Raw genomic sequence first — 110,758 nt, forward strand, 5'->3', positions numbered from 1 at the left:
CATCTATCTCCAGGGAGGAGCCTTGGGAGGGAAGACTAAGTGGGAGGGAGAGAGGAAAAGTTCTATAATATGGATGGATATTCACCGTCATGACTTCCTCAGATATTGAGCCAAAATGAGGTTCAGAGAGGTTGTCAGAGGATGTCGAGTGAAGAGAAATGGAAAATTGGAACCAATATGTGAAGAGCTGCTTTATTCATCACAATCAGAGGGTGTCTGATTAAATACCACTCACTTGCATTCAGTGGAAAGCAGTTCTGGCCCAGCCTGTTCCCCTGTCCCAGGTGGACACTTTCTCTAGGATGAACAAGAAAAGATGGTCTCTACTCTACTAGCTAGTAATGTGTTTCTTTCAACCGGAGGTACCTAGGTCCCTCACTCTATCTCATTATTGTAACAATGGTCTAGCTCACCCCTTAGAAGCCAACCAAAGCATTCTCCTCTGTGCTGTGCCCACCGGCCCCTTCCATAGCAGTGATGCCACAGTGGGTCTCTGTCCCAAGTGATCACATGTGTTTTAATCACTTGCTTTTGAAGGACCCTGAAGTTCAGGCACTGTTCTGTGACTCTGCCCCTCCCATTTCCACCGGATGTAGATTCTCCATCATTTGAGGTCCGTCTGTTTTCCAAAGTGCATGTCTTTGAGATGGAAGCCCCAGACAGGGCTTCCTCTCCCTCTGCAAGTAGGGTTTTGACAAACTCATCTCATTGCATAGCCACGAAAGACCCCCAAGAGGTTCTAGAAACTTCTGATCATGAAGGCCACCTGAGCAGACCCTCTCTGGGTGTAAATCAAGTTGTTTTCAGTGGGTTTGTCTTTGCACAAGTCTCTGACGGGAGGCTTGGTTTCCTGAGCCCCAGACTGAAGGCAGGATCTAGAGATTGTATTACTGGATCATCTCAGTTGCTTTCAGCCCATGAGAGTGGCTCTTGCTTCTTCCTGGACCGTTGCGAGAAACTGAATGTGACTGCTTGGAAGTGTCTCTGGTTGGTTCTCCAGTCCCCATGTTGCTAGCTGACTGGCTCACACCTCTGAGAGCTCAAGGCTGGCAGAGCTGAACACTGAGGACCCCTTTCCCTCTGGTAGGTGGGACCAAGAATGAACTGGGAGGAGGTTGCCGCCTCCAGAAGAGGCACAGGTGCCTCAGGGAGAAGCTCAGATAAGGAGAAAGCAGAGTGGAACCCCTTCACCCCCTCTGTTATCTGTTACCGTGATGAGGCTCCCGACCTGGGGAGTGAAGCCTCGGTCAGCTTGGTCATCGGCCACTCACAGACACATTGTCAGGGGAAAGGGCCTCTTGGATGCATGAGTCAGTGCCAGGAGTGCGAGGCGAGGCTTGTCCGGAGGCCCAGGAGCCTGGAGCTGCATTGCGTCCAGGTCCTTCAGATGCACATCTCAGGCCATTTAGGTGACTGGCTCCTGGCTCTTCACCCACAGGCCTGGGACCTCCCCCTGCCTCTCAGGGCAGAGCAAGGGCTGCTCGGTACTGAGGCTAGCAGTCCTGGGTGTGGAGCCTGGGATTCACAGCCCAGAGAGGATAAAGAAGCAAATTTCACAGTCAAGTCATTTCAACACTTTCTTTTGGACATTTACTATAGCACAGTTGTATGCAAAATACTGTGGAGGATATGATATGACAAATCCCACCTGCCCTCCCCGCCAAGGATATGAAGTTCTAGCAAAAGTGACCAGCCAACAGGCCAGCTCTAACCAAGGCTAAATCAGATGGAGACCCTCCTGGACTTTTATATATGCCTTTAGAATATATATACCTTTAAAAATAAATAACTTTGAACAAGTTTGGTCATTAATATATTGGGGCCTAAAATAGGGACTAAATTTGTCCTTTCATGAACTGGCTGAGAAACCCTTCATGACAACCCTCCCCCCAGGCCATCGAAGTCAGTTTCAGGAATGTCCTCCAAGCCATGTTGGTACAGTTTCCGAATGGCCCATTGCATTTTGCTTCTATTATTTTATAAAAATGAACAGGAAACAGAATGAAAGTGTTGTATGCTTGTGATAAGAAGCTTCAACTGTATACATTCAATAGAGGGAAGGCCAAGTTGAAAAATCACTGGAAATACTGAAGGCTTTCATTCATTCATTCACACATGCATGCATTCACCCAGCAAATGTCAACTGACCACCTACTATGTACAGACAACTCTTCCAGGTAGACTGAGGTGCCTGCCCTCAGGGAGCTGACAGTCTAGTGAGGGAACAGGAATAAACAAGGTGCATAATATGTAGAGTATAGACAATGAAGAGGGTCATGGATGAAGAGCAAAGCAGGAAAGGGGTGAAGAAGTCACATTGGGAGAATGGTATAATTTGAGAAGGGTGCCAGGGAAGGCGTCACCGGGAAAAGGTGACTTTGGGGTAACACCCAAAGGAATAGAGAACATGAGGTACTCAGATTCCCAGGAGGAAGCCAGCTCACGGCAGAGAGAGCCGCAGGCGCAAACGCCCTGAGGGCGGCGCTGATGGTGAGGCTGTGGCCTTCTTCTGATGTTGTGTCTGAGTCTGTGTTGGTCAATGGGGAGCACTTCCAACAGCTGCTGGGGTAGAACATCTGGAAAATGGGCTTTTCCTGAAAAGTGTTGGATGAACATAACTCACATGAACTTCAGCCCAAATGACCAGTCTGTGACTATTGGGCACCAAATGTGATTTGTTTAGTAATGAAACATTACTGAACATGGGTCCTCTTCCTTTGGTGTTCTTGCTCACTTACTCCCTGTGCCTTGAGTGGTGCCAGGCGCATAGCTATGACTCAATTAGAGTTTGTTAAGTGGCTATTCCAGAAGACACATGAGGGCCATCAGTGTGGCATTTGTCAGCGGGCATCCTGGGCCTTAGATGAGTGCCCCATGGGGCCTGTACTGTCTAAGAGCCAAGCATGGGAGCCCATGGGCCAGTCACCTGAGAGGTTCTGAGAAGCCCTGAGCACAGGGGCACGGGGGAGGCGACACTGGCACCTTGCAGGTTCAACCAGCGCAATCGTCAGTAAGAGGGTTTTGCCAGGTCACCTTAAAAATAATCACTCAATCCCGAATGTCCTGAACACGCTCAGTACCATGGAGCCTCTGTTTCCAAATTTCCAGGCAAACTGTTTTTTCTTCTCATCAGCACACTGGAGGGAGGACTGGATTCCCCTTGCTGCCAAAAGTGCCCTTGCTTTCAAATTCAAACCCCAAAGCAGCAGTGCGGCTGTTCTTTAAGCTGATCCGTTCAGAGTAACCGCAAATGCCAGCCCGGGTGATGGTTTCTAATTGAATGTGACTTTCTTTGTTAACGCCTGTCCTTGCCCCCAGCAGCAAACTGACAACCAGGACTTGCCTTTGTGAGCTGAAATGATGTAGCTGATAACCAACAGCCTGTATTAGTTTTTCCTGATAATCTCACAGTACTTTTAATGAGATTGGTGGCAAACATGCCGTTTCTGGGGCAAATTAATTTGTCCTTGCAAAACAGAGTGTCAGCGATTTTTATTTCCTTTGTGTCTGACATACAACTGGTGGTGTTTTCAATGGCAATTGATACAACCTAGTGTTTCGGCTGCACTGTGAGAAGGACAAGATTTTGCCAAGGGCAATAAAATCAGCATAACCACAATTAAATGTCAGATGACTGACATTTGGAAAACGGTATGCTGATATGTCTCCCTTCCTTCTCTGTTCTGTGACTTAGCAAAGGGCCAAAGAGATAAACAAGGCAGCTCAGGTAGTCGGGTCACAGAGGAGCAAAGTGGGCATGAAATGTAACCCTCTGTCCTTTCTGTGCCCTCATACTCAGTAGATGGGTACTTGCATTCTCTGTATATGTGCTGTTTGGTGACTTGCACTGATGCCATTTTGCATTGCTGAAGCCATGAAGGTGAAAACTGGCATAAGTGTTGGAAATACTGCACCCAACTCTTCCAGTCTCTCATTTCCAACGTACTGTTGCCCCCATCCCCAAACAAAAATCAACTCGAATTTTCTATCATAGTTGGAAGAGTTTTGGCCACAGTATCAGTCATGGCAGTTTCCATCTTCTTTGCTGTACATCTTTTATCCTACCTCCTTTAATCAAAGTTTAGGATAAAGTTTTGATTTGGGCAGATCATGGAATAACAATTGGAATTAGCCATCCCTTTCTGAAGTTAGACAGAAAAGAACTTGCATGTTGAATCCGCCAATGCAGTTTTAAAATTTAATGCTCCTAGAATGTTAACTGGGGCATTTTTTTTTGCTGTTAAGGGACCGATCACAGAAGAAAAAGGGATGCTAATATCTTCTTTGATGAGCATTGGGGTCCTGAAGGATATGAAAGACCTGCAGGGCAGAGTGGGGTCTCTCCACTGACACAAGGTAAAGAGTAGGCGGGTGTGGCAGATTTCATTCTACCCTCTATTTAATTTCATCAACAAACCAGTCAAGAACATGAGAGGCTGTTCCCAGAGATCCTTTGTCCTGTTAGGGGTTGGCCTCATTGGCATGGCTGGCTGTGGGTTAGATCACACGTGCTAAAAATCAGCAAAGAAAGGCGATATTAGCAACCTGAAACACTATGTAAAACGGGGCCATGGATCAACTCTCTTTCCTTTCTAACTTTTGATTGACAGCTTGGAGCAGCCAGTGGTGACAGCTGTGCCCAGAAGGTGAACATTTTCCCTTGAGCTGAGGTCTCAGTTCTATTATTCTTAACTTGGAGTTAAAAGAAGCAAATCATACAGGTAAATAATTAGGAGTGGCTTAGAATCCATCATAGCAAACAAAAGCCAGGTATTTTTAAACGTTTGCAACATTGGCATGGACAACAGAGCTAAATAGAGATCTGTAGCCCCAGGATGGGCATGACTCTTTCCTGAGTCACACAGTCCGCTTGTCCCCTGCTGACATTCCTGTGTCTTTGATAGAGTCCTTAGTCATCTATCTCTGCAGAGAGTTTTCCAGCTCAAAAATCATCATGTTCAAAAAAAAAAAAAAAATCATCATGTTCAAGACCCCATATGTGGGAGAGCATTTTCAGTCATGAATCTTACCCAAGACTTTTGGTTCAAGTGATTTGGGGGAAAACATGGGTCCTTCCAGAGTCCACAGGTCATGTGGATGTATAATTCAGTTGGTCTTTCAACTGGGCAGGATTAAGGACAAATTTAAAAATGTTCAGATCAGCCAGACAGCTCTGTCTGTTTCAAGCAGGCTGGAATTCGGGTTCAGCCAGAAGCAGCACTTGGTCCAGGTACTTGAATCTCACCCTGCCCAAATCTTTATAATATGGGAACTCAGATTCCCTTGGCTGGACCCTTCCCTCAGGCAGCAATACTTTTTTCTTTAATGTGAACCTGCCAAGATCACTGATGATCGCTTTTACAGCTTGGAATAAGAAGTTGTTTGTGATCCTATCAATAGGACAGCATATGGTTTTGCTTTTTACCTAAGACCATTGATTTCATTTGTCTTCATATTCAAGAGAAGGATAAATAAACTGCTTCCCTTGCACAGTGGCTTGGCCACCTGAAAAACCAGTATCTGAAGTCAATTCCCAGCGGGAGAACTGTGCTTCGCCACATCTCTCTAAATCAGTCTCAGATGTTCTGGTTCTGACTCAGGATGCCACCCCGTAAATGCCAGGGTCTTCCATACTAGACGAAGACCACGTTGCTTTCTGGGTGCTCATTTAGTCACATCTGTGACCGAAATACTCATCATGCTCAGAGGTAAAGAGAAATGCTTGATATTATGCACGAATGGTATCACTTAACCTATCCTCCAAATTATCTTCATTTGGTGGTTAGGCTGGGTTCTTTTTGGAATTTCCCCAATTTCACCCAAGCAGATCACATGTTTTCATAGGCGCACCAATATAAATGTATTTAACATAATAAATATTGATAAATATATAAATAAGTACAAGTAAATATAATGTATATAGCACTGCTAACAAGTATAAATATTAAATATAAATAAATGTATTGTGAATGTATATTTATAATACAAATATCAATAAAATGTTGTTCAATGAATGAATGGGTCCTTCCCTAAAACAGTCTAAGTGTCTTGAATAGTCACCATGATTCATTCATCTCGTACAAGCAGTCTCTCTCTGCGCGTAATTAATATGACAAATTGAATTTTTTTTTTTTTTTTTTGGCCGCATGGCTTGTGGGATCTTAGTTCCCCCACCAGGGATTGAACCCGTGCCTGTGGCAGTGAAAGCACGGAGTCCTAACCACTGGACCGCCAGGGAATTCCCAACAAATTGATTTTTATTTGTCGTCATAAAATGGAAAATGGTTTTCTGCTATTCTGACTCTCCTAAAGTTAAAATAGAACAATGTTGTAATTTTAGGGTTTATAATTTTTTCCACCCAGAAAATCAATACTTTCTATCTTCCCGATTTCTTATTTAAAAAGAAAAAAGAAAAAATTATGACAAACACAACCCAATGACTATTCATACTATATTTAAACATCAAATCAATATTTAAAATAATGTTGCTAAAAATTAGTTCCAGATGGCTGACAGGTTTAAATGTGAAAAGCAAAACAAGTCAACTTTGAGAAGAAATCATAGGAGACTATCTTCATGATCTTGACAAAGTCAAAGGTTTCTCAATGCGGACACCAAAAGCACTATAAAAGAAAAAAATGGATAAGATAATGTCATTGATGTCATGCTGGGTACTGAAACTAATTTCCTCCACCTGGATGACAAAGAAGGCTATGAGAATCAGAAAGAGCCTGGGGGTGGGGCATTTTCCTTCTCTTGGAAGAACGGGCTTTGGAGAAGAGTGTTGATTGGCAAACAGGTAAACACTCTTTGGGGGGCAGTAAGGTTCGTGGGTGGCAACATCAGCCACTACCATGTGGGGCTGGGGAGCTTGCAATGTGCTGGCCCTTTATGCACGATATCTCTTTCCATCTTAATGGTGACCGAGTGAAGTAGATAAGACGCTAAGCAAGGTCAAATGACTAGCCCAAGATCAGACAGCTCTTAAATGGTAACTGGGAAATCTGAGCCCATGTGGGTCCAAGAGGGCACCATGCCATATGCTCCCTGGGTGCAGGCCATGGGACTGTGCCCTTGACCACAGCCCAGTGATTGATTCCCAAGCTTAGCATGAGTTTCTGTCTGCTCCGTCCCTGCTTTCTTCTGATGAGACCTCCTGTTTGGCCATGTGTTCCGTTTTGTTTCATTCTGAGTATGATGAACTGTTTGATAAAAAAAAAAAAAAAAAAAAAAAATCACAACATAAATTCTAAACGAAGCATGTATTCAAAGAAATGGTGCTGTTAACTTTCCTTACTTCTATATTATATTTTCATTGGAAGTCTTTTCAGCTTGAGGATCATATGACACAATTAGATGATAGGGAACAATGACACCAGCTCCTCCGTGTAAGTTCCAAGGTAATTCAAGGTGACAGTTAGCTATTGAATGATTAGAGAAAGGCCTGTTGGGACCTGACCCAGACTCTATGTCCTTGAATCTCCTTCCCTCCATGGTGTCTGGTACACTTCACGTTGCTGGCAGTCAACGGCTGTAAGATTTATGAAGAACGAGGTAATCACACTCGTTTTGGGGTCTTGGGCTATCAACACTTGAGTGCCATGTAGCATGTTAATATCAATTAAAAACTCCAACACCCGTCCGCTGAGGTTAATGGTATTAAAAGACTTGGCCCATATGCCTGGATATCAGAACGTATTTTAGCCTTTTGCTTTTAGAAGTTCCTCCTATGATTTAGACTCAAAAAGAAACTTCAAGAATTAACATTCAAACTTCCAGATTGAATGTATTACCCATGTGCTGTAGGGTGTGAATAAAAATTTGTAGCATAGGTTTTGAATAGATGCCTTCATGTGTGTGAGCAAGAGTGTGTCTGTGTCTGTGTCTGTGTGTATAACCCTTGACAATTTCAGGACGGGGCAAAGCTCTGTTGGTGCCACAGTTTCTCTGCACACCTCAAGTCCCAGATCAGAAGCCGTGTCGCTAATATCCGTAGCTCCTGATTAGTCTCTGAATTGCTCTAGACCCTTGCTACTCAAAGCGCAGTCGTTGGGCTGGCAGCAATCGCATCACCTGGGAGCTTGTAAGAAGTGCCGAATCGTGGGCTTCTCCAAGACCTTCAGAACCAGAATCCTCAGGGCATCTGAATGCCCATGGCAGTTTGAGAAGCTAAGAAACGCTACTCTCGACCAAGCATGCAGAGGACACTTTCTCCCACTCTGTTCAGAGCATATTTCTATGGGCCTTCAGATCCCTGTTTTGGTGATTTTGTAATTAAACATGGTTAGGGGCTGAGCATTTTAAAACTCGTTCGGCTTTCCATGCTTGTTTGGTGTTATATCTAGAATTTGGGGGCCCTTGGTCAGATCAATTCCTTACTTCTTTGTTCACCAAGCTCTTCTCTGGAGAGAAGGAGGATTACAAATAGAAGGGGATTCTGCTGTAATAGGAGCTGGTGGGATCTGGCCAGATGTGGGGCTGAGTCTCCAGGCTGAACAAGGGATCTCTCTGAGACAAAATGTCCCTGTCGGTCTGCCATCAGGACCAACAGGGTATTTTAGTAGAATGTTTGGAACTGAGCTACAAACCTGCCTTCAATTCTGGTAATTGCCTACACTTGCAACTACTTTTTTGTTTCATAAAGAATAAACAAACAACACTTCTCCCCAGCAAAATCTAGATTTAAAAATATTTTAAAATCCTATTTTGCCACTTTGATTTTTTACATAAATGACTCATGGATTTAAAGGCCATTAGTTCTAAGGATCCGTTCTCCTTCTTGGATTTACCCACTTATCCCCAGCTTGAGTGCCTTGAGTTTTCATAAAATTTGCTTTGTCGCGTTAGTGTGACTTCAGTGTAGCTGTCATTCTTGGACTCTCTTTCCTCCCCTCTTCCCTCTCACCAGCCTCCATCTTTGGCTACACACACCAGCTTCATTCGCATTTACTCCCAGCCTTGACTCCTAGGTTCCCAGCCCCGTGCACCCAGGTGCCTTGTGCCCAAATGTTCTTCACTGGGCCCTCAGTCTCTTGTGCTGGAAGGAAAAGCCTGAGTATCTTCCCTGTTTACCACGAAGAAGTGACTCCACTGCAGCTCAAATCCAGGTTTTGCTGTTTCTATGACATCTCATGGACTTGTCAACCGTCCTATAAGTCTCGGTAAGAAACAGCCTCACGGAGATTCAGCCAGGCTTCAGTTCACACCGTGCCCCGGGTGAACAGGTTGTGCAGGAAATCTGGCCCAGCCTCATCAGCTTGGAGACAGGGGACAAGGGAAAGGCCTTTGGGGACTCCAGAGTTAGCCAGGGCCCTCCCCGGCTTCCGTGCAAATCAACCCACGCATTCATGACATGGGCAGTGTGTTCTCAAGCTGTAAGGAAATCAGCATTTTGTAAGCAGAATAGTATTTTAGTTGCACTGGAAGTGGAGGATGGGATTATCCTGCAGCAAATCATTTGTACAATGAGGAACCCTCCTGTGGCGCAAATGCAGTTCACTTAATAAAAGCCTTCTAAAAGCAATGCACAAACCCCACGTGCCCATAAATACATTTATAGACGTGCAGATACGTCAGATAGAGTCACACCAGCAGCTATAAACAAACCCCCGCATACTGGTGACTTAAGTCTCCGAACGATCCAGCCATGTGGTTCCTAGTCGTCAGGCCCCCTCCTTCCCCTAGTGACTCAGAGACCCTGGCTCCTCCCATCTCACAGCCCCCATTGTTCCGAGCCTCAGAGGCAGGCGTCTGCAATCAGCCAGCAGATGGGAGAGCTGGAGAAACCCCACCTGCCTCTCAAAAGCCTTGGCCTGGATGGGACGCACTTCTCATCACCCCCCATCGGGAAGAACTGGACGCACGGCCCCAGCAGGCTGCAGTGGGGCTGGGTCACGAGTTCTGGGCACAGGTCACAGTGTGCAGAGGGACTCCCACATTTTGGTTGACAAACACCTTTTCCACCACATCTTACTTGCTTATTCAAGGTTTTAACAAGCAAATCTCCTCTAAGATGTCTGACACTTCTTATGTGGAAGTTTGAGTGACTGGTGTATCTTTATTTATGGAGAGTAAATCGAAGCCCTAGGGAAATTTATTTGTATTTTGGCAGCTGTGGGAGGAGAAACAAAGATTCCAGGGACTTCTTGTGCTTTGCAAAGCCTGCTGTTTTCATCACTATGTTATTGATTTTAATTTTAAAAAAAAGAAAGCAAGCAAATGAGAAAGGAATTAAGTGCACAGAAGCAGCTCTGTAGCCTGTTGTCTGAGACAAGGCTCAGGGCTGTGCGGGCCTCGCCTGTGCGCCCACCATCTGATTTATCTCGAGTCTGTTTCTCGAGAATCAGGGTTGCAGAGGAGTTGCTGAGCCTTTGAAGAACTGGCCCAGGGCTCAAGCCAGCTTGGCACTGTTTACTTCCCTGGATTTCACAACTTTACTGGAACCTGCAAAGAGTTTTGTTTAGCTTTTTTTCCCCGCTAAGACACAGACGTACCAAGTTCTTGTGAAACTAAAAGTCATCCGGTAACCAAATCCCAGCCCCAATCTCCTTTGTTCTGAGTGCAAACATCTCATTAAGGGCTGGGAAGGATGCAGCCTTTGCCTGGAGACACAGGGCCCTAGAGGGAAGGACCCCGTAGTGAAGTCCCACAGACTTTGGTCTTGACCCAGTTCTGCCACCTGATGGCATCTGACCTTGGGCAAGAATCCTCATTTCTTAGGCCTCAGTTGCCTTATCTATAAAATGGGGCCACATCGCCCACTTTGCCGAGTTCCCAGGTTGGATGGAGGTATGGGGTGGGGAGCGGCTCACGTGTCCAGTAAGCGGTGGGTGGGAAATGGTTTACATGGAGTCCACTCCTGCCCCCCGTCTCCTTACCACACCCCCTGATGAAAGAGTCCTCCTCAGCCCCCTCCTCCCTGCAACCCAAACCCCACGTCTGGTTCTCTAACCCCAGCTTGCTTGCCCCACCCACCCCTTTGTTCTCCTATCAGGGAACATCTTCTCTCCAGGGTCTCGGGCTGCAAATACACATGCCACACACCAGCTCCTCCTTCCCAGGCATCTCCTCCTTCCTCCCCCATTCCTGTTTCATTCCACCATCACTTCTCAGGCGCCTGGGGGCACCTCCGTGTGAGTTTCACTCTTCACCTCTGGTGATCTTTTTTCTGCCCGTCGCACCAGCCACTGCTCCATCCCTGGCATCCTCTGTCGCTCCAGTCTGCCTTCCACATCAAGGCCAGATGCGCTTTTTTTGTTTTTTTTAATTTTTATTTCATATTGGAGTAGAGTTGATTAACAATGTTGTGTTCGTTCGGGTGTACAGCAAAGTGATTCAGTTATACGTATATACATATCTATTCTTTTTCAAATTCTTTTCCCATTTGGGTTACTACAGAGTATTGAGCAGAGTTCCCTGGGCTATCCTGCTATATTTAAAATAGATAACCAGCAGATGAGCTTTCTTACAGCTCTTCTCCCCTGGGCAGCCTGCTGAGGCCACCTGCTTCCCACAAGGTAAGAGACTTGTTAATGACCGCCAGGCCCCAAACATCCTGGGTCTGAAATAAATCTTAATCTGATGGTCAAGGTCCTGCAGTCTAATCCCATCTTGTTCTTCTATCTCCCTCTCCTCTCCTCCCCAGCTGAAGAATTCCAGTTCAATCTGATTGAACTAAACAGCCAGTCGAAGCCACTGACATTCATGGAAAGAATGAATGCCTTCCCCATCCTGCTTTCTGGACCCATCTCCTTCACTCTTGGTCTTCCTGTGCCTCGACTGCATTCTTCATTTCCCCTCTCATTTTTTATTTTATTTTTATCCTCACCCCCACCCCTGCCCCAACACTTAACTTACAGAATCACTCACCCACTGGTGTTGACAGTCCTGGAGAGGCAAGTATGCCCGGAGAAGACAGATGCAATTGAGTGAGGTTTAAAAATGAATGCTAGAATTATTAAACATCCCCAGACCTCATTTCCTTAGGCTTTAGAGTTCAAATTTATAAATTTGAATAAATTTCATTACTTTATTTACTAATCCAGTTTCACAACCAATAATTACATCCCCTAAATATTTTAAACTGCATTTAACATCTAATATATTTTATTGTCCTCTTAAGAATTCCCAACGTCCATAACAAGCAAAACTTTCCAAGCATTTAAAACAATTTCTGTAACTCTGATGAATTCAACTTACCATGTATGTTCAATCCATGTACAACCTAAGACAAATCATTTTCTACCTTTGAACTTATATCATGATTCGAAAATCAAATACCCAATTATATCTTTTACAATCAGTAGGCTAATCTGTTGGATTTGTTAAAATTTCCAAAATACTACAAACCTTTAAAGATGAAGCACACACTGATTGCTTATTAAAATTAACGCGGTTCATTTATGGGTTTGATTTACTCCTCATTTCTCTGCTTAATTGTGACCTTGTGTGTTAAGAGACACATGTGCACCGATTTCCCGGAAGGAGCAAGTTGGAGTTTCCATCTCATGGACCCACCAAAGGGATTTGGTCTGAGACTCAGGATTTGAGTTTTCCCAGCAATGTTTGTATTCAGTCTGGCACAGATACCACCACTTACCCAGAGAAGTTCCTCTGATCTCAGCCCTTATATCAAAGGTGCACATTGCCCGGTTCTTGGTCCCTTTGACTCTGTGCATTTCTGGTTTTCTTCTTCATCCCCACTCATCTGGCTTTACCAACTCTCCACTCACCTCTCTTCAGAAATTCACCTCCTCCTATCAACCGCCAGAGCCTCTAATTTCACACATGGTTTCCACGGAAGGGAGTCTGTGATCTGTTCCCATTTTTCTTGTTGGGTAAGCCCCCAAACTCTTAGAGGTGTTAAAATGACATGGAGAGGATTCTCCATCTCTCGCAGGCTCTGTCTCTGGGATTACACACTGAAACCCTGCAAGGACCGGGGTCTTGGCAGGATAGGGGTCTGTCTCTTCTCTGGGCCTGTTTAGGACCTATTGCGCATGCCCGTCAGACCTCACATACCTTTGAAACTGCAGTGGGTTTTCTGTGATTCACATGCCGTCCTCCCCCGCCCCATGGTAACTACCATGTTACAGGCAGGTAATAAATTACTGTCATCTTGCTGAATGCATTTACCCTGGAGGGAGGGCCAGATGGGAGAGTGGTTCGCTCAGGGCCACACAGACCACTGATGGCAGGAGTGGGATGGATGTCGGCTGCTGTCAGCCGCACCACGTTGGCTGTGCTTTGCACCTCTAGTTCAGTTGCTCACATAAAACTAATGGGTTTGCTCTTATCCCCATATCCTCAAGGCGGCTTTTAATGATAGAAGCACTAATTCATATTCTCCAAATGAGAGACGCTCTGAGATCGTAAAATGTCATCATAATGTTGGTCCTTGGGGTTAAAACTTTGGTCAGTCTCTGCAGCTGTGGAAAATGTTCAGCTCGTGAAGTTGTAAAAATTACATGAAATACTGTCGTTTGGTGGGCTGGGTACCTTCGGCTGCAGAAAGGTGGGGTGGGGGTCAGATATTGTGTTTGTTAGGCTTTTTTTGCTAGCAAGAAAGAGAAAACTGGAGGTCACCTAAGAAAGAGAGAGTTTATGGGAAGATTCAGGAGTATCTCATAGAATCAGAAAGAATTTTGAAGAGTGAGGCCTGGGAAGGGGTGGGGAGCAAGTCAGTCTGTTTCAGCCCTGGTCCCCGGCGGGCAGAGGAAATAGTAGAAGCACAGCAGATGGGGACGCAGCCCTGTGGATGGTGGCGGGGGGGTGGGTATGTCATTTCCTAGATTTGTAGACACCCTCCAAGGTACCCGTTCTATCAATGCAAACTAACCTGGACTTAGAGAAAGCGCTGCTGGAGTGGAGTTTTGGTTACCATGGAGAGGATTGCTAAGTCACAGAGATGTTAGGAGGAGGACCTGGGAGAGACAGAAAGAGGTGTGCACGTGGAAATATGGCTCCTTGGTCCTTGAGCAAAGAGACCCAGCCCCTGCCGGGGAGGACGGCTTCCCCTCACACCCTGAGTCCACGGCACAGGGTATATACTGAAACACTATATAGATATAGCTATAGATGTAGATACAGATATAGATATAGATATATAAAACTTTTTCAAGTTCTTTTCCATTATAGGTTATTATAAGATATTGAATATAGTTCCCTGTGCTGTACAGTAAATCCTTGTGGTTTATCTGTATCTTTTTAAAATCTTTTTTTGATTAAAATTTTTTAAATGGTGGTAAAAATATATATAACATAAAATTTACCATCTTAGTCATTTTTAAGTGTATAGCTCAGTGGTATTAAATACATCATAATATTGCACTACCAGCACCACCATCTGTCTCTAGAACTCTTTTCGTCACCCCAAACTGAAACTCTGTACCCATTAAACAATAACTTCTCCTTCCCTCCTCTCTCAGCCCCTAGAAACCATGGTTCTACATCTTATCTCTATGATTTCTGACTACTCTAGGTGCTGCATATAGATGGAATCATACAGGATTTGTCCTTTTGTGACTGGCTTATTTCACTTTAATGCATAATGTCCTCAAGGTTCATCCACGCTGCAACATGTGTCAGAATTTTGCTTCCTTTTCGAGGCTGAATAATATTCCATTGTATATATAGACCACATTTTGTTTATCCATTCATCTGTCATGGACACAGGTCACTTCCATCTTTTGCCTACTGTGAGTTAGCTGCAACAAACATGGGAGTACAAATATCACTTTGAATACCCTGCTTTCAATTCTTTTGGGTATACCCAGAAGTGGAAGGTCTGGATCATATGGTAATTCTATTTTTAATTTGTTCTCCGTAGTGGCTGCGCTATTCTACATTCCTACTAACAACGTTCCAATTCCTCCACATTCTCGCCAACACTTGCTATTTTCTGGCTTTTGTGTGTGCGTGTTTTTTTTAGCCACATGTTTGTTTGTTTTTTTTTTTTTTCTGGCTGGTTCTCTCACAGGCTTTCCCTCGCCTCCCTCTAGCTATGGGGATGGGCCGTTTTCCCAGGCGCACCATCTCGGCCTGGGGAAGCCGTGAGAACGGATCAGTGCCTTTTGAAGGAGGCGTTTGGCTTTTGCAATGGAAGAACCTTGGTGTGTGGGGAGCATGGGAAGATTTCCTTCTGCGGCTGGGGAATGACGTTGTCATGTAAACAGGCTAACAGACCTGAGGAAAGGGCTATGGCTTTAGAACGATGAGGATGGAAATGTACCACGAGAAGAGCTGCCAGGAACTAAGCAGCTGAGGGACTGAAGAGTTCCTTTTGTCTCGTGGGCCAGTAAGGGAGTTGGTAGAATGATGACGGAGTTTGCCTTATCCAAGCAAGCCTGGGTCTCCCAGAAAATTTTTGTCTTCCACCAGAAGGTCAATGTAAGAAATTATTTCTCAATGTTAACTATTTCCTTGAGTCATTTGGTCAACTTCCTTTCTCTTCTGAGGCCAGTAGTAGAACCCAGTTATGTTTCCAGGATGTTGCTGCTTAGGATCAAATTCTTTCGAAGACATTCAGGGGATGTTTTCGTGCCAGGCATGGGAGCCCTGTGCTACAGACCAATAAGGCCCTGTCCTGGGGTGGGGTGGGAGCGCAGGCGTGGAGAGAATGAGAGGGGCATTGACGGGGTGGAGGGACTCAAATTGCCACCAAAATAAATGCCAGAGAAAGCCCCCAGGCTCCTTGCTGTGTAGAATTTCCTCTCAGCTAGCTCTCTGCAAGACCCAGTGACAAACATTCATGTACTTAACACATTTTAGCGAATCATATAAAAAGCCTAGACAGATTTTTCTCTGAATTGAAAACCGGATTTAGAGAGCAGATTAAGAAATACTGTCCTTGCCGTGTGAATAGCTTTTGAGGGAATGGTGTCCCCACTGCATAGAAATGCTGTGGCTCCTGCCCACAGGCACTTAGTGTGTCTTTCTTGGTGATGGGGGATCAGAGCCAGCCACGGAGCCAGGGCCCAGCTGCCACGCCCACCCTGCCAAGCATCCTCCGTGCCTCTCCTCTCCCCTCCCCAGGGCCCCCAGCAACCAGCATACTTTCTATCTCTATTTCCCAAAATCCTTTTCCCCTAACCCCTCTGATATAAAAATAGAATCTGGCAAACCATCACATGTTAGCACAAAGCTTTTACATAGACTTGCTTTTATTTATTTACTATCGGCGTATAATTGATTTACAATGTGTTAGTTTCTGCTGTACAGCAAAGTGATTCAGTTATACATATACATACATCCACTCTATTTTAGATTCTTTCCCCATTAGGCCATTACAGAATTTTTGTTTTTGTTTTTTTTATAAATGTATTTATTTATTTTATGTTTTGGCTGTGTTGGGTCTTCATTGCTGTGCGCGGGCTTTCTCTAGTTGTGGCGAGTGGGAGCTACTCTTCGTTGCGGTGTGCGGGCTTCTCATTGCAGTGGCTTCTCTTGGTTACGGAGCACGGGCTCTAAAGCAAAGGCTCAGTAATTGTGGCACACGGGCTTAGTTGCTCCGCGGCGTGTGGCATCTTCCCAGACCAGGGCTCGATCACATGTCCCCTGCATTGGCAGGCGGATTCTTAACCACTGTGCCACCAGGAAAATCCCATTACAGTGTATTGAGTAGAGTTCCCTGTGCTTTACGGTAGGTTCTTATTAGTTACCTATTTTATATATAGTAGTGTGTATATGTCAGTCCAAATACATAGACTTGCTTTAGACTAAAGCCCACTCTGGGTTTTACGGTTTACCTCAGGTTGCCATTTAAATGTCTTGGATGATGAAATAAAAAACCAGATGAACGAACCTAAGAGCCTTGTCTGCCCTGGACGGCAAGGAACGAGCCCTCATTGCCTCTCACACAGCGGCCATTGCTGTTTCCACAACCCTTGAAGCCGATTCTGAAGTCCGCTCTTACCTTCTGCATCTGTTTTTACATTATTAGGGAAATTGGTGAGTTTTTGCATTTGCTGTCAGTTCGTTCATGGGACTTGTCACTCCCGGCCTTCACACGTCATATTAACGTGTTGTTTAGTTGAGCACAGTAATAAATAAAACTTTGGTTTATTCTTAGACCCAAAGATAAACGTTGGGAGCTATTAAATGCTTTTCTAACTTAATAAGGCCTCCCAGGAGGAATTTGCCTTCAGTGAATCACAGAGTGAAGTCTAGAAGTGCCAACCCAAGTAAAATTACTGACGCTCTAATCATGGTTGGCTGATTTATGCACGTTGTTATTTTCCCCTCATCTTTCCCAGTGTGCTTTGTTCAACATTTATTGAGGCTCCAGGTTCTGTAGAATAGCTCAGCAAGACACAGTCTCTGTCATTCATTCATTCATTCATTCATCCATCCATCCATCCATCTGTTGAGCAGAACTCTATGCCAGGAGTTCTATTCAGGTGTCAGTAATTCAGTGAGAATGGTTTGGACTGGGGGTCCCCAGTCCCCGGGCTTCGGACCGCTACTGGTCCATGGCCCGTTAGGAGCCAGGCTGCACAGCAGGAGGTGAGTGGTGGGTGAGCGAGCAAAGCTTCATCTGCTGCTCCCGTTACCGCCTGAACTACACCCCCACCCTGACTCATGGAAAAATTGTCTTCCACGAAACCAGTCCCTGGAGCCAAAAAGGTTGGGGACTGCTGGTTTGGACTAAGACATACAATGGAATACTTAGAGAACAGACACTCAATTGGATATTCACCCAAGAAAACTGTTGTTTGGAGAATGTATTAGTTATCTAAAACAGGCTTTAAGCAATAAACATTTATTTTTTTCGCAGTTTCTGAGGGTTAAGAATCTGGACATGGCTTAGCTGGATGTCTTTGGTTTATGACCTCTCATGAAGTTGCAGTCAAGACGCTGTTGGTCAGGGCTGTGATCTCACCTGAAGGCTCAGCTGGGGCTGGTGGTGTCTGCTTCCTGTGGCTGCTGCCAGGCCCTGACCCCTCACCACCTGGTCTCTCTAGAGAGCAGCCTCATGACATGGAAGCTAGTGTGAGAGCACACAAGACAGAAGCTACTGTCTTTTTATAACTTAATGTCTGTAGTGACATTCCATCACTTCTGCCATATTCTTTGTTAGAAACAGGTCAGTAAGTCCAGCTCAGATTCAAGGAAGGGAAAAACACAAGAGTATGAATACTGGAGGTGACTTTTGGCCTTCACACATCATGTTCATGTGTCATTTAGTTAAGCACAGAAATAAATAAAACTTTTGTTTACTTTTATATCCAAAGATAAATACTGGGCATTATTAAATAGTGTTCTAACTTCACAAGGCCTCCCAGGAGGAGTAGATGGGCCATGATCAGATGGGGACTGCCTACCACAAAGGGTGTGTGGGTCAGGGGTTCAGCTGCTAGTAACAGACCTGATCCAAGTGGCTCAAACACAGCATTTATTTTTCTAAAATAGTGAGAAATCTGGAGGCAGGTAGTTGCTGGCCTTTGCTCAGAGGCTAAGAGCTTTGTGATTCTTCTAGCCTTTTGCTTACAGCTCCAAGATTGTTGCTGGAACTCCTGCCATCATGTCTGCATTCCAGGTAGCAGTGGAATACATTGGCAGTGGAGGAAGGAGGTAAAAAGAGTGCCAGCCCACCATCTATCCTCTTCATTCCAGGGTGTTCCATTCAAAAGCTCAATTCACATTTCCATGGCCATCGCTAGCTGCTAGAGAGACTGTAAAATGTAACCATATCCACGATTATCTCAAAGTGCGCATTGCCTCCAGCCCCTTCCCAACTCTCCTGGCTACACATAGACCTGGCTACCCTTCTTCTATACCACCATGCCTGCCCCTTGAGCCAATGTAGTGCCCCTGAAGTCACAACTTTACTAATGATTGCTCTTGTGTTTTGTGAGTTTGTGTGACTGAGCAGGGGAACCTCAATACCCCCTCCATCCCACTCACTCTCAAGCCCACAAGGAAGGCAGCATTAGAGCTTTATCACTATCAATGGGGGCACAGAAATCACAAGTGCAACCTCCTAAGTACAGCTCAGGAAGTTAATTCAAATATCTGAAAACAACTTGGGTAAGTTCACAGTGCAAAACAGACTTAGGAACTGGGTTATTCATTCATCCATCAGAAGCTCTCTTCTGAGTGTCTGGAGTGTACTTGGAACCGCCTGGGGCCACTGTGGAGAATAAGAGAGGCAAGCATGGAGTAACTCGGAGAGTCCCAGACCCACCCTGCTCTGCCAGGGGCTTAAATGAGTCCTGGAGTGCGATCTGCCTGGCTTTTGTCTTCTCTAAAATAATGAATAGTTAGGAGTCCAGGTCCTGGAGGAAGACCATCTAGGTGTGGGTCCTTGCCTTAGCACTCCTGGGTCCCCTTGGGTGAGCTGCTGAATATCTCTGGGCCTCAGTTTCCTCATTTATAAAGTGCCCACCTTAGAAAGCCATTGGAGAATTATATGAAAAGAAGCATGTTGCTTAGCAGAGTGTCAGGGGCACAGTAAGAGCTGTGCTCATATCAACCAGAGAGATAATTGTGATGATGATTATGGGGAGAATAATGATTGTTTCCATTTTAGAATGTGGTTATCCTTTCCTTACTTATGAGGATACGTCTATCTGTATATATTGTCTATTTTTCCTAATGCAGAGAGAACACGTTTACACTGCAGATGGACCCCCTTGCCTCCTTGTCTCCCAGGGTAGGGAAGATTCCAGAACAACTCTTTTTTTTTTTAATTTAATTTTTGTTGAAGTATAGTTGAATTACAATGTTGTGTTAATTACTGCTGTACAGCAAAGTGACTCAGTTACACATATATATACATTCTTTTTAATATTTTTTTCCATTATGTTTTATCACAGGATATTGAATATAGTTCCCTGTGCTCTACAGTAGGACCTTGTTGTTTATCTATTCTATATATACCAGTTTGCACCTGCTAACCCCAAACTCCCATTCCTACCCTCTCCCACCCCTCTCCCCCTTTGCAACCACCAGTCAGAACAACCCTTGATTGGTCCAGATGCCCATACAATTCTACAGACAAGTGATACCCGACTTACGAGCTTACGTGTGGTCCCAGGTATTCTTTTAATGTCATAACTGTCATTGCGTTTTCCCAGAAATAAAATGATATAAATTGCACCCAGGCCAGCTCACCAAAGATATAGTTCACTCTTAACACGGCTTACCTTTAGCATTAATAGGACTAACCTGAGTTCTGGGTCCTGGGAATTCGGGGAAAATAACAGAATAAGAAACAGAGAAGAAGAGATTTAAAGGAGACAGGTATGCCGAAGCAAGCTTTTGAAATATGATCTGTTGACTGAAAAAAAAAAAAAAACACAACCTAAAAATTGAGAATTATGTTTTATTTGGCAGATAAAACTGAGGACTTAAGCCCAGGACACAGCATCTCAGATAACTCTGAGGGACTGCTCTGAAGAGGCAAGGGAAGGAGCCAGGATATATAGGAGTTTTTGCACAAAGACTGGGTAGTGGGAACATCAAAAGATTACTGTTAATTAAAGAAAATCAGACATCTCTAGTTAAGGAATTCAGTGCTTTTCTATGTATGGGAAGATGCAAGAGTCTGGGCTCAGTGAAATAATTCCTTGATATGCACCTCAGCTATCTGTGGCCAGAATCCTGTGCTTTCATCCTGAGTCTCCTCAGGGTGCACCACTGGGGGTGGCTGCAGCAGCTGACTGCTAGATGGGGGGGTATCCTTTTTCTACCCTGAGTTCCCTCAGGGCTTACCTTCAGAGCTGCTGTAATGTGATGGCTGGATGGCTGCAACGTCCTTTGTTTACTGAAAAGGCAGGCAACATTGTTCATACACAGTCACTTGCATCTCCATTCTTCAGTATAATGTCCACCTTCCCATGTCCTTCCGCTCTTCTTTTGCTGAAGCCAAGGTCACCTCACCCTGGGGAGGCGGTCAGTTTAGGGACAGACAGCCAAGAAGGCATACCCTACCCTGGTATGTGCTCCTTCACAAGAAAATGCTTGTGAACTCAAGCACTGAGTTCTAATTGTCAACATTTAAGGGAGTTTGTAAAGAGTCATTCTTCGACAAACTATGTCAAATGCTACAGTATGTGCCAGGAATATGCTAAGTGCTGGGAGTACAGAAATGAACATATACGCAGAGCCTGCCCCCACGGTGCTGCATGTTTGCAGCAAAGATGTTTTGCTTCAGAGAAGTCAAATCAGACACCAGGGAGCCTCACCAGGGTCCCTTCTGTGGTCAATGCCGGGGGCTGCTCATTGCATCATGCCTGCTGTCTCCCCTCGTCCAGGTCCACAGGCTGTCTGTAACCTCAAGTGTGCTCGCCACGTGCTTGCCACGTGTTACAGGTGGGGACCTGGTTGTCGGGCAGTCTTCACCATGCCAGGACTGTGAATTAGGACAATTCTTTTCTTTTCTGGAAACTAAAATGAGCCGTCTCACTATCCCACCACACAGTCGATGGCATAGTTTCCTTTTTCTTTCGGTGTCTGGATTTTATCCCCCTGGGGGTGCTGTGCCATGAGCCTGCCTCCTTGGTTCAAAGCCAGTGTATGTTTCTGCAGGAAAGAACTTCTGTATTAATGGGGTTGCTTAGCAGGCAACAAACTACTGGTCTCTGGGAGTGGGCAGCTGAACAAGTCTGGGCCTGTCCTTCCCATCTGTCTTAGTTCTGAGTCTGTCTTCCTGTGACTGTCTTAGTTCTGGATCCTGTTCAGCAGACCAGGAGCAGCCCGCAATTTTGGAGGGAACTTGCCTGTGTGTGATGAAGACTGGGTGTGATGATCCCTTTGAGGACCATCGAAGTTTTACCATGAAAATAACCCTCCACTGTGGGCACCAGGGAGTTTTAATAATGGAGAATAATGCTTATGTTGTTGTGTTAAGTGAAATAAAGCAGGGCACAAAGTTATGTATACAGTGTGACTACAACTATGTAAACCAGGGGAGAGAGAAAGAGAGAGAGAGAGAGAGAGAGAGAATGTGCATGAGCAAAAGGAAATACAGCAAAATATTAGTAGCGCTTTGGCTTTGGGAGGTGAGATTAATGGTCTCTACTCCTCTGTATTTTCTAGATTATCCCCAGGCAACATTTATAATTCATTTATAATTCCTACAGTCATAAAACAATAAACTTTATATTAAAATATACATGGTTTCAAGACTTGATACTTTCCCTCCAGCTTTAAGAACATCTGATAAAAGAAGCTCTGGTTCTCCAAGCAGCAGCTGCTATCTTGATTACTGTATTGTTAAAAAAAAAAAAAAAAAAAAAAATGGAGTCATTTGCCCCCCATGACAGCACACCGAGACTAATTACAGTTTCAACCCCTCCCAGAAATGTGACCTTCAAAATAGTCAATCTGAAATTTATCGATCAACACTAGTGAGGAAATCTGTAGGATAAAAACCCTTGCTTTCTCCTTCCAGTCCCAAAAGTAGAAGTCCTGGCCCTGAATAACTCTTTCTTTTCTTTTGCTAATAACCTTCTTGCCCCACCCTCTTTTCTATAAAAACCTTCCATTCTGTACAACTCTAGAAGGTTGCTAGAAGTGATGTTGCCCAATTTGTGAATTGCCAAAGAAAGCCAATTAGATCTTCACACTTACTTGGTTGAATTTTGTTTTTTTGACAGTATTCTCTCACCATTAATGAGATAAATGCTAAATAGAAACTAGTGTCAGTTGGGTAATCAGTAGATAAAATTGCCTATGAAATGAAAACAAAACAAAAGCAATATGAAAACAAAATTAAAATCTTGTATTCTATGTCAGAAGTGAATTTCCTCTTCAGGACACGTTAAGAAATGTTCTGAGTAAAATTAAGGTAATTTTCAATAGTTTTTCAAGCCTGCGTTGAACAGAAAGATGTAGTAATCAACGTTGCTTTCCTTTACTGCTTTGTAGATCTGTCTAGAAACTCCAGGGTCCAGGGAGGTCAGAGATGACCATCTTGCCTGCACTTGGCAAGTTCTTTTTTGCAATTTCTAGTATGGAATTGTGGGATCATTTTGCTAGAAACTGTTAGTGCCCTGATCAACTTTTTAAAAAATATAGTTTATATACTGTTTGTTGCAGACAATGAGATCTTCCTTCCTTCCTTTCTTTCTTCCTTTTTAAAAATTGTGATGAGAATATTTATCATGAGATCTATTCTCTTAAAATTGAAAAAAAAAAAGCACTACCATATGATCCAGTAATCTCACTTTTGGGTATTTATCTAGAATAATTGAAATCAGGATCTCAAACAGATATTTGCACTCCCTTATTCATTGCAGCATTATCCACAATAGCCAAGGTGTGGAAACACTCTAAATGTCCATCGACAGATGAAAGGATAAAGAAACTGTGGTATATACATGCCATGGAATATTATTCAACTTAAAAAAAGAAGAAAATCCTGCCATTTGTGACAACATGGATGAACCTGCAGAACTCTATGCTAAATGAAATAAGCCAGTCACAGAACAAATACTGCACGATTCAACTTATATGAGGTACCTAACATAGTCAAACTCATAGAAGAAGAGAGTAGAATGGTGCTTGCAGGGGTTGGGAACAGGGGGAAAATTGGTATAAAGTTTCAGTTGTGCACAATGAATGCATTCTAGAGATCTGCTGTACAACAGTGTGCCTGGCCAATTTGGAAAGTTCTAAGAGAATGAGAAGATTCATCAAATCCCAAGTGATGGTGGAGTTGAGACTGCATTGAAGACTCCTATGTTTAGGTACCCAAATGATTGATCAGTTGATTAGGATAGAGGCCACTATATCAGTTATGATTAGAATTAGTTGTACATTACAGAAACCTCCAACAACAGAGGCTCAAACACAAGAAGTTTTATTCTCTCATGGAAAAGAAACCCAGAGGCAGGCAGTCTAGAGTTACATGGTAGCTGCCCAACTTGGCTAACTCAGGCCCCTTCCAGCTCATCATCCTGCCCTCCTCAGGTGGTGGCCATACCAGCCGCAAGGGGGACTAACAAATGCAGAATTGTTCTCGGAAGAATTATCCTGTGCCCAGCTGAAAATCAAGAGCTCCATTATTGGGGGCAAAAGGAGAGCAGATATAGGGTTAGGCAGCCAGCAGTCGCTGCCATGACCACAACTTAAGCTATATTTGGTAGAATGTTCCTGGATCTCCAGGTGAGGCATGGCAATCTCTTAGCAGTGTCCCAGCAGCCTATGGACACATAATAAAGCTGTAAGATAAAAGAGCTGCTCCACACAGCCCAGTTTCCCTCAGTGCAATAGGAGCAGGATAACGACATCAGCACTGCCGTTCCAAGAGGGGATGATGGTAGGTACCCAGGGGCTCCTAGTCCAGAAATTCTGAAGTCTTCCAGGCAGATAGAGTGAGACCCCTCCCCTGAGGTGCAGGGTCCCACCATCTGTGGGTTCATCTTTGGGGGGCCTCCCCATCCATTGTTCTCTGGGGCCCCTGGCTGTATATCATGTGGGTTGGGAACCTGCCCTGAGCTGGGGCAGCACAGTGTTTCCAGCCCACCTCCTGATGCTGACAGCTTGGAATTCCATAGTTGAATAGTAAATGCTTTTTAAAAGTTGAGGTGAAGTTCACGTGATATAAAAGTAACCACTCAAAAATGCATAATTCAGTGGCATTTAGTACAACCACAGCACTGTGCCACCATCACTTCTAGTTCCAAAACACGGTCATAACCCCAAAAGGAAATGCTCTCTCCATCCAGCACTTTCTTCCCATTCTCCCCCTCCCGCCAGCCCCTGGCAACCGCTAATCTGCTTTCTGTTTCTGTGCACCTGCCTATTCTGGATATAAATGGAATGCTACAGCGTGTGATCTTTTATGTCTGACTTCTTTCACTTAGCTCCTGTCTTCAAGGTTCATCCATGTTGTAACATCAGTAATCCATTCCTTTTCATGGCTGAATGATATTCCATTATATCAAATGCTTTTTTTAAGCTCATGGTTTCTTTGATAATTCAGGTTAAAAAAAAAAAGAATACACAGTCAGCTTCTGATCTATTTGCTTCTAGTCAGTTCCACATGGCTACAAGCATACCCAGAGTTCTTGCCAAGACATTGGTCTCAGACCTGCTTTATTTCCTTCCTTTCTTGCCTCTAACTTCTCTCTCTTTTGATCAAATGGTAGCTCCCCTGAGTCTTTCTGAAACATGGTGTGGGGAAGGCCATGCCTTTCTCTTCCTCTCTTTCTGAGTCACTTAGGCCTCGGTCACTCAATGACCATCCCAGGCTCAGCTCTTACTATTTGGCATCTAGAAGCAGTTGACTTTTTTTGACTTTACAAGGCCCTGAATTTCTAAACTCTCTCTGTTCCTTTCCTGATGATAACAATTCCATTGACTCTCAGACACCATTGATTGTAGAACAGACCATGATCTTATGCACCACCAAAGGAAAAAAAACCCCCTCTGCTAATTAATCACAACCTGTCATATAGTACAAATGCTGTTACAACGTTAAAAAAAATGTAAGTGCATCTCAGAGTCCCTGGCATGCAGTAATAATAATAACATGAATGGCCAACATCTACTGAGGTCTTACACGGTGCCAGGCATTGTGGATTATCCCTGGAGAGAGTTTTCATTATTATTATTATCTCTTTCACACATGGAACAATGGAAGCAGAGGAGTCAAACCCAGCAGCCTGACTCTACAGCCCTTGCTCACATCCTGTTGGGATATATTTTTCATTTGCCAAACCTGAGTACGTTTTCTGTTCTTTCCATCACCCAGTGACCAACATTGATGGTCACCTGTAGGAGTGTGCATGTGGGTTGGAGGGGATTTTCCCTCTAGGACCTTTCAGTTTAGAGGGAGAGGTAAAGGATTACAGTAAAACAGGAAAGCGGGAAGGGGAGAGGGGTATCCATTGGGAGCCTCACTCAGGATCATGCTCTATCCCCTCCCTGGCTCACGTTCGTCTCTGTGTTGCCAGTGCCCACCGTGTGTGGGACTGCGCCCCTCCAGCCTGTGGTCCACAGGGAATGTGGATCCCCTCTCTCGCACTGTCATAGACCGGATCCCATGGAAGGGCATTGATGGCTCAGCCTGGCTATGCCATAGGGTTACTGCTAGTTGATAACTGATATCTCATCTTCCCTTCTTGCTTAACTCAAAACCAGATTATACTTCAGATGGCAATGTCTCCAGTGAAAAGAAGACATTTCCAAGACTAGCTTGCAGCTAGGAGAGGCCATGAGATTTAATTCTACTTATGGAACTGTTATTTAGAACTTTCAGTAAGACTCCATAGTGGTGGGGCTGGGGGAGGCATTATACACTTTTTTGTCTTCCCTCACTTCCTCCTAATGTCAAGATGGAGAATATAGATTTGCTGGCTGGAGTTCCAGCAGCCATCTTGGACCATGAGGTCACTCTGCCATTGAAAGCTATGCTCCAGGATGGTATATCAGAAAGATAGGAGCCCAAGGTCCTAGTGATATCTTGGGCCTGCCACGTCAGCCCCCGATACCTGTGCCAGACTGCTTTTACATGAGTGGGAAATAAAATCCTAATTTAAACACTTGTTTCTTTTCTCTAGTAATGTGCAACCAGATCGAATCCTGGCTGATGTACTCCCCCACTGTGTGATAGGTGGTTTAGGTCGGGTGGGAGGTACACTAGGATGATAGAACCTCCAGGGCCAAATAAAGCGGATAGGGGAGGGTCCACCAGGCAATAGTGCTCTTAGACAAAATGACAGCATACCCACTACAAAGACCTGTCACTTGCTGGGTGCTTACTAAGGGCTCAGCTCTCTGCTAGGTGCTACACCTGCATCATTATTTAATCCACACCAAAATGCTGTGACAAGACTCTCTTGTGACCATGGTTACTCTCAAGGTACAAATGAGGGAACAAAGACTCAGGAAGGTCACTTTACAAGGCCACTTATTTGGGAGCCAGGTTCTAATCTGGATCTTTTTGACTCAGGGACAAACCCTTAGGCCCTGGACCCCAAAAAGCTGTGCAGATATGAAAGCAGGAGAGTGGCCCAATCAGATCTGTGGTTTTGTCTCATCACAAAAGTGAAAGAAACAGATCAGAGAAGGGAGTGGTACCTGGCAGGCCAGAGGCAGGAAGACACACGGCAGAGCCTGCCACGACTTGGACTAAATGGAGACGGACAATGCCTGTGAGGTTGCGCTGAGTGATCCCCGGGACCAGAGTGCTTTCACCGGTAACTCCTTCTCAAGCCCTTGGTGGGGCTGGTCCCTATTAGATATGAGATTTAACTCGTAAGTTTCCACTAAGAGCCACTATAGATGAATGCACTATCTCAGGTTCATGTCTGATGACACGTTATAACCCATTACTGGCCATCAGGAAGTGTGCTGATTTTTTTTCAATACAGTTTTTTTAATTATGAGTTTTTCAAGGGGCAAACTCAGATTGCTTGGGGGTGTACGTGTCCATGTGAAATGAAATGAAAATTAAGAAGCTAATGCTGCTATTGAAAAAAATCACTCGGCTCTAAATCAAGATGGTACATCTGAGGAATAGTCTCCATCTGATCTCTTGGCAGTATGTCTCAGACCAAAGAACTATTTAGACACGGTTTTGTTTGGTTTTGTTTCACCAGTTATCAAGCCTAAGAAACTTCCCAGTTATGCCAAATCCTGCAAAATGATGAAGACTATCATTTGCCGCTATTTACAATGGAAAAAAACCATTCATAAGTTCTTCCTGTTTGCCAAGAATGGAGGATTTTCACTGCCTTGGCTCTTAATAATACTTTTGCTTTATGTTTTTCTTGTTAACATTTCAAGAGTGTAGTCTGTCTTCAGCAAATCAGAGACAGCTGATACAAACAGTAACTAATAACATGTTTGCCCGGACGAACGGTATCATGCTACGTTCACTAGCGTCCACTGAACCCCCTGATATAATACCTTCCCCATTTGAGCACTGTTTGCCTTGGTTTTCTTCCAGCCTCACTAGCCGAGGGCTCTGGGCTCCATTCCTGTTTTTACACATTATCTCTCTCTGTCATCCAGACCAGATCTTTAATTCCCTCTCTAGGACACACTCTCCAATCTGCCTCCAACGTTGAGTTTTCCCCAGAAATCCAGACCTGCTAACATCTCCACATGGATGTCTGATAGGCATGCGCAGATTAAGACGGTCAAAGCAAGAACCCTCTATTTCTCCCCGCCCCAAACTGCCTTCTCTCTCAACCTTCCCATCTCAGTCAAGGGCACCACTCAGTTGCTCAAACCAAAAATCTAAGGGTTGTGTTTGATGAATGTCTCTCCTTCACTGCCCCCAAATCCAGCCCATTCATCAGCTTTACCTCCAAACAGTTAACTCTGGTAGGTCCTCATCCTCTATCTCTGCCGCAATCATCAGACTCCCAACACTTCCTGTTTCCACTTGGCCCTACACAGGGCTTTACACTCAGCAGTAAGAGTTAGCCTTGGAAAATCCAAATCAGACCATGTCATTCTTCTGTTTAAAACCCTCCAGTGTCTCCTCGTTGACCTTGCATAAAATCTGAGCTCCTTCCTTGCCCCTTTCCAAGCCCATTCTTTCCTCCCTGTTGCTTACCAAGCATCAGCCTTGCTGGCCCTCTCTGAGGTCCCGAGACACACCTCACTCCTTTTTGCCTTGGGGGCCTAGGCTCTAGCTGGTTGCGTGTCCCTGAATGCTGCTGGTTGGCTCCTGGCCATCATTCAGAGCTTAGCTTAAATGGACCTCTCCAGAATGGCCCTTCTAGATGGTCTACTCATCTCAAGTAGTATTCTTCCACCTTATGTTAAGTTTTTGCGCAGTTCATATTGCTAGCCTGGATTTTTCTTGTGCCCTTATTTTCTGTCTCATCCCACCAGAATGTTAGCTTCATGAGAATAGAGACCTTTGTGTCTTTTTTCCTGCTGTGTCTCCAGGACCTGCATCAGTGCTTGGCCTCTGGCAAGCATTAACTGAATATTTGTTGGATGGTTGAGTTTCCAAAAGTCTTGTATTTTGCGCCATATAGTCTGACATCTTCTCTATTACAGTCTGCTTTGTTACGTAATTTTTGTAACCGTGCAGCTCATTCATAAGTACTGAGTTTTCAAAGGTGATGCATATATAGTATGTGATTAACTCATTACAAATTCTAGACTTTTGAGTGTATCCTGTGGCTCAAATACTGTATTGATGGGAAAACTTTCAAGTAGTCAACCAGTTTACCAAGTCAATGGCATCTATGACTAATAGACATTACTTAGAGATAGTCCTTATTATTCCATGCACTTTACATATATTAACTTTTAATTCCCATATAACCCTGTGAGTCTGGAACTATTATTGTCTCCCTTTTGCAAATGGGCTGGGTGTATTAGTTTTCCAATTCTGTGTAACAAATTACCATAAACTGAGTGGCTTAAAAGAACCCCTATTTACTATGAGTTCACAGTTCTGTGGGTCAGAAGTCTGGGTAGAGCTCACTGTGTTCTCTGAGCAGAGTCTTACCCAATGAAATCAGGGTGTTAGCTGGGCTGGGCTCTTGTGTGGAGGCTTTGGAGGAAAATCCACTTCCAAGCTCACTTGGTTTGGTGACAGAATCCAGTTCCTTGTGGCTGTAGATCTGAGGTTCCTGTTTCCTTGCTGGCTCTCAGCTCTTAAAGGCCGCTCTCATTCCTGAGCGCATGACCCCCTTGTGCTTTGAGTCTCTGACTTCCTCTTCTGCTTTCAGCCACGGGAAACTCACCTAACGGGGTCAGGCCCAGCCATATGTGCCCTTATCTTAAGGTCAATTGACTTGGCCTTCATTACATCTGCAAAATCCCTTCCCCTAAAATAGATTAGTGTTTGATTGCATACCCAAGATACAAGACTGAGACTATCATTATCGTACAAATAATTAAGCCCAAATTATAATCCATGCTCACCAATGATCTTAATTAGAAAAACTTCTCGATAGCCACATCAAGTGTTTCGTTTTTCTTCTTCATTTTTACCGCTTGACAGTGACGGGGGTCGCTGAACAGCAAGCATGTTGTCAGTTTAAGTCTAATACGGTGCTTTTGGGGGGGGTAAAAGATGAGGTGCCGGGACTGACCCTGAGCAGTTGTAAAATACGGCTCCTGGCTCTGCTCTCCGCAGAGGTGCTGGCAGAGGCTCATCTGGTTCCAAGTGAATGAATCAGAGAGAATGGAATGTGATTTAGTTGAGTTGGTGTTTCCAAGAGATGAGCGTCTGTGCCATTCTGAGGAGGACAGCTGCTTTTTACAACTTTGCCTTCTTGGAAAGGCCCTGTGTGCCCGTGCTCCCTGTGGTATAGACCAGGGTCAGACCTGCAGCTCCCCGTGGCCAGAGCTCCTAGCTGGCACTTAGCAACAGCCCTCCGCTCTGCTCTTGGGCCACTGTTTCCTGGAGAGCTGGAGTTTGCAAGGTTGCTGGCCCTCGCCGTCAACCAAGCCATCTTCAGTTCTGAGGTTCCTTCATATTTTAATTCACGTGAGGAAAAGATGCAGACTTGAGATGCTGGATTCTTTTTGCACCTAAAGAATCAGGTTACTGCCTACTGTGTCAGATATCACCTCACACCAGGCTGTGAGTCCAAGTAAACAGTAAAGTTCAGAACTGGAGTGGACCTTTGAGATCATCTGGTCCAGGGATTCCAACCCTGACATGCCTGGACACCTAAGGCATCCAGAATTAGAACCCACGGTCTTTGTGTACACAATTTTGTGTTGTGTCTACTTCTATGGCTCTTTAGCAGAGCCATCTGTTGCTTTTGTCAGACCCTCAAAGGCATCTTTGTGCACCCAAAATTAAGAACAGCTGATCTAAGGACCTACTGCATAGTACAGGGATCTATATTCACTATCTTTTTAATAATCTATAGTTGTTAAATTTGGGACTTTCTGAAGATGATAAGAGGACTTTTGGAGAATGACTAAACCCACACTCTGGAGTGAAGAGAATTTTTACCCCATACATGGGAGACACCAAGCTATAAAGACTATCCGGAAGACCTAAACCAATGGAGAGACATGCTGTGACCCCAGATCGGAAGACTCAACGTAGTAAAGATGTGAATTCTCCCCAATTGATGATGTGCATTTCCTTTCAAAATCCCATCAGGATTTTTTTATAGATACAGAAGAGCTGACTCTAAAATTTGTATAGAAAGAAACAGCAATAGCTAAAACAATTTTGAGAAAGAAAAATAAAGTTGGAGGAATCACATTACCTGGATTTAAGACATCATTCAGACTGTGTGATATTCAGACTGTGTGATATTGGGGAAGGGATGAATACATAGATCAATGAAACAGAGCAGGAAGTCCAATACAGGTACACACAAATATGGCCAACTGATCTCCAAAAAAAAATGATCAAAGGAAGAATCATCCTTTCAACTAATGGTGTTGGAACAATTGGACGTCCACAGGCAAAAAACAAAATCAAACAAACAAAATAGAACCTTAAACTAAACCTCACACTTTGTAAAAAATTAACTTAAAATTGATCATAGACCTAACTATAAAATACAGTACTCTAAAACATTTAGAATAAAACAGGAGAAAAATTTTCATTACCTAGACCTAAGGTTAGGCAAAGATTTCTCACAAAAGCACAATCCATAAAGAAAGAAATCAATCTATTGGACTTCATCAAAATAAAGAGTTCTGCCCTGTAAAAGATACTGTGAAGGAGAATGAAAAACACAAGCCACAGTCTGGAGAAAATATTTGCAAATCACATATCCGATTTAAAAAGTTGCATCCAGAATGTATAAAGGCAGCTCTAAAGTCAACAGTAAGAACACAAATAATCCAATTAAAAAGCACGTGGAAGATTTGAACAGACAGTTCACCCAAAAAGATACACAGATGACAAGATGCACATGAAAAGATGTTCAACCTCATTAGTCATTAGGGAAATATAAAATAAAGCTATGAGGAGAGACTACGCTCACCCACCAGAACAGCTAAAATAAAAAATACTGACAATAGGGCTTCCCTGGTGGCGCAGTCGTTGAGAATCTGCCTGCCAATGCAGGGGACGCAGGTTCGAGCCCTGGGCTGGGAAGATCCCACATGCCGCGGAGCGGCTAAGCCCGTGTGCCGCAACTACTGAGCCTGCGCGTCTGGAGCCTGTGCTCCACAACAAGAGAGGCCGTGATAGTGAGAGGCCCGCGCACCGCGATGAAGAGTGGCCCCCGCTCGCCGCAACTAGAGAAAGCCCTCGCACAGAAACGAAGACCCAACACAGCCATAAATAAATAAATAAATAAATAAAAAAAAAAAAAAAAAAAAAAATACTGACAATAGCAGTGCTGGTAAGGATAAGGAGCAACTGGTCCCTCATACACACATTGGTGGAGATGCAGAATAGATGGTACAGCCACTCTGGAAGACAATTTGGCAGTTTCTTAGAAAGATATAGCTGTATCTCTATCCGTCTTATAAAGATAAAGATATCTATATCTGTATCTATATATCTGTTACCATATGAACCAGCAATCCCACTGCTGGGAATTTACAACAGAGAAATAAAAACTCGTGTCCGTGCAAAAACCTGTACACAAATGTTCACAGCAGCTTTCTTGGTCAACACCAGTTCAGTCCTTCAACAGGTGAATGGATAAACAACCAATGGTATATCCACGCAATGGAATAGCCTTAGAAAGAAGAAGGAGTAAATATTGATACACGTAACTTGGGTGGATCTCAAGGCCAGGTGTGTGCATGTGAGTGTGCTGGGGCTATTTTGGAGTAGACTAGTACTTTTGCGTCCTCAGTCGTGTCCCAGCGGAGCCCAGGAAGCTCTGCGCCCAGCCCTTCAGCACCGCTGGCTTCCCCAGCTCTTTGCAGATCGCGGCTCACCCCCTTGGGGTCTGTCTGTGGTGTCCAGCCCCACAGCAGGTCGTGCTCTATCTCACCGATATTTTCCCAGCAGCCTTCCCTTTGGGGAACGGGGCTTGATCCTCCATTCAACCTGGGACACCGCTGGCAATTCTCTCTAGGAACTGTCTTCCCTTTCTCATGCTTCTTCTCTACATCCCAAATCCTACCTCTTCTGTCCCTCTAACGTATCCCATTACCATAGTGAAAAGTGCCACCTCCACATCAAAGGGGACATTAGTCTCAGCTGTAACGTTTTAGGGTTTTTCATAGAAAGACTAGAATCATGTACTACTTGTCACTGCTTTTTAAAAATTGATGTCATTTTTCTTTTATTACAAATGATGAAACACACAAGAGGATGTAAATCAGGTCTGCATTGGCCCTCCTCACTGGTCAGTATCCTGTGCTGCCCCTGGGGTCCCCCTCACGGCGGCCAAGCCTTCCCCATGTGCAGTAGGTCTGGTCCCTCCTCCTACTTGACCAAATTCTTTTTCCCTCTGGTTCTCTCCTGTAGCATCAATTTTTTCCTTTCTGGTAAATCATTTCTTTCAGTGAGTATACAGACGAGCTATTATTTCTCTCATCTTAACGGAAAAGGAAATTTCTCTTGACCCCATTTCCCCTCCAGTTTTAGCTCCATTTCTCGAAAGCGGTGTCTCTTCTCGGTGTCTTCTGTCTCTCTCACCCTTTCTCCAACTCCACCCAGACCTTCACCCCATCCTCCCCAATGAGACCTCCTCTTGCCGAATTCACTGATGCTCTCCGTCCCCACCTCACGTGACCTCTCAGCAGTGATTTACAGGTGATCATTCTCTCCTCTTAAAGCCCCTTCTTCACTTGTCTTCCTCCCACCTTGTCCTCTCCTCCCGACGCTGCCTCCTTTCCTTTCCTGCTGACTCCTCGTCACTCCTCGTCACCCCCTGACCCCTGAAAGATGCAGGGTCCCGGGCTCAGTTCTTGCTTCCTTTTTCTACCCTCATTCTTCTGGGAACTCCTCCAGCCTCCTGGCTTTACAGACTATATTCCATCTAATTGAAGACGCCCTTAATTTTAAAAGCACCACGGAGTTCAGTTCCACCAAGGATGGAAAAAACACTGCCAATTATACTCTAACCTCCCATCATTCCAATGTCCATCATGTCCCTTTGTTCTAAGAGTCCCTGAGCTGCTCTGGGGTGAGTGGCACAGCTTCTCTGTCCCAAGTCATTGGGGTTGGGGTCAGGGTTCACACTCTTTTCTCTGTTCCTTTCCCCCAGCTCTCTTCATTGCCCAGCCTGTGGGATCATGGAGAGGTCTTGGAGAGGTATCACCTGGTACTGTGACCAGCTCTGCCACTTACAGGGGAACTTACCCCTTGGGGTTGTTCAGTGTACAACATGAACAGCTGTGTATTGTTGCCTGGCTTCACCCACTCCTACAAGTCTTTTCTTCTCTCTTCATAATACCCTGGCCTCGACTTTTGAAACTGAAAAGCAAGAATGAGACTCTTTAGTTCTGTGCATTCTTCTCTGTCATCCCTGAGGCAATGGCCATACCCTTGAGCCCCTCACCATGGCTAAAAGTAGTGATGCCCTAATTGACGTGGGCCCGGGAGCCCATCCCAGAATCAGTCACAGTGGGATTCCCTTGCTTTGCTTCATCCAATCAAATTTCTCCCCTGGGTATGGGGGGTGGAGTCAATTGCAACCAAACGTCAAGGCTGCTGCCAACAGGGAGGGATGGAATGAACGTGGGGGCATCCATGGGGTCTGCTTCACGGGGTCAAAGGCCAGGGAGGGTGTTTTGCAGATGGAGGAGACTGGGGCCTGTGTTTAGGCCCGTGGACAGGAAAAGGCTAAGGAGGATGGCGGGAGAGGGCCTATGTGTGATTCGGAGCAGAATCCTGGAGAAGAAGTGAGGTGGAGAGAGGGGGAGGGGCTCGATTTGAAATGAGGGATGAATCTTCTCCCTCAAAGGAGGGCGGTGATGAGACCTGTTAGTCAAGTGAAAGGAGGGCCGCTGAGGATATTCCCTGCCACCCTCGTGTCTCATGTGAGGCGAGCACAGCCTTGGCATGTGTAGCTTCATGGGACTCTTTGGGAAGCGTCAGTGGATAATTCTAATGGACTCTTTCCATCAGTGAGAATTGTTACCATCTTAAGGGGTAGGGCACTTCAAGGCTAGGGTTTTTATTCACTTCTCTAATGAACAGAAAGTACGTCTACCTTACACCTATCTGCAGAATTTGGGAGAACACGTCATGCGGTAAGGGGATGTGTGTGCAAAGGTTTTTTAAAAAGTCCTTCCTGGGAATCCCTGTGGCCTGGTGGTTAGGAATGTGGCCTCTGACACCAAATGGCCTGGGTTCACATCTGGGCTCTGCGACCCTGGGCAGGCTCCTGGCCTTCTCTGTGCCTCGGAGTCTTTGCTAGGAGTGGGGATGATGTCGCTACCTTCCTCACAGGGCTATTTTGAGGATCAGAGGTCATAATACCTGTGTGTGTTTAGGAGACTGACTGGCACATATTAAATACTCTTAAACGTGAGCCATCAGTATTTGTAAGAATCCTGTGACAATGCTTTTATGCACTGTCTTCAGACCGTTCGCTGTCTTTAGGAGTGAAGCTTGTTTATTTTCCTAATTCACAGAAACCTAAACTCTTCCAGTGCTATTTTCACTGGGGAAAAAGCATGCCGATGTTTAAAACGTGTTTCCATGTAGCCACATTTAAAATGTCATCACTGGTTCCTTTCTGGTGAACTATGCAGAAATGAATCCTCTCTAGAACATTCCGTATTAACAATCATGGGAGGTGGTGCTGATTTTGCCTTAATGAATGATTTATTTATGAATGTATCGATGGCAGCCCCTTCTCACACCGGTGCCCTTTCCCACTTCCTGGCCCAGATGACAAGAGCTTTGGAAGGAGGGGCAATCAGGAATTGACATAGTATTCCTGGGATTATCCGATGCAACGCTACATGCAGCACACAGTTCCACTGCCCTTCCACGGTGGTGGCTCAAAGCTCCTGCTATAAGAGGAGGCCTTGCCCTGGAAGACTCCAGAAGCTTCACTGAAACAGCGTGGCTGAGGAAGAAACCACTGGTAAAGCAATGACGCCTCCGGTAGGGCACTTCCGGCAGGAGGGAGTGGCCACCCCTTGGAGCCTACCTTTCCCAACTATTGCAAATTTCTTTAATTCATTCCTGGTGGTTTTTTTTCAATTAGTAATTTTTCAGTTCCCCCAGGGATTAATGAGTTGACCTAATACAAGTCTTCATAAGTAGAGGCTGGCTTTCTACATTTAGCACAAAAATAACAATTCATAATCCCTGCTTCAGCAGCCCTCACAGCCTCCTGGCATCAATGCCTGCTTCTCGTGGGGCTGCTAGAGCCTCATGTCCTAAGATGTGTCCCTTTAGGACAGGCTGCTCATGAGCCCACCTCACCCACCCCCATTCCCACTCTCCCCCAAAAGAAAACACACTGCAACGAACTGCACAGCATAGCTGTTCTGAAATTCCAGAAAACCAACAGGCTTTCCACTCTCCTGGAAAAAAATCAAAAACCAAAACACTGCCAGAAACACAAATATTTGGCCAGTTGACTAATATACTGCAACTTTCACAGGGACCTCAAAGCACTTGGTGTTGTCTGATAGAAAATGCCCCGATTGTCCTGTTGAAAGAACTGAGATCTAGAGTAATGAACAAGTATTATTTCCCTAAAATGAATCCAGCTGTAAATGGAGAATGGGTTTCCTGACCCCTCCCGGGTGCACACAGATGCCGCTTGGCTGGGTCTTCTGTCCTCTTCCAGAACATCATTTCCTCATTTGCCCTCTAGGTTTTAGGGGTATCAGAGTGTGGCCTGCACAGTGAGAGGTACTAAGTTAGAAAGGGTGAAGGGCACCGGTGTTCACCCGTGGTCTTTCATGGGTCACCCTCCAGAGGCCAGGGTGGGCCTGATGCAACCATCGCCACGCTTCTTGGCTGCTGACAGGTTGCTCAGCGTCACACGGATTCTGCTCTTCCGTTGCCTCTCATAATTTAAAAATGTGGGAAGCTGTGGAAGGCTGCCCCACCCCCGGGATCATTCCAAAGAAAACTGGGAGGCAGAGGCTAGTCTCGGTTCTTGCGTGGAAACATTCATCAACGGTTTTTAAGATTTCCAGGGTTCTACTTTCATTTCATTCCTTGGGACTTGAATATTCAAATCTGGCATAGTCTTGAAGCCTGAAAGACGGATTGAAGAGATTTTGTATATCACTTGATCCTAAAAACAGGGCACACGACCTCTTAATAAATAGCTTTGAAGAGATCATGATTTTAGAGCCCGTGATTTATTACTCTATCAGAGGAAGAGGTGCAGGAGAAAAGGTGCGCTGAAATAAGCATGACTAGGGCACACTAACCTCCTGGAAGAAGAAGATGCTACCTCATTCCTCTCTCCCCCTGAAATGCCCTGAAAAGAGCAGTTTAGTGCAGGAGTTTTGCAATCCGTTACAAAATTTCAGTGTCTCTTGGAGGTTCAAATGCATAGGAAGTTCATGCATTTTCTTTTTCAGCTGTTCCCAGATCTCCTAAATAAAGCATTTCCCTCGTGTAGGCTCCCAGGGCTACATGTAGGGCAGTGGCTGGGTCTGCTTGCTGGGGTCAGGAAGGCTGTTCTTCCAGGAAGGGCTGCAAAGACCCTGGGAACGGGACCAGCCCAGCTCGCAAGTATGAAGAGAATGTCGGGAGAGGAAGTGGTAGCTGTGAGTCAGCATGAGTCATCTCGTTCCAATGAGAATGAAGAGTGAGGTGTGCGCCTTTTTTTTTTTTTTGAGTCTCAATCGTGTGGACATCATTGGGAATGGAGGGAAATAACTGACTGTATGGTCGTTGCTTTTCAAGTTTCAAACTGACATTCCAGGCGGGCTGTGCCTGAGCCAGCATCTGCTTTCAGATCTTCACAGCCTGGTCCTGGGAAGGTGGAGCCCTCAGCTTCTCCCTGGTGAGTAGGTTTCTGTCACTTTCATGTTCATTTCTGCAGTTTGCCTCAGAGTCTCAGCTCTAGGAAAGCTGAGGGGTCTTGCAGTGGATACTGTGTTTTCGTTGAGACATTGAAGATCTTTGACTTTAGAAAGGTGGCTCCCCCGCCCTCATCCCTGTAGCTACTGTCTGTGAGCCTGATTGTTTGGAGTTTCTTAGCGGTTCATTGTGAGAGTGCTCATCCTGTATTACCGAGGAGACCAGTGTTGCTTGGCTGGTTTAAAAGAAGCTGTTTGAGACTCCTCTGTGGAGTCGAAGGGAAGTTCAGAGGTGGAGGTGGGTGACTGAGCTAACTAACCCAGGGGTGCTGAGGCCGGGCTGGCTTCCGCTTCTCAGAGGTGGAGGAAAGACAGCTTCTGAGCAATTTCTGGCCGCGTGGTCTGAGCTGCCCACTTTTAGTGCAAGAAATACAATAAAGAGGCAGAATTTTGGCTTTTCTCTCTAAGAGCATGAGAAAGATTCCAGGAGCTTATTCGGTGTCTTTTGCCTTTCCTTAACACTGAAAGGCACAAACGATAGTAAAATCAGAAAGAAAATTATGCCGCGGACTGGGGGGCAGGGGGTGAGGAAGGGGGAATTGAGTGGTTTTGAGACCTGACTTCACCTCGGTGTGTGTTTCTCAAGCTGTTAACATTCTGATAAAGCTTAGCTTTACTGTCAAGTAAAATACAGGAAACTTTTTTTTTTTTTTCAAATGTCGTCTGGTTACTGTAAATGAAACGGTTAAAATGTCATAAATACCTTATGATAAACATTTTTCAAATTTGCTTAAAAATCTGCACATCAGTAAGCAGGGTATGACAGAGCTTTTTCAGTACAGTCATTTGAGTGTGTGGGCTTCCTGGGTTAATAATGAGTCAGCACCTGATTTCTAAAATTGGAGCAGCTGAGAGAACATTCGATTTGCCCCCCAGCACAGTGTGGTGGCTGGCGGGCCCCCTCTAGGAGGATTCGGCTGTTTGGTCTTCCGTTAAAACCAACTTTGATGCCTCCCCTGTTTTGGTGACGCCTTCAGCTTCGGTCCCAGCTCTGCCATGTGTGGCTGGAAGGCCCCTTTGCTGAGGGGTCCCTGTGCCGGACCATCTCCTTTGGCTGATGCTGATGGTTTTTAGGTTATGCCATGACCGGATTGGTTGAGTATATGGTTGGTTCAATTAAAAATCCAGAGTTTATGAAAGGCTGGGGTGGCCCAGGGGCTGAAGCTGTCCTGGCTGAGGGACCCGGTGGGAGAGGCGGTCACCGTGTGAGCTTCAAAGCCCAAGTTCTGCAGGTGACACGTGGCGTGGGAAGACTGTCAGCTTAAAATCTGAGAACGGGATTCTGAGGAAGAAAACCTCCCTCCAATTTTATTCTTCTTATCTATAAAATGAGAAAGCTATTAAGAAAATTTTTAAAAAATTAATGATTGGGTTGCAGGCTAGCAGCTCAAGGGCCCAAGGCAGGCCTGTTTGAATCCATTTCCACCACCCCCCCCCCCTTCTAAGTTCTGCTGACCTGCCTGGGATTGGTTTCTTGTGTTCCGATGACTGTTGGTGGGGATCCCATATTCTTTGGGTCACAGGCCCTGATGAACCCTCATGTCTCAAGGCTCTGATAGCCTTGGGCTTCCAGACCGTGTGTGACACCACCCGTTTCAGGGGCCGCCTGGGAGGACTCAGAGAACCAGCGTCTGCCAAGTGCGTAGAAGAGGGTCTGGACTCAGAAGGGACCCCCTCAATGTTAGCTCTGCTAGCTTCTCTTCTTACCTGTACCCTAAAGGCTGGGTACCTGGGCTCCCCGAGTTAGTGCCTTGACTTTTTCAAGCAAGATCCTGCGATTCCAGTGGGATCAGCGTTGTTCCAAGGCTGAGTCACAGGCATACAAGTGTCAGCTTGGGGCCTCAGCCAGGCAGAGACCAGGGGTTTCCAAGGTGGGAGACCTGCCCAGTGTCTCTTTCTTGGTGAGTAATCTTCATAAGCGCTAAGAGAAATGCCGTCTTCATGGAGAGAAGAGTCCGTAAAAGGAGAAATGCCTTGGGAGGTGCCTCTGTGTTCCACGTATGCCTGCACTTTCTCCTGTCCTCGTTTCAGAGACCACACCAGCTATCAAACTTGTGTTTATCACTGTCTGTAAAATCCTCCCGGATAAACACTGTTGGGAAGTGGCTTTGAAGTGGCTGATTTTATCCTAGACATTGATTGTGTCATGTAAAAGTCAGGCAGTTGTATGGATGCTAGAGGTCCACTGGTCTCTTAACCCATGAGACATAAGCCTGTGATGAACTGCTGTTATCATTTCTGTAATCAGGAGAAAGAGTCATTTAAAAAGGTCAGAAATAAGGCCATGGCTAGGTCTGAAAAGAGAGCATTTATTAACGTGATTTGCTGCTTTGTCATGTTTTTCTAACTACCCAAAGATGCTGATTCTAAGTGTGGACGCAGGCCGGGAGTAAAGAGGGAAACATTCGAGGATAGAAACTGAGCAGACGTTTTAAAAGGACATCTACATCCAAAGCAAACAAACAAACAAACAAATGCTGAGAGTTTGATGACATTTGGAAGTTGCCCGGTGCCCTACGGTCGTGGCATCCTCAGCCTGGGGACTGGCTATGGCTTGCTGGCCTGGTCCCCCACTCTCCACTCCTAGTCAACACCCCGACCTGGGCTCTCATTACCTCCTGCCACGAGGTTTCCATGGTACCCGATAGGTGTGTGTGTGTGTGTGTGTGTGTGTGTGTGTCCCCCGCTGTTTGGCAGTTTGGGCAAGTTCCTTAGTTTCTTGGTGTCCTACCTTCATCATCGTGAAATGGGAATATAATAGCACCACCCTCGAGGGTCCTTGTAAAGATCAGTGATAATTGGCACACAAGTTACAAGGAGATTCAACAGCCATTAAGTACACATTCAGTGATTTAGAAATATACCCACACACCTTTCCATCTCTCCCTGGGCCCTGAACCCTGTGAATCCAGAAGGAATTGGCTCTCACGCCCCCGAAGTAAGATCCTGTCTGTGTCATGACTTACATGGCATGTTCTGTATTTGCAGGACATTTATGGATTAGGTGAATGGGAAGTGCTTCTTGGTTCTCTCCAGGAATACCTGGGGTTCTAGGTGTCACGACCATCATCATGACCATCATCATCATCATCCTTACCCTTCACATCATCACAGTGAGAGCAGCTCCCATTTCATTCAGCTCCAACCATATGGTAGTAACTTTCTGTATATTACCTTTAACCCCCTCCTCCCAACATACACACATACCCACCCTGGAAGGTAGAAAGGATGGCCAGTTACTCAACTCACTGGAGGTCCAGGATTCCCAGGCGGGTGTATCAGGCAGAGCAGTTGCTTCAAGGAGTGCGTTGGTGATGGGAGAGCCCCTTACCCCCATCAGGAGAGGAGAGTCAGGAAAAGCAGGGGACCGGGAGGGTTCTGTGCGTCATCCAGCAGACTGAGGTCACAAGCCAGAAAATATAGGACCACTGAATTCAGACCTGCCCCCCGGGTGGAAGCAGCTGGATTCTGTACTCATGCTTCCTGTCTTAAAGCCAGCTACAGTCAACTTCTGGTTATTTGAAAATCATCATAGTATATGGAGCTGACTCATATTGAAAATATTAAGTAAGATACACTTAAAACTAAAACCCGGGGGAACATAACAGGACCTTTCCTTGTTGATTCTGGAGGTATTCAAGATCATGCAGTGCCTCAAAAGCCAAATCTTTACACTCATTCTGCAGGGGTCCAAGAGAAGTGTGTCCTTTTGCTCTGTCTGCCCTCTCCGGAGTGGCCCCGTCAAAGTAAGGCACCAAGTGCATTGTCCATCTCCTTTCTGAGCTTAGGCTTTGCATCCCGGGCACTGGCTCCAGCGTGTACGTCAGTCTTAAATGGCACCACTTTGTGGGGAGTTTTTCCCTGCAGCTGCCACTTGTGCCGTAATCCAGAGGACCCTCTGCCCAGCGCCATGGGTGGGGCAGTGCTGCGGGGCAGGGTTTGGGCTCCTACCAGACTCAGGAGGCTTCTGGTTAGACCACAGAGCTCAGGCAGGGAGAAGCCAACGACAGATCAGAAGGAAGTCCAGGCCACAGGAAGGAGGGGTGGGTGGGATGCTTGGCTGTTCTCAGAGGATTACTTTGATAAAAAAAAAAAAACAAAAAAACTGGTTTTATTGCATCTTGTATAATTGGAAAAGCTAACAGTGATGGCCAGTCTTATCCATTACAGTTTTCTTGCTTATCTTTTGCTTTCAGGATTGATTATCCTGCAAGTAAAGACTTCTGCTACAGGGGCTTTTAGCCCTTCTAGCCACCCTGTCTTTCAAAAATGTATCATACTTAAAACATTGGAATTTTTAATGATGGCAGCAATGTATCATTTTAACTATTCTCACTGGACAAATCATTTATAGAGTGTGAGAGGGATGCATGGGTTTCTATCAGTTCAGCTAGATATAAAGGGGTATAAAGGGAAATTACAAAATAACAGTGCCTCCAGCAAGTGTTAGATTTACTTTCTCTCAAGTAGAAAAAGACAAAGCAAGCTGTCTGTCCAGGGTGAAGGTCAAAGGGCAGTCAGTTCATTCATCTCTCTTCTCTGCCATCCTTAGCATTGACTTCCTTCCTCAAAATTGTCTTATGGTTTTATGAAGGCTGCTAGAGCTCCAGCCATCACCTCTGCATTCCACTCAGGAGGAAGGAAAGAGGTGGGGGCAAAAGGCTAAGAATCTTAGATGTCAGGCTCCTTTAAAGAACCTTCCTAGAATCCCCAACTAACCCTTTCTGCCTAAGTGTTTCACTGGCCCCCTATCTGTAGAGGATCCTAGGAAATGTTGTTTTTTAACTGGGCACATTGCTGCCCCTGACAACAGGGGTTGTTGACAACACAGGAAGCAGAGGAGAAAGGATATGAGAGGGGCAAAAAGCAGCAGACATGAAATAACCACGTTTCTCTCACTGGAAGTATCAGGAGGGGGGTACAAAGAGACTGGGGCTTCAAGGGCTTTGAACAACTGGAGGAGACATTCAAAGGGACAGAAATCACTTGTTTGATTTTTTTGTTATATCTAAGTAGGATTTCTTTTCATTCATGCATTTAGCAAATATTTCTCATTTATCCAATAAAATAATGATAATTCGAGCACTGCTTTGTTTATGGAGTGTTTGCTTGGTACCAGGCACGGTTCTGGATGCTTTGTACATACGACCTCACTTAGTCCTTACATAATTGTGTGCAGATTCTATCCATTATCGTCCCCATCACCCAGATGAGGAAATTGGGGCACAGGACGGTTTAAGGAGATGAGTAAGGTCACACTGTTAGTAAGTAGAGGAGCTTGGCTTTGAACCCAACCGTCCGGTTCTTGGACCCAGAGATGTGAACCGGCAGACAAGGTCTCTGCTATTTATATCTTTCTGGTGAAACAGACATAAATAAGTTCAATAAGGTCAGGCCGCCATGGGTGCCCCAGGAGACCGGCCCAGGGAAGTGGGGAGCCCTCACCTCTGACAGCACCTCCTGCCTGGGGAAGACGCATTATAGAATCCGGTCCAAGCTGAGCATTCTTCCCCCCCACCTCCCCACTAGGGGACACACCAGGAATCTCAGCTATGTCTGGCCTCATGACTCGCCCCTTTCCTCACAGCCAGCTCTTCCAGAGAACTCTGGCCTCCTGAGTCAGGACCACGCCCTTCCAGTCCTGAGGGTGCAGCAAGGAAACTGCCCAGACCTGGCTTCAAAGGCTGGGCAGGGTTCCAGCGAAGAGCAGAATGGCTGAAGTAGAAGAGGTTGGGCTTCAAGGGGCTGCAGTTTATTCACATCACTCAATCTGATCAAAGGCCAGAGAAGGGGGAACCGTCACATTCTCCACTCCACACAACTGCCTGTTATCTAGCGACACAATCAGGGCCAGGAGGATGCATGAGGACAGGATGGATTTGGGGGAGGGGGAGTGTTTGCTGTTACCCCACCTTGGACCTAAGGCCCCTCCTGTGCTTTGCTTGCTCTGCACCATCCCAGGGCCTTCCTCCTCCAGCTCCTGTACAGATGGGGTGGCCAGTGGAAGACATAGTCTGCAGTGGGGTAGCTGGGGATTTTAGGAAAGCTCCTTAAAGGACCTTGACATCTAAGAGACTTAACCTTTTCCCCTCAGATCCCTCCTTCCTCCTGTGTGGAATGCAGAGGTGATGGCTGGAAATCCAGCAGCCTCCTTGAAACCATAAGACAATTTGGAGGAAGGAAGCCAGTGCTAAGGCTGGCAGAGCCAGCAGATGGAGCAGGTTTGGGAGGCCAGGAGCTTTACCTGGAGATGTGACTCTTTTTGGAGTGGGTTTACCTGCGTGATGCAGAGAGAGGTGGGAGAAATCACTGGTGGAGAGATTCAATCTGTGGGTCAACTAGGAGGGTCCATAGGGTTGTCAGGGTCCGTTCTGTGTGCAGCTGCATTTCATATCTCTGGTATAACAGGCAAAGGCTCAGGGCTGCAGAGTCACTTCCATGGCCCTCAGGTGCTTTTGCGTTCGTGGGCCCTTCCTGATGAAAAAAAGTATCATGACTGTCTTGGTACAAAGATGCATGTCATCCAGACTGGATTTATTCTTATATATTCAATTTCATTATACTCAGGTTTTTCTTCTGATGTGAAAATAAACTAAAACATTTTATTTTGAGAGTATCATGGGCCCAAGGCCTTGTCCCCTGTGTGCCCAGTGTAGAGGAAGGCCCTGGGAGGGCCTCATCGTGGAGAATGGAGGCTGGTCCCGGTGCGGGGGGATGGCTTCTGGACTGTGGGTGATCTTTGGGACTGTGAGTGATCCCCCGGACTATGGGTGGCCCTCTAGACTGTGGGTGGTCCCTTGGACTATGGGTGGCCCTGGCAGTGCCTCTGAGGATGGCAGGCGGGTCTGGCCTGTGGTGTATAGCTGGTGAGCCTCAAGTCAGCTTTGGAAATGACGGTGTGGGTTTTCAGATAAGGATTCTCAGAGCAGAGTCATCTACCCTGTGTCCACTTTTACTTCCCCATTCCTCATTCTCCCTGTAATTGCTCCGCTTATTCAATGGGTTTGTTCAGGGGGTAAGGGTTTCAGTCTCCAATGCTAAGGCTTCAAAACTGGAACACGCCTTTATTCTCCAAATCTCTAAATTACATTAAATCTGTTCCAAGCTTACCCTGCCCCTACTTTACCCCCTCAACCTTCCTGTTGGGGAATTCAGATTCTCTCATGATTGGGGATCCCTGTTGGTCCTGGTATCATTAACCAATCCTGGGGTTACCCGCTTCCAGAAAACCGGGGCTGGAGGTGGGGGGAGTCCAATGAGGCGGCCGCCAGCACTGCTGCTTCAACGCTGAAGACTTGAAGCAGTCAAGGTGAGGCCCCAGAGCTACGCAGGGTCCTGCTCCAGCCGAATGGGGGCCCGCATGACCCGGGGCTCTGTCGCCTGACCACAGAGCCCTGCCTGGAGGCGCGCCACCGCTCCTGGGGTCTTGGCGTGCGCTCCCAGCCTCCGTAGCTGCCCTCGGCTGTGTCCGGTGGGAGCTCCTTCTGCATGCCTGTGCTGCCCGCTGCCTGCTGCTGGACCTCTTCTAACCTGGGCCTCCGTCTTGGCCTGGGGGGGCAGAAAGAGCCGTGATAACAGAGGGGAAGAAACAGAAGACGCTCGGGGAACCCATGGGAGTCACATGGTGTCCTCTGTGGCTTCCCAAACCTCCAGAGCAAGCCGTCCAATGAGTGACTGCAGCCACATGTGGCTAGTGTGATTGGGTACTGAATTTAAATGTTTACTTCATTTCAGTTAATTTAAATGTAAGGGTACATAGCCACATGTGGCTAGTGGTTACCCTATTGGATGGCACAGATCTAGAGCTTGTTTTCCTAATCCGGGCAGCTTTGAGAGTCGGGCTGTCACTCTGAGGAAGGATGTGGCACTGGGGTGAAAGTTCAGAATTGGGTACCACATGCGCTGAGGTCCCCCGGAGGGTGGGTGTCCCTCCCAGGTGGAGGACCCTTCAGCCAGGAGCTGTGGGCCAGGCAGATGGGGGTCCAGGGCCTCTGCCACCAGTGGCAGTGAGCCTCGATGTCCCCATCTCAGGGGGATAAAACCCCAAGTGACCCTCAGGGCCTCGAGGGCCCCAGCTGAGGGGCCTGTCCAGGAGGAAACCGGGGCTGGGTGCCTGACACCTGGAGCATTTCTGCCAGTGGGGTTGATGGCTTTTTCGAGGTGCGGGGGCCTCAAGTGAGGAGCACACAGCCTGACCGTCTGTGCTTGTGGTATTTGATGGTGAACTTTCCTGTTTGGGGATAAGTATCCTTAGTTTTGTTTGCGTGAAGCCACCTCAGGGACTAAGCTCAGGCGTGGTTCCTGTTACTGGCCTCCTACACACCCCCCAAGTGTGTCTTTTGACTCTTTTGACTTTTTAAGAGAGAAGCATTAAACTGTGTTCAGCCATCATTGACAAGAAACACGCAAGCGGGGGGAGATGATCTGCCCCGGGGGGGAAGATGGCAAACCTCGGCCCCCGGCCTTGCAGCTCTCAGCACAACACAGGTTCTCTCAGGCGCAGATGATGACCTTGCACACGTATGGGATCGTGGGCTGAGACGCACTGCCATCCCTCCCCTGAGGCGCCCCCCCAAATTCCAAGATTTCTCTCCTGGCGGCTCCCCCAGGCCCAGTGCCGTTTGCTCTCGGTTCGTGGACCATCTGTCGGTGGGGAGGCTGTGGGGCACTATGATGAAGCAGCTGCTGGAGCTGAACCTCCGCTTAGACTGCTGCTTGCTGCCTGGCGAGTCATCTGTGCCTCCTGACCTCAGTTTCCTAATCTGTGAAATGGGAACAGGCGCAATGAGCACAGAGGATTGTTTCGAGGATGAAAGGAGTTCCTTCATGAAAAATTCTTAGAAAAGTGCCACACATAGTAAGTGTTTTATAGTATTAGCTTGGAATTGATGCCTTTTTGCCATTTACCTGTTTTAATTTTCCCTTTTTTTTTTTAAAATCAAGGCATAGATGATTCATATGCCATTTACTCCTGACCTTTCTTTGGGCCCCAGATCTCCACCCCAGCAGTGGTCCATCCACTCCAACCTCGGCATCGGAGGAATTCTGGCTTTTTTTCCAGGCTCAGGGACAGCATGAGCTGTGGAGCCCTAGACCACTGGGGGAAAGAGATTCAATAGTCCATCCTTTCCTTTTTTTTTATTTTTATTTTATACTGGAGTACAGTTGATTAACAATGTTGTGTTAGTTTCAGGTATACAGTAAAGTGATTCAGTTATACATATACATGTATCTATTCTTTTTCAAATTCTTTTCCCATTTAGGTCATTACAGAATATTGAGCAGAGTTCCCTGTGCTCTACAGTAGGTCCTTGTTTGTTATCTGTGGGGTTGGCCAAAAGGTTCGTTCGAGTTTTCCGGAAGACGTTACAGAAAGACCTGAATGAACTTTTTGGCCAACCCAATATTTTAAATACAGTAGTGTGTACATGTCAACATCCTTTTATGCACTCATTATTCAACAAATGTTTCTTAGGACCTATGGAGGCAGGGGATGAGCAAATGTGATTGTGAGGAGGGCTGCCAGAGGAGGGGGCCCAGCAGTGCTGGGCGAGGGTGTCTCCCACATAAGGGGTGGCCTCTGGTGGTCCCTCTGATGACAAGACATTTGAGCGGAGATCTGAGAGGAGTAGGGGTGTGTGTGTGTGTGTGTGTGTGTGTGTGTGTGTGTGTGTGTGTGTTGCTTGCTTCTCCTGTGCAGATCTGGCAGCTAGAGTGGAGCCCTGGCTCCCCCTCACCAGCTCTGTGGCCAGGAGCCAGTCACGGAGCCTCTCTGGTCCTCGTACAGCATGGGCCAGGGGACCCACGATGGCAGGTGCTCAACGGCCCAACTCGGAGTCAACATCATCACGAAGACATGCTTCACTGGCCACTGGGAGTTCCCTGGGTTCGAAGGGCACTCCCACCACCCTCACAGCCCCTCTGTGTGAGCCCTATGAGGCAGGGGTCCCCAACCCCCAGGCCTCGGACCAGTATTGGTCCACAGCGTGTTAGGAACCGGGCCGCACAGCAGGAGGTGAGCGGCGGGCGAGCAAGAGAAACTTCATCTGCCGCTCCCCATCGCTCCCCATTGCTCTCATTACTGCCTGAACCATCCCGCCCCCCGCCCCGACTCCATCCCTGGAAAAATTGTCTTCCACGAAACCGGTCCCTGGTGCCAAAAATGTTGGGGACCGCTGCATAAGACGGGGACGCCTTATGGCATAAGGGGTCATCTGATCTATACTTAAACCCCTTCTCTCCTTCCAGACACAGCTTAATCCAACGCCTCTTTTCTGGTATTTGCACATTTTGGACCTAGCTCTGCCCCTGAAGCCACTCCATCATAGCCACGATCATAATTGCAGTCATAATTCAACACGTTCATTGAGCAATTATTCTGTCTCCCAAACTGTTGAATTATAACATGAGCCCCAGCTTCTTCCACGCCAGAGCCCTTCCAAATGCATGGACATCACCACTTGTATTCAAGCTCTTCCTTCTTCCTTTGGTTCCTGAAAGATGCAGCAACTGTGACCCCGTGCTGCCCTCCTTGGCACGGACTGCAGCTCTCTGATGTCCCTCTTCACATGAGCACCATACCCTCCCTCGTAAGGGATACTAGGTTGAGGTTTGGGGCCAACACGCCCATCCGTTGGACCCGCAAGCAGCTGCCATCCCTGCCTCTGTGTGGGGACATGTTTAAAGCCACATCTCTCTCATGTTGCATTTGAGGTGCTGACTTATTTTTGATTTTTTTAAACAGAAGTAAAATTTTACATTCTCCTTAGTTTGATCTTCTAGATTTGGCCCATATATTCTCTAATTAAAATGTAAAGCTTCACATCATCTGCCAGTTGGAGGGGTATCCCTTTTATATCTTTACCGGAAGATCTTTTGAATCAGTGTAGACCAGGAGCAGAGATCTGTGGCACTCCACTAGCGATTGTCTTCAAGGTTGCCAGCATTTAACATTCTGGGGCACCTCATCGAATACAAACAGCTTACCTTGCTGCACAGGTGTCAATCATGTGGGTGAAAGGATGAGGAACATACAATCAGATGTGTGATGTGATCCCATAGACTGGTGGGGCAGGCAGTAATAATTTAGACACTCAGCCAGACTTCTGATGGGTAGCCATCCTCCTTCTCTCCCGTTCTGTTCTTTCTCTCCCTCATCTTCAAGCACGGGGAGCTTTTGGCAAGGCTGGCTAACTCTTGGGCAGTTGTTTATTAGATACGAGCAGTAAGTTACCTTAAACTTTCAGAACATTTGAATGCTCAGTTGTCAAATGATTGCTGTTTTAGTTGTTTTACATAGTCACATCCTCAGAGTTTGTGGGTTGGATGCATTTGATTCACTTCAGATTTGTCTTTCAAGCTGGAGCCACTGAGCCCAGCCTGACAGACGGGTGGCTGTCTGTGAATGGTCCCTTTGAAGTCCCCAGAAGTGCCAGCTCAGGGTTAAGATCTGCAGAGGCAGAGGTGAGACGCAGAATGAGCGCAGACTGCCACCCAGCAGCACAAGAGGTGACTGCAAACCACGAGCTTCCCCGGGAGAAAGTGAGTCTCCCAGGCTCTGTCTGCTGGTCCAAAGCGGGCATTACCTGCTCTGTGTTCACCAGCTGAGTCCATCACCGGGGGACACTTGGATGGAACAGGAATGGTCACTCGAGAAGGGATTCTATTTTCCAAGAGCACATCCAGATGAAAGCCTTTTAGGATCATTCAAGTACATTATTTCCGAGAAGATAACTCTTTTGTAATCCCTTCTGGGGCAGCTCGCATCCCTGGCCGTGGGGAGTCTCGCAGGTGCTCAGAGGTTGGTGAGTGATGGGGCGCACCCTCCGGCCACAGGCACCCAGAGGGCAGCACCTGGAAAGGGGTGCACAGGGGGCGCTGTTTAGCTGGTGTGTCTCAGCATCTCTTGAGATGACCATACGGATTGTCTCTTTTAATCTGCAAATGTGGTGAATAGGCAATAAGGTTCCCAGCTTTAATTTGTTTGAAGAAGGTTCAGAAATAAAACTGTATAAAAAGCTGCCCAGTGGAAAGCATGTTGCTCCCACGGTCTCCCATCTGGTTCCCACTGACCGCCCCCACTCATCACCCTATTTCTTAGTGTCTTACGTATCCATCTAGACTTTATGCAAATATAAGCACGTAGTTGAATGAGTCTTTTTCTTTTCTTTCCTATTTTCCATAAAAACTATCACAGTCGTTTTTGACTGTGAAACCACTTTTGTGTGTGGAGAGGATCGGCTTATGGGCTCTGAGCTCAGCAGCCCTGCGTTTGGGGCTGGCAAATCTCAGGGTTCTAGCGGGGCTGGCTGAACGTCCCCTTCTTCTCTGTACTGGGGGTGAGGCCCTGAGCTTGCCCAGGTGTCCAGGGGACAGGCAGGCAGGCCCTCGCACTCTGGGAAGGCACGTGTGGGCTCCGGTCCCCAGCGAAGGCCCAGGGAGCCAGAGGGGTGAGTTGCCAGGATCAGGCAGTTCTAAGACACGTTCCCAGGGGTTGTGTCTCCATTCCCCAAGGTGACAACCTGGAAACCGGCTGAGGACCAGGAAGGAGAGCAGTGGCTCTGATGCCCTGTGCTTCATGAGGGTCCCAGACCCCTAGAGTCACCTTGACACCAAATTGTATTTACAAAACAAGCAGATCCGGAAACGGGGATTGCGGGTTCAAAAGAATTAATCTCAGAATTCTCCTGAGCAAACCTCCCCGCCTAGTGAAAGTCAGTGCTCCTGTGGTGGGAGACGGTGCCCCAAGCAGTCACGGCTGGCTTTCTACGAGCACCTGCTCTGGGCCAGTGTCTCACACGCTGTCACTCACCGAATCCCCCTAAATGATGGTCCCCATTCCTCAGAGGGGAAGCGGCGCCTGAGTTACTGTGCTGACTCAGGCACTGCTTCCCCTCTGAGGTGCTGCTTTTTTTTTTTTTAACAGATTCAATATAAAGTGGAATGAAAGGGGCTTATTATTATTTTTTTAAATTTATTATTTATTATTTTATTTTTGGCTGCGTTGGGTCTTTGTTGCTGAGCTCGGGTTTTCTCTAGTTGTGCAAGCGGGGGCTACTCTTCATTGCAGTGCGTGGGCTTCTCATTGTCACACGGCTGACAAGTGGGGTAGCCGGAGTCCCAGGCCGGCCCGTCACCCAAGGCCACGACCATGCCAGCTTCTCAGTGGACAGCTGTCCTCATGGCAGCCCCCGGGCCTGTGGGACAAGCTGGATTTTACCCTCAGAGCACCCGGGGACTGAGGAGACAGAAGGCAGCTCAGAGGCCCAGGGTGGGTGACAGCTTTGCTGAGAGAGGATGGCCCGGCCCTTCTGTCCATCCCTGTTTCTTTCAGACGCCAGGCTGGCCTGGTAGCCTCCTCAGAGGACCATTTAAATCAGCAGCAGGATTTTGAGCTGGATGGACTTCCACGCTTTCTAATACCTTTAATTTGACTCCTTCTCAGCACAGAATTGACTCTGACGGAAGAGAAAGCAAATGACAGGTGTTTATTAAGAAGGGGACTTATTTTCGGGGGAACGAGTTTGGGGGAAGAGTTGGGCAGAGTCAATGACAACGAAAGTGAGTAGGAGTCCGACTTTGTGAGTCACCATCGAGGGCCTCTGGGTGTGTCATGGGCTGGCTTGTATCTCCCCCAGGTTCACATGTTGACGTCCCACCCCTACAGTAACTCAGAAGGAGACCTTATTTGGAAATAGTATCACATGTAGTGAGGTAAGATGAGGTCATCCTGGAGTACGGTGGGCCCCTAGTCCATGATGGCTGGTGTCCTTACAGGAAGGGGACTTTTGGGACACCCACATGGAGAGGACGCTGTGTGAGAGTGGCCAGGAGCTACCATGAGCGAGGAGGGAGGCTCGGGACAGATTCTTCCCTGGAGCCTTCAGAGGGAGCGTGGCCCTGCGACACCTCGATCGCCGACTTCTAGCCCTCAGATGTGTGAGATAATACGTTTCCGTGGTTTGAGCCCCCCAGTCATTTTGTGGTGGCAGCTCTATGAAATGAATACGATACGGTGCACATCCTTAAAGGTCCTGAAGGAGGCGCCTCTGAGCAGGTCTCCATCCGCGTCCAGCCCAGCGTGGATTAACCCTCAAGAAGCATCTGCCCACAAGTGGATGAGTGGATGATGGACGCAGGCAATCAGGTTTTATTTAAGCAAATAAGATGTTCGCACTTTGTTTTCACTTTTCCTGAACTGCCGAAAGGCAAAGGCTCAGAAATGGGATTTGGTCTCTACGTTTGCTTAAAGAAAAAGTTAAAAAGGAAAGAAAAGGAAAAGCGTGCTTCATCTTTGTAAGTGATGGGATTGATGCTCTGTCCAGTAGGTAGACTACGGCGTGTGGCCCCATAGGGGGCTGTTTGGGGCTGTCACCCCCCAAGGGCCCACGACTGAGCCATGAGCTCCATGTGAGCAGAGAACCTCACACGAGAACCTCCCCGACAATCGGAACTTTCACCCGCAATGTCGTTTTCCGGCTCCTTTCCCTTCTGCCCACGTTCACATGCATCACTCCAAATTCACAGAACGAGGGCAGGGGCTCCCTAGTGCCTGGGAAGTCACATTTTCTGAGGGGATTTTTTGCCGCATTTCCTAGTTATTGAGCACGGGTGTCTGTGAGTCTAACATAAACATGGGTTTGACAAGCAGTTCAGAAAAACAGGAACCATCAATTCATGAGAACTTAAAGAAAAAAATAGTTTAAAGAACCGAGAAGTTGCCACATTATAGTGAAAGAATGTCAGGTTTGGGAAATGACAAAAGTGAGCAGTTTTCACCTCGAAAACCTGGTGGAATCAGTTACACAAGATGTAACCACACACAAACATGGGCATTTCTTATCATATAAGAGCATTTACAGTCAAGAAGCTTCTTTCAGAGTATTTCATGGAAAGTTATTTTAGCAGCAAGGCGAGCCTTCAGCGATGAGTATTCGTCAAGTGAAACCCTGACTTCAAAGCCAGGAGACAGAGGAGCCCAGACTCAGAACAGAAGGCCACCGGCAGCGTGGGTGCCCACGTACACAGCTCCCGTCTCGGGCATCATGTGCTGGCCGGGACGCCCTTGTGGCTGGGCAGGGGATGCACCTACCGCGGGGGTCCCCTGCTTGCCACCATTTGCTACAAGTGCCAGCTTTTACATTTTTAAATAATTCTTTTATTGTAAAATTGAGGGCATGATTTGAAGCAAAGCAAAGACTGCTTATAAAAAATACTACGGGGCTTCCCTCGTGGCTCAGTGGTTGAGAATCTGCCTGCCAATGCAGGGGACACAGGTTCGAGCCCTGGTCTGGGAAGATCGCACATGCCGCGGAGCAACTAGGCCCGTGAGCCACAACTAGTGAGCCTGCGCGTCTGGGGCCTGTGCTCCGCAACAGGAGAGGCCGCGACGGTGAGAGGCCCGCGCGCCACGATGAAGAGTGGCCCCCGCTTGCCGCAACTAGAGAAAGCCCTCGCACAGAAACGAAGACCCAACACAGCCATAAATAAATAAAAATTTAAAAAAAAAAATTCTTCAACAAACAAAAGCCCAGGACCAGATGGCTTCACAGGCGAATTCTATAAAAATAAATAAATAAATAAATAAATAAAATAAATAAATAAATAAATAAAATACTACGTCTGTGGGATGTAAATGGCTTATTACCTTAAGGTACTCTCTGAAGAAAATACAAATGCACCAGGTGAAGGTGGCCTGAAGGTAGGGGTGCTGTGTGACTGTCCCAGGACAGAAAAGGGGTTCTGCTGGGACCCCGTGGCAGCACCCAGACCGCTGTCCTGACACCAGGCGCAGGCTTTAGAAATTAAGACTGGGAAAGACGTGATGCTCAACCATATTGCTATTGCTAGAACTTTCTGCTGCTCCCATTCACACGCATTTGCTTCCAGTCTTTTCCCTCTGTACTTATTTAGTAATTGCATATGTAATCTATAACATAATTAATCTTCTTTAACATTTAGACTAGTACACGTTAAGAAACACCCTTTGCCTCATTTTTGTGGTCAGCTTACCTTGCAGTCGTGCACAACTGGTCTCTCTTCAGGGGACTCTCTATTCAGGGATGTCTTTAAATTTTGCCCTCCCTGCTGAAGAGTTTTATGGCATAAATCCGATAAAATTGTAGCTATATATCAAAAAATGTAAAGGATTAAACCCAACCTCCAGAAATATTGATTTTTAAAAACAAATGTATAAACTAGCAGATTGTTCTGGGGAGAGGTGGTTTAAAGGAGAGGTCTGTGGCTTACTAATTATTCTTTTAAAAATTGCCTACTCATATTCTTTGCCCCCTGTTTCCCCTTCTTCCCTCCCTCCCTCCTTCCCTCCACTTTCTTTCTTCCTTTCTTTCTTTCTTTCTTTTCTCTTTCTTTCTTTCTTTCTCCCTTCCTTCCTTCCTTCCTTTTCTTAATTTCTGCCCTTTCTTTCCTCCCTCCCTTCCTTTCTTCCTTTCTATTTTTGTTGTCATTCTGTAAGAGCTCTTCAAATATTCTGTATTTTAAATCTTTGATATATATCCTACAAGTATTTTTTCCCCAGTCTGTTGCTTGACATTTTACTTTGTTTCTTGTGTCTTATTTCTTTTACAGAAATATTTAATTTTTATGTAGTCCAACCTGTTATTATTTTCCTGACCTCCAGGTTTTAGCTTGCCTAGAAGGTCTGCTCCCACCTCTAGATTACAAAAATATTCTCACATATTTTTTTCCTTCAGGTGATTTGTAATTTTGTTTTTGAGATTTAAAATGCCAAGTGTATGGAGATTTATTTTTGTTTATGATTTGAAGTGTTGGGGGGTTGTCAAACTTGTCTCTAAATGGCCAGCAATTTTTCCCAGCACCATTTACTAAGCAGTTCACTTTTTCCTGCTGAAAATATATTTTAAGTTTATATATTTTAGGTTAGGGGAGTTGGAAGGGGGTGACATAGGCTATTTTGGTTGGAATGTGGGATTGAGGTCTTTGACACAACCCCTCTGCTTTTCAAACATCCTGACTTCAGGGCTGAGGGATGCTCGGCGCTTTTAGAGAATGTGAAACAGAAACAGGAAGGGGTCGGGGCAGATAAATGGGGACATATGAACAGTGAACACAGTTGGAGGACAGAACAGCTACAGCAGAGGGGAGAAGATGTCAGGAGAGGGCTGAGGGGAAGCTTGGAGTAAACGGGTCCAGCGGGTGGCCAGCTCATGGAACACAGACGCTCAGGTGGACACAGGCCAGGCCGGGCCAGTTCCCGGGACACTCATGGGCGCTGGGAGAATCAGGGTCGGATGGATATCTGCATATTGAGAACCTTTGACCTGAACCTGGAAAAGTAGACGTGCTACCCAGGTAGAAAAGAAGCCTGATTTTTCTGGGACCAAAAATAAACAGATCAGTGACGATCAGGTATGGACACAATCACAAGATCAGGTATGGACACAATCTATAAGAAAGAGCCAACCCCACCAGGTGGAGGTGGAGTCGAACCGGACGATTAGAGGGGCCGTCAGGTCTGCTAAGGGCTCGAGTGGATGGAAACATGGGGAGGGCACCCAGAGGGCCGGCCTGAGAGCCCCCTTTCAAAGAAGTCTTCCTGGGAGGCTGTGATGTCTGTCTTACCGCTGTGAAGACTTAGGGTGAGACCATTAAGTCCCCAGGGTCCATGGCAGAGATCAGCTGAGCCAACCACGTGATTGTGCGACCTGTGCATCACACAGGTCCCCGTGTTCACAAGGTCGGTGCCTGATTTAATGCTCTGCTGTCACCATCTTGAAATTCTTAATAGTGTTTGAACAAGGGACCGTGCCTGTTCCCTGGGCCCCATGTGTTCTGAATCTGGGCCTGGACGTAGGTAACAGGTCCCAGCCGCTGTCCTGGGAGCCCAGCTGTCGCTTGCAGCCCTGCACGCCCCGTTCCAGGGAGCCCCCGATGGAAGGAAGGCAGGGCCTGCGGCAGGCGAAATGGACTTGTCCGTGGTGACTTGGCCTCTCCACGGCTGCTTTATGTAACAGCAGGTTCTGATTTATGAAACGTGGCTTGAAAGCAGCTTACGGAAATGAAGGAGAAGGGGGTGAGGAGAGAATTCGCGGAGAAATTCTGCCCCCGTGAAAGAACCTCCAGCCACACGACTCCCTGCACTTGGGCTGTGTTCTCTCTGCTGGAAGAGCCCACAGAGAAAAGAGGCTGCCAGTAGGAGGCCCAGGCGCTCTGCTAAATGGGTGTCTCAGCCGTGCTCTTCTAAACAGGGTCCCTTCCAGAACGAAGAGTCCAGGGGCCCGAGGGACTATATCTCTGTCCTGAAAAGGCACACTCCAGGGGGTGGAGCTGTTGGACCACGTTTCCAATTGACCCACCCATTCCTGGGGAGCCCTCAAGATTGGGAGAATCGTGCTTTGTGTTCATGATTCTCTCAGCACCCACGGTCCTGCCACTATGCAGACCTCCTTGTGCAGAAGGAACCACCGTGGCCTCAGCATCCAGCACTGAGAGAGCCCCAGAGGGATGGTTCTGGACATTACCTGGACATGAGGCTCAGGCACCCCTACTTGGGGACAAACTTGCTCTCAAGTTATAAAGGAAGCACCAGGGGGCCTGATGCCACCCCAGGTTCCTGCCCCAATTCTCCTAAACCCGTGGCTCCCAGGTGAGTTCTCCTGGATTTCACGGATCAGGTTGTGACCACTGAGCGCCCACTGAGGTCAGCCCGCCGCAGGGTCCCTGGAATCTGGTAGCTCAACAACACGATGGTGAAACACCCAGAACATCCGGCTGCAGTTGCCCCCCTAGGAAGCAGAGGCTTCAAAACAACTTCTTCTCTGCTGTTTTCATGTTCAGGCCACCTGTGGGTCAAGTCATTCATAAGGTGGCCATGGAGGTGAGGGTGTAGACCACAATAAAGGCTATGCTCCCCCAAAAACCTACAGGCAAGGAGAGAGTGGGAAAATCCAAGTTGATCCAAGAGATTTTTTTTTTTTTTACTGCAGGACTTCTCAGAGCCTTTGGCCATGCTTTGTAAATATCCAAAAATAGCATAAAATAGGCAGTAGATGGTAGATGGTGGGGAAACCCTCCTCTCTTTTATTTTTGGAGAATTTTATGGAACCAGAGTTCCAGTGAATGCAATTTGGGATAACACGTTTCAATATTATAGAAGATTAAAAGGAATATATTAGTATGGGCTGAAAGAGAGGTGACATTTGGATTGAAATTAAAAAATGGGAAAAGAACCCCATATGGGGGGAGTGGTGTGGTCAGAGGCAGAGCCCAGTGGCATGTGGTGCCTGCAGGGCTGGCCGGGGTGGGAGGAGGAGGTTGGGCGCTTTGTTAGAGCCTCGATTGACAGATCACAGCGCAGGGCCTTTCACCCGCAGGCAGCGTGTGTGTGCCCGCGCGCGAGCGCAGTACTTAAAGGTTTTGAGTAGAGAACAGGATGATGGAGCTTTAGAAAAGTGACTTTCTGGGAAGAACTGAAGACCTACTGGAGACTCAGAGCCTACTTAGAAGGCACTCGGCGCGGAAACTTGCCGTGCGTGGCCAGGAAAGGACTGACCTGGACCATGGTGGGGCCACAGATGGATACGCGAGAGCCGCGATTAAGACAGAAGTGGCAGCAGGGAGAACCGGCTGAGTTGTGAAACTCCAGGCCGCCCGTGTCACCCTTGACATTTGAGAACTCAGAGCAGATGGTAACACCTGGGCCCGCCTGTACACATGGGTCAGGCGGGTGACTGCGACCATGTGAGGGGTGGGCACGGGGTGGAAGTAGTTCCTCTCGCCCAAGCATCAGGAAGATCGCAGAGGGATTCCCCCTCTTTCTCTCGTGTGCATTGGCTGAGTGGCACCAATAACAAATGGGAACGCCTGTGTGCCAGGTGCACATCGTGTCAGCATGCCCCGCCGACCACCATGGCGTGGCCAGCTCCTCTGGCCCGTTGTCTATGTGGAAACTGTGTGGTGACGAGGAGAAGCTGGAGGCCTAGGCAGGCCCTTCCAGTGATGGATGGCTGAGCACTGCTGGTCAGTAACTGCAGTCCCAGACATGCATTTCATAAGGCATATTCCAGTTGGATGTGGCTCTTTTAAAGCAGAGGACTTTCTTGCTATTTGGAACCTCCAAAATCCGCTGCTCACGGAGCTGCCTTGTCCTGGAATCTCACAAATTTGCATGTTGAAGTTCTTAATAAAGGACTAATTAGATGATTCAGACAAGCCCTGTGGTTTGGAAGTCACAGGTTCTGGGGCTGAGTGTCCATGCAGGGGACAGAGATTGAGGAACAATATCTCCTAAACCCAGGTTTTATGTTTGGATCACAGGCAGCACTACCAGACCATCTCCCAAAGAAATTCACCCGGTCTCTGTTCTCTGTCCATTCCCAACTTCTGGCCCCATCCCGGGCACACATTACTGTGTGGGCACATTTCTGTGTGAACATGCTCTGATGTGCCCTCATATGCAGACACTGGGACCATGACATTTTAATCCCTCCTCCATCAAGGCATATAACCAGGACAGACTGATGGAAGGTTTTTAGTACTTAGAAGGGCAGACACGATCATCGTCTTACATTACAAAGAACACCAGAATATACTATGGGAAATATTTCTGGTGGCAATGAGGAAGTACTGAGATTTGAATGAAGTGAAAACCCACAGATATTTTATTAAGCACCATAGGTTCTGATGAGGACGCAAGCATCAATCAGAAAGGAATTCTGGTGGAAATGACTTACAGTGAGGGGTATACGCCTAAGCTGAAGGGGGCTCTGGGCCACAGGAACTGGAGGTCAGCGGGGAGAATGACTTACGCTGAGACCACGGTGCCTGTGAAGGAGGCGACATCTGGACCAGGCCTTGAGAGGCACGTGGACTTGGATGTGCAGCGGTGATGACAGAAGGCTGTCCAGGTGTGGGGGGCAGCAGGTGCGGGAGCGCGGAGGTGGGCGAGTCCAGACTGTGCCTGAAATGAGTGTCGGGGGTCATGTGGCTGGGGCAGGAGTGAACAGAGGTAGAGGCGGAACTCAGCAGGAAGGGAAAAGTGTGTCCTGATCAGACCCGCTGTGACATAAATCTGCAGATGAGCGTGGCCCCTCACCCCAGAGCCCTCAGGACATGCACTCTGCCACGGGTGACATTGCTCAAAACAGGGCTGAAATCCCCTCCGAGGGGGGACTCCTCACAGAGCCCTGGAGAGCCACAGTGGAAAGAGCCCTGGCCGCCCCAGCTGTGACCCAGCCAGGCCCGCATGCCTCTCACTTCACCTGGCAGTTTCTAAACTCTCTCCCATGGAATTTGTCACTCTGTTAAGCATCCAGGAAAAGCACAGTGGCCCCCAAAAGCTTTTTCCAGAAGAAGGGCTTGAAAATGGAAACGTAAGCAGCCAAAACTGTGACTTCCAAACCACAGGGTTTGTTTGAATTACCTACTTAGTCCTTTATGAACAACTTGTGAGATTCTGGGACAGGCATTTCAGTGAGCAGTGGATTTTGCTGGTTCCGAATAGCAAGAAAATGCCCTGGCTTTAAAGAACCAGATCCCTTTGGGATATTCTTTATTGATAACATGTCATAGCAGGAATATGGCTCCCAACTACGTAGCTGGGGTCTTTCTTTTGGGGATGCTGGGGTCTTTCTTTTGGGGATGCTGGGCTCTTTTTTCCTACCATCATGGACTTGTCACAGTGCTCAACGTGGATTCAATTGCTTCTCTCCACAGCCATCTCTCACTAACTCCACGGGGTGTGTGTGTATCTGTGTGATTCCGTGTTGTCGATGTGGCAGTCTTGGCTCTACACTATAGTCCTTATTATTTAGGATTCCACTGAGAGAATAATACTAAGTTTTGTGAAATCAAAGTTCATAAATTGGCTGAGCCCATGTGGGTTGAGGGTCCTCTGAGCTCTTGCAGGCTGGCATGGCCTCAGCTGTGTCCGGTGGCCCAGAAGATACAAACCCTGGACACCTTGCAACTGTTTGTAAGCAAATAGAAAAACCAAAGTGATTTTGAAATGTGCATTAGTTTGCTGGAGCTGATGTAACAAAATACGACAGACTGGATGGCTTAAACAGAAATCTATTTGCTCACGTTCTGGAGGCCAGAAATCCGTGATCAAAGTGTTGGTAGGTTTGGTTTCTTCTGAGGCCTCTCTCCTTGGCTTGCAGATGGCCGTCTTCTCCCTGTGTCCTCACATGGCCCCTCCTGTGTGCCCGAGCACCCCTGATACCTCTCTGTGTGTCTTATCCCCCTCTTCTTATAAGGACAGTCATGTTGGATTAGGGCCCACCCATATGACCTCATTTTGCTTTAATCAACTCTTTAAAGGCCCTACCTCCAAATACAGTCTTATTCTGAGGGATTGAATGGGGGTTAGAACATCAGCATATAAATTTGAGGGAAACACAGTTCAGCCCATTTATGATGCTACATTTCAAAGACTCACATCCATGCCAATGGATGAATTATGCAGACAGTGGCTGGGTGAAATGTTTGGCCAGTTGATACCATTGTTCTTGATTATAAAGACAAAATACTTTCACCATTGCATTCTTCATTCTGGGGTCCATGTTTTAAATAGCAAATTCAGAATTTTGCTAGCTGGAGTATTAAATCTCTTTCTGGTTCCAAACAGTACACTTTCATCTCTACATATTTTGACCCATGTGACTCTCATGCTTGTGGGCGCACAGGGGCTCCTGGTGTTCGGAGCAGGACCATTTATTCCCGTGATAAGGGGCTGTACCACCTGCTAAGTGGCTTGATCTATTTGGTCCCCCCCCCCCCCCCGACAGGAGGCAGCTCTCGGGGTCAGGCAGGCTGATGACCAGTTCAGCTCCTCCCCCTGAGACCTGGCGACTCCCTCTCAGGCTGGAACTTCCTGCCCCCAGGCAGGTCTGTCCCATCATAGGGAGGATTCCATCTGGCCCACCTTCGAGGGTTCTTCTCTAAGCACATTTCAAGGTCAAATTGTATAGGCTCATTCTCCGAAGGGTTGGCTATCTTTGGTGGTGCTTTTCTGCTCTAGATGTATGGGTTTTATTTCTTTTACTTGGCAATTTTTGATAGTAATTTCTCCCACATGTTCTATTCACATAGGGATTCACTAAGGTGAGGACCAGGAGGAGACAAGGAATATCTGAATGAAGAAGTTAGGTCTCTCTCCCAGACTTTTCATCTATTTTATGCTCTTAAATACTATCCACTTGACCTTTCCTTGGGAGCTTTGGTTCTTTTATCACTGGAGTCCCACAGACCAGGGTTTGGACTTTGAGCCCACCGCTTACTAGTCATGTGAGTTAGGCTAATTCAGTCTGCATCCCTGCATCTCAGCATCCTCATCTGTAAGATGCAGGTAAACGATAACACCTATTTCCGAGGCTGCTGCCAATGTTGAATGTAAAACTCAACACAGAGTTCGACACTGAGTCAGTGCTTGGAAAATGTCAGCTACATCATGACTTTTACTCTCACTTTGCACTTGCTGTGGCATTTCACAAAGTTATTATTCCTTTCCCTAGACTCACCTCAAGCTTCGAGAGGACCCAGTGACCATCTTCTATAACCCCGTCTGTACCTCTCTACTCTGTAACATCTCCTTCCATGACCAGGTGCCGGGCCATCTTCTAATGGCTGGAAAAGTTAGGTTTTCATTGAGCCAGTCCGTTTATTGAAAGCTTGCCAACTTCTCATCCACATTTGGCCCCTTGTACAGAGCAGTTCAATCTGTCTGTTCTCACATCCCTCCTGTGTCCCTCCAAGATAAGCCCAGACCCAACTGCAAACAGGTAGGATGTGATTCTCACCTCCTGCGCCTCTCCCCCCTGAGGCAGCCTTGTCTCTTCCTACTTCTCCCAACCCACATCTCTTCAGCTCCCCTCTGATTCACCCTCCCAGTCTCCCTTCCCCTTCACCCCGACTCTGGGCCTTGCTCCTCTTCCTTAGTCGGCTGGCGGTGGCATCTTCTTTGGTTTGCTCCAATTTTTATCTCTTCCTCATGCTTAAAACCTACCAACGCTCACCCTCAACATCTCCAGAATCCACCTTCCTTGGAAGGGATGAGGAGGCGGATTTTATATAAACCAATTTAAACTTTGATGTCTTCAATGATTACGTTCTTTCAGGAAATCATTGATGTTAGATTCTGAGACATCTTTCCTACCTCAAAGAGTGAAGTCCCATCTATGGGATGGGGCTCCACCTTTCTCTGTAGGATCAATAACAACAATGTCCAAAAGGATCTGAGTTACTTCCTAGCTATGCCTGAGCTGTTCGGCGGTTTCAGACCTCGGCCTCAGATCACCCTGACCAAGTGAGTTCATATGAGTCCCTAAAAAGGTGTTTCCCACCTGGAGGGCAGCTTGTTGGCCGAGTCTGGGGGTGGACTGTTAGTTTGGACCTCAGAAACACTTACTCACAGAAGACAGGTGCCAGGGAAGGTCCCCGGGTCCCGAGTGAAGGCTTGTTCACCCTCCCTGGGGTGACTCTGAGACTAGGACTCCTGACAGCCCCATAACTTTGAACACCAGGATGCTATGTTCCTTACAAGTGTACGTGAAGACCCACCGATGATCCCACGGGGATGCGGGGACCCTCCTCCCTTCCCTGCATCAGCCCACAGCTTGTAGGATGGCAACCTCAAAGCTCCTCAGGGAAGAAGGCAGGGAAGGGAGGTGACAAACGTCCCCTGCAGAGTGGGAAGGAGACCTAGGTTCTCAGATTCCCTCCAGGGGCGAGAAAGGGATGCGGGTTTCCCTGCAGGCCAGGACACTGGGGAGAGTCCTGAACCAAGATCAACATTCCCTCCCAGATATCAGCTATTATTAATGACAGAGCTGGTGAAGAACAGGGTTTTCGTATGTGGAAACAATGAGATTCCTAATCTCGCAGCCCAGCACTCACCAGATGTGTCCACACAGACCAGGGAGAGGAAGGCCATTCTTGAGTGAACGGTGTTCACAAGTTGGACAGAATTTGTACATTTGGTTGTTCTTTTTCCGACTCAGATGGAATAGTGTGCGGTGGGCAAAAACAAATGCCTTGACTTCTAGCTTTTCCAGAATCTCGGGCAAGTTAACCTCTCCAAAGTCTTGGTGTTATGAACTCCAACTGGAGACAGAGCCCATCTCATGGCTTCCGCCTCACGTAGGGATGCTGTTCTGGCCAGTGGCTGGTGCGGAATCAGTGAACAGCCCAGGAGGACCCCACCTGTGCCGATACAGCTCTTCCTCAACCTGGCCTCGTGCCCAGGACCTTGCGCGGAGGCAGAAACAGCCTCTAAGTTCGCTCAGAATCCCTTGCAAGGAAGGGTGGGCTTTGTCTCGCCTTACATTCGATGGGTCTCACCCTGAGGGCTGCAGGGCATCACCTTCAATGTGGATCAGCTTTAAACTGAGTGACAGGTCACTAGAGGATTTCTTTACTACTTGGGGCTTTCCGAGAAGCGTCTGTGCTTCGGTAGTTTTTGTCTTATAAAAGTTTCCCACCTGCAGTGGGGTTTATAATTACTTCAAAGCTTTTTATAAGTGAACTAGATTTCCTTTGCGCTCAGGATAATTTACAGAGTCATCAGTCACTTCACTGCAGCTGGGAGCTTCACACAAACCCCGCCAATGCACCTTGAAAATGAAACCGCGTGTAAGTGGGAGCGAGGAAGCATCCCTCTGAGGGAAACAGAAATGACTGGCCAGCAAATGGTTCCTCCAGCACATCTGCTTGACATTTTTAAGAAAAAAAATCCGAAATCACTCACCAAGATTATGTGAATCTCATAAATGAAACGATAAGGATTACAACTTAAAAGAACCATTCCGTCTAAAACTCGTATTAAAATACCCCTAAATGATTTATTTAACATAAAAGGGCTGGAGGGCATGCCTTTCTGCCCACCCCTGCTCCATCCCCAGATTTTACCAACACCGTTTCTGCTTGGGAATTTTTTTTTTTTTTTTTTGTCAGCATGGATGTTACCTTAAATTATACCACTTGAGTTAAACTGCAAATAAAATCACACATAATGCAGACAAAAATGACTGTACTTCCCAATTTCGAGAATGTGACCTGCATGTGAACTAGACATTTGTCTTCCTAAACCCCAGGAGACCCCAGGAGTCCAGAAGGAGTCAGAACACACCTCCAGTTGTCTCTTTCCTCGGATTTGTGTAATTCCTGGCACATGCCTTTCAACTTCCATTTCTGTGAACAGTGTGCTCTTAGCCTCAGGGCTTTCTTCCTGCCACTGCTCCTAATTCATTACTTTATATTCGCGATTGCCCTTCGGGAAAAGGAGAATCTTGTTTCAGAATTGCACCTGGGCATTTTAAAGTAAATACGATGCAAATGCTTAGTTGGCCTTGTCTGTACATTCACTTCAGAGTGAAGAATGAATATGTAAGGCTGGGAGGGGGTGGGGTGGGCGGGGAAAGCATTTGCATAATGGTGTTTGCTGCAGGGGGAAACTGAAACCCGGGCTGTGTAGGTGGAGCCCTGTTTCCTAACGTCAGCGCCGTCGCCCACGACCGCCCCCGCCGACACATGAGGCTCTGCAGCCGCCCCCGGAGACAGAGGGATGGCCGGGCGCTGGGGGCCGGAGAACCAAGTGTGAAACCAGAATCAACACCTGGAGCTGGGCCGGCTGTGGGTTCCCTGGTCTCACCCGTGAAGAAACACTCCTTCTTTTCTCCTGAGGCGTGTGTGAACCTCTATCAGTGGGGTCTTATCTTGTGTGACAGGGCAAGTCTTGAAAAATGGGGATAGATCACATTTTTAAAGAATTACTTCTTCCCCGCCCTGAGAGTCAGTTTCTCAGTCGGCCTGAGTGTTGCAGAGCCTGAAACCAGAGGATTAGGGCAGCCCATGGCCGTCTATTTCGTCGAGAACAGTTCAACCCTCGGGGTGTCATAAAGGCAGCTCCCTGGAACGGCATCTTTCACCTACCCGATCTGTACCCCTGATGTACTGCAAGGCAGTTTGGGTTTGTAGTAGTTTGAAAATTATATGATCTTACATGTTCTGCCGTTTTTGCCTAGCTAACGTCTCTAAGCAGCAGGGTGAATCTGGGGCAGTTGGGGGGTAACACCAGAGTGTTTTTCATACAAGACGGGTTTGCTCTCAGTACTAGGTTTTCTGCTGTAAAATATATACTTCTTATAGGAGTTGTGAGACTAGGAGCCTTATGGTAGCCGTGTTTCTTTTTGTTCTGTCTTCAGCCAGCAGTTGGCTGATACCCTTGCTGGTCAGCAGTGGGGAGATGGTCTCTTGGACGAGTGGTCCCACCCTGGAGGTCTCAGCCCCATGGATGTTCTCAGGCCCTCTGAAGTCCACCTGCATGTCAGCCATTGTAAATAACTGAGAAACTAATGGCTCTGGCATTTATGTAGTCTATGACATAGGGGCTCTTTTAATGTATATGATAAACATTCTTTTATATGCCTAAACTATCATTGTAAAAAAAATTACCAGCTTATAAAAATAGAACTAGTAGCATAATGTGTGTGAGGGGGTGATGACAGAGGCTCAGGAGACGAGTGGCAAAATGTTCTCTAGGAATTTTCACTTATAAACTTTGATTACTGTTCATTTGGCCTCAGGATTAACATCATGGAACTACTTTTCATTCTTCCATAATGGGTATAACTTCTCACCATCAACTTCGTAATTTAAAAGTATTTATTTTATGGAACATTGAAAAGAAGATAATTTACACATGTGTGATTTTATTAGGCCTCCGTGGGGTGTTTGCACTGAAAAGCTGCGACTGAGGCCGAAAGACAGGAGCCGGGGAGCTTTATTTAATTCACCTAAACATTTTAACTGGGCTGTGTTACTTTTCTTGTTACATTTTGGAAGAAGGAGGAAAAAACAGTTTTAAACCTAGGATTGGGTTATTACATGCGTTTATTTCCACACATTATTACATAAAGGATATTAGGTTCTAGGCAGCAAGCCACCCTAAGGAATAGTGCTTTTGTCCTTAGGAAGGTCACAGTTTAGAAGGGCAGAGAGTTGTGAAAGATAATGTGATATCAACAGTCTTGTTTCCCAGGGGCCAATTGTGTGCCAGGCTCTGGACCAGGTTCAACTTGTGAATGATCTCACTTCCTCCTCACACAGTCCAAGAGAGTGGTCCTATTATGATCCCCATTTTACAGATGAGGCAATTGAGGCACAGAGAGGTTAAGTAACTTGTCCAGGGTCACACAGCAGGTAGGTGGCAGGGCCTGGATTTGAAGCCAGACAGTTGGATCCCAGAGTGCATATATTCTCAACTGCCAAGGCACTAAACCACACTATGAACGAAGCCCTCTGGGAACACAGAGAAGAACTCTGAGGCTTCTGTCCGTGGGCGTCCAGGGTGTGTTCAAAGAAGAGTTGATGTTTAGCTCAACCAGGAAGGGTTGGGACGCCTGTGTTGGTTAAATACATAAGGTGGCTTCTCCTGCTAATGACAGTAGAAGGAAAGTGTCCCAAGGCCATTTGCACCTAAAGATACATCACATTTTAAAGGACCCTGGTTACCCTTCGTCTTCTTCAATCTCACGCCACGGCCATGTGGTTAATGTTGGTGAGGATGACATTCCTGTCCCCCAGAGCAAGATGTCACTTCTCATACACGTCATTCAGGGCATAAAGTGAGTAAAAATACAACGCTAAAGAGAATATTTCATCAGGATATGCTGACTGGGGATTTCACTTACTGAAGTCTAGTATTAGACTTACTAGAAAGTCTCCAGTAAGTCATGAGAAAAATCGATTTTGAAATGTTCTGATGTAGGTGGTACGCACCTGAAAGATGCCAAGCCAGGCTTTGGAGAAGCCTGATGCCCCTCCTGCCCTTCGGTGGCTTTTAGTTAGAAAACGAAATATTTGTTTGGTGCCCACCATGGCCAGCCTTGCACGAGATCCTCTTGGGGCAGCTCACGTGCCAGTTCAGGCAGGAGGGTGATGGTGCCTCAGGAGGAGGTGCTCAGAGCCCAGCACCGCTGTGAGCGAGGAGAAAGCCCAGCGTCCTCCTGCGTGAGCAGTGGGAATGTATCTGCCTGACAGCAGTGACCGTGTTTTACCCGTCTTTGTCCCCTTCCCGCCCTGTCCTCTTCTCCCCTCTCCATCCCATGGTATATGTTGGTGCTTGTTATGGGTTCTTATGTTGAAGCCCCAAAACCCCCACTACCTTAGAATGTGGTGGGATTTGGAGATAGGTCTTCAAAGAGGTAATTAAGACAAAATGAAGTCATTTGGGTGGACGTTAATCCAATATGACCGGTGTCCTTATAAGAAGAGGAGATTAGGGCACGGACGCATGTAAAGGGAAGACCACGTGAGGACACAGCGAGAAGGCAGCCACGTATAGGCCAAGGGGAGAGTCCTCAGAAGAAACTGAGCTTGATAACACCTTGATCTCAGACTTCTGGGCTCCAGAATTTTGAGAAAATCGACTTTTGTCGTTTAAGCCCAGCAGCGTGTGGTGCTTTGTTATGGCAGCCTGAGCAGACTGATACAAGCGCTGGTGTATTTTTGTTGAATAAACCCATGGTGAGATGCATGGGGTGGGGGGGAACTGTTGCATAGCTAGAGGAGAAGCAAACCGTAGAGGTCTTGCTCAACCTGGGCAGAGAATTTAAATTCAGTGTTGGTGGCAATAGGGAGCACAGTGGGTCCTAGTGCAGGGGAATTCCACGGCCAAAGCAATGTTTTAGGAAGACTGGTCTGGTGAAGCTCTAGACTTCTGAGCCAGTGAGAGGAACCAGGCCTGGGAACCATAAGAATGCTTGACAGAGGGCTAGTGGATAACTGATGGGAGATGATGAAATGAAGGGGGCTCCTTCCTTCCCTGTATGTCAGTGTTCTTTTCTGGAGGGACAGATGAGAACCTCTGAGGGACCAAGAAATTGGAATTCTACCTGGAGACAAGCCCACAAAGGCTCTGATCTGATTGGACAGAGACCAGCTTCCTCACCTATATAATGAGAGCGAACGAGCCGGTCTCTAAGGAACTGAGAATCCACATCCCTGGAGTTCCACAGGGCAGGTGAGATTTTAGGGGGACCTGGTGTGTTCCCAGCGCCAGACAGATGCTTTCACCTAAGGGGTGTGGCACCCCAGATACCCGGCCCTGGAAAGTGAAGAGAGGGTGAATTGGGGCATCCATGATCAGAATCCATTCGTAGACCAAAGAGGCCATGAAGGGTGAGGCCCATGGGCAGCCTGATGGGCTCCCGGGCTGACTTGGCCACTAGCGCTTCAGTGCCACAAGCTTTCTTTGGCTTTTCAGCCACTGCCAGCGGGAGGCTGGCTGGGGTTCCTTCCCTGGTTCTTGCTTCGGTGGATCTTGGTTACACATTAAACTCTAGTTCAATATCCTGTTGCTCTTTATTTGTACCCAGGGCTGCACAGTGATGAATGAGTGAAAGATTAGGGCAGATCAAATGTCAAATCTCAGCAGATGCCCTTATGATTACAGTTGTTTCTACAAAGCAAAGCAAAGCTTACGGTATCAAGATTATTTTTTAAAAGTGCACTTTGATCAAAGTTGAATCCATATTTCTTATTATTTCAAAGTTTAGAATGTGTGAACACCTTTTAAAAGCCCTATTATACAGAGCTATTCTGAAACCAGTAAGGCCAAGAAACCTATGAGCGTTATTTAGCATAAAATGAAAATCAAGAGCCTTTATATTTTAAACTCTTCAAGAATTATGCTAACCTACTTGGTCAGATTCCATAGCAAAGACTATTGAGCCCCAAGAAAAATAAAATTCCTGGGGCAGGGGGAATTGGAGTTTTATAAGATGGCGGCTGGATGAGAAATAATGTTGAAAGTAGAAGGAAGTCTAATGATTATATCATGTAGTCATTTGTCATGACTTAGTCTTCTCTGTTTCAACAGTTTCATCTGACTTTCTATTATTTTCTGTATGTTTTAACTTCTATTTTTAACTTTCTTTATGAGTATACAATTCTAAGGGACTCTCAGAGGGACCTACCTGGGAAGCCTGGGGTAACACCTCTGGGCTTTCTCATCGTGCTAAGGCTTGGAGGGACTAAGAGAACTGTTTTCTGTTGAATTTGATTGGATCTTTCGGTGTACATTTCTGTGTCTTTAGTTAAATGGGATGGACTGTTCAGTAACGTCGAATACTTTAGGGATAAAAGAGGAATCCACACTTGTAGACCCTTTCCTTCAGGAATGGATGGTATATAATTGCAGAGGCTTTCGGATTTAATTAAGAATCTTTCCAGGTTAAGAGTGACAGAAAATGCAACTCGAACTGGCTTAAACAAATTCTAGCCCTTACCATCTCATGTCAGTGAACAATCTCGGAATAGGATTCGCACAGATACCTCTCAAGTGAAGTGAAGACATTTCAACTTTTTTCTCCTCCTGGCTCTGTCTCTAATATGTTGACTCCCTTCTCAAACAGACCCAACTTTAAGGGCCTCAAGTGGCTGCCACTCGTCCACCGGGTCCAAATCCAGCAGCAAAGAGCTTTTGTCCCAGCATTCCCTGCAGAAGTGCTGAAACTCACGCTGATTGGACCAGCGGAGGTCATGTGCCTATCCCTGAGCCAATCACAGGGGGTGAAGGACTGTGATGTCGTCATTGATTTACCTGCCTTATCGTCACTCCTCTCCCTGGGCAATGGAGTTATGAAGATTGAGAATGGATCACTAAGGCAGCAAACCACAGGTGTCCACTAGATTTTACTCACTGGCACAGGTGACTCACTAAATGTATGCTTCCTGGTGTGCAAAGGAGCCATGTCTTGACTTCCAAGTAGCCACCCGTCACTTACTTGTCACACTAGCTATCCCTTTTGTAGGTTGGCTGGAAGAGGGACTTCAGTATCTTCCAAGCTAGCCCCTTACAAATTGAGTATTATGTCTATTATTCTTAAGCCTGGCGTGCAGCTGGTGGCAGGACAGTCCCTATTTAGATATTGTCTGTCGTTTCTTCCACCTCCCTCCCAGCAACCCCAGCTCCTGGTGCCAAGTGTCTAGCTCCTTCCGTATTGGCCCAAAGCGTTGTCTTTTGTGTTTGAGAAGGATTTCTTATTTCATGCCTCCACATTTTCTTTCTGTGAAGCAAACACAGGCCTTTTGTCTTTCTGACTTTTTCTACATGTCATTTAGCTAGGATGATTTGCTTCAGAAATGCTCTCTGATGTTGATAAAATGTTTTGTCTTCTCTTATGCCCAAGGAGCAAGTCCTTCCTTAGCAGAAAGTATCACCTAAAGGTTCATCTGTTTTGCCAGTCAAATGCTGCAGAGGTGTTCTCTCTAATAAGAATCCCTTTTCTCAGTTTTGACCACTGAGAGGTCGATCAAGGCCACTTAGCAGAACAAAACAACCTCCTATTTCTTTGTCGTCCAAGTTCAAGGCATATTCAGTGAGTTCTCAATGATTACAACCAGCAAGCAAAGGATGGCTGCTGTATTATTTGGTGAAGTTCATTGTTTATTGGGATTGTTCAGTTCACTTTTAGACCTCACTTCATTTTCAGCCATTTAGAAAGACACTTATTTGTTCTGCGAGAGCATTTGCAGTCTGTTTCTGATTAGTTAAAATGGTCTTGACCAGGGCTAAGTTCACATTTCAGCTTTGATTTATGCCTTCCCTATCTGCAGTTATGTTTCTTGTTACCCCATACAACAGAAGACCTCTTCTTATTTATTCCTTCTCATTTTCATGTGAACAAGGTAATTTGGTATCAGAAATACCTAGGCAAGGCTAGGTATGCTAATGTTATAAGAGAATAAGATATGGAGATAATATATAAAATTCCGGATTACTGGGGCACAGAAAATAACCTAAGCAATTTCTGGAGTTGATGATTCCAAATTCTCCGGTGTCCTTCTTGAGAAGAGAAGACATGATATTAGAACTGTTCAGAGAAGGGTTCCATGGAACTGGGCCAAGGCCTTTGATGAACACATGTCCACAAAGACAGACTGTACACTCCAGCCCATTTTGAAGAGAAAATGTGGCCACCAAGGTCAATGTTTTAAGTTCTGTGGCCATTTATTCTCTATTCCCTCAATCTCACTGGCCCTGAATCTTGTGTAAAATGTGGGCAGGGTAGGAGCCCAAAGAACGACCTGGTAGTCAGATTAAGGAAGAAAGACAGAGTTCACAGAAGTCACTGATAAGTCAGTAATCAGCTCGTGTCTTAGCTGGAATGACCCTCTCAGGGGCCCTGTTTCTATGAGGAGAAATACAGGTGTCTCAGCCTTTTGTCCACCTCTGAGCCTGGGAACTGCAGTGGACACCCTTCCCTTGATCCCGCACCTTCAGCCTTCTCTTACACAACCCAGCTTTGCAACAGATGTTATGGGTGGCGTTTGTATTTTCATTGTGTTCATGGGTCTGTCTGGCAAAATGCAAAGTCTTACTGATAACGTGTGAATTCTTCCAGCGTAGAAATGAATACCGTCATCCAGATGTACGGAAAACAAGCCCACTTAAATATTTTTAATAACATATAACTTTTATAGGATGATGCGTTCTAGTTATTTCATCTTAACCTCTGCCACAAAAGACATTTGAAGACCTGAAGTGGGTTCCATGAAAAAAATCCAAATGTAACAGCCTTGGAAAAGATGGGGTGTGTGTGTGTGTGTGTGTGTGTGTGTGTGTGTGTGTGTGTGTTGTAAGATGTTAGAGTGAGTGCTTTTGTTTTCTTTTCCCCCATTTATACAGACTTTTGTTCTGCTCTTAGATAAAATACTAATAAACAGGAAGTTGAAAAAAATGTGGTGCAATTGTTCTGAGTGTTGTTTTTCTTGTGAGGCTTTATTACGGGCCATCCCAGACCATCCTATTCAAAGCAGCCCCTGTAGGTGGTGATGTTAAAAAAGAAATGAACCAGTCGGGCTGCTGGAGCCGCCAGCTCTGCAGCTGCCTGCTTCCCACGTGAAGCCTCAGCCTTCAGGACCCTGGGGGCTGCTCAGACTTCCCAGTGGTTTCCTCTTTATTGGCCCTGAACCAAGTTGTAGAATTTTAAGGATGTGAAAGTAAGGCCATTCCTATGGAAAAAAATATTTTTCTTCTTTACTCCTCATTCTGAGTACACGAGACTTTTTCATTTCCCCTGAATGCTCATTTTTGTGTGTGTGTGTCTGTGAGTGTGTGTGTGTGTTAAAGAACCAGGAGCAAACAATTAAATAGGAATGGGCAACCTTTATTTATCTTTAAGACAGTTCATTCGCTACAACCGTGGGCTGTTGCCATTTGGAACAAGTGGTTAAGAGAATCTGAATCTTGTTTTCCTTTGCTGAAAGGGTGACTTTAATAATCACGGCAGTAGTTCATTTCATGATCTATGATGAGGTGATCAGCAAAAATGGATACTCCTGAAAGTAACCCTCACCTCCCCAGGCCCTCTGCCCTCAGTGAGTCCTGGCCTGTTTGAACTGGGGTCTGGGAGCTCCGGCCCCTGGGACAAGCAGAAGCTAGACAGGGGAGGTGCGGGGATGTGTTGATTCTTGTGGGACAGTTATCAGTCACAGTGTAATGTCACCTCCGTTCTAACCCTGCACTTATGGGGTTTCTGTGCTTTCCAGGGCTTCCCCGTTCTGTGTGAGGGCTTGCAGAACCATGCCTGGAGTTTTAGACCCTCTAGCCTTTTACCTTTTTCCCCCATGATGGTGTCACCTCCTTAGATGTCCCATAGCTGGGGATGCCAGGCAGGAAAGAGGGGGGCAGAGCTGCAGGAAGGGGGAGCTGAGGGAATAGGAATGCTAGGGAGGGGGCAGGCCAGGCTCTGTCCCAAGTGTGCCCAGGGTCCCCACCCCTCCCCAGAGGCACCCAGAGGACCCCCTTCCACCATCACCCGGGCTTTTCATCCATAGTCACCTGGGTCTCATCTAACCTCCCCAGTGCCTGCTCTGGTCAAGCCTGGGCCCGTGGCTGATGCCTGCACCACCCAGACAGCTGCCTGTCCTGGACCTGCCCTTCTGTCTTGCTTGTTTCTGCACTTAGTACTAAGTGAAACTCAATGTTAAAAACTAGAAGGAAAAGATAGAGATGCCGTCACAGGAACGTGAGCATGGGCAGAGGTAAGAGGGAGAGTGCCAACTGCCCAGACCCTGCCCCAGGGATCCCACGGTCTGGAGCCACGATGCCATTCAAACAAGCTCTTGTTGCTGTGAAAGTCAAAACATGGGAGAGAGTAAATAAATCCCTTCTCTGTCACCCTGAACCTGGAGAAAAGCAAACCCTTGGGGCCGTAGGATTTCACCAATTAGAAATCCCATGTGGTCTTTTCTGGGCTTAGCGCTCTTCGGGGAAGAAGTAGGATGTGTGTAAGTGTGTGACATCCTCCCAGGTTCTGGGGAAAGGTTCCAGGGAGACAAATGTCTCCATGTGGAACTTGGTGTTTGAAGGACCTTTCAGGGTCTTTTTAGGGCAAAGAAGCCTGATTTTGACAGGATTAACCAGTTTGCTTTCAGAGGGCAGTGGTCACTGTTTCTGGAGATGGTGAACAGTGGGTTTCCCTAAGATGTTGCATATTTTAGGGTGAGTACATAGGTATTCGGCACTCTCATGACTATTTTTACCATTTTATTTTCTGTTCAGAGTCAAGAATTGTATCCGCCTAAGTTAGCCCCTGTCAGTAAATAGAATGTCCCAGCAATGGAGCGTCTAAATGCTTCCTGGACCAGACCCCTGCCATGTCTGTGAAGATAAATGATTGGAGTTAAATCCAAAAGTCGAGTCAGGTGAAGATATTCTGCAAGAAGTGTCGGGTTGCTTTTGTATATTCTGGCTCCTGAATTACTGAGTCTTTTCTTAGATGGCTGGGCTTAGAGGTTAGAGAGCAGATAAATAATTTTTCTCTGTAACGCTGAGCATTTTCACTGATTTCAGTCTTACTCATTAGAAAATAATCTGCTCACCCACAGATGCCAAGGGTTCCAGAACAGAACCACTCTACCTCCCCCTGTAGCTGGGTTAGACCTCTTTCCCCCTCTGTGGCTTTCACAGTCAAATGTGAGTTGACTGGCAGTCATTTGTGAGCGAGAGCTATTTCTGAGGCATGCTCGACCCCACTCTGTCACAATATTTGGTGGTGGTGGGATGTGTGTGAAATAAAATATCCACCCCAGAGTCCTGTGAAGGTCACCCACCCTTGGATTCTGCCATTCGAAAGTTTGGACATTATTACCCCAAAATGCAATCCGACTGAACACCAGTTTGTAAGGGCCCTGTTATGAAATTGCAGGAATTTCCATGACCTATGCTGTCTGAGTCGTTTTTAAACATTGGTGCCCTGAGCCTGATTAGCCCGTTTTTATTTCTGACAATTTATAGTTAAGGAGGGATTGAAAATGAATTTGATCTGTTTCACTTTGAAATTTCCCGAAGGTCATTTTACCAGCTTTAGGCCAAAGTCGATAATGCTTTCGTTTTAAACATAGTTATTTTCTTTTTGTGAAGTGATCTCTCCTTGCTTGGTGTGTGGTCTAGTGACTTGACGATTTCAAAACCCTACGGTGTGAGCAGGCTTGGTCTTAAGAGTCTGGCTCTGGTGTGGCCGGGCTAACTTGGCCCATTAATCGGCCTGACTTTGCACCAAACAGCATATGACTGGCAATTAGATTTTGTCCAAAAGAAGGAAACAGTAGAGGACCTCAATGGTGTAATTTTAGAGCTTTAACGTTTGGTCACTGGTCTGAAAGATCCATTCTCTTCTATAAAGATATGTAAATATGTACTCTCTGTAACCTCTCCCTCCAGATAATTCAAAGAGCCTACAATTAATTGTGCCAAATCAGGAATTTGCTTTTCTAGAAGATTTTCCTCTTCTTCTTAGGAAATCTGTTAATAAATCTTCTTGGTCATTGTAATATTTCCATATATATTTATATATTGTATATTTTATGTAGCTAATGTATATATACCAATGATCTGAGTCCTTTTTAAAGAGAAGAATAATATTAGTTGATTCACCTCCATTTCTTTTCAATATCAAAAAGGACATTATAATAATCCCAACAGGAGAGGGTTCAGAAATTGAAACAAGTTGACATCTGCTGAGCTCTGAATTAAAATGGAGCATTTAGCTTTCTTTTTTTTTTTTCTCTGTTAAGCCTTAATAATTTTTACACATCAGGCCTTTTTAGATCTAAGGTAAAAATGATTTAGAATTATATTTCAAATTAGAACTGTCATATGATCATTCACATATTTTGCTGTTGTTATGATATAGTAAACAATGCTCTATAATCAGTAATTCACATACTGGGTCAGTGATTTTTATCTCCAAATTCACCCACATTGCATGGCATAAATATTTCATAATTGCTTACCTATGAAATTAGTATTTCATATTTGCTTGCCTATGCAATTAAGTTTTCTGTGATGCTGCAACTCATCTTGTAGTACACAAGTCAAAAAAATTAGCAAGATGCATGTGGTTCCTTGTACAAAACGAATGACACATGCTGGCCTTATCCATAATTTTTGGTGTTAACAGATGAATTTGAAAAATGAAACTTGCCTTTCCTAGCAGCAAGAAAACCTTTTTCTTTTTCTCTCCTCCTTCCTTTTTTTTTTTGTTGGTTCTTTTTAATTTTTTGACCACTAAATCATCAACCTCAGCCATCCCTTCTTCAGGGGAATTACTCACTGTATTTTCTGTTGGGATCCATGATGAGTTTCCTGTTGTTTCGCAAAAGTTTACTCAGTGGTGAGAGCGAGATCGCGTACAGAGGACTCATGGTGGGTATGAGATAGCAGTCTGGCTAATTTTACTTCTGAAATGACTTTTAAAATAGTAGTTTTTAAAGTGTGTCTTTTACCAACCAAAACAGCAGTATTTATCACTGGATCCTCTCCCTGCATATAGGCTTTCTATGCTAGATGTCTGGTCTCAACTTCCATTTTTCTCACACCAGTGGCCCTAAAGAAGGCCACTCTGTTTTAATATAACCTACATGTAGCAGGAAAGGAAAAGGACAGTGCACCAAATAAACCGTAATCCTATTTAATCCTCACCATGCTGAGAAGGTTTGTGAATATGAAAATATTGTATGATTGTCCTTACATGAGATGCCTAGGGCTGTGAAATCCAAAGAGAAGGAAAGTATAAGAGGGATTACCAGGGGCTGGGGATAAGGAGGAATGGAGAGTTATTGTTTACCGGGTACCAGATTTCTGTTTGGGATGATGCAAATTTCTGGACATGGATAGTGGTAATAGTTGTACAACATTGTGAATATGCTTTTTACTACTAAATTTTAAGCTTAAAAATAGTTAAAATGGTAAATTTTATGTTATGTATATTTTGCCACAGTAAAAAAAAAACCCACATGCACGGAAGTAAGGCATCTGAATCACTATGTGTAATAAGGTTAGATGCTAGATGTGATTTGCAAGGAATTATAGAAATTATAGGGGGAAAAAAATCTCAAGAGCCACCACTGAGTCCAGACCTCTGGTTTTACAGATCTGAGAGCTGAGGCCCGGGAGGAAGCCTGTTCTCACCCCTGAGTGATGACGGGAGACCAGTCCCGGACTCTTAGATGACACTTGTCTGCCTCTCCCCAGAATGGCCATTACTTCTCATTTGGAGTAACTGTGCCATTGGTTAGATTAGCTTTGTGATAAAGCCCTGCAGCTAGGACCTTTTAATCCTGCAGCCTTTAATCCAGATGGTCCGTGAGTTAGCTGGGTGCGTCACTAAGGGAAGGCTCCGAGACCGGAGGCTGATTGATTCCCCAGACCCGTGACTGGCTTTTATTTCATGGGAAAATCATGTTTGAAACCAAAGTGGCTCCTATAGTGGCAGTTTGCAGCCCACTGTCTCTCCCTGAGTGCAAGACACTGTCACTCGATGTGAGTTTGGGATTTGATGGGCTCTATCCATGCTTTCAAACCTTAATTCATATTTAGTTTACATCTACTTTCCTCAAGTGTACCATCTTACCAAGGGAAGTGTATACGCGAGACTTATCCATGTGATGTTTGTAAACTGGTTTAAATCAGCTCGGGAGCTAAACCCTCATGAAACAAATTTCAATAACCACTCTATGGCGTTGGAATACAATCTCTCAAGCCTCTTCTATGATATGCCTTTATTTTTTACTCCAGTATATATCCCCCATCATCAAACAAGTTCTTGAACCACGTTTGATTTTAAAAATTCCACTTCGTTGGAATTAACACGAATTATGTTTAATTTCACACAAGCTGTAGTCCCACTTGTAGACAACTTGCCTACTTCCTGAGGGTAAACAGTGCGGCCGTGCAAGGTTTTATTGTAACACATTTGTGCCCAATGTCAGCATTAATAATTCTGGGTAGAGGCTGCAGTGAAATGAAGAAACTGCCCGAGCGAAGGACCACAAATGCTTGATGTGTGAGACAGGCATGTCAGTGAAACAAGAGCATGACATACTTTTTCTTTCCAAATGAGGCAGCGCTACAACTAAAAAGCCATTTTGCCTTTCGCTTTCTAAAATACGTCTTGCTGGAGAAAATGATCGCTTCATCCCATCCATTGCCCGTGGAGGTGCCGTTCGGAAAAATCTTGCACGAATGACAGCACTTCTGGGGGATTTATAAGTGGCCATCCCACGCCGTCCCAACGTGGAGCCAGATATATCACCTTCAACATCAGGGTTGTTCCGGGCTGTTTTCTGTGGTTAGTTTTGTAATTCAGCTCACTGGGAATCTTAGGCGAAAGTATATTTCTCCTAATCTGATGAGTGTTTCCCTGGGTCTGAGCTCCTTCAGAAGTGGACCACACACGTTCAGTTGGGACCACCTGATGTAGAAAGGAGGAAGGTGAAGGAGCCGAGTGGCTGGAGGAAAGTCACCGAGGACAGCCTGGTGATCCAAGGCTCTTGAGAATTAAATGCGTTGATCTTGCCTGAAGGGAGCTTGGGCGGGAAAAGGAATAGAACTCACCAACGTGAAGGTGACTGATGCCCAGGAGATAAAAGCAGTGTTTAGCACGGTAGGAAGCGTGACCAGAGTAATGGGGTGAAACCAAGGAGGGACGTCCTGGAATTTAATATTAGAAATTAACTTCCAAACTGGGGTGTGTCCATCAGAGTGTGAAACGGGCTTATCAGAAAAAACTGGGAGACTGGTTCTGGTGACATTGCCAAGAAGGTTAGAAGGAAAAGCTGATGAACAGGACGAAGTAGCAAATAAGGTGTGTGCTGGCGGAGCACTGAGCCAGGTGAGGGCCCAAGGGACAGTGTGGCTTTTTACAGACCCGCCCCCACCAGGCGAAAGGACATCAGGGAAGCCAGGTCTACACCTGCAGCTCTGCCCCTGAATCAGGAGCTGCCGAAAGCTGAGCTTTTTGTCACCTTAACACCTGGCGTCCCAAATTTGGCCGCTGGAGTTCCTCTGAAAGCCTCTTTATTACTGTGAGTTAGTGTTATGAGGCCACAACAGGGAATGACATGGATGACCATAATGGGTGTACCTTTTCTTTTATTACATCTTTGGACTTTCCAAATAAATTGCAGAATTCTCATGCATATCGGAACATTTTCCATGAAAACAATAGTTTATTAAAAGTGTCCAGAAATGTCCCCGTTGCCTCCCTGAGTGGTCTGGCTGGATTTGTTTTTCCCCTGCAGGCAAGGAGATTTATTCCCATGGCAGGGGTTTCCAGTGTCATGTTGACAGTCTTGAGACAATTCTTCCTGGCTTCATGTACTGACCTGCTTTTAAAATAGTCCTGTCACATTGCTAGGTAGGCAAAGTCATATTTTCATCACAAGGGAAGAGTGCCTTTTCTCAACGTGGAAAGATCATGATGCATAGAATAGTGATTCTGTGACCAAAGCTCCTTTCCCCTTTAATTTCTACAATTGCTTTTTAAAAACTGCATGGAATAAGTATCTGAATCAGAAAGGAGGCCCCGGCTTCCTTCAGGTTCTCTCGGAAGGAACCTCCGTGTCTGTGTGGATTTCTCCTCCATCCCTCCCTCCCTCCTTCCTTCCTTTCTTCCCAAACGTCTCCTCTTCCTCCTCTTTTTTGTCCTGTTGCTTTTTTTCCCAACCCCTCGTCTTCTCTTTTTTCTGCACTTTTTTTTTTAAAAACAATGTACATAAATTGCTTTAAAAAATACAAGAAAAATTATTTTTGTATTTTTGCTTGAAAAAAAAGACATGAATTAAACACTGAAACCACCCCTGAATATATTAATCTACAGGAAGAGAAGAAGGCCAAGGGAAGCAGCAAATAACAGAAGCAGAACTATTTTATTATTTTTTTTCCAATTGTGGAGAGACTCAGAGAGGTTTACACTCCCACCAAGCGGACCATACGTGGTCCATGTTAGGTGACCGGCCCCACCCACCCCCCCCCCCGCCCAGGAATGAGATGGGTCACAGCACCAACAGTGGGAAGGAACAGAAAAGCCACAATGCCCTGGGTGGTCCGAGAGGGAGTGCCACCTGGGGCTCACTGGTCTTCCCGGTGACCATGGCCATCTGTTCTCCAACGTGGTACCCCGTGGACCAAGCAGGAGAAGAACCTGGTTAAGGAGAAACAGACACCAAGGGCTCCCCTGGGAGAAATCTTGTAATCTGCCAGCTGCAGGGACAGTCTTATCTCCAGACATCACCTCCCCTCCTCCCAACGCCCACAGTTTGCTCTGAAAAGAGACCAGAAATCCTGCTTTGAGAGCTTCATGAACACACGAGCCTCCCCGAGGTGTGTTCACCACTGGTCTGGGAGGCTGAGCCCAGGGGCGGGATGATCACAGCCCACCTCCTCAGTCTTTCCAGGGAAGGGCAGAGGGGGGCGGGGATGGCAGATGGTAGTGTTAGGACTTGGTGCAGGCACGGTGGAGGAGGGTCTGTGGGGGACACTCAGGGACCAAGGAAGTCTAAAGGATGGAGACCCAGGCTCACTGAAGTGCATGGTGGGAGTGAGGAACCTTCTCCAGGCAGGAGGGATGAACCTATTACTCGGATTTCTTCCTCTTAGTATAAGCTCAAACACCCAATACTGAAGACACTGTCCTCTTGGCTTTGGAAGGCTCCACGGGCAGGAGATGGCAACCCACTTCTTAAACGCTAATGGGATGTCCGTGGTGCTCCAGGCAGGGTGCTTGGTGCTGGCCAGGCTGGGTCCGCCAGCCACGGGGTCCGTCCTGGAGAACTTGCAGTCCAGCCAGACACGCGGATCTGTGGACCAGCAACCTCCATGGAAGGGGCTCCACGGGCTGTGGGGTGGTGGCCACTGATTTAAACAGTGGTGAAGGCGGCCTGGTAAGAAGGCAAGGACGTGGGCGGGGCCAACAGACGTCTGCCGTCCTTCCCGACTCTTCACTTGCTGTCATCTGCAGCCGGTTAAACCCCCTACCCCGACCCCATGGCTTCCTTCTCTCTAAATGAGGGTAATAAGAGTATCGGCTTCAGAAGTTTGGGCAAAGTCGATAACTTACACGATGTGCCTAGGACAGGACCTCAGCAAATGGTAGCTGTCAGTCTTGGTCACCCCAAGGTACCCATCTGTGCCCACCCTGGAACTGTGGTGAGTCCCAAGCTAGGAAGTGGGCTCGTGCTATCTGACAAGCTCATCCGTCTGCCATTCATGGGTCCATTTAGCAGATTCTCACCCAGGGCCAACTCTGACCAAACCCCGTGCTGGCAGGGGACACACTGCAAGCCTGACTGAGCCTGCCCCAACACTGGTCACCCAACTACTCGAAGGAAGCCTGAAGCACGAGGCCTACGTGTTGCCTGGTGACAAGGTCTGTCCTCCCAGGGAGAGGTAACAGGAGGTACATTTCCAACCACAAAGTGACATTTGCCCTTCCATTCAAATGAGGGGTGGTAGCGTCTAAAGAGAGAATGGCTCACTCCATCTCCACGGCCACCAGCAGGGGCCAGACTCTGGCCACCCCCATGGAAGGCACATGAGAGAGCTGGGGAAGCCACGTCCAGAGAATCAAGGTGAGTCCGGGTTTGAAGACAGAGACTGGGTTTTGCTTCCCACTGGCAAGAAGCAAATATAGATCATTGACACTACCACAGTGTCAGGCTTCTCAGTGAATCTGAGTGAAAAATGACAACGGTTTCCAAGTGACTTCTGGAAATAAACTGTGGGTAAATAGCATCTACTTAAAGCCTGGAAACCGAGTTTCCTTTGGTTTGTGTTTTTAAATGCTTTGATGATGTGGTTTGCTTCTCTCCAAGAACAAAAAAGAAAAAAGTAAATAAGGGCTGACAGTGGAGTGTGATCCAGAGCCAAGCTATTCTAATCGCCTGCCGCCACCTGGGGCAGGACGGTTGGTGACAAGAACAGACAGTCGGGACGGGCATGAGATCCATCCCAAAGGCACCAAACCCAACGTTAAGACGAAGAAAACACACATTCCAGCATGGAGCAAATGTTGCCATCCTTCGGAGGGAAAATGCAAATGAGGATGATTTCAAGGATTGTTTCTACCTTGTCACCAAACGGAGACATTGCCAAGCGCTCGTGGCTGTGCTTCTGTTCGCTTGAAGCGATTAGGGCTCATTCCCTAGCAACAGGCAGCAGCGGAAAGAAAGCAGAAAGCATTGCAAGAATGTCACCTAATAAACACAGTGGGAACAGCATCAAGGACAAAGGCAGCCCCAGAGGGAGGGACACGCCAGGCAGAGTGCGTCACCTCCCGGCCATCTTGTCTATGCCCGTGGCCACAGGCAGGTGGGAAGGGTCCTGCCGATGTGGGAATCCCTCTGATGTGCTGAAATATTTGGAAGATTTCACATTGGATTTTGCAGGCTCGCGTGACCACTCTGGATTCGTTCCATCAGAAGCGCTTTAGTGCTATCTCATAACTCTTTTTTTTCAGTATTTGTCCTTCTCAAAACCAATCCGTCAAGCAAATTTGCTGATCAGCTGTCCCTGGGACCTCTGTGCACTGGCTCAGAACCTCAGTCTGGTGTTGTGTTCAAAGGAGCAGGCAGATCGGAGCCTCTCAGAATCTAGAAGCAGAGCCCCCTGGGTTTAGGGGAGAGTGAAACCCCTTTCTCCCACCCTCCTTGGACTGCAGCTTTCCTGGTACTTAGGCACTGGTTTTTGTAACTTCCCAAATGAGTGCCACTGCACAGGCAAGAAGAGAGCTCTTAATAAATGAAGTCCAGTTGGCTTTGAGTTTAGAAAATAAATCAAATGGCTATTTCCCACTAATAAGACAGTTGCAGAGCAGATAATAAGTCGTAGCCATTCTTGTCCTCTGCCTGTTCCCTGGGCCCCTGTACTGCTTCCTTTTCTAGCGGCTCTGTCAGAACCCTGGTGGGGATTTCCTCTGACCTGGCTCTCCTGGGGTTGAACGGCAACCTATATGGACACATTTTATGCTACATCTTTTTTTTTTTTTTTTTTAACAAAATGATTAACAATGAAAGAGTTGGGTTTGGGGAGAAGCCCCTTTTAAAACAAACTATGGAAAGTAATTGATGGGTAGTGGCAGTCTTAGAAAACACTTCTTTCTGTAACCCTTTAAAAACTCTATTGCTAACTGCATGTAAACTCCTTCATTCATATCCTGGATCTGGTACCCCTTGAGCTCTATGATGTGAATTAAGGTCAAAGGGTGCTAAGGAACAGAGTTCTTATTTGAATGTACATTTTGGTCATATAACATCAACGACCATTTCCCTTTCTGTTTGAAAGATCTGTGTGGTCCCAGGCATGAGGTTCTGTGGTTCAGGGGTGCTGCTGGCTGCAGATTTCGCTTGGGTCTGCTACAGCTTGTCTTAAGCCGAATTTGTCTTAGAGCTTAATTTCCATTTTCAACAAATTAGGCAAAATGAAAAGTGGTCTTTGGAAAAGAGTGAATGAGTGACTAATCCATTCTTCAAACATCTTTCTTGTGATAGTTAAATGGTGGTGATTCACTAACCCATCTCTTGATAAAATATAAAGCATGAATTCACGGTCGCTAAACAATCTGACAAAACTACCAAACCATGTTCCTGGTTGAAGATGCGTAAAGGCCGATGTTTCTCTGGATCTTTTTACTGATCCTTTGATGGGACTTTTACTGAGACAGCTATAGCTTTCATCATGGTGAAACTTTTTGTGTCACTCTGGGTTTTCCTCGTCTTGGACAATGTTAAGTGTTAAGTGAAGGGCACCCCGTCTTATCAGAATGTTTTTTCCAAGACACGCAGCAGGAAGTAGTGGGCTAAAGGTCTGGACCCCTATCTATTTCAGGAAACATCATGCTTGTCAATAGTAACTCTGTCCCTCCGTGCTCTGTTCACCGTGGTTTGCTTGCTCTGTGCCCATCCCTGTGACTCGGTGTCAAAGCGGGCTTCAATTCCACTTTGTCACCCACGGCCCCACTTTCTTTTTAGTTGATCTTAGGTAAGGAAGTGAGAGGACATGGAAAGGATTTGTGTTCTGTAAATAAGAGTTAAGTCTTTGCAGATTTTGAGGCTGGAAATCAACAAAACAAGATTTGCTCACAGAAGTGGTTACTTCTAAACTAAGTATAGACTGGAGATAAATCTGACAAGCTCTGACATCTTTAAATGTCAAATCCACCGCACAGCCCAGATGACATCGTACCTAATGATCGAACTCCCTTTAAAATATACTTCATGTAAATACATTTTTTGTGAAACCACAAGCTGTTTCTCTCAGTTTTGTTTTCAGCTGGCTTTGATAAAGAGATTGGTTGGCATCTTACAGCTAATTAAACAGCTTTCAAGCCAACATCATTGAAGAGTTTTAGACTCAAAAATATACTATACTCTTCATGATCCAGGGGTGTTCAAGATGCTTTTTAATTGTGCTAACAGACCCTGTCAGAGGAGGATCATTTTAGCTCAAACTTGAGTTTCCAACACAAATCGTCCTATTTCTGATGCTGCAGTTACAGGGTCTGATCTCTGTCAACTTACCAACACGGTAGGTTGAATTCACACTAACAAGAAAAAATGCAATTCCTGTGTTCACTTAGATATATTAGTATTTGTGATATTGCACATTTCTTATACTTGTTACATATTTCATATGGGGACTAGAGAGCTATCTGTTTTTTCTTTGTGGAAAATAGAAAATGAAATGTGAGAGACCTTTGTTTCCAGGGCAAGGATTCTGAGTTTCTGAGCTTTTTTTTCACTCTTGTCTGTATGGCTTTTTTATTTTCTTTTTGCCAGTTGCAGTTATTTCTAGATTCTGGAAAATTATTACTTGCTTTAAAGAAAAAAAAAAAAAAGCTTGGTTTTCTAATTTTAATTTTACAGTGTAACCTGTCCTAACCCTTAAAGCCAGATTGCTCTAACAAAATTGTGTCATTTCATACACAATGGATTGGCTCTCAGTAAAAACGTGTATCTAATAAATGGGGGAGAAAACCCTTACTTACACTTAGGAATGCCTCTAAATGTAACAATGGTGTTTTAAAACCTTGGTGTTAACACGTGCATTTTGTGAAAAAAAGGAAGAATAAGTTAGCTAGTTGCAGGTGAAGTAGTTGTGCTGAGGACATTAATTTATAATATGGAAGAGTTTACCTTTTGATTTTTCTACTTGCCAAAAAATTGGGAATTTAAAAAAAATGCTCTGAATCTTTCTTCAGTGAAAGCTTTTGTCCTGTGCTACCCTGATCATAAGAAATTCCCAGGTTATAGATACAATTGAGGGGGAACTTGAATTTGTTCCGTGAGCATGGCCTTTTTACTTGTGGTAAAACAGAGTTAAAATGACAACGGTTCTGAAGAAAGTGCTTGAAGACCATGTCATGTTTCACTCTTTCCAGATGACTAAAATCACAATCATTTCCAAGTCTTATGTCGGGGGAAGGGGATATATGTGGTTTAAGAGTGGCAAGTATTAGCTAAGGTCAGGGGTTTTCTGAATGTGAATATTCGATTATGCTGGTTAAGGGTGAGGGCAGATATTCTAGGGTAAGATACTCGTACAGAAAATGTCTTAAAGTAACAAATTCAGGTGATTCCCAGAGACTTCTTATTCCCTCTCATCTTTCATTGTAGGGTTCATTCAAGGTTTTTTGGTTTGTTCTTAAACGCTGTCGTCTTACACAAGTCAGGCTGCCTGCTCTAAAGTGTCAGATCAGTCCCATAATATTGAAAGAGCTGGATCATAAAAACAAGAAGTGTGTAAATTCTGAATCACATGTTAAAACATGTCTGATGGTGAACAGCCTAACACACTCTCTTGACCAGAAGATGTTATTACATTGATATTGTCTTCAGTTCAAGTTTATGAAAAGCCATGCCATCCTCTCCCTGAGAATGCTGTAAATTCACCACAAATGTGTCCATCCTTCTGAAGGACTGAAAATTCCTCCAAAGTTTTCTGTCCATCAGTACATGTTCTCAGTGTTCTTCCTGAGTTGTGTTATTTGCTTGTAGTGCTTTTTCAGTGTTTATTTTGCTGCCCTATGTTTTAGGAAGAAATCCACTTTCAGAAGAAATGACTTCTTACCCTCTGTGGGTGTTTACTTTCTTTATTACCTTAAGAATTTTCAAGTAAGAATAGATTAGGAGAATATATATTTGTGCAAAGAACATGGAGGGGAAAGAATTAACTAATTTTTAAATTGTTTGAAATCAGGGGACTGCTGGGCTGGATCTATTGGGGTTTTTCAAATTGTTCCTGTATTTAATTAGCCAAAGCACTGAGTAGTATTTCTTTCTGATATAGATGTTGAAAACAGCTTAGTTTTTCTAAATGTAAATAGCAAGGACTAATGCTCTTAGTATTGCCTGTAAAATCTAGAAATGTCTGCAGGCTGTTGTGAACAATTCTGTCTCTTTATGGAGAGTTGTTTGGGCTTTTTAGAAACTCATTAAATTGATTGTGAGTGCCTCAGTGTTATCAGGAAAAGGAGCTTTAGAAAATGGTTTCAGAATGTGTCATTTTCTCCTTGGTTTAATCTGAGATAGTGTGTGGGCATGCTGGTATTTTAAAAGGCTAAAAATGTACATAACGCTGTACCTTCAAATATGAGATAGGATTGCAAACAGAGAAGAGTTTTCTTAAGTCTTCTGTCTGAAATTCTGCTTTCCTTCCAATTAGTTAATTCTTGGATTTTTAGCGAGGATTCTTTCATCTTTTTTTTATCTTCAATTTGTTGTTGGCATCCAGCATAAACAAATTTTGAAAAGCCATGGTAGCTTTCTATCATTTTGATCTGAATATTTAATGTTTCATCAAATAAAACCCTGTGTTTTCATTTTAACTAGTTTCATTATTTTTTTTAATGAAATGATTTGTGGTAGAAGACTGCTATTTGGTTTCAATATTAATATATAAGATGAACTACGTGGGTGTCATTTATTTTCAGTAGTAAATAACTGCTTAACCGATTCTTTTCCTTTAGCATAATTCAATTGACGCCTTTAGAATTTTGCCCTTCACTTTCACACAACATTTGATGTGTGTGGATGAAAAATAAAAATTACATGTTGTATCATTAAAAGCACCTTTTCATGGTGTCATGTGGTCAGAATCAGGGAATGTCATGTAGCTGGTTTCAAAATCCAATCAGTAAGTTAATCATTAATTATTCTTGTTTCCAGGAAACTCTACTTAGGTTATTTCAGAATTTGAATTTGCTAGAATTCTTGTTTTTAATCTTTTATGTGTGTGTGTCATTTTAACCTGAAAAAGGGGTTAATTTAGCAAGATTAGGTACCTTTTCTGTTTGTATTGTGGCTTCTTCAATTTCTCATAAACTATTTAGTAGCTAAAATGTTGAAAGCAGTTTGGGAACAAAATGTCTGCTTCAACCATGACAAAATTGGCCACAGTTTGCCGATTGGGCTGATAACAAAAGCCAGCAACACAAAATAGGTAGAAAAACAGTTTGTTCGGTGATGTGAGACCACTGCAGGTCTTTTTGCATGTTATTTTTTTCATTCTGGTGTTTATGTTGTGCGGGCAGAACGTGGAGAGAGGTTTCTGCTCACCCCTAATTTTGATTAACCATTTCAGCTAGTGGATTTCTTTTACAAACTTCAGAAAAGACGCTGCTACCCTGGCATCTGAGACACATTTGAGTTAAAATCCAGCTTTGCACCTAAACCCCACGTTTCATCCGGGCTCCACCTGCTTGTAAATGTCTCGAAGCTCATAATTGGATCTTTTCAAGCAGCACTGTAAATTCCCTTTTTTCAAGACTTCAACGTGGAAATATATGGCTGTGCCTGCATTTTTGCAAGTGTAAAGCAAAAACGATAGTTTGCAGTTTTAAAAAAATTCCCTATCTGAGCATACAGTTGACAAAAGTTTTAACAACGAAAAGTACACATTGCCTCTCATGTGGTCGTCACAGACTGTAAACAAATATGAATGTCTTACATGAGACAATACATTTTTTCAAGTGATAGGACGAGATAACAGCATCCTCTCTCTCCTCTCTGTTCTTCTGAATTCTCATGCCTTGAGTGTGTGTCTGATGGTCTTTTTTTTTTTTTTTTCTTTCTTTCTTTTGTTCTAAAAATCAGATACTCCAGGGCAATAATTAGGATGAGGGTTATGTTTCTACTTATCTAATCTTTGTTTTCACAAATAAATACAAATAACTCAAACTGAAACTTGATGGCTTTGGTGATAATAAAATAGCAGCCACGGGGAAATTTTCTTCATTTTAATGTTCTTTCACAACCCACATTCAGTTTCGGTAGGAAAATTATTAACCTTTTCAACAGCATGCTAAAACATAGGTTCATAATAGACGCCTGAGTATGATTTGCAGGTTTTGGTTCTATTTTGAGATTTTTTTGGTGTGCAGAGTTTTTTCTTTTTCTTTCTGTCTTTCTTTTTTAAATGGCTTTCTTTGACAGCGATAGTCATGACTTGGGAGTCCTTTCGTTGGTATCTTTTCAGGGTGGGCACATTTTAGAACATTTGTATTTATTTTTTATGGTGGGAAGGGAAGATTCCTATTTCCTATCCTCCTACTGTTTTGTGCTGTGAAAGAGGAAATGTTCTTTAGTCTCATTGTTTTCCCTCATTTGAATTCTTGGGTGGACGTTGTGAATCCCATGCCCCCATTTTAAAACAAGCCATTTGAGCCACATTTCAGAGACGGCAGATGGCTCTGGGTTAGGCATCTGACTTGACTCCTATCTGCCTTGGGTGGCCTCGTGTCAGTGTCCATCAAACCAAAGCAAGTCGGGCCAGTTTGGGCTTGTGGTCCTGAGGGTCTGCACGGCCACCGGCTTGGATGGAAGGCCTGGGATGGTGGGGTCTCCCTAGCTGACTGCTGCTAGTCTGGCACTTCTGGAAAGGGCGTGGGGGGAGGTGATCATGGTCTGGTAACTCCTGTGTCTTGACCTGAAACACACAAGGGGTGGAACGTGGGGTGGGAGAGACGGGCGCGTGGGATGCTCTCGGAGGGCAGTTTCCATTTTAGGCGTCTTCTTCCCCATGTCTGGCTGGGACAGTCACACCTGCAGGGAGGGCCCTGGTTGGGACATCGTCCTACCCCACGCACACTGCCCTGTGTCTGATAAGGCTGTGCCTCGTGACTCACGGTCCCCTTCTTTGTTGCATCCCCGTGGTTTGTAAGTCCCCACCCTCACCTGGTGCCCTACCCTACCTGCTCCCACCGCCCCTGCAAAGCAGGAATGGAAACTGAGGAGCCCTCATCTTGTCTGTATCCAGTGCTGCCACTTTCAGTGTCATAGCCTGGGTTTGTGTTTTTCTTCTTCTTCTTCTCATACTTCCTGTATGAGGTTCGTTTTTTTAAAATGATAAACAAACTATTTTTTTTACCTTTTTTTTTTTTTGACCTGGTCATGTGTTGCCTCCTACCTGGCCGGTTGTGAGCCTTTGGCTGGCGCTCCCCACCTGAACATCACCAGGTGTCAATGTGAGCAGAGTGGGCTCTGCTCCCCTCTCCTCCCAGGGTGGCAGTCAGGAGGGTCAAGCTGGTGGAGACACTTTCTAGTCTCCTATTTGAGAGAAATGCCAGTAGACAGCTGGCTCGAGATTTCCCCTCAGGCAAAGGGAGCGGGGGAGAGGAAGGCTACAGTGTGGGAGGGTGGGGCTTGGCCAGGAAAGAAATGTGATGCGGAGGGGAAATCCCAGGTGCAGGTGTAGTATCCCATGGTGCCTGCGCTACGCTATACAGATGAGCAGCAACTGGAAAAGGGCATTGAGGGATGCATCATACCAACATTTCTCCCGAGGTCAGCCTGAGAACATGTTGAAAGTCTCAGATGGTTTCTGGGCTGCTGGCTTCTTCCTCCCACTGTGGGGATCCTGGGCCAGAGCCATCCAGTGAGGAGCTTGGGTACAGTTGACCAAACTGAGAACATCAGTAGATGGCTGACCTGCAGTCACCGCGGTCACAGGGGCTTAGCCCGCGGCCCAGGTATCACTCACTACTGGTGATGCTTGTGCGTGCGTCACAAACACTTGAGGGCTTGTGAAAACAGACATCCCTGGGTCTCATCGCCAGAGTTTCCAATTCAGAAGGTCTGGGGCACACCCTGAAAATCTGCGTTTCTGAAAATTCTCGGGTGATGCCGCGGATCCAGAGATCCACACTGAGGACCACTGGTTAGGGCCACGGGCCGTGGGTGACTGGAAAACCTAAAAGCCTGTAGGTTGTCTCCATTTTCCCTCTAATCCTGAGCTGCTCTTCGTGTGTTCTAGACCAACCTTAGAGGTAAAACCCGCCTTTCAGAAGGCCCTTTGCATCTCTTAGTAATGGTATAGCAAGGTTACCTGTAATTTTGACCTTTTACGATGTCAACCAGACTATAGATCTGCTAAAATGTTTTTGAGCTTTAGTCCTTTGAAAAGGAGGTTTTCTTTTATGGATAGAGAAAGGTGACCAAGGTGAGGGGGATGGCACTGACCAGATCAGGAAATAATCCGGGGAGGCCCGGCCCTTGGGTTGCCCACCCTCATCTCCATTAGTGGAAACCTTTAGTATTAACAGAGGGAGGTATTCTGTGGGTCCCTCTCGGTACCAAAAGGTGGGCAAACTTCCGAGATCCTCAGGGGCTCAGGGTGTTTGAATGACCTGTGAGCTCCTGTTCATCCCAGAAGGTGGCAGAGTGTCAAGGTCGGGATGCTGGACTGGAGGCTGGGTGCCACCGTTTACTGGCTGGTGGTTGAACTTCCCCTGCCCACCAGGCGAGAGAGCTGCTCCTAAAGCAGCAGCAACCTGAGAGCGCGGATGCTTAAGGGAGAGCACACATCTGGAGTGGCATCTAGCAGATGGGATGAGCTCAACAAACGATGGCCAAGAGGACCCGGCTGTGTTCGGGGCAGCCCTGGGGAAGGCTTGCACTCTGCTGACGGATCAGTTAAAGGCTGAAACTTTCTGAACCACGGGTAAGTCTGTAATGATGCGTGGCACACTTCGTAAAAACTGCTTCTCGGGGAGGTCCCCTCAGGAGAGGTTCTAAGTCTGCTCAGAGTTATGTGGCTTTCATTCTAAAAACGGGCCCCCCCCCCCAGAAGCAAAGGAAGGGGGCCCCTCAAGGGCGGCTCCTGTCTCCCCTGCCCTGATGTCTCTAGTAGCACAAAAACTTAATCTTTTACACACGGGATCCGTATCACTCATCCCTAAAATTAGTCTGTCAAAAGCAATGACGTTTTCTGAGCACGTCCTCTAGGTTTTAACTTTCTGAGACGTAAAAAGCCAAGGACTCCTGAGAGCGAACACCTTGCCATTGTCTAGCGGGTCCCACCCTCCTGGCAACTGTTTCAAAAGCTCAAAAAAATTGGCTTCCAAGCCTGTCCGAATCCAACGTGAGTCAACACGAACAGGATGTGAGCGCCTGGCCGGTTGTTTTCCCAAGCGTTGACGGAACCCTTGATGCACAGCGGGCTCGAGTGTGTGTTTTGCACATGGGTGGCTGGGGGCTCTGGTCTGGCTTTTCGGCACTGAGGTATTGGCAGTGTCATGGATGTTACAGCAAACTGAAATCTGTGCTCCTTGCTTCGCCGCTCCCCTGCCCTGGTACTTACTGCCTGGGAAATAGAAGTTTGGATGGAATCAAGGGGAAATGCCCTGACCGGTGGCCCATCCAGCCCAGGGATGGGCGTCTGAGCTGCTGTCTCTCTCCCCTTCTCAGTTTCCCAGGCTAGAAGCCTCCCCTCTGCCATTGGGAACCAAAAGGGTGTGATCTGGGAGCTGACCCGGGGAGCATCCAGAAGATTGCCTGGGCTGCATTTCAGGCCCCTGATGAGGACTCGTATTCACAGTGTGATGTACGTGACCCTGAGGCCATCCCTCAGATCTGAGGGAAAGCGGAGCTGGGTACCCACAGTGGGGAGACCTACTGGGGGCCCCCTGAGTGCTACAGACCTGCAGAAACAGCACAGCTCAGCCAAGCTGGGAGTAAGAATAAGGAAGTAATGTGTGACCAGAAGCTTCTCTAGGAATGTCCTAACACAGGGGAGGCGCTGGTGGTCTCCATCCCCTCCCAGTGTCCGCTGGCATAAGGGAAGCCAGATGTGCGATCAGCTCTGAATTAGGGGCAAATCTTTTAGCGTTCCTGGATGTTCCATCTTGGGTTTCTTCAGTGTTAACTAGACGGCCAGGTCAACGTGAAGTCACTCAGGATTTGACTTATGCGTGCAAAAGCTCGCACACAAACTAGCTCAGGTTTTACAGTGGAAAGCTGCAATTCAGAATCTAGGGACGAAGGTAGGAGAGACTCAGGTCTTGATCCCAGCAATGTCTTTTCCAGTGTGACCTTAGGAAGATTGCCGACTTCCTTGCTCTGTGTGCTTGTAAAATGCAGGTTGACCAGATGATCCTTCCGGCCCTGCCACCTCTCACTTTGTGATCCTGGTCCAAGTAAACGTGGTTGGGTGGTCCATACCAAATCCTGCCTGGGCTCTTGCACTTTGGTTTTTCCTCCCCACTCAGAAGTAGGGTAACTGGAGAGGAGCGTAGGTTCCTAAGCTGTCTCTCTATTTCAAACTAAAGGAACAAGGTTGCCCCTTCCACCCATGTCAGCCACTGATGCATTTCTTAGTTCCTGTTTCTCTTTGCCCACCCAGGAAGGCACTGTGTATAAAATCTTGGGCCCAGATTCAGATATTGTCACATTAGAAAATGCTAGCTCATGGAACACACATCAGGAAACTGGTTTTCCCAGCAGGCTCATTTGAGCAGTGTTCTCCCCAGAATGTGTGTTAGCGACCACACAGCCAGGTTCATTATCTCTCAGAAAGGCTGGTATTTCACTGCCACTAGGATAGGAGGCCTCTGAGAAAAAAATAATAAAGGCTGCGGGAGTCTGTGTGCTTCAGCTAACTCATACGTGGAGGGCACTTGGGGAAGGTATTGAGGAAAAACAATACAGAGTTTCAGGAAATAAATGCAGACTGTCACAACTGTCTTGTGAGTGTCAGGACAGCAAGGACTCAGTCAAAGAGAAGCTTTGCTGTCTGCTGCCCTGTGGAACCCTGCCGGCAGAGGTTCCTGTGGAAGAGGGGTTCCACTCCAGATATGTATGGGAAGCACACAAGAAACTAATGTAAACGGCTTTCTTTATTTCCTAACTTCTCAGGGTCTTCTGCATGTTACCGTGCATTGTGAATGAACGTCTCCCGGAAGGATGGAGCTTTTCCAGAGTCATGCAGCCCCTCCCACCCCAACCTTTTTGCAAATAATTTTGTGCCATTAACAAAAGTCAGGAAATGGAGAAGGGCCAGGGCAGCTGGCTTTCCCCGTGAACTCAGGGTTGCATCTGGGGCACATTGCATGCGGAGGGGATTGCAGGGTCCTCAAGGAAGCTCTGAGCAGTCATGGGCAGAGCCCATTTCTTCTCTGACCATCAGTAGTGGCTGGTCAGAGAATATGGCTGGGAATAGCAGGCAGGTGTGGATTTGACCTTGCTCCCATGGCAATGCTGTCTCCACCCCTCTCTTCCTACTCCAAGCATCTGAGCAGCAGATTTAAGCACAAAACCGGTCTTTGGGGGAGGTGACGCCATTCGTATTTATGAATCAAGCCATCCTTCTGTCAGTCTCTCGAAGTATCCCTTCACTTGTTTGGGAGAACTAAGAATGAGATTCCGCAAACGATGTGCTGCTTGGGAGCCAAACCATACTGGTCTCAAGTGGCAAGGCAGTTTTTAATAGAAACATAGGTTTTGGAGCTGTTCTTAACCCTGTGCTGTCCTCAGGGTCTTTGCTTGGTCAAGGTCCCCCCTCTTAGCATCTCTCCTTCCCTCCACCTTGCTGAGGCTGCTCGGTACAAGCTTGTCTGATCACGATGCTGTGATGTCCCTGGGAGCCCAGCTCTCTTGGAGGGGAAGAGGAGAGGGGACCAGAAGTTCAGCCACCATCCTCCTCATCCATCCTCGTTGGACTGTAATTCCATGGTGACCTCTTTTAAGTCTCTTTGGACCCCTGGGGAGAGGTGTTCAGGACATCACCTGGGCAAACACCAGGGTTGTCCTGAGAGTCCTGTGTGACTTCAGCTAGACCAACAGGAGCACATAGGGGAAGGGCCTCGGTGTGCCCCAGGCTTAGACCTGGACCCAGAGGGGCAGAACTGACTTCAACTTTTCAGTAAACAGGCAGTGGGCTTCTGGGAACATCTGCCTTCACAGTCTCTTGTGAATTATTTTTAAACTGATGCCCCGCCCCCCTATCCCCACCGCAATCTTTGTTGATTATCACTGTTTGAATAGATGCTGATAAATTTGATTCCCCATCTTACTGTGGCATTTACGATCTGTCTTTCCCTTTTCGGTTTCCATATACTGGAGTGACTGTGTCTCAATGCGGTTGGCAGTGACCTGTGTTTTTCGTGCATGTTTTTGTTTCAGAATAACTGGGAGATGAAACAGGAAGCTTTATGACACACTTGCTCGAAAATGACACAGGCACCGAAAAACCAGGACTCAGCCCCCTTCAGCACCTCTACCTGCTGCCCACAGCCGAGTGCAGGGGAAGGGCTGGCCCTGGGACCTGACTCCATCTGCCATGGACTCTAAGGGCCTCCACATTCAGTGGTGATGTCTCTGCGATATTGTGGTTATGGTCTAGTCTGGTCGGTTTTTTATTATCTGGCCAGTCTCTGTGTGTCTTCATCCCTTTTCCTTCATTAAAAGCATAACTAAAGAAAAATGGATTGTTTGCTTATTAGTTATGTTTAAATATTGATAGAAAGGTTACCAGATAACATTTGAGATTCGTTTCTCTAGGACCACAGGGCAACCCTGCCATAACCACACAGATCATTATGACAGCGTCTAGAAGAAGCGTGTTGAACCTGAATCACTTATTACTCAGCCTGGTTTGCCCTGCCTTTTCTTTTCTCTCTGGAAGACCTCTCAAGAGTCAGTATTAGCATGTTAACATTTGAGAAAAACACTGGGAGACATTTGGGAGTCTTTCCCCACACCCTCTCTGATCATGACCTACAAATGGTGCCCCCAAATTATCAGCAACCTTGAGCTTGCTTGCTACTGGAGACCTTTGTCTTCTCAGCTGCCTTGCTCCCTCCCTCCACACATCAGTCACCCATTCACTTCTTCATTCCACAAAGGTTTCTTTGGGGCATCCCGTGGGCCACGTTCTGGAGACAAGGCTGAGGATGGGATCAAGTGTGCCCCAGCCTTCTCAGCACCTCTAGCCTGCTTGTGCATGGGCATCGATCGCTGGGCTTCACTCACCAAGTGCAGGAGGTGCTGGGCAGTTCATCACAGACCGATAGCACGGTCATGTCCCTTAGATGCCCTGATTTCTTAAATCCACCCTTCACGTCGGAGCGCCTGGAATTGGCAGTTAAACATTCCTTAAAATGAGTAAATGTCAGAGCATCCCTTCTGTGGGGGGCGGGGGGTGGTCCCCACTCTCTTCCCCCACCCTTAGTAAGACATCTCCATCCTCCTGGGGACCTGGCCAAAGAGACCATTGAAAGTAGCCTTCCAGCAATGCCTGTCGGTCTTCACGTTTAAGCTTAGCAGACATGCAAGTATAATTTAAAATGACCACGTTGTACTGTTTCACACATCTCAGAATTAATTTATGTGTAGATAGATAGTAGACCCCGATGATCATGTCAAAACTCCCTACTGCCCAGCACAGTATATACGAGACGTATATCCGGGTCTCAGCCCAAAGGTCCCCAACTCAGAGGGGTCTCTCTGACCAACTGTCCTGAGAGACCTGCCCCCCCCCCATAGTTATCCTGTTTTTTCACTTATGAATCAGCTGTCACCTTTCACCCACCCCTCAGATTTCAGCTCTATAAAGGCAGGTTCTAGTCTGTCTTATTCCTCAGTCTGTCCCCAGCACCTGACACTCCGCTCAGTGATGACGTGTTGACTGGATCCATTATCTTACTGCTTCTCAGAGCAACGATGTGAGGTTGAGCAGCCCAGTATCCTAACCACTGTTTGGTGGATGAGGAAATTGCCAGTCCCTTTACTCTGACGAGGTAAGGAGGTAAACAGAGTAGCCTCGGAGAGGACCCAGGCTTTCTGCCGGGTCACCGCCCAGCAGGAAAGGTTGATCATGAGCTATCTGCCCTCTGGGTATTCAGATTCTCATCTGAAACCAAGCTTTGCATTGCTAATAAACATCCTTCAGTTACATTGTGTTTGCTGACGTTCCGGAAGATGACAGGTGACCATGTAGTAGAGGCATGTGTCCTCCGAGGAGTGTCTGGGGGGCAGGGCTCTCATCCTTGCCTCGGACGACTCACCAGACTTCTCTGGACGCTAATCTCCTTTGCAGAACACTAGGAAGACCAGATGACATGATTCCTAAGATCCCACCCTGCTCTGAGATTCTTTTCTTCCACCTCTGCTGGTTCCATTTCTCTGGGTTCTAGAAGAGGAGGAAACAGTGCAGAAAAGTATCACAGGGCAGCAGAGACAAAGACCCCGAGAGTGCCAGGAACCCAGGCGCAGTCGTGGGTTTGTGGACATGGCCTGTGGGTAGATGTTTGAAGTAATGGTTCTGAACCCAGGCCAGACATTAAAATTACCCAGGACTTTTAAAAAATCCAAATGCCCAGGCTCCACCAGGACTAATCACACCAGAATTTGGTTGAGCGGAGGGCGGGGGGCAGGCACAGACATCAGTGTTTTTTAAACCTCCCCAGGTAAGTCCATCGTTTAGCCAAGGTTGAGAACTGCTGGTCTAGGGTTTTATTGTCCACTATGGTAGCCACTGGCCACAAGTATTTATTGAAAACTTAAAATGTGGCTGGTGTAACTGAGGAACTAAATTTTTAATTCCTTTTTATTTTAATTAATTTAAATGTAAATAGCCACCTGGGACTGATGGCCACCATGTTGGACATCTCAGATAATAGAACACGTATATTGTCACAGAAAGTTCTACCAGACAGCTCAGTCTAGGGCAACTCTTGACGCCTGTAACTGCCTAGTGAACTGACCCTGAAAGGAGTTGGTCATTGCCCCTGTCTGTTACCTTGACTAAGGCCTGCTCTCCTGTCTTGGGCCTGCAATGTATTTTTCACCTACCTTTTGAGCCAGAGCTTGTACAGCAGCAAGAGTGGTGGGACTGAAAGGAATTTAAAATATTTGCAAAAGTCTAAGCCCCCAACTGAAGTCATCTGGCGTTCACTCTGGCCATTTACCCGGTTGCATCTTTGAAGACCCAGCCCTGGAAGGGGAACTTTCTGAATGATTATTTAAGCAGTGGGAAGCAGGCCTTCCAGAAAGAGCTTTTGGAAAAGCAGATTGCCAGAAGAGGGGTTTGGAGTTTTGGAGGTGTTTGGGATTTTGAGCTGGGCTCAGCTCGGCAGCTCGGCAAGCTCTACCAGTTTGGGGTTAGAGCTGGAGAAACAGAAGCCAACGCTGAATCACTTTCTGCTTATCGCTTGCAGACTGTCAGATTTTTTTTTTCTTTTTTTGGAGGGAAAGCACCTTACAACAAATAATAATACTATTTTGAATTTCAGAGCTTTCCCTTTTTCAAAGCACTTTACCACCTCTGACTTATTTTGTCCTCACAACAAGGCTGTCCCATATGTAGGGAAGGGATTTTTAGGGCTTGTCACACACTCCCAAGAGCTTAATATTATGGAAAGAATTTACAATTCAAGGTGAAGACTCTGAGGTGTTGTTTTGTCATTTCTGGCCACACTCAAGTAGCTGTAGCACGACTAGAATCAAATGTACCCCGATTTTGCGCTCCTACAGTGAGTTGTGGTTTGGAAGGAAACGTAGGACTTCACATGGGTTCTGTCTTGTTTCATCCCAGCTTTCCAACCCATGTGAGTTGATTCTTTGAAACCATTTTTTTCTCAGAGGTTTGTGTGATTTGTAAATTTGATAAATATGCTTTCAGTGTCTCCCTCCAAGTTATCCTTTAATTCATTGATTTTTATATTGAAGTACAGTTGATTTACTATGTTGTGTTAATTTCTGCTGTACAACAAAGTGATTCATATATATATATATATATATATATATATATATATATATATATATATATATACACATTCTTTGTTTATGTTCTTTTTCCATTGTGGTTTATCACAGGTTATTGACTATAGTTCCCTCTGCTATACAGTAGGACCTTCCTGTTTACCCATTCTGTCAAGTTATTTTTTAAATGGTGACAGGACTGGGCCTTGTGGCCCTCCATGGAAACATTTCTTCTTCCCTCCAATGGTTATAACTGGTGCAAAACTAGCTACAGAACGACACCATCCCCTTGGAATCTTTAACCTTCTCTATGTGTAGAGCTGCAGAGAACCATTTCAAACCATACTTGCCACAGGGGAGAGAATACTGAATAGTCTGTCCAACTAAGACCTCCCAGGCGGCCAGCCTGGCCGTCTCCAGCAGCTGAAGTGGGATTCAAGGTAGCAGGATTGACACCATGCCGTGAGTGGACCTCTTTGGGATGTCTGTCCTGCCAACTGTGAATTCTTCTGGTCACACCATCCTCTGGCCCATCTTTTGTATCTTATGTGCATAGGATCCGATGAGAGGTTTTCAGATGCTTTACTGAAAGCAAGACACACTTTCTGGGGCATTCCCCTAATCGACTGTTCTGGTGAAGCTCGTCAAAACAGGAAATGAGGTTAGCATGGAATGACTTTCTCTTAGAGAACTCGTGTTGCCTCTGTAGAGACCACCACTTTCTTCCCAAACGCCTGTGAGCTTTGCCTCACACCTCTTCTGGTCTTGCCCGGAAATCGGAGTGAGTCTGTAGTTTTTAGACCCCACTCTTTTAGAAAGTGGTGGTGATATTTGCTCGTCCCCAGTCTTCCAGAGCCTCTCCTTTTCATTCCAGTATCTCTAAGATGTTTGCAAGTCGCTCTGAAGTTAGATCTGCAGGTATTTCAATCCCAGCACAAACATGGTTGAGCGAAGGGTTCCATGTACTTGTCCAGATGGACGTGGTCACACACGGGCTCCCCACCTGGGCTTCAGGTGGCTTCCTCCTCATGCTGGTGGGCCCACGTGCTCCCTTTTCATCAGAGGTGCCAGTAAGAGAAAATGAAGCCAGTAGAGATGAAAACTTCGTGGGGAGAAGCCATGTTCCTCCCCTGCTCCCCACGTGACCATCTGGCTCAGAAATGCACGGTGATTGAACCAGCGGGGCCCGGCTTCACTCCTGTGAATCCCCACATTGGGTTCTGACTCCGTCATCAAAAGCCATGAGGGTTTCATAGTTTTAGGCGAGCTGCAGCATGCTTATGGAGGCTGAGGCTTTCTGAAAAATGGCCCTACTTGAAATTTCTAGATTTAAGTATCTTTTTGTTAAGACTGAAGTACTTTTGAGTCACATTTGCTTTGCTTCAGTGGCAGGGAGTCTGCCTGGGGAAAGTCTAGCCTTGACTCACAGGCGCCTGGGGAGCACTGATGTCTCCAGATGGGAGACTTGGATTCCCTTGTGAAGGTCTGCCTGTGCATGATGCTCTCACGTCTGTAATCCCGGGTCTGTCTCTCTTTTCCCATGAGTTATCTGGATCTCAAAAGCCATCTGAGTCCCCATGGCTGGGAATGGGGCACAGCCACTCCACACCACGACCTTCAGCTGGGAGTCCCTGCCTCGCTCTTCCCAGGTCTCCAGGTACCGCGTTTTCAGTGATGACTGGCTAAGTAGATGGATTAATAAAGGTGCACCTTGAGAATCATCCCAGCTCTCTGGTGATCCACAACATGATTTCCAGTCCTCATAACCGGCCGCAGAGGTGGGATTATTATCCTTTTGTTTCAGCTAAGAAAACCGAGTTTCCCTTTGTTTCAAATCACAAAACTAGGAATGTGATGGTTCATCTTGATTGAAATCCAGAGCAGTCTGGCCTCACTCATCCCTCTCACGCTGCCTCTCTGTATTACATTTTATAAATATGTACAACAAGCAAATGCCATTTTTCCTTACGAAGGACTCTGAATGGTAAGTGTCGGTTGGAAGGAAGATACTAGAGCATCATGGAAAATGGGGCGATTGGAAATCAAATGATCCGTGCGAGGTCCTGGTCCCCTTCTTGCTGCAGCAGCCCTGCAGGAGGGTGGCAGCCCACGAGCATCTTCTGGGGTAACTCAGTGACCATGTTGGTCCTGCCTCTTGCCAGCCTTGGGTGAGGATCCTCAGTCACAAAAGGGTCAGGATGTGGACACACCTGTTCTCTGAAAAGTGCCTAATTCTCAAAGTGTGGCGGGAGGGTGGGTGAAAAAGGCAGAGGCCCCACCCTGGCCCCTTGGCACCAGTATCTGCTTTTCAACAAGATCCCAGGGGACCGGAGAGCACAGCTGCTTGCTCTGCTCTCTGGGCCCCTTGAGGTCAGAGCTCTGTGGTCACACCTTTCACCTCCAAAGCCCAACATATGCCTGCCTGACGTAGGTGCTGAAGAAAGGCTGGTAAAGTGAATTTGGTGTTTATTCTTCTGAGGAGCTCGTGGGGTGGGCGAGGTGGGGAAATCAGTTAGACAGAGGCTCCTGGGGCCCCAGGCAGGCCTCCAGCCCTCAGCTAACGGTGGGGCCATTCAAGAATCAACGAGATGGAGAAGGGGGTCAGGATAAGGAACCGTGAAACGAGTTCCACCCGTGGAAGTGGTCCTCGCTGCCATTTGAGAAGGAAAAACAAAAGATGAGGGAAATCTGTCATCCAAAACTACTAGTGTCCTGTCTCCAGCTCTTAACAGTTCTGATTCCATTATTGTTTTCATCTTTGGAACCTCTAGAGGCAGCACAACACAACAGTCCCTGTAGGGGAGGAAACCATTTACTGTGTTTGCCCAGGACGATCCCATCCATGCCCGTTAGACATCAATTAGTGCCTGTTAATTCCTTTCCGCTCTGCCTTTCACTCTCAAACGCGTCCTGGTTCGGACAATAAAATAGTGGGAGCTCTATCTTTAGGTCACCTTATATCTGCTTTTTAATTTTCCCAAGATGTTGCTTTATAAACACTAATTCTTGCACACAACTGTCACCTCTTCCAGAAGGAAAGGGTTTTGGCGGCTTACGCACGGTTCTGACAGGGCTGCCCTAGAATCAGCAGAGTCAAAAACGGGGGAGTGAGAATGAGTGCGTGCATGTACACCCGTGTGTGTGTGTGTGTGTGTGTGTGTGTGTGTGCATGTGTGGTGTGCGTGTCTGTGGTGCGAGTGTGTGCTTGTGTGTGTGGCGTGTGTGATGTGGTGTGGTGCGTGGGTAGACGTGAGCTGGGTGCCCGTGGCACGTGCGTGTGGTGTGGGTGTGTGATGTGGGCGTGGTGCGTGGACGGGCGGGTGTGGGCACCGCTGCGTGTGCTGTGTGTGGTGTGTACATGTGCGCGTGCATAAGCCTGGACGTGGGGATGGCACGTGTGTGGCGTGGGTACGGGTGTCTGTGCGCTCAGTGTGTGTGTGTGTGTGTGGCCTGTGTGCTTTGTGCATGGCTGAGCGTGGGTGTCTGTGGTGCGTGAGCGCCCGTGTTCCTGCGTGTGTGGCGCGTGTCTGAGCAGGGCGCACAGGCGGAGGGGGCGTGGAGGCCTGGGGGAGGGGTGATGTGTTTGTGCCTTTGTCTGTGGTCTGTGTGTGCATGTGTGTGTTGCGGTGTGTGTGTGTGTGTGTGTCCACGGTAATGTGCAGGTGGCGGGTGGGTGTGTCTGTGTGTGGAAATGGGTAGGTGGGGGGTGATTCTGAGCCCTCGGGGGTCGTTGGCAGTCTCCCTTCAGACCCACCTGACACCACGGAAAGGGAGGCTTCTTCCCACCGCCACCCCCGCCCCGGCACTTTGGGGAAGCCACTCTGAGAGGTGATGTGGACGGAAGGGTTGGGGACACCTTCCAGGCCTGGTGAGCCCAGGCCCTGAGCCACCTGCACCCGGAGCCCTCGAGGGTGGGCCCGGGCCATGTTGTTCATACCCAGCTCTTGACTGGCACACAGTAGGGCCTCAAGAAGGATGTGTGCAGGATCAGTCCAGAAGCCCCTTCCCTCTGCCCTGCTCACTGACTTGGGGCACTCGAGGAGCGCTCCTTACTCTGCATCTCATGCCCAGTGTCCGTGCGTGAGGAGAGACGAGCTCCTCGCTTCAGCTCGGTGCCCCCAGCTGGCACCCCGATACCGCATCCTCCTGGACAGACTGCAGAGGCCGCCAAGCCCAGCCAGGCGGAGCCCTTCTCCTGGTCAAGGCCAGGTTTCCACAGTGATCAGCACAGCGGCTAGATGCTGACCACGGGCGAGGATGGCTGGCCTGGCCCATGGCCGGCATGTTCCCCTGCCCAGCCCTCACCTGCTGTCCCCTCCGGAAGAGCATTGCTCATGTTAGCTGAGGGCCACCTGACTTTCCCTGACCTGTCTCTTCCCGAGGCAAGAATGACCCCGGAAAGTACTTCTGAAGGCATGGTCAGTGCTGGGGGCCCTTCCTCTAGAGTTGGAGAAAGGGAGATGCCATAAGTTCCAGAACTTGATCCGTCGGGCCCCAGGTCTGGTCTGCGGTGTCTCTGGTCTGCATGTTTGATCTCTCGGAATCTCGGTTTTCAAAATCATCAGCTAGGGAGAATAATGCTTCCCACGCCGACCTAGGAGGGTATTTGCAACGATGTATGAAAGCACTTAGCCTAACGCCAGGCGCAGAGTACAGAGTCAATAAATGGTGACCATCATCCTATTATTTTAACGCATAAAAATTGAGGTTTAAAAAATAATAAATGTATCAGGAAGTGGTAGAAATATATCATCAGCAAAAATACTCAGATGGGGTCCTAATGACCTAAGCTGTAAAATCATAGCAAAAGGAAGAAAAGATCTAGAAAGCAAGGGAAGCAGAGACAGCAGTCTCAGGAGAAAAAAAAAAAAAAAAAATAGGGGGAGAGAGAAAGTGAGCCAGAGCAGTGCAGGGCCAGTCAGCCAGAGCACGGTTTCCTCTGCCGTGACAGTGTGACAAGGGCCCGATCCTGAATCTGCAGAGCCAGACATGGTAGAGGGACGTTGATTTGCTTTAATGTAAATATTTTGATGTCTTTCATTTTCCTGAACTTTTAACCTTGCTGGTAAACAGGGTTCATACAGTAAATGAATTGCTTTTCTTAGAACTGCCTTTTGAGGAAATAGGAAGAAAAAAAGGATTTTTATTAGCTAATTGTCAGTCTCGTGCATGATTAAAAGCTTCATTATTCTGCTTCTTAACTCTGCCTTCAGGAGACGCTTGGCCACCAAAAATTGATGAAAAACACTTTAAAATGTGTAAACACACCAATTCAAAAAATAGCAAACCTCACACAATAAAGGGAGAAAAGTCATTCTGTAGAAGGTTTCTGAGACAAGAAAAACAACCAATCCAAACTCCAGTTCGTTGTTTATAATTAGAAACTCCCCGAACTTCATTTCCCTGGAGATTCAGGCCCTGGCTCACCATCTTGGTCCATTTCCAGCCCTTGTAACTTCTGAGATGTTAATGGAAGTCAAGAGGGCATCTGAAGTCCTGGCAGCAAAGGCTGAGCCTTAAGATACACATGTAATAGCCTTTCTTTCTCCAGGCAGGTGGCTCACAGCCATCACTGTTTACTAACACTGTCCCCGTGGGTGGATTGTGCAAGAGTATTTTGTGATAAAGGAGAACCAGGACAGGGAACTAACCAGAACACGGAAGATCTAGGTTGTAGCATGAGCTTTTCACTTGAAACTGTCATTTAACCTCTACCCTGTAATTTTCTTAACTGTTAAGTGAAGATAGGACCTTTGGGCTGTGAAGCCTCAGGGAGATGTGGTCAAAACACCAGATCTGTAACTTGCTTTGAAATAGTTGGAGGAAAAGAGAAACCCTCTCCATATCGAGTTGCATCAGCCTCGTAGTGGATGATGGCAAGTCCTTGAATGTTCCTAAGACCCGACAGCAACCCCAGCCTCCGAAAACTCTTCCTCTCCTGACTTTTATACCTACAACTGTTGTGTCTCTTTAGGTGAAGGCTGGCAGAGCCTACCTTTCAAGTCATGCCCCCATTGGAAGGGAAGCCGAGGACACTGACAATGTTTCAAGTCTCCTAAGATATAGGGCAGGGTTGATAGGACTTCTAAGAGAGTTTCTTGCTGCGCTCTTAGAAGAAGGAGGAAGAAGCAGAGGAGAAGGGGGCAGAGAAGATGAAACAAAGGGCCAAAACTTTAAATATTTATTTATTTATTTATGTATTTATGTGTTTGTTTATTTTTATTGCTGTCTAGTTGATGTACAATATTATATGAATTTCAGGTGTACCCATAGTGATTCACAGTTTTTAAAGGTTATATTCCATTTATAGTTATTGTAAAATACTGGCTATATTCCCTGCGCTGTACAATATATCCTTGTAGCTTATTTATTTTATACATAGTAGTTTGTACCTCTTAATCCCCTACCCCTATCTTACCACTTTCCCCTTCCCTCTCCCCACTGGCAACCACTCGTTTTGTTCTCTATATCTGCGAGTCTGTTTCTTTTTTGTTATAGTCACCAGTTCGTTGTATTTTTTAGATTCCATAAATAAGTGATATCATACAGTATTTGTCTTTCTCTGTCTGACTTATTTCACTAAGCATAATACCCTCTAGGTCCATACATGTTATTGTAAATGGCAGAATTTCATTCCTTTTTGTGGCTGAGTAGTATTCCATTGTGTATATATATATATATATATATATATATATATATATATATATATATATATACCACTTCTTTATCCATTCACCTCTTGATGGACACTTAGGTTGTTTCCATATCTTGGCTATTGAAAATAGTGCTGCTATGAATGTTGGGGTCCATGTGCCTTTCTGAATTATCGTTTTTGGCTTTGTCAGACATATACCTAGGAGTGGAATTGCTGGGTCATATGGCAGTTCTATTTTTAGTTTTTTAAGAAACCTCCATGCTGTTTTCTGCAGTGGCTGCACCAATTTATATTCCCACCAATTTTAAAGATGTGATTGAAGCAAACCACAAAATGTATTAAGAGAGGCAGCTCGTGGGAAGTCAATTCCTAAGGCTCCGGGTTCCCATCATTCTCCCCTCCTTTCTTTCAGAATAAATTAAAGAATGGGCTAAAATCCAGGTTGTGTGTATGATATTTTTATCTGATGGATTACCTCATACTCCTAATCAGAGCTTATGTGTTGTAAAACACCCCCTTCCTGTTCTCCAGGCACCTCACTTCTGTAAATGTTATGAACATACACACATATGAGTCTACTCTGCAGAAAAGCCTAAGGAGGTCTTTGGTCCCCCGCAATTCATCTGAAGGTTTAGTTCTGGAAGGCCTGAGCTTGCATTACCAGCAAACTGTTCCACACACTGCAATAGCTCTGTAAATCACCACTCTCCCAAATCAAACGAGGGGAGACGTCAGTAAATACTACAGAATGGAAACGTCTCCTTCATTTTCTGACCTTTCTAGTTGACGAGGGTATCAGTCAGTGCCACGTTTGTTGGGACTGGTAAGTCTGAATATTCATTTGTAAGGCTTTACTTGTAAATAAAATATTTTTCAGAAATTCAGTTGCCTGCCGTTCATACTTTTTTTCCTCTTGATTCATTTCAAACGATTTTTCTTTAAAAAATTTTATTTATTAAATTAGAGTTGATTTACTATAGTTGATATTGTGCTGATTTCAGATGCACAGCTTCAGATTCTTTTGCATCATAGGTTATTACAAGATACTGAATATAATTCCATGTGCTATACAGTGAGTCCTTGTTTATGTATTTTATACATACTGGAGTGTATTAATCTATTAATCTATCTATTAATCCCATACTCCTAATTTATTCCTCCCCCTCCCCTTTCCCCTTGGTTAACCATAAGTTTGTTTTCTATGTCTGTGAATCTGTTTTGGCTTTGTAAATCTGTTGATTTGCATTGTTTCCACTTCAAACTATTGAAATTGGAAAAATTGTGTGCTGTTTTAGGATGCACTTGTAATCTTGAAAAAGTCATTTAGTTGTCGTGGTGCTTTCTGTCCCTGCTCTGGTTGGTTGGTTGATTCTAGTATCTACAGGGCTCTTCCTCCCTGGGTTCCTAGTAATGACCAGGCAGCTGGCTGTCCAGCCAGATGATGAAATAGGAGTTTTTAAGGCAAAGACTGCATGGGTAGTATTACTAAATATAGCTCCTGTGTATGTGCACGTGTGTGTTTCTATCTCGAAAGTGCTTTGCAAAGTTACATAAATACTTGTATGGAAGCTGTGGTGTGCCCCGAGAAAAGTATATTTGAAAGTATTCCTTCCACTGGTAAATAAATCTTCCCCAACAATTCATCCTTTCCATTGCTAGTCACGTTTGAATCTCCTTCGGCTCTCCTCTCCTGAACCCCTGTTAGGAAAAGGGCTCCCCGAGTGTGGCAAATACTCCCTGTTTCTTATATTGAGTTCAAACAGGAAAATTCTAGTGTTTACTGGAAAAAAAAAAAAAAGAAAAAAGTAGTGCCTACTTTATATCTGTTGCGCCACACTGGCTTAAATGACAAAACAAACAAACACAAGCACTGGAAAGCTGGGCCTCTCTTAAAGCAAAGGTTGTGAAATTACAGGGTTCAAATTAGGCAAAACTTTCAAATCCTCTAAGAGTAACATGTTGGGGTGTCATTTAGATCCCCCCCTCCCAGTGCCTGTAAAAATAGATTTTTAGCTTGATTTATGCCAGTGTTTGTAACTTCAGCATGAAATACGATCTCCTCTGATTCCTCCTTAAATTCAAGGAGAAATACATCTTTCCATCAAATTGAGACACGAAAATAATGTTTATTGAAAACCTTTGAGCATATTTGTTCTAAAAAAGCACCTCCATGCACTCATCCATGGCCCATTCCTCCCCATTTTAAGATGGAGAAATGAAGACTCAGAGTGGGCAAACGACTTGCCCCAAATGACCCAGTTAGGAAGCGGCAAAGCTGGTACTCGGAGTGGGTTTATTTAACCAAACTGTTTCAAATGTGAACTTAGTTTGTGAAACAACCTTATGCGGTTGGTATTATTGTCCCCAGTTTATCATCACCCATCACCAGGCCCAAAGCAAAGTCATACAACTAAAGACCAGCAGGACCAGAACAGGGGAGATAAACACTCCTGAGCGCTTTAGGGTTTGCGCATTTCCTCCGGTCCAAGTGCAGGATGGACGCGAGTAAGGAACCTACTTCCAGAAAGGGGCTCCCCTCTGAGAGTCGATGCCTTTCCCTCACTCTGTAGGTCCAGAAGGCTTGTTCTGTCTAGACTGACACAGAAACATGCGGCTCTCCTTTTTTCTGTGTCTCATCACAGAAAGGAGGTACGAACACTTGGGAAACGGGAGACCTCCCTTTTCTGGAGTCACCAGCAATCAGCTCCAAGAACCTGAAAACAAACCCTCGGCAGGGAGCGTGGAGGCCTCTGTCGGGGATTCTCCGAGTCTCTGGCGCGGTAGCACAGCGGCCAGATGCTCCTGATTCAACATCGGGCCTGTGTGGGTGGCACCCAATAGGGCATCTCGGGCAAAGCAATGCGGTCCTTCAGCCCCACAGTAAACCCTCGTCCCGTTGACAGCTGCTTCCAATCACTTCTTCAACTGAGCGCTGAACAGTTGGTGAAGGTCAGATACGGGATCTGTTCTTCTCGCCCATGAAGACATTTTAAAAAAGGCTCTGCACACTCACCCCCAAGTCAGGGCCTTGATCACTGTGGACTGACAATGTACTGTGAAGAGAGGGAGGGAAAATCCTTTCCCTGAAAGTTTCCATCCATCGTTGAGTAAACATCATAAATCTATGGCAGAAACAGGCTGCCTGTACTCCAGTTAGCTCCTGCTACAATTTTAGCCTCCAGGCTTAGTGCCCTAAACGTGAATAAGGTCGTAGCCCAGCACAGGTCTGATTAAGGAGGCGACTTTGCCAACCTCAGGGTCAGAAGGGGCTCCCCACTCCCTTCCTTTATTCCCTGTGGCTTAGTAGCCACTTCAGCGAATTTCCCCATTAAATATACAAGGCAACTGAGTGCAATAAAAACTAAAGGATGCGGCGGGTGAACACCAGTGTCTCTCCGGGCAGACCTTGCTGGGCGACAGAGAGCAGCTCTGATCTCCGTTTGCCCTCCGGAATCCTAAATGTCCCCCATCACGAATGCCAGCATAAAAGTGGCTCACACCGTGCTTCTGCCCACTGGTCATCTTCAGTCTGTGGGTTACACTTCCAGGACCATCTGCTTCCCAGGCGGTCATGTGGTCTACACATGGAGTAGCTGGATATTTCCTAGGTACGTGTGACGTGATTGATGCCCACACACGGCATCTGAGAACGGGGCTGAGGGTCACACTCAGGAGATGACTCGAATTGTTAGCACCTAACATCCCATCAGGAAAGAACGGGGCTTTTTTGTCTTGCCCAGATGGTGCCAGCCCCTCAAATATGATTATGGGTCCCTTGAATAATTCCTGGATGGAAGCCATATTTGTTGGTCTCTTAATGCATGTTGGGCACACTTAATAAGAAATGCTGAGTCTTCTGTGAGGTGGCAGAGGGTCTCTGCACATGTGACCTCCTTCACTGTCCATAACAATCTTGTCCAGGTGATGGATTATCTCCATGTTTTTCACCTGAGAGCAAGCTGAGGCTTATTATGGGGTGACAGTAATGGAGTTGGAATTTGAGCCCCACTCTGACTCCAAATTCAACATTCTTAAGCAATAAAACTTTCCTCCCTCCCCGTCCCTGTTTCTATTCTCATCCTCCTAACACACACACACACCCTTGGGTGGGCCAGTAATACCAACAACTTACCACAGCACAACTGCATTGGTCCAAATTATAGGGATTTAGAGTCTAAATTTTCCATGATATTGAGGCTTTATAGAGGCAATATTTCAGGTAAGTTTGTATTTATTTATTTATTTATTTATGGCTGTGTTGGGTCTTCGTTGCTGCGCGCGGGCTTTCTCTAGTTGCGAAGAGCGGGGGGGCTACTTTTCATTGTGGTGTGTGGGCTTCTCATTGTCGTGGCTTCTCTTGTTGCGGAGCACGGGCTCTAGGGGCACGGGCTTCAGTAGTTGTGGCACATGGGCTCAGTAGTTGTGGCCTGTGGGCTCTAGAGCGCAGGCTCAGTAGTTGTGGCACACGGGCTTAGTTGCTCTGAGGCATGTGGGAATTTTCCGGACCAGGGCTCGAATCCATGTCCCCTGCGTTGGCAGGCGGATTCTTAACCACTGTGCCACCAGGGAAGCCCTTCAGGTAAGTTTTGATTTTCTCTTAAACGGGTTCAGCAAAATTTTTCTCTAAAGGGCCAAATAGTAAAGGTTTTAGGCTTTGTAAGTCTCTGTCATGACGATTAACTCTACCATTGTAGCACAAAAACAGTAAGAGGCAATATGGAAAGGAATGGGAGTGGCTGTGTTTCAATAAAACTTTATTTACCAAGACAGGCAGTGGGCCAGATTTGGAAAAGAATGGGAGTGGCTGTGTTTCAATAAAACTTTATTTACCAAGACAGGCAGTGGGCCAGATTTGGCCCACGGGCCATAGTTTGAGACGCTATAGTTTGAAACTCAAGCCATCATTAAAACACCCTAGGGTTTTAGACACTGGGTCTGTCTAACCTATCAGAAGCAAGGCTGGGAGCCAGGGCCCTTGCAGTAAGGGGGAAGAATTTGACAACTGTTTAAGAAGCACTGCGGCCAACATTGCTACTATCCCCAGATAGTCAGACCAGCAGGTCTCAACACGTGTTCCACAGAGAGATAGCAACAGGCATTTTGCCAGAAAAGAGTTCTCTGAACTAGTAAGTTCTGGAAACATTGCGCTGGAGAATTAAACTGTTTCCATTATTGCAAGACTTCTCAGGGCCTTTAGTGTGCCAATAATCCTATTAATCTCCAGGAAGGGAAAGCAGTTCAAGTCTCCCCTTCTGGCCTGACCTTGTGCACAGTCCTTTGTGTGTAGGGCATGATGTCTGCAGCCTGGGAAGACTGTTCTAGACCCAGGTCCTAAAGTTTTTCATACTGTCTTACTTTTCTACCTCTTGTCCCACCTGTTCCCACTTGTGGGTACCCATCTCAGTTGTTACCATGCACACAATAGCCCACTTCATCCTCAGAGCAACACTGCGGTCTGGTCAGGGACTTTGGACACTGTGTCTCCCATGACCCAGTGTGGATGAGCTCAGCGTGGAGGGTGTGAGAAGGACAGGGTTGGCGTGGAGGCTGGTGCATCTCTTTCCTCTGTTTCTACAACCTGCTGCTTGAAGGTCTGGTATTTATGATCTGCTAGAATGTTCCAGAACCTCAAGAGTCTCCTGTGCTCCTGGTTTGAGAGACTAGGTGGAAAATCTCCATAAGAACACAGACTCAGAGCTTCATGAAGCCTGACACAGGAACAGTCGGCTTTAGTCAGGAAATGCAGGGACTCTGATGGGAGCACAGATACGGGACATTTATGCCCGGAAGGTCATCACCTCCTGAGACCTCGGTGAGAGGGCAGGACTTGAGGTCGGGAGTCGCTGCTGTTGTGGAGAAACCATCCAGGGAGGGTAGTTTGGGGCAAGACTCTTAGCTCTGAGGAGCTTTTGCTGCATCGTCTCTGCAATAGAAATGCTGACGCTTGCCAGCCTGGGCTCGGAGCATGGGGGCTGGTGGGGAGGCGTGCGAGAGAGCTTCGCAATGAAGGCTGAGTGATTGTTTGGAGGAAGAGTCTGGGAGCAATTCAGACCTTTCTGGGTCCTTCTGAGGAGCTAGGCATTGTGGCAAAGCTTGGGATTTGACTTACAGGACAAGCTTCTTTCAGCATATGCTTTAGCCGCCAGCTTTGAGCCCACTCTTGAAAACTAAGCAGTAGATAATGAGAGGCCTAAAAAGTTCCATCCAGTCCGAAGAAAAGACCTCCAGCATGTGGAACGCAGCGGTTGATGGGGGGAGGGCCTCTGCCCCTCCATGGGGCAGTGGTCAAGGGGTTCCTGAGCCTTATTTATAATGCGTAGTATTTTACGAGGAGGCTGTGAATTATTTCTGTAATTGAAAGTTGGTTTTTAAAAAAGACAAAGGGAATCAGGGAAAAAGATGTGACTTTAGGCTCAGACTCATTTCCATCTCAAAAAGATGGGCGAGTCCTGTGAAAATGTCCTTAGATTTGTTGATCTGTTGTTATCACCCCGTTCTGTTTGTCTCTCTCTCTCTTTTTTTTTTTCCATTTGTGTGGCCACCTGACTTTCCTAGTGGTGATTACTAAGAAAACTCCTAAACTGAATCAAAACAACAATGACAAAAGCAAAAACAAAGACCCAAGTCACCAGCAGCACAACTCAGACCCTTTTGGCTAGTGTGGGTTTTCCACAGGCCGTCTTTGTGTTTCAAATGCACCTGTTTCCTTTTTTCTTTCTTATTTCCCCGAGAACCACTGAGAAGCCCTCCCTCTTTCCCAGGGACCCAAAAGGACCTCCCTGTGGTGGGACCCACACGGGCCTTGGGGCCACGCATTTCTGGCAGAGCCGGGGAGCCCCATCCTCCTTCCCCCCACCTCCCCACCCCAGGATGAAGGGCCTTCCCAGGTGAGGCTCCCCTTCCACCCAGGCAGGTGCCTGGTCCTAAAGCCAGGTTTCAGGGAAAGC

General features: G+C 46.3%; 1 long non-coding RNA gene across 1 annotated transcript; it reads left to right on the top strand.

The window, feature by feature from the left end:
• The first annotated feature begins 37,607 nt into the window (after positions 1–37,607).
• On the top strand, positions 37,608–93,878 carry LOC137777699 (uncharacterized). Its single transcript, XR_011076593.1, has 3 exons — positions 37,608–37,785; positions 89,919–90,119; positions 93,578–93,878. It is a non-coding gene; the product is annotated as an uncharacterized lncRNA (long non-coding RNA).
• Positions 93,879–110,758: the final 16,880 nt, after the last annotated feature.

Source organism: Eschrichtius robustus, chromosome 15, assembly GCF_028021215.1.
Source record: "Eschrichtius robustus isolate mEscRob2 chromosome 15, mEscRob2.pri, whole genome shotgun sequence".
NCBI classification, from domain to species: Eukaryota; Metazoa; Chordata; class Mammalia; order Artiodactyla; family Eschrichtiidae; genus Eschrichtius; species Eschrichtius robustus.